Here is a 144179-nt window from a genome sequence, read left to right on the forward strand (position 1 = left end):
CATGTGGTACCCTGGGTGCTGTCTAAGGAGGCCCAGAGTGTGGGGGACCAAGGACTGGCTGACCAAGGATGTAGCAGATATTTGCAGAGGCGGTCAGAGCTGCAGCAGGTGCTGGCCGAGTGGACCAGGGTAGCTGTGGAGGCATTACAAGTCAGAGTGCTTGGACGTAGCTCCCTCCCATGCTACTAGGTATAGGGGGAATGTGAACAAAGGCATTTCACCAGTACCTCTGATTCCACAGAGTTCCCACAGTTCCCCATCTGTTCAGCAAGCACCTTCGGGTAAGTAAATGGATTTTTTTCATATTATAGTCTTGGTACTCTTTAAATCAGTTTTACCTCTCTCTCTCTCGCTCTCAGAGAGAGAGAATCAGGCAAGTTGCTCATGTGGACTCCTTAGTATTATCCCTCCCTGAAAGTCACCCTGTTGGGGTAGGGTTCCCGTATCTCTGTCTTTCCTACCTTCTCTATGTTGTCTTTCATTTGTTGTGGAGAAGCTGTTCAATTGGCCCTCAGATGTTCTTCAGGAGGAACTGCTCTATATGCAGGTGAGTTTGGGGTATTTCTAGGCCACCATCTTGTACCCCTCTTCATTCCTGACCTTCTGAATGGCAGGATTTTCCGATCATTTTGTTGTTTACACCTGTCTAAACACTAAGTGTATTGAATCATGAACCCAGACATATTCATTGAAAACTGTCATGTACCATAACTATATTATATAATTATAGCAATTTAAATTTTTGGAACGTTTCTTAAACAAGTAGTATTTTCCCCAGACTCAGATTATCTATACAACTTTTCAGACTGAGAGACTCATGTGATTAATTCAAAGCTTAAATGTTTTGAACACTATAAACCCTTCTGCAAGTGGATAATAATTAACCCTTTGCACTCGCTTGCTTTGTTCTCGATTCCTTTATTCTAATGCTAACCGTGTCGAGTCATACTCGACATCCGAGTGCAAAAAGTTAAATGTGGAGAGAGTATCAGGTATGTGTAGGAACAATAATCAACAACCTTGAAGGGTATATTTTAGTGGGAAAGGCCAAGTTTGGCCTTTTAAAAATAAATTTATTGTAGAGCCTATAAAAAAAACAGTAATGATGGCTAAGAGACACATTTTTCTAGAGCTGATAGACAGAAGGTAAGTTCTACAGTATTAAATAACTAATACATTAGACTACAAAACACACAGGAAGAAAGATGAGAGCAAAGTCCAGAGATTTGAGTGGAAGGCCTAGTTCTGCCACTGATTCTTTGTGACACCGAGTCCATTTCTTCAGAACAAATGTTGCTGGAGAGTGTATTCTTCTGCTAAGGTTTACCATTAAAAGCACCACCAAAAACAAATGAAAACCCTTAAGATGCTTGAATACAATTTATTGGCTGCTTAGAATAGCATTTTTAATAGCAAAAATGTGTTTACATTATAATAGCTTACAACCATCTTTTTTCAATACAAATTACACTTGAGGTCGTGTAAGTCTTAGCATTTTAGATTCCTCACCTCTGTGACACACAATAAAACATCCCAGATACTATCTGGCTGATTCTCACAGAGGTATGCACAAATGTACTAGTCAAGTACAACTTCTTTAACCACCTTGGGTGGGAATTATTTTTTCATGAAACATTAATATAATATAGACATGATTTTGAAAATTAAGGAAAGGAATCGATTCTCACTTCTCTAAATACACCTTTTCTCTTAAGCTACAGTATATTTATACAAATTATACAAACGACTAAGTTTTCATTTCCATACCTTAACAATCCCATCTCTAGAAGCAGTTACAATGAAGCCCTGTGTTGTCTGGAACGTGGCAACATCTGTGATGATATCATGATGTCCCACAGGCAGAGACTCTGGGCCCCTCCGAGGGGTGTCATCACTAGGTCCTACCTTCTGCTTATTCTGAATTTCCTGTTTCATGATTAAAAGTCAAGGAGAAAGCCAGAAGTTAAAAGCCTATACCACATTCTACCTTCTGTGATATGTGTTGAAGCTAATGTCTCTTGTGAAGTAGACATGCTTTCACAAATACACGGAGGGAAAGGAGTAAAAAGAGAGTCCAACATGACATTCTAGGTTTCCAATTAGACTCCATGAGGAGCCACTTACAAATATGGAAAAATTATAAAAAAGCTAACCTGTGAATATTCTCAAAATCAAAAGGGAAAGCATATAATTAAGAGATATAAATGACCAGAATAGGGAAGTAAAAACACATCAGATGTTCTGCATTTCTAAAGCTCACTATTCATGAAGGAAGCACACTTTCATTTATTGGGCACTTACTCGGGCCCTTTCAGGTATTTATCTCATCTGAAGTTTTTGTCTAACTCAAGAACACAAGCTTTAGAGTCCCAACATTTAGATTTGAATCTCACCTTTGCTGATTACTTACTAGCTGGATGATCTTAAGGAAAATAATAAGACAACTTGATAAGGAAGTACCTTTAAGGACTGAGCAAGTTATAAAGTGCTTACTTCAAGTTGTATACTTATATGTGCACTTATTGAAATGTTTATTTTCTCTTAGCTTTTCTGTATTTTTAAAATTAACATTTCTTAAACTTGGAGAAATACTGCCACACTCGACTAAAGTCATTTACTTTAATCAACGCAAGGCTTATGAAAGGCATTTTTATACCTACAAAAGTTGAAGGAAAAAAGACTGCTTTTACCTGGACGACTTCAGTGCCTTCAATTATTTTCCTGTAGTAGGACACTGATGGAGAACTAGTACTTCCTGCAACAACATAGGACCTCTCTGGGTAAGCCAAGTCCCAAAACCTAGGGAAGAGGAAACGAATGGTGATAATCTTTGAAGGAGAAGGGGAGGAACTAATATTGGCTTGCATTTATCAATGCATAACTTATTTTCTTTTGCATTAGAAAAAGATATTTTTCTAGAACTATATAAAATTAGTTACAAATGAAGGATTAATAGCTATCCTTGCAAGATGTGGATGACTTTAACCCTTTGCACTCGATTCCTTTATTCTAATGCTAACCGTGTCGAGTCACACTCGACATCATCCGAGTGCAAAAGGTTAAACAATACCATAGTGCTAAAATCCTATATAATTAAAGGCTAATATGCAAAGACCAAACGGCAGAACAACCAGTCACTATGACATGTGCTGACCACCAGGGGGCGTGTGAGGAACATGGTGGGCACTGGCCGTGGTGGGATGGTGAAGCAAGGGTGCCAGACCAAGGCAGGGTGCTGGTCGCTGTCATCAGGGCGAGCCTCTGGTGGTTACTGAAAATTCTCTGCTCCCGTGCACTGCAGTCCCGCTGGCGCTTGCACCCGCTGCCATCAATGGGTGCGAGCAGCAGCTGCTGGCCCTGATCGTCCCTGAGGGCTTCACCACCTCCCCATGCTCCTGAGAGGTGATCAGGGCAGCAGCCTCCACTTGCACCCGCTGATGGTGCCAGCCCCAATCACTCCGCACCATCAGCGGGGCCCGCCAGGTGTGGGCTGCCAGCAGACAGGGGAACAGGGGTCACGACAGGAGGATGGGCCAAGACCCGCCCCTAGGCCTACCGCAGCCTCACAGCCCACAGTTCCTTTCAAGGTGCACGAATTCGTGCACTGGGCCCCTAGTATATAATAAACCCCACCCCAGTGTTAACTGTAGTATCCATCTATATTTTATTATCATTCCCCTTTTAACTGTTGCATAAAGTGTTCTTTATCAGATACTATACCTTATTTTCATGTCTGAGCCAGCTGTCAGCAGGATAGGATTTCCATCTGCAGGACTACAGTAGATACCATGAACACTGTGAGGAGAAGGCTTAAAAGAAAGAAATATGAGTCAAATATAAGGTAACAGTGTATTCCACAAATGGTACCATTTCTAGAGATAAGTCAATTGTCAGGCTTTAAGAGACTGATTATGTATGTCTTGTATATTTCTTTCTTTGGAACTTTAAAATGCATTGGCTTTGTATCATCCTAAATAAAGAGGCAAAGACTGTTCAGCTTCCTAAAATTTTCTATTTTGGATCAGCAGGAGAAAAAAATCTTCCCTTTCTTGGCAACATAATTAAAAACAAAGTGTATATAAGAGGGTCATGTTCCATTTTTTTAATGATCTAAACATCAATCTGGGCTTTTCCTATTTAACCCAGATTTGTACTGGGGTTCTAAAGAGATATCACAAACTTTATGGAGCTAGTAACCAAAACGCCCAAAGAAACAAACAGCACCCAGGCTGCAATCGCCACCTAATACTTACTTAAACATAACCCAAAAGCCCAACAGATCATGTTTGGTAAAATGTCTGCAATTGTATTGGCCTTTATGGTAAAAACTGGAGTCAAACCTGTAACTCAGAAAGCGGTGGTGCACTACTGGCCCAGAGAGTGAATCTTCTGTCGCCCGTCTCCATGTCCCACATTGACACTTCATTGTTGCCCTGAACGGCTAAGGGAAACAAAGGCCAGCACCATTACTCAGGTAAGAACCCTGCACTCACATCTAGGTAGATAATCCAAGTCAGCCTGTACCCATTTCCATTTTTCCCATCCTGCAAGAAATGCTCACTAGCACTTTTAAATACCATTGTGACCCTTTCACACTAGACTAGAGTGCAAAGAGATGTTTTTAATAGCCTACCAGTACATATTTACTGAAGTCCAACAAAGTGGGGTGGAAAGTCAAATCATAAAGATTTGCCAGTCTAGAAGTAGAAAAAATATAAAGAGAGAACTACAAAGTTCCACCTGAACTCAAGAAAGGAAAAGATCACATCCTGGGGGTAAGAATCTAGGTTGCCTCATGGAGATGTCTACACCGAGACTGAAAGGACAAGTAAAGCTGGACAGATATAGGTGGCCTACAGGTAAATCATTTCAGGCAGAAAAAAATGGAATGAGCAAAAAACGCAAAAACAAATCGCTGTCTGTTTTGGGGAAGCATGAGCAGTTGGTCTGAGTGAAGCTCATTTGTGATAGTAGAAAGAGGAAAAGGTAAAGAAAGATTACAAAGGAAACTGCAGGCCTGAGAGACATTATCCTTACGGGTTTTTGAGCAGGGGGAAGAAGAATACCCAGCCTTCATTCATAGTAATTGAACCAACAGTATTTACTATGAGCTAGTCATTGTCCTAGGCACTGATGAAAAGGCAGCAAACAATTTCAAATCATTCCCTGCTTCACAGCATTTACATGCTAGTGGTGACAACAAACCACAAATATGCAAAGGCCCTGAGCAGGAATGTGCTTTTAATTCAAGGAAAGAACCAGGAAGCCAGTGTAGCTGGAGCAGACTGAGCATGGGCGATCAGCAGAAATGTGCAGTAGTGCTGGTCACTGTCCACTCTCAGGTTGACCCCCACGAACCACTCACAGGATCCTGTGACTGCTGGCTTCTAGATGGTTTGGGCCTGTGGTTTAAGATAAATGGCACCTCAAAATAACCAGGTCCTAGTCCCAAGCCTATGGATGTTACTTTATATGGAAAAGTGACTCTACCAATGTGATTAAGGATCTTGAGACAGGGATGGGTGGTTATCCTGAATTGTCCAGGTGAGCACTAAATGCAAATACAAGTGTCCTTATAAGAGGGAGGCAGATGGCGCTAGCTTTAAAGATGGAAGGAGGAGTCACAAGGCAAGGCATACAGCTTTAAAAGCAGAAAAAGGCAAGGAAATGGATCTTTCCCTAGAGACTCTACGGGGAATGTGGCCCTACCACCACCTTGATTTTGGCTCAGCAAAACTCATTTCAAATTTCTGGGCTCCAGGACTGTTAAAGAATAAACGTTGTTTTAAGCTACCAAGTTAGTGGTAATTTATTACAGTAGTCATAGGACACTAATGCACACCTACACGACCCCAGTAAGATCAAGAGATGGATGAAAAGTCAGTCACCTCAGGCTGGTTGTATCCCTCACCTCAAATCACTACCCCTCTCAAAGAGGCCTTTTCTATTCAACTTCCTTCCAAATTCCAGTAACCATCCCCTTCTGCCTTCCTCTGCTAATCTGCTGGTACCAGCCCTGTTTTATTGCATGTTCTTTTATACTGCCTCTACTCCTACACCTTTATAAATAGTTCCTTTGAAAATAAATCCTCCTCCTTTGGGTATGCCATCTATTTCCTGTTAGAACCCTGACTGATAAAGGTCAGAGAGGCAGCAGGGGCAGATCTCATAAAACCTTTGAGCCGCAGGGGAGAAGTTTGGCTGTTACTTAGGATGAGAAGCCACTGGAAGGTACTGAGCAGAAGAAAGGACAGTCTTAAGAGGTAAGGATAAAAGCAAGGAGTTACAAGGATATTGATGCATAGAGACAAGAGATTATGGTGGTTTGGACTAGGGAGTGATGGAGACAATAAGAAGGGGTCAGATTCTGAATATCTTTTAAGATAGAATATATATGATTGGCTGATGGACTGAAGGAAGAAGAATCAAGCACAACACAAGGCTTCTTTCTGAGCAGTTAGCATAAAAGAGCTGCTGTTTACTGAGGAACACTGTAGGATGGGCAGATTTGTCTCAGAGGAAGTGGTGAGGAACCTGGTAGAGAGGAAACAAGTGTTCAGTTTGGACATGTCAAGTTTAAGATGGCTATTCAACCTCTTAGGGGAGATTTTAAATAGACAACTATAAAAATCTGAATAGGTTTAGTATTTAAATATGGCATAAGATCACAGAAGGAAACCAGTGTAGAAAGAGACGCGGTTGAGACCAAAGACTGAGCCCTGCGGCAGGCCACAATTTAAAAGTCAGTAGATGAGGAGGAACCAGCAAATCAATGAATAGGTGAACCGAGAGAGAGAGGTCCTTGGAATCAGGTGGGTGAGTATTTTAGAAAGAGGAAACAATCCACTGACCAAATGTAAGTCCAATAAGAGGCGGGAGGAGTGATGACCACTGAATTTGGCAGCATGGTGACAGGCAGCAGCAGCGTATGAGATGGACTATGTGTATGAGAAGGGACCAGAAAAAGCCTAGATTCAAGAAGACCAATGAGGAAACAGAATAACAAGACCTATATTTATCAAGCACTATTTCTGCCCCAGGCTATGTGCTTTATATGTGTTATCTCAAATTCTTACAATTCTGCTAGGTAAATGTTTTAAACCACATTTTACAGATGAGGAAAGTGAGTTTCAGAGACCTGCCCAAGTATTCATACAAGAAAATGTGAATGCTCAATGAGGGGAGGGAAGAAAAGGAAGGCTGTAAGCAGCACAGTAGAAACAGATCAATAACAAATGATAACAAGGATGAGTCAAGATTTCTAGGAAGATGGTGGCAGCTTTAACAAAAATACGAGATATAAGAGAAAGAAAACGAAAGGGAAACAGCGACAGCAATGGAAGGTGATGTGGCAACTGATGAGATTATTTTTAAACAGTAAGTGAGTGGTAGTGAGATATCAGTGGTGGGAACTTCAAAACAGAACAAAATCACGTATTCTGTTCATATGTAAAATAAAAACTCAAGAACATGAGTCTTGGCAGCACTAAGAAAACCCTCCAATGTACCTGCTATCACCCAGGACTGATGACGGGGGTGCATTGAGAGGCGTCTGATCCGAGCCCTGGAAGGATGGCAGTGACTGGAAATTGGCAACTGGAACCTCATGTCCCAACAAGCCATGGTACCACTGCTTGTACCTTAAAGAGAAAAAACAAAACAAAAAAACGCCCAAAAGATTACCATCTAATGATTAAAGCGTATCAGGCTACATTTATACAAATGGTAAACAGCATTAACTTTGTATGAATATATTTTAAAACTGACTTAGTCACTGAGAAAAAAACTTTGTTGTCATGAAGCTGTCTCTCAGTTTCAAACCACCTTTAGTTATTAAATAACAAAGATAAAAGTGCTTATCACAATACTACAGAAGTGTCTAACAAATGTAAATTGAAATGAGTAATTCATTAATTACTGGCACTGTCATTAATTGCCAAAGGCACACAAAAAACACCCAGAAAATCTAGAGGATACAAATTGAATTTGATACTCAAAATGTTCAGAAGCCTTAAATAACCAGAGATGTTTTACTGGCATTCAATGAACATCTTACCAATCCCACAGTGGCAAGCAGCTTTGTAGCTATCCCAGATTTCAATCATTTCCATGTGCCCTTTTCCACAAAACATTCTGGAGACAGGTATGGGTGTCTAATCATAGCAGAAACTGGCATATGTTCTTGCACATCTGCCCACAACAACTCAAATCCCACATACAATGCCGCCCACCCCAAAAGAATGTCTACCCTAATATTTAGCAGCTGACTGTGACAGAGGCACCGAACATATTCTTGGATAGATCTCCAATTCCACAGGAGAGACTGGGGGGTGGGAAAAGACAAAAGAACAGCAGGGTCCTTCTGTCTGTCACCCTGGCCCATACCAGGACAATGGCTCAAATGACCACAGCTAGTAATGGCTGCCCCCTCAAAGCTGGCCTGGCTGCCTGAGAGAGAGCCACTGCCATCTGCTAATACACTATGTGTTGAATATCTGCTCTTCTAGGCCTGGCATTACATCTTCCTGTACCTGTACAGTTTATTCACACAAAAGGCAAAAAATAATGCATTCCATATAAACTCTATAAAAAGTAATAAAAGGGCAGATGTTTCACAATCATAAATGCAAGTTAGGGAATCTAAAAACCAAAATTCAAACAGCAGATTACAATTCTTCTGAAAAAGTACCAAATTGGGGGGAAAAAACGATGTGGTACCTTCTCAAGGAGCAGGTTCAAAGCTCTATGGAGGGAAAAAATGTGAAACTACAATATGGCAAAGAAGCAAGATCACATGGTACATCTCCAACCTTTGAGGAATAGGAGGCAGGAAGGAATAATAAGGCAAGAAATCATTCAGCACCAGGCCCAGTAATAGTTACTTTCACCTCATTAAATAAATCCTTAAAGCAGCCCCTGAAAGGATTAGCCCCTTCAAGGATACTGAGACTTAGAGGAGTTAAGTAGTTTGCCTGAGGTTATTGGAGTCTGCCTAAACTGAAATGTTCTCATTCATAAACCAAGCCTGCTGCTTCCCTGGCAGAATAAGAGAATGCCAGCCAATCTGATCGCTGTAATAATTATAAAGAGGCTCATTTAAGAACAAAGAGAAAAAGGAAATTGTCTTATGCATTCAGATACATAATTTCACTCTTTCTAATCTGTTTTTTAATGAATAAAAATTAAATTGCAAGTGCTTATAACATAATAATTATGAAAAGATGGGAACAAAAGAGAAAAAGCTTTTACAAGGAGGCAATCCAGACATCAGTGGCATTCAAACCTCAGTCAAGGATTTGAGAGTGAGCTTACCAATGCAGAGCCAGCACTGGTGGATGTCCACAGCAAAGGAAGTTATGAGGCCGGACTTCAAATCGTGCTTTAATGTCCAGGCGTTGCTTGAAGACCTGAGGTCCCAGCCAACCAGAGAGCCATTCACAGTGGCATAGGCCAGAACGGACTGTGCCCCCGAGTTGAAGTGATGCATATCCACAACACAGCCATCCTCCTTCGGGTCTAGAATCCTAAAGAAATACATAAAAGGCCAAACCTTTTCCGGTCTGAAAACATAGTACCAGTCTCCATTAAGATAAATTTATATTCTAATCATGGTCAAGACATAAAAACTCTGTGACCCATTAGGACAATGATAGCTGAGGCATTTTTTAAAAATTATTTTAGACTTACAGAAGAAATGCAAAAACAGTACATAGAATTCCTGTATATCCTTTACCCAGCTTTCCCTATGTCAACACCTTACACAAAATCATAGAACTTTTATCAAAACTAAGAATTTAACATTGGTACAAAACTAGTAAAGTGCCAAATATATTAGGGTGTCATCAGTTTTTCTACTAGTGTCAACTGTTCCAGGAGCCAAACCAAAATACCACATGGAATTTAATTGTCATGTCTCCTCAGTCTTTCATTTTCTTTCCTGACCTTTTGGAAGGCTACTAGTGGGTTAATTTATAGAATATCCTTCAATTTGGGTTTGCCTCATGTGTTCTCACAAATAAGACTACGTTTATGCCTTATTGGGAAGGAGACCACAGAAGTGACATGCCCTTCTCGGTGCACATATAAGGGAGTACCTACTATTAGTATGTATTATTGGTGATGTTAACCTTGATCATTTAGCTAATGTGGTATCTGCCAGGTTTCTCCACTGTACCTTGCTATTTTTCCATTTATAACTATAACTAGAGGACCGGTGCACAAATTCATGCACTGGTGGGGTCCCTTGGGCTGGCAGGCGATCAGAGCCAATGGGGGCTGGCCAGCCAGGGAGGGACCACCGGAGTGCTCCAGGGAGTGTCTGGCCCTCTTGCCCAGTCCCGATCGGCCGGACCCCAGCAGCAAACTAACCTACCAGTCAGAGTGTCTGCCCCCTGGTGGTCAGTGCGTGTCATAGCAACTGGTTGAGCGGTCGACCCATCAGTTGGACACTTAACATATTATGCTTTTATTATATAGGACTAGTCAGTATTTAGGAGAAATGCCTGTGGTGTTCTAATAGTGACTTTCTATTTCCTTCATTCTTTCTGCATTTATAGATTAGAATTATTCTATATGAAAGAGTTGTCCCTTCTATATTAATTTATTTGTTCACTTATTTATATCAGTATGGACTCAAGATATTTGTGTTATTCTTTGAGTTATTACCCAATACTATTGTGATTTTCTTTTTAAATTTAGATATAGTAAAGTTCACTGTCTGTGGTATACAGTTCTATGTGTAGCTATCCTATGCAAATATCTATGCAAAAAAATGTTTAAATAGTAAATGAATAGCCACTTATCTTCTACCACAGAACCATAGAGAATAATTTCACACCCCAAAAATTGTATTGTGCATCCCCTTTGTACTCAACCCAATCTCTTTTCCTCCTTATAATTTTGTTTTCCTGAATGCCATATAATTGGAAACATACAATATACAGCCTTTACGTCTGACTCCTTTCATTACAAAAAAGGATTTTAAGATTCATCGATGTTGTTGCATGAGTCAATAGTTTACTTCTTTTTATTACTGATAATAAAATAAAAGTAATAAAATATTACTGATACCTTTTTATTCCTTTTTACGTACTAGTCCATTGTATGGATATAACTGGGGTTTTTTTTAAGCTTAGGCATTTTTAAACTATAAAGAATATCAAATCTTTGTCAGTACATATGCTTTTGCACACACTAATTTAGTTTTCACTCTTAGATCGTGAGTCAGTCAGCAAACATTTTCTGTAAGGAGCCAGATAGTAAATATTTTAGGCTCTGCAAGTCACATACATCTGTACTGCATGTTCTTTATTTTGTTTTTTTACAACCCTTTAAAAATACAGAAATCATTCTTAGTTTATGGGCCATACTGCAGGCTGTAGTTTGCTGACCACTCTGTCTTAGATAATTATATTCACAAACATTCTATATTCCCTCTAAAGCGATGATGGAAGTCCAAATGCCAAATAAAATGTGTCAAGGTGTCACAAATTCATAACAGTTGATCTGATTGAATGAAGCAAACAAACAAAACAAAAAAGAAAAATGAGTCACGGAAAGGTTTCTCTGAAACACACACCTGTCAGGTACAGTGAAATCTAAATATCCTGGCACAATCTCCCAATCTAGGTAGTCTGTGTTTGTTTAGGGAAAAGACAGTAACATGCATACTGAAAAGCACTAGGAGCTGAGAGGGATCCATGCACAGATTGAGCATGTCAGTGTGTGTGCCCTGCCAGCACAGTCACCACACAACACATTTTCTCAATAGCTCTTTGTTACTTTACATGGAACTCAATAGGTATATTGCTGTAGTCATCCTCTGCTGAAACAATTTTAAAGAAAACTGGCCGATAATAGTTTTTTAGTTAAATGTCATATATAGTATGTCCTAGACAAAAGTTGGCCAAAACTGTTTCATGAATGTATAAAAAATAACACACTTTTAATACAAACAAATGATAAGAACCTAGGTGATCCAACAAACATCCTTTTCTGCCTTACCTACCTCAATGGGCATGACTTATAATCCACTTAACTGTAAGCATCTCCTCATTCTGCTTTCTTCCCCTAGGGCCCACCACCTCTGCTGGCCCTGCCTGTTTTGGCTGGCTAGCTTACACTTGGTCTCATCTCTTCCAGGCCTTCTTTCTTATTCCCGGTAATATGGCACATTATCACACTGCATTGAAATCATCCTCCCATACACTGTAGTTCCTTAGAGAGCAATAACTTATTTTGTCTTTGGAACCCTCAGTGTGTAGCATACTGGTCAGTTGAAAAATTGTCCTGCTTTATCTTTAAATATCTTACTTGGCAAGTGTTTACTCTGTAGGCAATCATGATTTATAAGTAGTGAAGGAACTTCTTAAATAAAACCAGCCAGTATTTTGTTTTAAAATGATAAAGCTAATCATCTGAAAAGCTACACTCCATGTTCCCAACAACTTCAGAGGTTTTAATGCCTAGTGACAGATGACATTTGAGTTTTCTTTAATGAAGAACATCCATATTCTCAAAATCAGCTAGCCAGAGTTCTGCTTTTAGTAACTGAGAGATAAGATGTAACTGATAATTAGATTATTCAGATATATTCCAGACCGGAATGAGCCCCAAGTTCAAAATTGCCCTTCTGATCTTTTGACAAACTGGCAGAAAATAAAACATGCGACATAGTTTTCTAAAACTAACTACATGTGATAAAGATTTGAGTTGGAAACACAACTGTATTTCACGTGCTTAAAAATAGAAGTGCAATGTAATAAATCCTCAGTTGATCCAAACTACATTGAAGAGGGAGGGCTAAATTACTCTAGGGCTCTAAATGCAGTTAAAAAAAAAACCCACAAAAGATAGATACCTGCTTTGTAGAGGATGAATTTTAGGAGACTTGGGCAACTTAGAAGCCTCGATTCCAAGAAGCTGGACAGCACCATTATCAGACGCTATGGCCAAGTAGTGGGAACCCTGGCAGAATGTGAGAGTCTTGACATGTCCTCCAATTCGGCTATATGTAAGAATAGATCTGCACAAAAGAAAACTAGGATTGCATTTCTGAAAGGCCACAAGAGCATTATTATTGCTAATATTAAATATCTATGACATTAACAAACAAGTACTACTGTGAGTTCCATTACATCTCCTTGATCTCGTAACAAAAACAAAAGTCCCACTCAAAGGCACAAAATCGCCTTTTCTTCTGATAATTTCAAATGGCTACCCTGGTTTGGCTCAGTGGATAGAGCGTCAGCCTGTGGACCAAAGGGTCCTAGGTTCAATTCCGGTCAAGGGCACATACCTGGGTTGCAGGCTCCTCCCCGGCCCAGGCCCTGGTCAGGGCTTGTGCAGGAGGCAACCAATCGATGTATTTCTCTCACATTGATGTTTCTCTCTGTCTTTCCCTCTCTCTTCCACTCTCCCTAAAAATCAATGGAAAAATATCCTCGAGTGAGGATTAAAAAGATAAAAAGGCTATCCTCACATACTTCTTTCCTATCACAGAAAGACTATTCATCCTTCTTTTCAATTGGAACTCCCATACTTGTGGTCCTGATGCAATTCTCCTTCCACTCCTGCAAAACCTTAAGCTCTACTCATACACCTTCAGTTACTCTATAATCCCTAAGCGCAGCCTGGCACAGCAGGGAAACACTGGCATGGAAGCAAAGAGCTGAGTTCCACTATTGACTACCTATATGATCGTGGTCGAGCCACTTAACCTATTCTGTCTCCGTTTACTCATCTACAAAACAAGGACTGCCCAATTAACTAACTGGGACATAGTAAAGCTCAAATAAACTATAAAACATTAATAAAGGCAAAATATTATGATAATATTCAGTCTCTCCCACACACATGCTGACCTCTCAAGCTGTCTGTCCTCCTTCCTTATATTCATTGCCAAAGTTCTTGAATATCTGATCTACATAGGATGCCTGTCCTCCATTATTACCAACTCCCTCCTTCATTACCCTACACATAGGTTGCATACTCACCTCCTAAGGAGCCATACTCTAAAAGGTCTCAAGCCCTAATCAGAAAATTTATTAATCTCTATATTTTGTTATATATCCTTCCAAATGATTTTCTATGCGTATTATAATATATTCATATTTGCTTTTTAAATAAATATGGATCGTATTTTATATTTTTTATTAATCACATCTCTAGTTTACTCTTTAACAACAGCTTTGTTGAGATACAGTTCTCATACCTTAAAGTGTGCAATTCAGTAATTTTTAGTATATTAACAAAATTCTACATAGATTATCAGAATCTAATTCCAAAATATTTTCATCATTAATAAGAAACCCCAAAAGAAAGCCACCTCACACCATCAACATTCACTCCCTTCTTTCCCCTCCCCCTTAAATTTTCTATGAATTTGCCTATTTTGAATGTTTCATATAAATGCAATCATGCATTATGTAGCCTTCTGTACCTGGCTTTTTTCACTTAGCTTAATGTTTTCAAAGGTTCATCCAAGGTTCACCCATTCCTTTTTATGGCCAAATATTATTCCCTTGTATGGATATACCACCTTCTATTTATCCATTCATCAGCTTATGAACATTTGTGTTGTTTAGCTACTATGAAAAATACTATAAACATCTATAAGAGTAAAAGCATAATATGCTAATTAGACCACACAAAGCCGTAGCGGGCAGGGGCCACGGCAGAGGCGGCAGAGGCCCCGGGCCGTGGCAGTGGTGGGCCGGGGCCAAGGCCCTTGCACGAATTTCGTGCATCGGGCCTCCAGTTTGTGTATATGTCTTTGTGTAGATATATGTCCAAAGTAGTGCCTATAAGGGCCCACCAGAATGGTAGATGAGTAAAGAGGGACAAGGTAATGGGAGAGATGGAAATGCCAGTATGCTCAGTCTCTCACATTTGTGTTTCTCTCTCCTCTCCTCTCCTCTCCTCCCTTCCCTCCCTCCCTCTCTCTCTTAATACTAAGATATAACTTAGAAACCATAAAATTCATTCTTTTTAAAGGGGTTTATAATATAATCACTAAGTGTGGAACCATTACCATTATTTAATTCCAGAACATTTTCCTCATCCAGAAAGAAACCCTGTACCCATTAGCAGTCACTCCCCAGTGTTCCCTCCCAGCTCCTGGCAACTACTTACCTATTTTCTGTTTCTATGGATTTGTTTATTCTGGACATTTCATATAAATGGAATCATATATGCTAGATGGCCTTTGGATCATGCTTCTTTCACTTAGCATAATGTTTTCAAGATTTATCTGTGTTGCAGCAAGTATCAATATTTCATTCCTTTCTACTAGTATTGCTCAGTAACATTCCACTATATGGATATACCATATTTGGTTTATCCGTTTGACAGCTGACAGACATTGTGGTTTCCACTTTTTAGCTATTATGAAAAATGCTGCTCTGAACACTAGTGTATAGATTTTTGTGTGAACATGTTTTCAACTATTTGGGGTTTTTCTACCTATGAATGAAATTGCGGGATCATAAGGTGACTCTATGATTAGCATTTTGAGAAACTGCCAAACTGTTTTTGCAAAGTTGCCATACCATTTTATATTCCCACCAACAATGTATGAAAGCTCCAATTTCTCCCCATGCTCTCTAACACTTGTTATTGTCTTTTTTATTACAGCCATTCTAGTGGGTGTGAATTGGTATCTCATTTTGGTTTTGGTTTGCCTTGCCCTAGTGACAAATGATGTGAAGTACCTTTTCAAATACTTTTGGGTCCTATTTGGAGAAAAATCTATTTAAATCCTTTTTTTTTTTTTTATTGTTGCTTTTTTATTGAGTTGAATGTGTTTATTGAGGTGCATGTGTTTGTAATTGTTATGTTTTCCTGAGGCACTGACCCTTTTATTATTACAAAATGTTCTTGTCTCTAGTAGCAATTTCTATCTTAAAGTTTATCTTGTCTGATATTAATATAGCCTCACCAGCTCTCTTAGGTACTGTTTGCATGGTATATCTTTTTCAGCCATTTCACTTTCAACCTATTTGTGACTTTGAATTAGACAGCACAGGAATATCATGTTTGTTCATCCTTTCTGCCTTTTGTTTATGTTTAATGTGAGTATCAATAAGGCAGGATTTATGTATGACATTTCGCTATTTGTTTTCTCTCTCTTACATGGTTTTTGTTGTTGCTGTTCTTCTGTTCTTCCGTTACTGCCTTCTTTTTGTGAAAAAGATATTTTTAGTATCCATTTTAATTCCCTTGTTGTTTCTTTCACTATGTTTCTGAATTTTACTAAGTATTTTTAACAGTTTATTTTTTAGTGATTGCCCTAGGAAATACAATAACATCTAAAAGTGATCAAATTAATACTAATTTAATTTTATTAATAGACAAAAGCTTTGCTCCAATATATATCTCTGTTCCCTGCTCCCTTCTCTGTACTATTATTGTCATAAATTATTTATTTACATAAGCCCCAAAATACAGTTTTACAATTTTTCTTTATAGGACATTTTTAAGTTAGTAAGTAAAAATAGTTACAAAAAATAATTTATATTCTCATATTTACTTATGTATATATTTTTTCAGTGCTCTTTATTTCTTCAGGTAGGTTCAAATTACTGCCTTGTGTCTCTTCCTTTCAGCACAAAAGATTCCTTTTAGGGAAAATCTGCTAGCAATAAATTCCCTGTTTTTATTTCCCTTGGAATTTCATCCTTTTTTCATATATATATATATATATATATATATATATATATATATATATATATATTCTAGAGGCCTGGTGCACGAAATTCGTGCACGGGAGGGGGGGTAACCTCAGCCCAGCATGCACCCTCTCCAATCTGGGACCCCTCGAGGGATGTCCGACTGCCCGTTTAGGCCCGATCCTATTGGGATCGGGCCTAAACGGGCAGTCGGACATCCCTCTCACAATCCAGGACTGCTGGCTCCCAACTGCTTGCCTACCTGCCTTCCTGATTGCCCCTGACCACTTCTGCCTGCCAGCCTGATCAGCCCCTAACCACTTCCCTGCAAGCCTGACTGATGCCTAACTGCTTCCCTGCCAGCCTGATTGCCCCTAACTGCCCTCCCCTGAACGCCTGGTCCCCCCCAACTGCCCTTCCCTGCAGGCCCGGTCACCCCCAATTTCCCTCCCCTGCAAGCTTGATCGCCCCAACTACTCTCCCCTGCAGGCTTGATCGCCCCCATCTGTCCTCCCTTGCTGGCCTGGTCCTCCGCAACTGCTCTGCCCTCCTGGCCTGATCGCACACAACTTCCTTCCCTTACAGGCCTGGTCCCTCCCAAATGCCCTCCCCTGCTGGCCATCTTGTGTCCACATGGGGGAGGCCATCTTTGACCACATGGGGGCAGCCATCTTGTGGGTTGGAGTGATGGTCAATCTGCATATTACTCTTTTATTAGATAGGATAGAGGCCTGGTGCACGGGTGGGGGCCAGCTGGTTTGCCCTGAAGGGTGTCCCGGATCAGGGTGGGGTTCCCTTGGGGCATGGGGCGGCCTGGGCGAGGGGCCTGTGGTGGTTTGCAGGCCGGCCATGCCCCACAGCGACCCAAGCAGATGCCCTGGTATCTGGGATTTATTTATCTTCTATAATTGAAACGTTGTATCCTTGATCGGAGCCAAGCCTCCTGCTTGCTCCATGGCCTCAGCCATTTTTGTTGGGATTTATTTATCTTCTATAAATGAAACTTTGTAGCCTTGAGCAAAGGTCAAGGCAGGCCAGGGCTGCAGAAGCTTGGCTTCCTCCATCGCCAGGGGCAACTCAAGCCTCCTGCTCTCTCCACCTCCGTGCCTGCTGCCATTTTTGTTGGGATTTACTTATCTTCTATAATTGAAACTTTGTAGCCTTGAGTGGAGGCCTGGACCCACGAGGGTTTGCGGAAAGCTTGGCTTCCTCCATTGCCAGGGAAATCCAAGCCTCCTGCTTGCTGCAGCTCCATGGCCACAGCCATCTTGGTTGGGTTAATTTGCATACTCACTCCTGATTGGCTGGTGGGTGTAGCGGAGTGGTGGCTAATTTGCATATTACTCTTTTGATAGGATTAGAGGCCCGCTGCATGAAATTCAGGCACTCGGGGTGGGGGGGCCCTCAGCCCAGCCTGCACCCTCTCGCAGTCCGAGAGCCCTTGGGGGATGTCTGGCAGTTGGACATCCTTAGCACTGCCACGGAGGTAGGAAAGGCTTCCACCACCGCCGCTGCACTTGCCAGCCTGTGAGCCTGGCTTCTGGCTGAGCAGCGCTCCCTCTGTGGGAGCACACTGACCATCAGGGGGCAGCTCCTGCATTGAGCGTCTGCCCTCTGGTGGTCAGTGCACATCATAGCAACCGGTCATTCTGCCATTTGGTCAATTTGCATATTAGGCTTTTATTATATAGGATATTTGTAGAAGAAGCATTTATGGAAAATATAATCTAGAATACTATAAAGGATTAAATTGAAAAATCTTTGTGAAAGTTTAAAAAAACAGCAATTTTTCAAGTAGTCCTCAAGGGACAAATTAAAAGTATAATTCAAATAAGAAAGAAAATGGCAGGGCCAAGATCCAGTGACCTAAATCACCAATCATAATTCAATCAAAAAGTTGGGACTGGGAACTGGGTAGTCAGTCCGCCAACATAACACATAGGGGAGAAGCATCAGTAGTCAGAATGTGCCAATAACATTTCCTGAGAAAACACATCACTTTTATTGCTCTAACCCAGCCACCAGCTGTTCCTCACTGGGTTCTGGCACTGATAATGATCTGCTTACCCCCTCATCGGTTCATGAAGGCATGTAATGAGAGCAACACATTCTGTTCCCTTCTCTTCTTCCCCACCCCAGACCTGGAATGAAGCACCTCCAAGCCAAGGCCTATTGCACTCAACAAGAGAGCAGGTGTTAATGGCAAAGCAAGAGAACAGATGCACTCAGGGGAAATCCAATCTCAAGTTAGAAGTTGGATTCATCTGTTAGCTTTGCAAAATCTCACTTGTTAATTCCCACAAGATTTTTACCACGGAGCCATGCCCTCTGTATCCCACCATCATACTTTAGGCAGTGGTATTCAAGTGTCACATTTCAGACAAAGCTAACAGATGAATCCAACTTCTAATTTGAAAAGTTTCCTAATGTCAATTAAACTTATCCTCCTAATAAAAGTGACAATGAATGCAAATGATGATGGTAATAACAAAGAACCATTTGGAAAGTAATTATCAGAAGAGATGTTTAAAATGTTTATAAAAATGCTATTAACAGTGGGGGAAGAATTAAAAAATGGTTGTAAGCAAGGAAGAGGCAGGGATTGTATGTGGAAGAATATGAGGGGAATAAGCTGGTATGATGCTAATGCTCTGTATCTCTAGAGAAGTTTAAGTTGCACAGATGTATTTGTTAAAACTCATGAAATGGTTAAGATCTGTGTACTTCATAACATAAATTTTATGCCAAAAAAAAAAACTATAAACAAATATTGAGCTCTAGTTAATGATATGCAAGCAGTTTTTAGAGGAGTTTACTGATGTCCACAACTTACTTTGAAATACGTATTTGAAAGATAGATTGATAGGAAGATGGATAATTATGAGAGCAAATATAATAAAATTATTAATTACAGAATGTGCATGGCAAGTACATGGATGTTCACGTGAGACTCAACTTTTCTTGTAGGTTTGAAAATTTCATTAAAAATTTGACAAAAAATTGCTACATGGACCCAGGAATCTCATATCAGTTTTTGTTTTATATTCTGACCAATGCAATGCCAAGAGAGAATGAATAGGGAAGCAATAATTAAGCATGGTGTAAAAATACAGAACCCTTTTAAAAAAAATGAATAGCACAAATTTGTATCAGAGTGGTAAGGAGTAAACTTTTAGTTATCAAAGATATTTTGCTGTTTGATTATTTTATGGTTAACTATGGTTAATGAACTGAGAAGAAAAGCACCAGAGATTCCCCACATCATTTTATGTACATAAGATTCAACTTTAATTTCTACCAGTTTTCTTTTCAGACCCATACCAAACTAGGCACAAAATATGAATATGGCTGAATTGATGGTAATGGGGAGCTGGGGAAAGGAATGGGGGTGGCAGAAAGATTGCATATCAAGGACATAACTACAGAGCAATACAAATCTAAAATACTTCTTATAATCACACTTATCAAAATCACATCATGCATATTTAAAGTTTTCAGTATTTCAAGCCATAAGCTATCTCTATTTTGACAATTAATAGCGGGGCAATGGTAGTATGTGTTTCCTTGCATAGCCAGCCATTCCATCATTTTTTGAGTTTTCTCTTACTCATACTCCATCTAATCCACTCAGCAAATCAGATTGGCACAACCATCAAAATATATCCAGAAGCTGGTAATTTCCCAATATCTACACCTCTTCCTTGAATTACTGTAAAGGCCTAACTGCTTCTGTCCTGTTCCTTTTCAATCTATTCTCAACAATCTAACTCAGATCACATCTCTCCTCTGCTCAGAACCCTTCAAAGGTTCCCCATTCCCTCAGAGTAAAAGTCAAAGTCCTTTACAACAGCCTATAAGGCCCTATATAATCTGGCCCCTCTTGTTCCCCTCTCTCATTCATTCTGCTCCAGCCACACGGACCTTTCAGTTGTTCCTCAAACATGTCAAACATCTTTCTACCTCAGGGCCTTCGAAATCCCCGTTTCCTCTACCTAAAATGCTTCTCCCCAAGACATCCACATGCCTCTCTCCCTCACCTTTTTCAGGTCTTTCCTCAAATTATGTTTCTCTTTGTGAAGTATTCTCTGGCCAATTTATTTAAGATCCTACCCTACTGCATTCCCTATCCCTCTTTCCTGCTATCATTTCATCCATAACATTTTTTACCAACTAACATACTGTATGTTTACTTATACTTTTTATCGTCTATCAGCTCCACAGAAAAGATATTTTTGTCCCTTTATCATTGCTGTATCCCTGGCACTAAGACAATGCCTGTCACACATAGTGTAAGCAATCAATCAATATGTTAACTGAATGAATGAATGGACTCTCCCCCTAAGTATATTTTACCTGGTGGTAGTGGTTTTCCCCTCCATCTTTTGACTGTTCCAGATTTTCACTGTACCATCATTTGAACATGTTGCAAAAAGTGAGTGTTCATCAGAGACTCTAATTCGATTCACAGCAGATTTATGTTCATGAAGATGTGCAACTAGTAGCCCTTTAGGACGCCACCCTAGGAAAAGCAAATGAAACGTTTATAAATACAATCTTTCCCTCACCGCCCCCCCACCTATAATCACCAACAATCAGCATGAGAACAATGATAAGAACTAAACAAAGCGTGCCAATACAGAGTGGTCTAGTGGGCCATGACAGATACTATTATCTATTAAGACATCCAAGATAACAATTAAGTGTTTCTAAGGTAGCCTTACAAAGAAAGATTGGAGTTCTCTAGTATCTGAGAAGTAACAATAGTAGCTTGCTACCCAGAAAAACCCTGACTACTTGCTCGGTAGCAAGAGGTAATGACTATCCTGACCTAGAGAAATTGGATGCTAGGAAGGCAGCCTGAGCCTGAGTCTCAAAGACCCAGATTCACTATACCACAAATGTCTGATCTGAGGGTACATATTTAAACTCTCTGAACTTCAATTCCTCGAATGTAAAATGAGTGCAATATTACTTCAACCAAAAGCTCACTACATGGATAAATGAGATGTATAGAGTCTAACACTGACCCAAGTGCATGGTAAGCACCCAATGTTGATTACCTCTCTATCTGCAGTCATTTATTCTATGGCATCAACATGTTAGTATAAATGGTATTATAAATTACAGCCTCAGAATGCCCATGAATTTTCTAGTACTTTTTTATGACATCTACTAGTATACCTTTCTGTTTTATTATGTATTTTTTGTATATGAGTAATTCCCTCTAATAAATTATAAATTCTCTGAAGCTAAGACACCATGTTTTATCTATTCTGAATAATTCACAGTATCTAGCATGTCCTTACACATAACTGTCTTTAAGGTTTGATGAATAAAATTCTATAGTATGTAAAACATTTCATCATTTTTAATATTAATCCTACATAATAAAAAGGCAATATGCAAATTGCATCACTCCGCTACACCCACGATTGGGCTGGCTGGAGGCGCAGGGGGCGGGACTCAGGGTGGACGATTGGCTGGCGGTGGGGGGGGGGGGGGGGGCGGGGACTCAAGCCAACGCTGCGGAAGGACCCATGCGGCCAGCGGAAGACACTGGTGGTGGAACTCAGGGTGGCCAATTGCGTGGCTGCCGGCACCAGTTTTCCGCCAGCAGCAGTTTTCCACTGGCCACCCGCCATCAGGGCGGGGTGCGGCGGAGCGGGGCGGGGCGGAGCAAGGCGGGGCGGAGCAAGGCAGGCGGCAGTGGCGCGCGGTTGCAGGTGTGGTGGCCCCAAGGCTACGGCAGCGGCAGTGCACGCGGCTGAAGCGGCCGCTTGCAGGCTTGAATCCTGCAAATGGGCTACTAGTTTTAAAATAAAACAAAACAGAATGCTACTCTCAAGATCATACTATATTAAGAGTTAGCACTGTGCCTACTTAAGTAATAACAATGTCATTTTAGGATGAAATTCTTTTTTATCAAGAAACAAAAATGAAACCAAGACTACTTCCAAACTTGGCTTACACTAAGATAAAAAATACAATGTCTCCCCTTGGATCTCTAACCCACATGTGTGAGAAGAACAGCTGGATATGATTTTTAAGGAAGATATGCTGGATTTGAAAACTATCAAAACACTTTGCCAGGAAGTCTAGATAATCTCCCAGGCTAGGTTGAACATTTCCCTCTAGAGAAAATCAATTTCACACAACAACTCAAGTGTGGGGGAAAAAAGTAAGAGCCCAACAGTCACTGCACATTTCTTGAACCACAAAATTTGACACCTTTTCTGTGATTAATGTATGAAATGTATAACAGCTCCACTTAAAGTACAAAATGCCACTTAAAAAAGACAGGTTCTATCAAAAAATAAAATAGCTTGCGGTCAACTTTTTTTAAAAGCAGTGTTGGTAAATAATATTGAACTATATTACAGAAATAACTTAAATATTCCAGTATATTTATTTTGATAAGAAAATTTATGTGACTTCAAAATGCCACTAACCACTTAACAATATTTTCTAAATCTTTAAATCATTTATCTATACCAACATTTTCCCTGAGTTCACAATAGAAGCCTATGGAAATTCACATAATTTTAAATCTCTATACATAACCACACTATACATTTCTCCTCAATATTCAAGATAAATTTTTATTATTAAAAATCTATTCATAGCCAAGACCGGTTTGGCTCAGTGGATAGAGCGTCGGCCTTCGGACTGAAGGGTCTCAGGTTCGATTCCGGTCAAGGCCATGTACCTTGGTTGCGGGCACATCCCCAGTAGGGGGTGTGCAGGAGGCAGCTGATCGATGTTTCTCTCTCATCGATGTTTCTAGCTCTCTATCCCTCTCTCTTCCTCTCTGTAAAAGATCAATAAAATATATATATATATTAAAAAAAAATCTATTCATAGAAACTCATTAAAAATGTTTTTCAAAATCTGCAAATCTAATATGAAAGACTAGCTCTACCACATTAAACTGGGAAGTCATAACTGAGCCACGTTTTCATCTGAAATACCTAACTTTCTTTCAAATCTCAGCATGTAGGAGTATTTCCCCCAAAATCTTAATGTTGATAATAGTTGAATGGTTGGGTATAGGTAATTTTGTTTTCTTTTCAAAGCACCCATAATTTTCTATGTTTTTAATCATTTTTTAAAAGAAAATTAAGATGTTGCCCTAGCTGGTTTGGCTCAGTGGATAGAGTGTCGGCCTGCAGACCAAAGGGTCCTGGATTGGATTCTGGTCAAGGGCACTTGCCTTAGTTGCAGGCTCCTCCCCAGCCCAGGGCCTGGTTGGTGCTCGTGCAGGAGGCAACCAATAGATGTGTTTCTCTCATATCAATGTTTCTGTCTTTCCCTCTCTCTTCCAAAAAAAAAGTCAATTGGAAAAATATATCCTCCAATAAGGATTAATTAAAAGAAAATTAAGATGTTAAACCCTTCAGAAATTAAAAGGTGAAAAAGAAGCCTGACATTCAATGAGAAAGCAGTATAGCATTAAAGCTAGCAGGTGAAACCTAACTTGGTAAATGGGGAAAATGGGCCACAGACAGGCTAAAACAGTGACTTAAACAAGACACAGCAAGTTGCCCCTACAGCTAAGATGATCCAAACTCCACAATTAATGACTTTAGACTTCTCACTTACTGCTTCCTCCTCTAGGCTTCCAAAGTGGCAGTCTGTTCTGACTCCCTCTGCCTGGTAGTTAATTATCAGTACCCTGCATTAGATTCTAGGCTTCAGCATCCAGGCTGGAATACAACTGCCTAGCAATGGCACCTTACCAGGCGGTGGTGGTTTACTCTCCCACTCTGCATTTTCCATCATCTGCTTAGCTATTCTCTCAGCATTGCACTGCTCCCGCTTTTGTTGTATGAGTTGCTGAAGCTCAGTTTTACAAGTCGTGATCCGAATCTGGTAGGTGGACGGTAAAATTGTACTACTTAAAACCTGTATTGTTGGTTTTCTACTTTGGGCATGTGTCACTTCTGGAAGCTACAAAACAAATAGAATTATAGGTATTTATATCATAAGCAAAGTATATCTGTTGATAAAAATGTACCTAAGTTCTCTTTATTCATTAAATCAGCTTTTTGTCCTTATTAATATACTGATTTTTAAATATATTCAAATACAATGACGCTTTCAATGAAAACCTAGTTAAAATTAAGTTTAACTACAATATTACATATGCAAACTTCTACATTAAAAAAATCAGTGTAGCAATAACATTAAACAAAATCCTCATTAAGTTAAGTGAAAAGAATAGAATGTTATCCGTTTGTTCAGTAAATATTTTCATTTAAGATATGACTGGCTAGGGAAGAGTTACCTTAAATTACAAATTTACTTCAAATATATCTAAATCATCATGTTATTCTCACACAGGGCAAACCTGGGACTTTTCTTCCCAGAAGCGTTTTTGTTATTTACAGATATAACGATGTTATACTAGAGGAAGAATAAAAAGAGAATTAAAAGGTTCACTGCACACTAATTTATAATCACAGTTCATAATGATGTCTCCAGTCACAATTTCAAATCACTTTATTAGTGAGTACTCTAAAACAAGACCCTTTTTGATGCTTTCAATAACTTATTTCCCCTTGGCTATAAAATTAAACATAAACCTGTCTTAAAAAGAAACATGTCCTCCTACAGTACAGTACACAGCCTTTAAACATCCAAAAGGAAGACTATTAACTAGGTGACAGTACCTGCGGAGAAGTTGACAAGGGGACACAAATGCCAGCAGAGGACTCGGAACGAGAAGGCTTCCCAGTCTGAATCACCTCCTGGTCACTCCCTTTAGGCAGGGCCTGTGGGATGGTCGGTGGTTCCAGTGACCCAAACATGCTTTTCCATTCTTCATTGACATTTGAGTCTTGTTTCACATGTTTTCTAGCTACAAAAACAGATTCAGAATAGACTGAAGGAAACCTCTAAAACCAGTATGTATTTTATTGCTTTTGTTTTTTGTTTTGTTTTGTTTTTTTGGTGGGGGAGAGACAGCAATGGACTTTCACCCTATTTGTTCTTTATGATCTCCAATATATTTATGTTTATATTTATATTAAAACTCATTAACTCTCGCTTCATCCCTAGGACAGATGGAACAGATGCACTTTCAATGGTGTTAATAATTAGACCTGATTGCTTCCTAGTTTCCCAAGGCTAGCTCACTTTCAAGTAACACTTCATCTGACAAACTAATAACAAAAATAACTTTTTCAAATGTCAATGACCACACTGCTAAATATGACCTATTTCCAGGATTGGTTGCTGAAGAAAACAAAGTAAAATTAGAATAAAAAATCAATTGTTATACAGCTACCTCCTGACCATAAACAGATAAGAAATCATCTTTGTCCAATTACAAAATGTATATTAAGTAACACAAAGTTCCAGAATTACCAAAATATAATATGAAGTACTCCCATAAGTTTGTATACCTCATAAACTATATAGTTTAGTGATACACTGCCATATTATTTTACAAACATAATATATGCTATTTCACAACTTGCTTTTTCTTCTAGTTAACTAAATATGTTGAACATTTATTTCACCAATCCCTATCAATGTACACTTCATTTCTTTTTTTTCTTTTTTTCCACTGAAAACATCTGTATACATATTTCTTCACATGTATGTTAGTTTTTCTTAGAAGAAATTTCCAGAACTGAAAACAGTGAGTCCAAGGGTAAGGACATTGCCTTCTAACAAGAGTATGTTCAATTTATAATCTCATCTACAGTGTATGAAATACCTATTTCCATACACCCTTTGTTAACGCTAGGCATCAGTCTTTGCTAATCATATAAGCAGAAAATGGCATCTCACTGTCTTAATTCGCATTTATTTACCTTTTCAAACATATGCATTTCTATTATTCTATTAGTTGTATGTTCAAATCCTTCACTATTTTTCTTGTGGCAGTGCTTCCATTTTCTTATTAAATGCAATGCTTTACTTATTGCGAATGCAAACCATTGATAATTAAGTAGCAAATACTTTATCCCAAATTTGGCAATTAGAGGTTTATTTTAAATATAATTCATCAGCTGCCCTCATAAGCTGATACTTGAATAGAGGAATTTTTAAAAACATGTACTTGGAAGTGAGTACATCTCCAAAAAGGGTTAAGGGAAAAAGGCTTGAGATCTTAAAAACCTCATATAATCAAGGTCAGTGTCACCATTACAAGACCTGACAATTCTAAATCTAGAGACTTCAAATGATTAAGGCTTCTCTGGTCTTCACTTTCTTGTATTTCATCGTTAATAACAAGACTATTCTTTTCAAATCACTGGACATTACTCACTAATAACAAACTAGAAACATTTCATTTTACATAAACTACTCACTTTGGGTTAGTGCTTAAAGGATTAAAAAATAGAATTTCACCTTCAGTCATATACCTCCAGAGAGGCAACATGATTTTATTACAAGAGTAGAGCTTTAGAGTCAAGCTTTGATTTGAATCTGATTCTGACACATACAGAGCCATGACTTTGACAGGTTACTTTACCTTTAACCTGTAGTTCACTTCTCCACTTTTCCTCCCCCAAATCTTCCTACTACATAATGGAGTCACTCGCTGTATATGAAAGTTCTATATCTAGGATATGTGACTTTTATTTTATTACTAATTAGCTAACAGTAGCTTTATGAAATAACTAATAATTACAAGCTACACACACAAATGTACTAACCTCGCTTGTCATCTGGTTCCTGTTTGGTTTTAACAAGATCTACTTGTCTCCCAGTTATGCCCAAGGCAGCCAAGTCAATTACGCCTTTCTGACTACTATCATGAAGATGGCTCTGGTCCACTATATTGGCCTTTGCTTTGTTAGATTTCATCATGAAGTCTTTTAGTGCCAAAAGTTTGTCTTCCTCTTCCTCTGTCATTCCCTAAAACCAAATAAAACCATATGTTCTAGGTTATTTTTGCAAATAGTAACAACAAGCCTCGGAATGACTGAGAACTGAAGGGTGAAATTACCCAATTTAAAATTCTCAGAGTCAGCATGGTAAAATGAAGCAAGCAACAGGCAAGAAAAAAAGAAAGTAGCAATACAGAAATACATCTCACTACTCTGGTCTTCCAGAACACACTCTCTCCAGTAGGACACTTTCTATTTTGTATTATAATTTATATCCTAACATTTTTTCTAAATGAGAGCATTCAAGTATAATCCATTTTAGAAATCTCCAAAGAACTTAATGCAGTGCCTGGTATCAAGTAGATCTTTAATATATAACTTTGAATACACAAATGTTAAGTATCTAAACAATAAATCTGGAAATACACTTTTAAACAAAAAAAAAACAAGTATACCTAAGTCCACCTTGCTCCGAGAAGTGTTGAGAATATTTAATGAGATACTGTGTGAGAGCACTGCATATAAAGAAAACATATTACACACCTCAGGAATTGATAGGCATGGTGGCTGAAATGCAGATGTGAGCAACTAGCATTTTAGGATAACACTACTATAATTGGAGTCAGACTGCCTAGGTTCAAATCCCAACTCTGTTACTTGTATACCTGTGTGACCTTGGGCAACATATCCAATTTCTATGTACCCCTACTTATTTATCTGTAAAATGAAGATAACTGCTAGCACCTATCTGACAAAGTCATTATGAATTTTTTATACGTTAATCCACCTAAGACACTTAGAAAACTTGAAACAGCTAATAAATACTAAATAATTAATTTAAATAATTTATTCAATGTGCAACTTAAGTATTCTCGTAAATGGAACAATTCTGCATTTTCTTAACTTTCCAACCATGCACAGAATCCTCTAGAATGTTATTATGCAAATAAAAAATTACTACAATGTAAATGGCAATTCCCGAAGCCTCAATCTAGAGTTTAAAGCAATAGTCACAATCCACAGTCACAGTAAGACCAAAAAAAAAAAAAAAAAACAAAACCACACAAAACACTAGAAAGTTAGAAAGCTGAGAAATAATAAAAAATTGCATTGAAGTACAATAATCACAGAGAGAACCTTGAGTGATTGTTTTCTAACATTAACCTGAAAGTCATTTATTTTCACTTCTCCACATGCAATCTGCTTAATACAGTTTTTTAGCTATAGTAAGACTTTCATTCTTTTTTTAGTCTCTATTTTAGTTCACAAGAGAGAGACCACAAAAGGGAGAGCCATTGTGAAGACCATTAAAAGGAATGAAGCACTGATATATGCCACAACATGCAGAAACCTTAAAAGTATTTTGCTAAGTGCCCTGGCCAGTGTGGCTCAGTTGGTTGGAGCATAGTGCAGCAAAAGGTGGAGGATTCAATTCCTGGTCAGGGCACATGCCCAGGTTGTGGGCTCATCCCCAGTGGGAGTGTGCAGGAGGCAGCCAATCAATTATTCTCATCACCGATGTTTCTATATCTCTCTCTCCCTCTCCCTTCATTTCTGATATCAATATAAATAAATAAACAAATAAATAAAACTGGACAAAAAATATGAAACAACACTTTTCAGTCCTGGGCTCGATCCCCAGTGGGGGTGTGCAGGAGGCAGCCAATCAATAATTCTCATCACCGATGTTTCTATCTCTCTCTCCCCCTCCCTTCATTTCTGATATCAAAATAAATGAATGAATGAATGAATGAATGAATAAATAAATCTGGACAAAAAATATGAAACAACACTTTTCAGTCCTGGAAAACAGGCAGAACAGGGCTGTGATCTCAAAAATAAAGATGAGTTCCATAACTGTCCCAGCATACTTTTCAGAGAGTTACCAGGCCATGGAAAAAGAAGGGAAAACTCAAGAGTATAGTAGAGCTGAGTTCAAGAGAGTCAGAGTTCAAGGAAGCCAAAAGGTTAAATGTGAGGATCCAAAAACTGGATAGAGGATGGATCTGGCAGAGAGCAAGAGCTATAGAGGTGTCTCCTCAAGTCTTTGCCTTATTAATACAGACATACCTCCTTTAATTGCACTTTGCAGATATTGCATTTTTTACAAATTAAAGGATTTTGGCAACCCTGCAACAAATCTATCGGTGCCATTTTTCCAGTAACATTTGCTCACTTCATGACTCTGCAATTGGTAATTCTCACAATTTTTTCATTACTATATTTGTTATGGTGATCTGTTATCAATGATTTTTTATTACTGTAACTGTTTTGGGGTGCCACAAACTGTGACCATATAAAATGACAAATTTAATGGGTAACTGTGTGTGTTCTGACTGTTCCACAGACCTACTGTTCCCTATCTCTCTCACTCTCTTTGGGCCTCCCTATTCCTGAGGCACAAAAATATTGAAATTAGGTCAATTAATAACCTTAATTAATAACCTAAATGGCCCCTAAGTGTTCAAGTGAAAGGAAGAGTCTCACATCTCTCACTTTAAATCAAAAGCTAGAAATCATTAAGCTTAGGGAGGAAGGCATGTCCAAGCTGAGATAGATCAAAAGCTTGTCCTCTTGTGCCAAACAGCCAAATTATAAATGCACAGAAAAAGTTCTTGAAGGAAATTAAAAGTGCTACTCCGGGGAACACACAAACTTTCCTCCATTCTGTGAAGGCTGAGAGAGGGGAGGAAGCTGCAGAAGAAAAGTTTGAAGCTTGCAGAGGTTGGTTCGTGAGTTTGAAGGAAAGAAGCAGTTCCATAACATAAAAGTGCAAGGTGACATGGCAAGTGCTGATGTAGAAGCTACAGCAAGTCATCCAGAAAAGCTAGCTAAGGTAATTCATGAAGATGGCTACACTAAACAAGATTTTCAATGTAGACAAAACTGCCTTCTAATAGAAGATGCCATCTAGGACTTTCACAGCTAGAAAAGGAAGTCAATACTTGGCTTCAAAGCTTCAAAGGACAGGCAGATTCTTTTGTCAGGGGCTAATGCAGCTGGTGACTTTAAGTTGAAGCCAACGCTCATTTACTATTGTGAAAATCCTTGGACCCTAAAGAATTATGCTAAATCTACTCTGCCTATGCTCTATAAATGGAATAACAAAACAGATATGACATCATTTCTGTTTAAAACATGGTTGACTATTTTAAGCCCACTGTTGAAACCTACTGCTAAAAAAAAAACTTCCTTTCAAAATATTACTGCTCACTGACAACGTACTAGTTACCCAAGAGCTCTAATGGAAATGTACAAGAAGATTAATGTTGTTTTCATGACTCCTAACACAACATCCATTCTTCAGCCCATCGATCAAAGAGTAATCTCAACTTTGAAGTCTTACAATTTAAGAAATACATTATTTCGGAAGGCTACAGCTGCCAGAGGTAGTGTTTCCTTTGATGGATTTAGGCAAAATGAATTAAAAACCTTCTGGAAAGGATTCACCATTCTGGATGCCATTATGAACATTCATGGGCCCTTGCCAGTGTGGCTCAGTTGGGCATCGTCCCGTGCACCAAAAGGTTGCTGGTTCAATTCCCAGTCAGGGCACCTTCCCAGATTTCGGGCACAATCACCAGTAGGGAGCATGCAGGAAGTGGCCAATTGATCTTGCACTCTCACATCAATGTTTCTTTCTCTCTCTCTCTCTCTCTCTCTCTCTCTCTCTCTCTCTCTCTCTCTCTCTCTCTCTCTCCCCCCCCCCCCATCTCTCTTTCCCTCTTTCTAAAAATCAATAAAAAATTTTTTGTTTGTTTTGTTTTAAAAAGAGCCTTTGTGGTTCACAGGAAGAGGTCACAATATCAACATTAATAGGAGTTTGGAAAAAGTTCATTCCAACCCATGAATGACTGAGGGATTCAACACTTCAGGGAGGAAGTAAGTGCAGATGTGGTGGAAATAACAAGAGAACTAGAATTAGAAGCGGGGCCTGAGGATGTGACTGAATTACTGAAATCTCATGATTAACCTCTAATGGATGCAAAGTTGCTTCTTACGTATGAGCAAAGAAAGTAGTATCTTAAGATGGATTCCACTCCTGGTGAAGACTGTTGAAATGATGACAAAGGACTTAGAATCTATAATCATAAAAGCATAATATGCAAATAGACCAAACAGCAGAACAACTGTCCAGATGACCTTCCGATGACCACGCTATGACACGCCAAGGCGGGTGCAATGCGATTGGTCAGAGGCCCTGCCATCGCCCCAAGATAGCCCCGCAGAGGGAGGCCCAGGCCACCAGTCAGTGGCACTGTGCCTGGTGTGAAGGGGCCGGCCAGCGATCACCTCACAGGGGGAGGCCCAGGCCAGCCAAGCAATTGCACCCCATGCCTGTCGCCCGCAGAGGGGGGCGACTGGTGGCGGGGGAGGGGGAGTAGCACAAGAAGGCACAGGCCAGGCTGAGGGACACACACACACACAGACCGTGCACAAATTTCATGAACTGGGCCTCTAGTATTAAATAAATTGATAAAGCAGTGGCAGGGTCTGAGAGGATTGACTCCAATTTTGAAAGAAGTTCTACTGTGGGTAAAACACTATTAAACAGCATCACATGCCACAGGGAAATCATTTGTAAAAGGAAGAGTCAATCAATGTGGCAAACTTCTTGCCTTATTTTAAGAAACTGCCACAACCAACCCCAACCTTCAGGAACCACCACCTTGATCAATCAACAGCCATCAACATAGAGATAAGACCCTCTAACAGCAAAAAAAATTACAACTCACTTAAGGCTCTGATAATGCTTAGCATTTTTCAGCAACAAAGTATTATTATTTTTTTTAATATATTTTTATTGATTTCAGAGAGGAAGGAAGAGGGAGAGAGAGACAGAAACATCCATGATGAGAGAGAATCATGGATCGGCTGCCTCCTGCAAGTCCCCCACAAGGGATCAAGCCCACAACCCAGGCATGTGCCCTTGACCAGAATCGAACCTGGGACCTTTCAGTTCGCAGGCCGACGCTCTATCCACTGAGCCAAACTGGCTAGGGCAACAAAGTATTATTTAATTAAGGTGTGTACAGTATATATTTTTAGACATAATGCTATTGCACACTTAATAGATTACAGTGTAGTGTGAACATAAATTTTATATACACTGGGGGGAAAACAACTTGTGTGACTAGCTTTATTGCAGTTATTTGCTTTACTGAAATGGTCTGGACTTAACCCACAGTGTCTCCAAGGTATGTCTGTACTGAACAATGTACACATGAGAGAAAATTACCTGAGGCCGGGAAAGAGCAACAAGAAAGGAGTAAGCCAAACAATTCCCAAACCTCACTTAGGGGTGGGAATCATTCATGTTCCCACCAGCCAGAGAAAGACCTCTTACTACACAGAGCATCATGTCCTCAGAAGTCCTTAGTAGTTGGACTAAACTGGACATTAACCAAAGGTTGCTCTGAATCTGTCCTAACAAAGCTTAAAGGCAAGGCTCAAACTGGTTACTATAACTTAACTGTACAACAGGAGAAATCTAACACTATATAAAGAAATTCAGCACCCAACAACACAGAATTCACAATTAATAGACAAAGAAACTGGGTAGCTAAAGGTCAGAGATTGGAAGAGAACTTACAAATTACATATCTTCAATTTTATATCTTTTCAATTTTATATCTTGTATATATAATATACAATCAAAAGTTATTAAAATAAGTTTAAAATGTAAAGTATTTGTTACTTTCAAAATTAGGAGTGAAATCATTTGTATTCTGTATTAGAGTCCAACCAAATAGATACGAACAGAACAAGGAGCTCTTGTAGCTGAGATCTATCTAAACAGCCCTGCCATGTGTCATCTCCAGATGCTAAGTACTACTGAAAATCTGGAGTACAAATTCCAACTTCCATATGGGTAATGTTCCAAAAGTGTACTTTAAGTCTATTATCTGGAACGCTGAACACATTTTCCCATAGAAACAATGGCAGGCTGGTCTACAAAGGCCTATTTTACCCATGATGTATATCAAGTGTAGTTCTCTACAAACAATCACTGTAAAACCCCAAGTTAAAAAAAGAAAAAAAAATCTGTAGGAATATTCAGAATTCCCACTTGTGGAGGCTATACACATGTCTTTTCCCTCTGTAGCCCTGATATTAGGAACAAGGACTCAATTCCGCTAGTAGTCCCAAGAAACTCAGGTATTGCAAGAACCAAAAAGAAGTGAAGGCAAAGAGATGAGTTGCACATGAACTTCTTCCTAAGTCCACACAAAACCTATGAAAGCTTCTCAGTCTTAGTTCCCTGTCCTTTGTTTACTTTGAGAAGCAAGACAACACGGTATAGGAACATGGGCTTTGGAGTTAGACAGGTTTAGGTTTAAATCTCAGCTTTGAAATTTAATGAACTGTGTGAGCATAGTCAAGTTAACTACCTTCACTGATTCTTAGTTTCCTTATCTATAAAATGGGGATCACACCTGCTGTTCAAGTTCATTTTAAGAACAGTCACATACTTTAGACAGTACCAACTACAGTGGTAGACTCATAGGTTCATGAAAAACGAAAGCTGATGTTTTTCTGTTACTTCTGAGGACCTCTGAGATTCTGGCCTGCTCTTCCTTCTACTAGCAGCACCTGTCCCTTGAAACAAACCACTCAACCCTTAGGTGTCTCCTAAAACTTCTGTTTATGTTATTAACAGAAATAACATAAAACAAGGGATTACATGTTCCTCTTTCCCCACTCATACAAATGAGGGGATAAACCACAAACAAATTAATATATCAAGCAAACATTTAGAGGAACAGAAGTCAGTGAGTTTTAGTGATATCATCATGGAGGCTGGCACCAAGGGAGCAGCAATGGTAGGTTTGGGAGAACAGTAGGAAGTTGCAAGGTTATGAAAACTGCTCCTTTCTTCTCCCTCCTTTCACCCACATCAGTAGCAAAACCTACACCCACAGCAAGGTGAAAAGCAAAAATTAGAGGCCAGAGAGGATCCATGAAGTAACCAATGATTTACAATGAAAAGGAAATTTCAGTACAGAAGCTTTTAAATTAATATACAAGATTTGAAGGAGGGAGAGGAATATAAAAAATCACACCATCTAAGCCCAAAGAAACATCTAAATTGGGGTAGTTTTTACTGCATGCTGAAATATTTTTAAGAATTACTTACTCAGGAGAAACAACAGAAAAATGGGATTCACTATCCAATTTTCCATTATTTGCTTTCTAAAATATAAAATACATCTACTGTAAGAGCCAAGGTTAAAAGAAAACCAAAGAAAAAGCTCTTTGGCGATTCAAGTCACATCAAATTAAGTCTCCTAATATATAGGAAACAGAACCACTGGCCTGGAAGGGATATTCAGAGACAGCTCAAGCTTCCAGCAAAATTTAAACCTAAAAAGAACCAAAACAGTTAATGACTGGCCTCTCGTAGGAGCCTGTTCATATACTCAATCACTGTTGGGCATCAAGCAGTACTGGATATTCAGTGACAGGTACAATACAAGAAAGGATTTACACCCCAAAACTGATCATATTCTCTCTCTGCAATTGAAGCATTTTCTCATCAACTTTTCTCCCTAGACAAGACATGACTGACAAGCATTCTATTAACCAAAACGTCTTGCAGACTTAAAGACAGTCATTAAAGTTGTCTCTCAGAATTTGCTTTATGGCTCATGAAGCATTTATTCAGAAATTGTATTCTTTATTGCTAATCTTTTTTTTTTCCTATCTTGAATTCTGTAGGTTCCACACATCCCTCTTAAAACAGGATGCTAAAACTAGACTTAATATTTCTAGACAGACCCTACTAATGACAAATATAATAAAAAGATTACTTAATAGTTCTAACAAGATTTGTTAATTGATCCAAATTCAGAGGAATTTAAGATACAGCAGTAAACTGGTTTATTCAATTTAGGATGCATTACAAATTCCAGTTATTGCAGCTGTTTGCATGCCATGAAAACTCTCTGAATTTGGACTGAAACAAAACAGGAATTTTCTGCATTGCATCTGTGCTCTGCAATGTTTCTAATTAATTTTCATTATATTTTTAGTGAAATATGGAACTGAATCAAGACCACCATTAAATCTAAGCTTATATCTACCTTTTCCCTCATTTTTATAGCCAATAATCAGAAAATAAAACTTATTAGATCTCCCATGATTCCTTATTTAGTTCAACCCAATGACTTCTCATCATCCTAGTATCTCCTAGATACCAAAGCAAATGCATAAAACAGTTGCCAGATTTATTTACTTATTTAGTCTGATGCAACCAAATTAACCAAAAATATTTTTAATAGCTAAATGGATGATTTAATGTTTTTATGAAATTTGCATTTAGCCTGGCTGGATTGGCTCAGTTGACTGCCATCCTGTGCATTGAAAGGATGCCGGTTCAATTCCTGGTCAGGGCAATATCTGGGTTGCGGGTTTGAGCCCCAGTCAGGAAGCAAATGGAAGGCAACCGATTGATTGCAATCTGCCTGCCTGCCTGCTTGCCTGCCTATCTATCTATCTATCTATCTATCTATCTATCTATCTAAGCAAGTCCTTGGGTGAGGATTTAAATAAAAGAAATTTGCATTTAAATGTAAGATTTCAGAAAGATGATACAACCTGTGAGAGCAGTTTCTTCAGAAGCTGTGCTATGGCAGGATCCTCAGGTGGAGGGCAATCAGGAAGACACCCATTCCGTTTTTTCTGACGCATGTGAAGATGTCTGAACAAGCTAGTAATATCTTTAGACCTCAAAGCATAATCAAAGATAGAACGACTTACTGGCTCTTTTAAAACACTGAGTAAAACAAGTTTTCTTTCAATCTGTATCAGAAACATAAAAAGAATCAGTCAAAACTACAATATTTTGTTCAGTTATTTTAAAATTCAATACAATTTATGTAAAGTTAACACAGGTATTTGTTTTCTAAAAAAATGCAAGACATGAACATCTGCAATTTTTGTTGAGAAGAAAAAGGAATACTCGTGACCTTTAAAGAGCTCAGGTTTTTCTTCTTTTTATTGTTAGCATCTCAGTACACATCTGTGTCTGTGATACTGGAAGACTAATAATTAATACCTATGCTAGAAAGTTTAGAAAATGAAAGAGATTTTTCTATATCCCAAAATGTCAAGTGACTTCCTAGATCTAAAAAGCACCTGCAGCTCATAGGCCTAACAGCCAAGAGGTACTGATCCAGAAAAGATGCGCAATAGTCACAGGGCTTCCCTGCAGCCATCAGGTTTCCCAGTAGCTTCAATCACTTCTAAATATCACTACTCTCTCATAGAGTTCATAAAATCCTGCTTTTTTCTTATCCCCAAGAATATTCTCCTTGTCAATGCATTTATAATAAAAGGGAAAATCACTACTAAGAGTAATCAAGAGGACTTTCTTTAGATATATTTAACAATCTGGTGAGTTGGCCAGTGGAAATCAGCATAAAAGGCTACCTTTTATCTAATCCAAAAATGTAGAAAAATATAATTTATGAAACATATAGATAATTAGCTTTTCAACTCCTGATCCTGGCCTTTCAAAATATCAAACACTGATAAAAACAAACAAAAAAAAATTATAAAAGAATTTCTGAGAAAACAGAATGGTACAGATTTCTAACAAACCACTTATATGTCATATTTATTATAGTAAACCACAACTAAAAGTTATTACCAAAATATATGTAATTTTTAAATCCAAAAGACAGTTCACATTGTGCTATAAAAACTTTATAAACAAACTTCTAAATAGAATAAGTGGTTAAAAAGTGGTAGAAATCTCTAGACCTGATTTTCAAGGAAACTAATAAGCTTCAAAAAAGGGGGAACATATTTTCTAGTAATATTATTCATCTTTCATGTATAAATAAATTGTTCTTAGGGTAAAAGTAAAAAATTTTACAAACTACAAAATGAAGAATGGTGATTCCCAAAAATAGATGAATCTACAAGGAACAGTAAGGGCTGAAGGCACAGCCAAATCCTCCTCATGTCCAGAGGATATCCAAGGCCACTTTCTCCAACAAAAGGGAAGGGACATTGGGATATAAAAGTAGGAGAAAGCCAGAAGCATGTGAATTCACAAAAGAGAAACAGTGCTTCAGTAAAAATAGGCCATTTCAGAATGTCTTAACAGCCAGAATAATCCCTCAACAGTCCACTCAATTTAAATTATCTATTTTGATAGTTAGCTGTCCAGCAAGATAAAGGGTACAAACACTGACAAGTTGGGTAAACAACTGCCTTGTACAAACCAAAGACCCAAAGTTTATCATCGAGTGCTGTACTGCTGGGCAGGGCTCTAATTGTTAGGTTCTTTTCTAATTCTTTATAAATGCTGACTTGGACTGAACTCTGTTATACTTTTACAAATAAAAGCAGAGGTCTATTAATATAATTTCTTCTATATTTCACTCAAACTGCAAATGCTTTACAACATTACACATAAGAAAGAAAATAAAGTATGAATTACTGGCTGCTATATTATGCATTACATGATACATAACATAATAGTCTCTTGAACGTTTCTCACCTTCAAAATATTTGATCCATTAACATTAATTAGCTTGAAATGAATTTGAAAATGCCATAGCCCAATTTAAATCTTTAAAATTTTAAATAAAAACAAAACTCTCTAATTTTTTTTTTAATGGTGCAGTGTGGAGGGAGATTAATTCCAAGTTGAAACATGCTTACCTGTATTATTGGTTGAGTAATATATGGGTCAAGGTAAGGCATCAGTTTACAATACACATCAGCTGTGTTTATTTGATGAGCTACCACTGTGATAAATCCCACAGCACCATAGCGTATCCATAGATTGGGATGACACAGAAATGGAGCTAAAGAAGAAAAACAATATAAGGCTTAAACAATGTTCATAAATAGTTTCAAACTATCAGGATAAATAAATTTTCACCTTATAACACAACTGATGATAAAGATTATACCACATGTTACTATCAGGTGCCCTCACATACAATTATCCTGAGGCGTAAACTCAACCAAGTGAACATACTGATATAATATTCCCTATCATAAAACTCAGCAATATCATAAAAGAATAAAAACAGCTACCTCCTACCCTAGCCAGTTTTGCTCAGTGATTAGAGCGTCAGACCACAGACTGAAGGGTCCCAGGTTCGATTTCGGTCAAGAGCATATAGCTCAGTTGCAGGCTCGATACCTGGCCCCAGTCGGGGTGCATGCGGGAGGCAACCAATCAATGTCTCTCTCTCATATCGATATTTTTATCTCTCTGTCTCTCCCTCTCTCTTCTACTCTCTCAAAAAATCAATAGAAAAAAAATCCTTGAGTGAGGATTAACAACAACAACAAACACAGCTACCTCCTTTCTGAGAATTAAATTTATAGTTTTTAGTCAGGCCTGAAGATGGGTGGGCATCTACTCATTTAAAAGACTGGATTAGAAACTATTAGACATAAAAAGTCTCAACACTATATAGCAAACTATTACTCCCCCCTCCCATTTCCCCGAGGAAGTCCAAGGACACATCATCTACCACAAGAGCAAGGAAACGAATAAGCCATCTCTTCTCCAAGCCATAAGCATTACGATTAGGAAACAATTTCACCTGACATTCTTTTTAATGTAACAATTTGATCAAATCTAATATATTGCAAGGCATTATAAATGAAAACTACAAGGCAGAAAGCATAATGCTCCTTCTTAAAGAGTTTAAAATATAAGATTAAACCAGAAAATTAAACGAATGCCTTTTCATCCCTTTTAACTATTTTGTGTACTACACCAAAAATCAGTGATTTCAACTAAATGAAGATTTAGAATAAAATTCAAACTTCTAAATGCAAAAAAAAAAAATTGTATTAGGTCTGAGCATGCAAAAATATCAGCATTTAGAGCAGGGGTGGGTAATGTCAGGCCCTGCCAAGGCATTAGGGGTGAGTTAATTAAATGTTTAAAATATAGCAGGCTAATTGTTAAGTTGATAATTTTGTATGGTCTGCAAATGACGTTATAAATATCCAAATGGTCCCTGGCAGAAAAAAAGGTTCCCTACCCCTGATTTAGAGGATATTAGTTTTGGCCCTGGCTGGGTAGCTCAGTTGGTTAGAGCATCATCCCCATATGCCAAGGTTACGGGTTCAATTCCCAGGGCACCTACAAGAAAGAATCAACCAATGAATGCATAAATAAGTAGAACAACAAATCAGTGTTTCTCACTTTCTCTAATTAATAAATTTAATTGAAAATTAAAGTATCTAGAAAATATTAACTTCATAAGAAATTCATGCCAATAGAAAAATAAGAACAATGTCATGTGCTAATAATACTTATAGCATAAAAAAGGGAAGGAGAAATAATTGTTCAAAATATGTCTCCAACATTTTCCCATTCCAATTCTTTTAACTGCACATGGAGAAGGTTTTAATTATTTTGTAAGCATCCTGCAGCCTCTGATACATCCAATAGGGAGGACTGGTAATTTCCCTTTGACAACAGGGAAAATCAGGACTGGAAAAACACCGAAAAACCTCCAAAACGTAACTAAGACCAAAATGACTTGGCAGGAGTTGGGCACTGTGTGAGGTGGAATTATTGGTCCCAATTCTTTCCATTATCTGTATTATACAACCATACTCTTGCCTTGTATTCATGCTTCTGGCTCAGTCATATTACCTGCTCTGGCCAATGGAATGTTAACACAGAGGCTTGAAAAGCTAGGCTTGCTTTCTTGTACCTCTGCCATCACCCAAAACATAACCCCAGAATGAGACAGATGGATCACAGTCACCACGGTTTGGAGATGCAAAGCCAAAAGCATACAGCTTACAGATGCATAATGAGAAATTTACTGAAGCATTTACTGAGATTTTGTGGCTAATTGCTATATAGCATTATTATATCAATTAGTAGCTAATAGATACAAAGAACCTTAAACACTCAAAAACACACACCAAGAAACCAGAATTAAGAGGATTTCCTAAAAAACAGTGTACTCAATCTTTTCTCTACCCAACGCATTCCAATTCTCAGGGGACAAGCATCGGGGAAAGTGAGTATTCAGAATATCTATGTGGGAAGAGTACAGTTTTTGAAAGAGTTACCAAAAATATCATGATAATCACCATCACCACCACCACCATCACCACCACCACTATTCCCTTTAAGAATCAATACCAAAGACTGACTATGCTAACAGAGAGATGTGTGCACTTTATCATTTGTTTTAAATAGGTGTTTCTAAATTACAAAAAAACTGCTTTTCTTTTAAATAGTTTAAAATGACAACAAATGATTGTTTACTTAAATATTCTCAGCAAGTTTTCTTTTTCCCCTTAGCTGGTCCTAAATTTAGTTCATTCTAAGGGAGTTCCCCATCCAAGAAGCTGTACCACTACACTGGATTTATTCTATACCTAAAGATAATAATTTGTTTTTATGCTAAATTAAAGATACATATGTGATCAATGACTAGAAATAACAGGGCCCAGAAAAAACTCTCTAAAATTAAAGAGGAGGGTAAAAAACTGTCTTTATGATGTTTTTACTTAAAAATTGATAGACATCCATTTTTCAGATAAATAAAATGCCAATTATAAGCTACATTATATAAAAAATAATTTCCAAATTAATCAATCAACAGAAGAAATGTATTTATGTGAAATCAGAATATACTAGAGTACATATTTATATACAGAAGATATTAACTAAAGAGAATGAATCAAAGGCAAAAGCAAGAAAAACTTGACCCTTGGGAAGTAATGCCCCTCTTACAGGAGAAAAAAAGAAAGCACTGATATGAGAATTTAAAAATGAGATCGAGCAGGAAAATATTCCAGGCAGCAAGATGTGCATGTATGTTCACACAATACATCTTCTCATTAATATAGGTTGCCCAAAAAACATGTATACACACTTTAAAAGCTGATAGCTCAATTGATGTTTCTTTCTTTTCAGCCAGACTAAGCTTTGAACAAAGGAAATTCATCCTAAAATGCTACTGGAAATTTGAAAACACAGTTGAAATACAAACAATGCCTTTATAATTATTCAAAGCATATATACATTTCTGGGGACAGGTGACAAAAAAATTATTCAATGCTGTAGATTCTTTTAAATTTTGAAAATGAACAGTATCTTAATAAAGACTGACTTTATAATCATTCAAAGTGTGTAGACATTTTTGGGGGGACACCCTATATTATCATGAAAATGCATGCTTTCTATATCTGCCTTACAATACACAGGACCAGAAATTCAAAATCATTTGTTTTATTATAATATTAATAATTTTTTATTCTGCTATTAATTCTTTTATAACATATTTTTTTTATTTCAGAGAGGAAGGGAGAGGGAGAGAGAGACAGAAACATCAATGATAAGAGAGAACCATCAATCAGCTGCCTCCTGCACGCCCTACACAGGGAATCAAGCCGTGACGGGGAATCAAACCGTGATCTCCCGGTTCATAGGTCAACAATCAACCACGGAGCCAAGCCAGCCAGGCTAGTTTTTTGTTTTGTTTTTTAAATAGTGATAATGAACCCCTTAAGGTTCAACACTCTGCAGCTCATACGAAAAATCAAAAATATTTCAATATAATGGAGATTTTATTATATTGCCAATACTCAACCATTTTCTATTAAATTTGGAATTATTTTTAACATAATCATCAAAAAATTCAAACCAAATTATAGTTACAAACTAAAAGAATGATTGAAGACCATTGCTAACGATGCTAACATCAAGGACACATCCTTGCTCGCTCTCTTTCTCTCTCTCCTCTACCTCCCTCTCAATCATTTTCTCCTTCCCAACCCCTTTCTCTCTTCCATTTGAAAATTAGAGATACCACAACAGTTTGCTCCTAAATATTACAGCCTGTATCTCCTAAGAATAAGAATATTCTTCTAAAAAGATGGCGACCGGCAGGAAGGTAGGGAGAGAGAGAGTGTGAGTGAGGAACCCATAGAGGAGAGTGTAGATGTGTGTGGTGTGTGTGTGTGTATGAGATAGGGTCAGTTAGAATCTGCAGGTCTTCCAAGGGGCTCCCGAACAGGGCAGCCCTAGACGGCGGAGCCCCGCGCACAAAGCGGACACTTCTCGGCGGCTGGTGCGGACGCAGAGACCACGCCATCTTGAGAAACAGAGCTGCCTGAGACTCAGATCCTGGCTTCTGACACAAACCAGGACCCTGCAGCCACCGGGGACAGAGAACTGCTATCACAGCTTCAGACAAACAAACAACAAGAATCCAGACTTCCCGGCAGATTTCCGTGAGTCAAAGAGCCTATCCCCCTCCTCGCAGGCGCTGATAGCGCCATAGTAACTGATAGACCTGCCCCTCCCCCAAGCTGCTGAGCGCCCACAGCGCGCGGAAAGCGCCATAGTAACTGATAGACGCGCCCTTCGCCCTAGCTGCTCACAGGAGCGCGCACAGCGCGCACAGACAGCGCCATAGTAACTGATAGACCCGCCCCCGGCCCAAGCTGCCGAGCTTTGCGCAGGGACGCGCTCCCTCTTAGGGAATTTGGCGCGCGCTCGCGCACGGGACAGAAGCAGCTCCCCGTCGGGGAAATCTGTCAGTGCGCACAGAGGGCTCCCCTTCGGGGAATTTGGGGGAATTTGGCTCGCGGGTCACAGCTCCCCCTTCGGAGATTCTTAAGAGCCTGCACAGAGGGGCTTCCCTTTGGGGAATTTGGCGCGCAGGACGGACTCCGCCCCCCTTCTGGGACTTTGGGAGAGTGCACTGAGCCGGCTCACCTTCAGGTTTTTAAGAAAGTGCGCTCTAGCCGGTTTGGCTCAGCAGAGAGAGCACACACAGGACGCAGCTCCACTTCAGGGAATTTGGCACGCCGGACACAGCTGCCTGGGATCCCTGACTCACAGCGCATTCACACTAAGAGCCAGCGACCCCAATTGTTGGTGCGTGCACACACAGGGACCCTGATTCTCAACGAGAAACCGCACAAGGCAACAGAGACTTTGACACTCGAGTCTTGGTGCAGACACAGGGAAACTCTGACTCCTGGCACATGCTAAGGATCTCATTCTCGGCACATACCAACAGAGTGGTGCAGACAGGGCCCCTGATTCTAAATGTGCACACGAGACCACACAGAACACTGGGGACACTGATCCTGGGCAAGTCTGGTTCCCACCAACCAAAGACAGCCACACATCCTAGTGTCAGAGCACTTCAGTGAAACTAGGGTGGAGCGAAGTCCCCACAGCACACGGCCCAGGTCCACGCAAACAGAAGCTTGAGCTTTCTGGTAATAGCCAGAATGGGGAAACGAAATAACTCACAGAGGAAAGAAAATGTGGAGTCGCCAAGAAAGGAAATTAGTGAAAATGAAGCTTGCAACATGACCGAAAAGGAATTCAGAGTAATGGTCATGGAATTTATACATCGGATGGATGAGAAAATCAACAACTTATGCAAGAATCAGGAAGAAATGAAAAGTGATATAGCTACAATCAAAAACACCATGGAAAGTTTCAACAGTAGACTACAAGAAGCAGAGGACCGAATTAGTGAGTTAGAAGATCAGGTACAGAAACAAGCTCAAGCTGAACAGCAATTGGAGAAAAAAATTAAAAAGCAGGAGGAAAGCCTAAGGGAACTTCGGGACAACATGAAACGAAGTAACATGCGTATAATAGGGCTGCCAGAAGGACAAGAAGAGCAGCAGGGATTAGAAAATCTATTTGAAGAAATAATGACAGAAAACTTCCCGGATATGGGAAAGATAAAAGTTACGCAAGTAAAGAGAGTCCCAAGCAGGATCAACCCCAAAAGACCCACGCCAAGACATGTCATAATTTCAATGGCAAATATAAATGATAAAGAGAGAATCCTAAAGGCGGCAAGAGAGAGACAGAGAGTTACCTACAAAGGAACACCCATCAGATTGTCAAATGATTACTCATCAGAAACACAACAAGCTAGAAGTGAATGGAAGGAGGTATACAAAGTGTTGCAAAGCAAAGGACTGAATCCAAGAATACTATATCCAGCAAGACTATCAATCAAAATTGAAGGGGAAATCAGGAGCTTTGCAGACAAAAAAAGCCTCAGGGAGTTTATCACCACCAAACCAGCAATGCAAGAATTGCTAAAGGGAATACTGTAAAAAGAAGAAATAAACAGGTAAGAAGGAATACAGACACAAAAATAGATATGACTGCAAACAAATACCTTTCAGTAATAACTTTAAATGTAAACGGACTAAATGCTCCAATCAAAAGACATCGAGTAGCTGAATGGATAAAAAAACACGACCCATATATATGCTGTCTACAAGAGACCCACCTCAGAACAAGAGACTCACACAGATTGAAAGTGAAGGGATGGAAAAATATCTTTCAGGCAAATGGAAATGAAAAAAAAGCTGGGGTAGCAATACTTATATCTGACAAAATAGACCTCAAAGTAAATGCCATAACAAGAGATAAGGAAGGCCACTTCATAATACTAAAGGGAGAAATCCAACAAGAAGAAATAATTCTGGTAAACATATACGCTCCCAATATAGGAGCACCCAAATACATAAAAAAACTCCTGGAGGATATCAAGGGAGAGATTAATAGCAACACAATCATAGTAGGAGACTTTAATACCCCACTATCACCACTGGACAAATCCTCTAAACAAAAAATCAGCAAAGAAACAGCAATCCTAAATGACTCACTAGACCAGATGGAATTAATTGACATCTTCAGAACATTTCACCCCAAAGCCACAGAATATACATTCTTCTCAAGTGCACATGGGTCATTTTCAAAGATAGACCATATGCTGGGTCACAGGCAAAGTCTCTTCAAATTCAAGAAGATAGAAATTATATCAAGCATCTTCTCAGATCACAGTGGCATAAAACTGGAAATCAACTACAATAAATACAATCCAAAGAAATCAAACACATGGAGACTAAACAGCATGCTATTAAACAAGGACTGGGTCACCAGAGAGATCAAGGAAGAAATAAAAAACATCATGGCAACAAATGACAATGAAAACACAACAATCCAAAATCTATGGGACACAGCGAAAGCAGTCTTGAGAGGGAAGTTCATAGCTCTACAGGCCTATTGCAAAAAACAAGAAACAATGGTAATAAATTACTTAACCCTACAACTCAAAGAGCTAGAAAAAGAGCAGCAAGAAAAGCCCAGTGTAACCAGAAGGAAGGAAATAACAAAGATCAGAGCGGAGATAAATGACATAGAGACCAAGGAAACAATACATAAGATCAACAAAACCAAGAGCTGGTTCTTTGAAAGGATAAACAAGATTGATGGACCTCTAGCCAGGCTCACCAAGAAGCAAAGAGAGAGGACCCAAATAAACAAAATCAGAAATGAAAGAGGTGAAATAACAACAGACCCCGCTGAGATACAAAGGATTGTTACAAAATACTACGAACAACTCTATTCCAACAAACTGGACAACCTGGAGGAAATGGACATATTCCTAGAAAAATATAACCTTCCAAAAATCAATCAAGAAGAATCTAAACAGCTCAATAGGCCAATAACTATGGACGAAATTGAAGCAGTCATCAAAAAGCTTCCGACAAACAAAAGCCCGGGGCCTGATGGCTTCACAGGAGAGTTTTACCAAACATTCAAGGAAGAACTAAAACCTATCCTCCTCAGACTATTCCAAAAAATTCAAGTGGAAGGAACACTTCCAAGCTCCTTCTATGAAGCCAGCATCACCCTAATACCAAAACCAGATAAAGACAACACAATGAAAGAGAATTACAGACCAATATCCCTCATGAACATAGATGCCAAAATCCTCAACAAAATTCTAGCAAATCGGCTCCAGCAGTACATCAGAAAGATCATACACCATGACCAAGTAGGATTTATCCCAGGAATGCAAGGATGGTACAATATCCGCAAATCAATAAACGTGATACATCACATAAACAAATTGAAAGATAAAAATCACATAGTCATATCAATTGATGCAGAAAAAGCATTTGACAAAATCCAACACCCTTTCTTGATAAAAACTCTCAACAAGGTGGGAATAGATGGCTCATACCTCAACATAATAAAAGCTATATATGATAAACCCACAGCAAACATCATACTCAATGGACAAAAACTAAAAACATTTCCCCTAAGAACAGGAACAAGACAGGGATGCCCACTCTCACCACTCCTGTTTGACATAGTACTGGAAGTATTAGCCATTGCAATTAGACAAGAAGAAGAAATAAAAGGCATCCAAATTGGAAAAGAACAAGTAAAGCTGTCTTTATTTGCAGACGACATGATATTGTACATAAAAAATCCGAAAGACTCCGTCAAAAAACTAATAGACTTAATAAATGAATTCGGCAATGTAGCAGGATACAAAATTAACGCCAAGAAATCTATGGCCTTTCTATACACCAATAGTGAACTTACAGACAGAGAGACTAAAAAGGCAATCCCATTTACCATCGCACCAAAAAAATTAAGATACCTAGGAATAAACTTAACTAAGGAGGTAAAAGACCTATACACGGAAAACTACAGGACACTGAAAAAAGAGATAGAGGAAGACGTAAACAGATGGAAGAACATACCATGTTCATGGATTGGTAGAATCAACATCATTAAAATGTCCATACTACCCAAAGCAATCTATAGATTCAATGCACTCCCCATTAAAATACCAACGGCATATTTCACAGACCTTGAAAGAACTCTCCAAAAATTCATCTGGAATAAAAAAAGACCCCGAATAGCCACAGCAATCCTGAGAAAGAAGAATAAAGTAGGAGGGATCTCAATACCAGATTTCAAGCTGTATTACAAAGCCACTGTTCTCAAAACAGCCTGGTACTGGCACAAGAACAGACATATAGATCAATGGAACAGAATAGAGAATCCAGATATTGACCCAAACCACTATGCTCAATTAATATTTGACAAAGGAGGCATGAACATACAATGGAATAAAGACAGTCTCTTCAATAAATGGTGTTGGGAAAATTGGACAGATACATGCAAAAAAATGAAGCTTGATCACCAACTTACGCCATACACAAAAATAAACTCAAAATGGATACAGGACTTAAACATAAGACGGGAAACCATAAAAATACTAGAGCAATCCACAGGCAGCAAAATGTCAGACATATGCCAAAAGAAATTCTTCACTGACACTGCCCCTAGGGCAATGGAAGCTAAAGAGAAAATTAACAAATGGGACTACATCAAAATAAAAAGCTTTTTCACAGCAAAAGAAACCATCAACAAAACAACAAGAAGGCCCACTGCATGGGAGAACATATTTGCAAATGGCATCACTGATAAAGGTTTAATCTCCAACATCTACAGGCAGCTTATACAACTTAATAAAAGGAAGATAAATGATCCAATAAAAAAATGGGCAACAGACCTAAATAGAATCTTTTCAAAAGAAGACAGAAGGAAGGCCAAGAGACACATGAAAACATGCTCAACGTCACTAATTATCCGAGAGATGCAAATCAAAACAACAATGCGGTACCATCTCACACCTGTCAGAATGGCTATCATCAACAAATCAACAAACGACAAGTGTTGGCGAGGATGCGGAGAAAAAGGAACCCTCGTGCACTGCTGGTGGGATTGCAGACTGGTGCAGCCACTGTGGAGAACAGTATGGAGTTTCCTCAAAAAACTGAAAATGGAACTCCCATTTGACCCAGTAATCCCACTCCTGGGAATATATCCGAAGAAACTAGAAACACCAATTAGAAAGGATATATGCACCCCTATGTTCATAGCAGCACAATTCACCATAGCTAAGATTTGGAAACAGCCTAGGTGCCCGTCAGCAGATGACTGGATCAGAAAACTGTGGTACATCTACACAATGGAATACTATGCTGCCATAAAAAAGAAGGAATTCTCATCATTTGCAGCAACCTGGGAGGAATTGGAGAACATTATGTTAAGTGAAATAAGTCAGTCAATGAAAGAAAAATACCACATGATCTCACTCATTTATGGATAATAAAGAACATTATAATCTTGAACAAAAAGATAGATACAGAGACAGTAAAGCATCAAACAGACTGTCAAATTACAAGGGGAAGGTTAGGGAGAGGTGGGGGAGATAAGAGATCAATCAAAGGACTTGTATGCATGCATATAAGCATAACCAATGGATGCAAAACTCTGGGGGGTGGGGGCATATATGGGAGGGGGGTGTGGGGAGGGCAATGGTAAGATATGTACACATATAATACCTTAATAAAAAAATTGAAAAAAAAAAAAAAAAGAATGATTGAAGCTATTAGAGAATGAAATAAGCAACCTATATATACTTAAATTTTTCACACAAAATTATTTTAAAGCCACATTCATGCCTTAAAATTCTCCAGAAATCTTATATATCTTTACTAGCTACTATCTAGTTTCCTAACAATAAAAATAAATAATAACTCCTTTGTCTTTTTCCTCTGAGGAGTTCCTCAAAAACAAACAAACAAACAATTAACCAAGTCTAACCAATTTTGGTTTTCTATTAATTTTCCTTGGCAAGGCATTTACAGCAATTAAATATTTTATCTAGAGGCAATATTCTAAGATTTCATGCCCTCTCTGGATAGAGCCAATTTGCAATTTTATTTTGATTATTTTCTTCAAGTGAAGTGATAAGAAGACTAAAAGCTCCGGATAGTCTTAATTTTAGAGTGCGTAATTTGACTTCTTTGCACTTATTCTGAATCTTAAGTTGAGGTAAATAGGTAATTGCTGTAAAGGTCAAGGGATTAATCCCTTTCACTGGTTAATAAAATTACCAACAGTAGAAACTTCAATACTAAGAATTCTTAACTGGCAATGAGTACAATGACACATGTCATAGACAATCATCCGCATCCAATTTCAACATGACTAGTAGTCCAATGTCCAAAAAAAACAAATTGACTCTTCAGAGCAGTTATAGACTATCCATTTTGTGTTAAAAAACAAGCCCTGTTCAGTGTTGTTCAGAGTGTTGGCGTGCACACCAAAGGGTCACAGGTTCAATTCTGGTCAAGGGCATGGAGCTAGGTTGCAGGTTCAATCCCCAGCCCTGGTAGGGGCATGTGCAGGAGGCAACCAATCGATGTGTCTCTCTGACATCAATGTCTCTGTCTCTGTCTCTCTCTCTCTTTTCTTTCCTCCCCTCCTCTCTCTCTAAAAAAATCAATGGGAAAAATATCTTCAGTGAGGATTAATAAAAAAAGCAAAATCTTCTTTTTTCAAGTATCACAAAAACTTAATTACAAATGAAAACAAAGAGATTATTTCCCAACCCAGGCTGGAGAACCAAATGATCCCGTTTGCCTGCCTGCCTGTCTCTCACAAACATACAAGCATCCATGTTTAAGCATGTACATGTGTGTGTACATTCAGACACATACATACACAATATGGGAACAATAAAGTTGAAAATCTGACTCTATATTGCCTAAAAGTTTTACAATGCTTTATCAATTTTTATTTCTCTTCCCATTTCCTAATTTTCCCAACCTAATCTTGAGAAACAGAAACTTACCAATATCACTGGCAAATTCGTAGACATGGGGTTTTTGTAGCAGCCCTAACTGGCACATACAGGTAAGGGCATTAAGAGCTTTCACAATAACAAATTCCTCAGCATCACTAAGACCTTGTTGCAGCAGGGGTTTGAGAATTGAGGAGCTCTGCCAGCCAACATAGGCAGCAACACCTGAAAAAGAGAAGTAACATTACATGATTACATACTCTATACCTGGAAGTGCAAATGCCACTAAGTAAAACAATAAAATTAATTGAAAACCAAATATATTGAGCCACAGTCAGGGAGACGACACTGCACTTCCTACCCAGCACAATAAATGAAAAGACCCACAACAAGATAAATGACCAAGAAATTCTGGAACACCTAGGGGGAAAGGGAGGAGATCCTAGGAACTTATGAAAAGGAAAATATAGGTCCCCTAAAAACGAAGGAGAATGATTGGCTTTAGGTTATCTTCAGCAACAATAGAGAGGCTAGAATACAACAAAGCAAGCAATTTCACAGCTTCTCAAAGGTAGGAAGTACCCTTTTCTCCAAAACATTCTACAGCAGCATTTGCAGAAACATTAATACTATTGCCATATAAGTTACTTTCCTTTTTTTATTTTTTAGGAAAATACACCCAAAAGCAAATATTTTAGCAGTTACTTTCCCAGATTATAAGGTAACAAAATCTAAATCCTACAGCTTTCTGCTACTACATGAGAAAGTTTGAATACCAGCAAAGCTTTCCAAAGTGTAGAAGAGTCTTTAAACCTTTTGAGTTAAACAGCAAGCTGTTACAATCATGTCCAAAATGATATAAAGAGGGTTAGTGGGTAATTATAATGACATGGCTTTAGCATATAACATTTCATAACTGACCACATCTAAATTTTCTTTCTAATTAGATTGATTTTCAATCATAATTACATTTTAACTATTATTTTCTGATTGTAAAAGTTATATACTATGTTTACTATAAAAAATTTTGACAAATACGAAAAATATAAAGAAAACAATCACTTACAATCCCAGTTCTACATGTAACCACTATTCATACCTTAGTATATATATTCCAGTCTTTTGTATAAATACATATGATTTACTGTTGTTATCTTTATACAACTGGAATCATACTTTAAATAGACCTACACTACAATTCAGTCACTTTAATAATATTTCATGATACTTTCCCAGGGCATTAAATATCATTTTAAAACAGTTTGCAATGACTATATGGTATTCCTTGATATGGATGTATCACAGTTGAATTAACCAATCCCTTGATCAACTAAGATATTCTTATCATCCAAAAGCAGCAGGAAGACAGACAGAAATACCAGGAACTCAATTCATTATTAATAAAATTTAGTAGTAATGTCACCTTTTAAATTGCATGTTTTTGAGAATTCAAAACCTTAAAGAGAAATTTAAAAAACAACATACCAACTATACTATCAAAAAAAGCTCCACGCAGATGCCAATCATTCTTATCATTCAGGAAAGTAATCATGTGAGACAATAAAACATCATTGGCTTTTTGACGTCCAAAAAATACACACAGCCGAGTTATTCCATTTTCCATTAAGGTTTGTTTCACGATATTTTCAGGGTCACTTAGCAAAGTGACAACTTTCTGCTGGACCATTTCATGCAAGGCTTGGAGCTCTAAAAACAAAAAAAAGTAAAACTAGAATCTATTCTTTTTCCTTATACAAATACACAGTCTTCCTTCTTACTCCTCAGAGAAATGGATTAAGAAGCCACCATAGAAAGTCTATAATCACTACGTTTTTCCACTATTTAGAACTCTGAAGGGTAGATAGAAAGCTGAAACATAAAACTGAAGAACGTCCCAATAAGCTGACTTCACAAGCTTGGCTACTATCTCACTAATTAAAAAGCTCTATTTATGAGGCTTAAGTAGAAAAGCATGGGAAGCACCAGAAAAGAGACCATACTGCTCCAATAAGATCAACTTAATCAAGGACTTGAAAACACTAGACTGGTTCAGGATATAATCTGATGGTGCAGGGTAGGCTTTCTTTTTTTATTTTCTTTTAAATATATTTTACTGATTTTTTACAGAGAGGAAGGGAGAGGGATAGAGTTAAAAACAATGAGAGAGAAACATCCATCAGCTGCCTCCTGCACACCCCCCACTGGGGATGTGCCCGCAACCAAGGTACATGCCCTTGACCGAATCAAACCTGGGACCCTTCAGTCCACAGGCTGACGCTCTATCCACTGAGCCAAACCGGCTAGGGCAAGAGCAAACCTTCTTAAAGGCTGGATTAAATTTCAGAAGCACACTGCCAAGTCCTGTCAAGGCTTTGCATGATCTGGCTACCACTCTGGCCTTATCTCCTATCCACCCTCCCCTTATTTACTTACTTATCTGTCTTCCCCTTACTAAAACGTAAACACAAGAGCAAGGATCTTGTCTGTCTTAGGCACTATTGTATTCCTAGTGCTTAAAGCAGGCACAAAATTGCCTGATGCAGAGCTATCTTTGACAATTATCTGTTGGCTACCTGAATAAGGGCAGAGGCCACTCCTGGTGCATCCACTGTCAAGGGAAATGGATTATGTTCACATTAAGAAAAACTTCAGGTTAACTCCCCAAAAGTGTTAACACCTAAATTCATTACATAAAAAGATCCAATTACATGGTTCTAGAACATTGAACAGTATTATTTTCTAGTTCCATAGAAAAAGTGAAGATTTCCTTTCTGATATATTCTTCTGTAGTTCAAAATTATTTGTCTTGAACTCCATATAATTATGCTGTCTTAAAAATTATGCTACTTTCTACAAGTAATAGAGCCATTGCAGTTATCTGTAACATAAAAATCTGAAAACTACACTTCTCTAGTTTTTCTCAACTAGAAACATCTTAGAACAGACCTAAGCATATTATTTCACTTCTAAATATCTAACTCAATAAACATTAACTACAAGTCTATCCCCACTTTACTAAACATATCTTTATTAGAAATTGTACGAATGTAAAGAAACTAAGACAGGCCCAGCCGGTGTGGCTCAGTGGTTGAGTGTTGACCTATGAACCAGGTATGAACCAGGAGGTTCAATTCCCTGCTAGGGCATATGCCCAGGTGGGGGCTCGATCCCCAGTAAGGGGCATGCAGGAGGCAGCCAATCAATGATTCTCTCTCATCATTGGTGTTTCTATCTCTCTCTCTCCCTCTCCCTTCCTCTTTGAAATCAATTATATATATATATATATATACATATACACACACATATATATACACACACACACACACACACATATATACACACATATACACACACACACACACACATATATATTTTAAAGTGGCTCTTTAAAAATAAAAAGAACTCTGACCTCAAAGAGTTTATCATATCTGTCCCTTTACAGTAAAATGTGTGGGTTTTAATATGTAAATCATAGATAGTATAAAATAAACACAAACTTATGATTGAGGATACACAGGATATCGTCACATAAGGAGAAAAGATTTAGATTCTTTAGCTATGATGTCAATGGTTTTTCTTTTATCATAAGTATGAAATAATTCAGCTAGCTTTATTATTGACACAAATCAATTCTGGCTGAAAAACAATTGAGCTTAGAATCTGTAGCAACAAGCTGATCATTTTCTGGCTAGATAAGTACTTGAGAATAGAGAGAACAACCAGAAACCAGGAACCCTTCCTACCTATAGATCTGGTATTTTTCACCTTACATGAAAATTAGAAATGATGATTTGCTCCAAGTTCACATTAGCAATTCATTCTAAGTAACAGGAAATCTGGAACAGAGAATCATACTACCTGTGTCATAATTTCCATTGGGATGTGTAACTTCATCTATTTCTTCACTATTTGGGTCATTTTCCATATTGAGATTTTTTAACTGTACTAATTCCAGGAATCTCAAAGCTGTTTCTGCCAGCAGAGCTATGTTTTCTATAAAAGGAAGAAAAATTATAATTATCTTCTTAAATCTCTGTAATGTTTATAACTTTTCCTCCCTAACTCTTTATATATAAAATAATAATCATAAAACTAAGGAGGAAAAGTAAAACTTTTACATTTAGCACTTAACCAAATCATATTTTAGTAACTAATTTCATAATCTACAACTATTTCTAAACTATCCTATATAATAAAAGGCTAATATGCAAATCAACCGAACTACGGAACAACCAGTCACTATGACATGCACTGACCACCAGGGGGCAGATGCTCAACACAGGAGCTGCCCCCTGGTGGTCAGTGCACTCCCACAGGGGGAGTGCTGCTCAGCCAGAAGTCAGGCTCACAGCTGATGAGCGCAGCGGCAGTGGCGGGAGCCTCTCCTGCCTCTGCAACAGCGCTAAGGATGTCCGACTGATGGCTTAGGCCAGCTCCTGGGCCTAAGCTGTCATTTGGAAATCCCCCGAGGGCTCCTGGACTGCAAGAGGGCGCAGGCCAGGCTGAGGAATCCCACCCCAAGTGCACGAATCTCGTGCACCAGGCCCCTAGTGTTTTAATATTGAACATAGACATCTTTTTAAAAGGCAAAAATAACCTAAAACACAGCACTCAAATCTAATGAGAAAAAAAAAATCCTTTTAGAGTCCTACCCTTTAAACAGTATTTTGACATTAGACTAACAAACATTCACATGGAAATAACAGATCAAGCTGGGCTTTGGGATCACACAGACCTTGGCTCAAATCTCTACCCTGCCACTTACTAGCTGGCTGCTTAACCAATCTGAGCTTCAGTTTCTTCACACATAAACGAGTCACATCTATTTCAAAGAGCCATTACCAAATTGAATCAATCACTGTTGGATTGCTTCACAAGTGATACTCTGAAGTTCTTAAGGAACCAAAGTGTGAGACTGTTTGCCACACTTCTGCAGTTGTCTGTATTTTCTTCTTTCTCTTTCTGGTAATCTAGTAAAACTATCTGCTACTCCTCACCACTGTGAAAGTATCTACTTCTAAGTTCTGCTGTCATATTTGCTATTAATTATATCTACTCTATTGCTTATATCTTCTTCCATTTTTATTACTGTTTCTACCCTTCTTTCTCTACTACTTCTGTGCTTCTTAGCTTAACTCTGTACTCTTCCATCTTTGCAGTAAATAGCACTGAACATAAAGTTTAACTACTTTATTTTGAATCTGACACTTTCTCTTAACTTTTTACATTTCCGAAACTGAGATGCATCTCACATTATTTGAGATTTTTCAGTCTACCAAATGCATGGATTCCCTCCACCTTTCCCAGGTTCAACACTGTTCTGAATAGAACAGAAATTTACCTCTAAGTAAGCAAGATATTAATACCCTGCAATGCCTGCTCACCCTAAAGATGGAGAAATTTGGGGCCATCCTCTGGTAATAAGTCAAAATTCTAGATGAATATCCCCACTTTAATTAACACATCTTTATTAGGAAAAGTCTCTTATTTTTCTGAACCTCTAAAGTCTAAGTTATGCTTATTTCCCCATTGAAGTTTATAAACCACAATTTGAAAGTTGACATAAGATATAAATCTATACCAACTTCTCTGAGCTAAAAAAGAATAATGTAAAAGAAATTTACAAATTGATTTTAAATTTTTAATTACTAACATGTGTGGTTTAATTATACTTAACCATACAAGTTCAAACATACCTCTGGTTCTATTAAAAAAGGTAGCTTTGTCATGCACCAAGCCATCGTGAAGGGACACGGCAAGGTACTGGCACTGTCCCTGGGTTATCATGGACTCCCATCATAAAAACCCAGAAGACCATAGAAAAGCAGGATTGCTTCAAAATCAAGGTCTAGACCAGTAACTCTGAGAACTGAGAAAGAATTAGACCAGATACATCGGGGTCATGTTTTTTAGACTCTCTCGTTCACAATTTCCTCACTGGTAAAATGAAGGAAAATAACAGTCACTGCTCAAGGCTTTTGCAAGGGGTAGTTGTGAAAGACATACAGATCTTAGAATCTTAAAATCTAGACTTTATCTTAGAATCTAAAATCTATCTTAGAATCTATGTATCTCTTGCAACTAACCCTTGCAACAAGCCTGAACAGTAGATACCCTGACACACAGCAGGTTTTTCAACAAATAGCATTATTTTTATGCTATGACTATTAGTAATTGACTATCAATATGTTAATATGGCACCTACACATCAAAATCTTATCTATTTAACACAATTAAAGAACAGACTAAGATCCCCTGGGTAAAAAGTAGGACATGAAACCCTAAAGATACAGCTTGTTTTTAAAACCTAAAAACTGTTATTTAATTTTATCTGGCTCAATTGTTAATATTTACCAAGTGAATTATAAATATGCTTTGTTACAAATGATAAACTCAGATATATCTTAAAGAAATCCTTCATTTTCTAGCCCTGAAACTTATAACTAAACTGTTACGGAAACCAGAAACCATACATAAGTAAATAGGCTGATCTATAAAAATATACATATAAAAAAAAGAAACCCAACAACCGCCAATCACTTTTTGGATGTGCCTAGTATATAAGGCCAGCGTCCAAAGACCATTTTTCACATGTTCCATTAAAATACTAATAGGCGTCCTGGCCGGGTGGCTCAATTGGTTGGAGCATTGTTCCATACACCAAAAGGTGGGGGGTTCAATCCCCAGTCAGGGGTAAGGGAAGCAACCTATTGATGTTTTCTCTCTCCCCCCCCCCCCCATTTATCTCTCTAAAAATAAACAAACATACTCTCAGGTTAGGATTAAAAACATCTGTAAGATGTTTCCTAAGCAAGCATCTTACAGCAAAGTGACAATATCATCACCACATTATGTACTTCAAAAAAGAATCCCTGATTTCCATAAGATTACATTTTAGAAATAAATTATGGAATTATGTAAATGTTTCAATGGCATTTCCATGCCGTAATAAACATTCAGAATTTAGGGAGCTAAAAACATGAATCTGTATCACTTGATTTTATGAGAATTACAAGTAAAACATGCAGGTGTAACACACTTCACCACAAAGAAGCCATACATCCTAAGCACTATAGTAACTGAAAGGATCTTTAATTCAGTAAGTAAGGCTAGATTCTTTCAACACCAAATTACCCATCAAAATAAATCTTTCAACAATAAATTGTTGCATATCCTAAAATTGATATTCAAACAGCTTATTTGTTCAGAGAAGCTTTATAAAGGCCTAAAGACATACCCCAGAAGCACATATTTGTAAACATTAGTCTCCCTTCAAATTAAATATAATACTCCCAGTAAAAGCACAAGATTCTGTATTATATACTTTTTACTAGCTAATTCTGATCATTTCAAAAATGAGAGTACACACAAAAGTTGAGTCCCAGGTACAGATTAGCTATAAATATTACTAAAATGTACACAAATAGTTCAGGGACCAAAGGTCATTCTCAGAATTCCCAAAGAAATCAGAAAAACAAGAGGTATTAGTCACTAACTTCATAAATATGAGTAGCTATTACTTAGACAATAATCTCTTACCAGCATAGGCTAGTCTGACAATAGTAGCATCATCTTGGGCCAAGTGGGCTATGCCCGGCAGAATATATTCCGGATAGATATTGATATCATTGCGAGGAACCTCTTTGACAAGAGCTAGAACTTTGGTCAATGTCCTCAAGGCTTCAGCCCTCACTCTAGGAACAGAGTCATTGCTGAAATGCAAAAGATATGGAGTAATACGATCCAAAAGAATTTCTACACTTAATCGTGGAGCCAAATGAAGAATAAGTTCCAAAGCAGCAAGTTTGGAATCACAGTATTTAAGGGTCTGTAGACAGGAGGTTATAACAGACACCAAGATAACCAGCCCATTTTCCTTAGGCTCTCCTTCAGCTTTTTCCGGCAGATCGTGTCCACAGAGATTGTGAATAATGTTGCCCAAATCCTTCCGTATAACCAGAATACGCTCATCTGCAGAAAGAAATGTTTCCTTGGCAAACTGGGCCATGTAGGGCTGAAGGAAAGTGTAAAATATTTCAGGAAAGGCATTGCCACGCTGCTGCTTTAAGTAATCTTCTGCCTCTAACCGTTTATCTGGCTCACGGTGAATCATCTGAGTTACCTATACCAAGGGGAGAAAGAGAGTAAAAATGGATTTGAGAACAGCAACTTAAGTCAGAGAAAAGCTTCAAGGGCATTTTAACCATGACTTAAAGGATTTGTGAAGTAATTCTGACTCTCCTCAATCTTTACCATTCAAACTACTTTCAGAACCTAACAAGTAATATGTGACTCTACTACTGTCCTAAAAAACAACAAGAAATTACATACTAACATATTACAGATGACCCAGACACATAAAGAGGAGGTGAATTCTGTTCAACATTCCCCATTTATTAAGACAGAAGAGTAATATACTGCTGCCCACAACTCAAGGATTCTTAAACATTTTCTGAGCAGGAGATGTCACTGAGAATCTGAGGAAAGCAATGGAATTTTTTTTCTTCAGAGAAAAGGGTATACACACAAGTTTTGCATACAAAATTACACACAATTCTGAAAAGAATTACAGATCCCCTAAAACCTATTTACATACCACAGTTCTGGTTTAGAGACTTATTTTCACAAGCTTAAGGAAATACCTGGTTTAAGTGTAGCACTAGCATCTGTTCACAAAGGGCATCAGTGGTTTAAACTTTTCAAGTAGTGTAAAAGAAGTGTTAAATCCTGCAAATACTAGAAATGACATACCTTATTTGAATTTATCTTATGTTTTCTAGCATCATAAGAAAATTTTTTCAATATACAGAGCATAGTTTAATCTTTCCTAGACCATCACACTGTATTAGCCATTATTCAAATACTCAAAATATCATATACATATATCTAGTTATTTGAGCTTTCTGTTTAAGAGCCTCATATTGAACTTGGGGGAATCAAATATACTATAAATAAGGAAAAGTGACCTAATAGAATTACTTTGACATTTAGGTTAAGCTTTCAAGATTAGTCAATTCACTCCTTTCATAGTTAAGAAAATGTAGGCCCAAATTCATGCCAGTGTAACGTGATGAATGAATGCCACATCCAAAGACATACCAGCCAAATATACCAACTCCTAATCCAGCTGAGCTAAACATGAGCAAAATTCGTTTCCTTTATCTAGTGTATTTTTTAGTATTTGCTATTTGTAAGAGAAATTAAAATGTATATTTCCCTACCTTACTAAAGGATATTTTAAATACACCATATCCTTTCCATGACTCAGAGTCATCGTAAGGATCAGTTCCTATACTGACTGACTGACTTTAAAAAGATCCCCTCAAACAGTAATATGGACATATGGCTTATATGACCTCCCACAGAATTCCTCATATCTGTTCTGCTATACTAATTTATGATTCTACATCTTCCCTTCCAGAACTGCCCTCAGTGTCAAGGGTAGTATATAAAGTTAGTAGCTTCCATATGAAATGGCCTTATACTGCTGCATTATATTCAAGTTGATGTTTCCTGTCTTCTTCATATCTTACTAGCAAGCTCTGGCCTGGACAAATTCTCTAACCCCCAGGCATCTCCTTACCTCCACCTAAATCCATCCAAAGCAGACCAAAGATTATAATGGGAAGAGGTGTCTGTGTGAGTTTCAGTGAGAGTGAGAGAGAGAAAGACAGAGAGAGAGAGAGAGAGAGAGAGAGAGAGAGAGAGAGAGAGAGAGAGAGAGAAAGAGAGAGAGTGTGTGTGTGTGTGTCTGTGTGCGTGCGCACACGCGCAAATAAAAAGTTAAGTCAAAGGAGCTCTGTGTCTGGGAAAGAGGGTGAGGGAATTGTACATTTCTCCCTAATAAAGTAAAAACCATGAGGTATTTGGATTAGTCTATAGGGCTTTATTGCTTTGTTTCCAATTTATAACATTTTAGAGAATGGACTAATGCAAAAGAACACAATTCTATTAAATTCTTTATGGCAAATATTTGTAGCATAGTTACCAAATCTCTGATACTGCGATCTTCAATTTTATTTAGCACTTGTTCAGGGAAAAACTGTCCATTTCTATAAGCCAAAAGTTGAGAGAGATCAAATAATGGTACACCTTCTGTAAAAAGCTCAGCTATCACGCAACCTGGAAAATAGCAGATATAATTTTATTAAAAATGAAATGCAAGAAATCATTAATATAGATCAAGAATTCAGAGAATTCATAAAACTGAAAATGTGAAACCAAGTAAACTGAATTATAAATTTTAATGCAATATACAACAATCAATCAAGATAGAGAAAATGTGTATTGCCTAATGGTCAGTTTCAAAAAGTGTAACATCAAAAAGGCCCATTCTATTTTTGCCCCTCCTTAAAAAACAACTTAAATCAAATAAAGTTACTTCCTAGTTCTATAATTTTAAATGAATGTGCACATATAATGTACACACCATACATTTAAAAATAGATGGATAGAGTAAAAGCCACAAGAAATACACTGGGGTTTTTTAAGTATGGATTTATAGAAATTAAATTCAAAAGGAATTACTGAGAAATCATAGCTGACAATTCATTTATTCATTAAACTAAAATTGTGTCTACTATACATTAGGCTCCCATAGTACATGAAACAGATAAAATCCCTGCCCTCATAAAGCTTTCATTATAGGAAGGGAGGCATAAAATAAACCAGTGAACAAAAACAATTATAAAATGAGAAGTGTGGCTGTTAGAGAGAAGAGATAACCCAATCATTTTGCACTTATGTAATCTTCTATAGGGAATTAAAAAAAAAAACACCTATCCACATTTCAAAAAGGACAAGCAGTTTCACTGAATCACTGTATAACATACATTTAACAACTCTTTTTTTAATTATTGATTTCAGAGAGGAAGGGAGAGAGATAGAAACATCAATGATGAGAATTATTGATCGACTGCCTCCTGCAGGCCCTTTACTGGGAATAGAGCCTGCACATTTAACAATTCTTAAAGAGATCCTTACATAGCATTAGCTCACAGCCTTTGCATTTGCTGGTCCTTCTGCCTAAAATGCTATTCCCCAAGTATACACATGGCTTATACCTCCACCTCCTTCAGATCAAATATCACTTTAGCAGTGAGGCCTTTCTTGACTGCCCAGTTTAGGCCCACAACTACACCTACCTCATACTCCACACCTGGCACATTCCCTTTCCCTACTGTTTACCCCACAGTATCAACTGCCAAATTATATATTTAATGTATTTATTTCTTTATTGTCTACATGCCCACTAGAAAGCAAACTCCATGAGGAAGGGATTTTTGTCTATTTTGTTCACTGAAAAATCCCGACACCAACTAAGACAATTCCTGAGACATAATAAACACTCAAAACATTTATTTCATTAATTTCTACCTATATAATGTCAAGTTTTAGAATAAAAGACTTAAAAATAGCTATTACAAACATCATAACCAAGAAGGAAATAGAATTGAACAACATTATGAACCAACTGGATCTAACAGAAATCAAAGGAACACTCCACTCAACAATAGAATACAAAATTCTTCTCAAGTACAAATGGGACACTCTCCAGGTTGGACTGTATTCTAGGTCATAAAACAAGGCTCCATAAGTTTAAAAGAACTGAAATCACACAAATTATGTTCTTCAAATCACAACAGAACAAAATAAGAAATTAGGAACAGAAAAAAATTTGAAAAATTCAAATATTAAGAAGTAATCACACTCCTAAATAACCAATGGATCAAAGGGAAATTATGAAATACTTTGAGATGAATGAAAACAAAAACACAACATACAAAAACATATATGATGCAATGTTTAGAGGAAATGTGTATCTATAAACACCTTAAAAAACAAGAAAAGAGTAAACTCAAAGCAAAGTAAATAGAAGGAAAGGAATAACAAAGATTGGGGTGGAAAAGGGACATTACTACCAACTGTACAGAATGAAAAGAATTATGAGAGTACTTTGAATAACTATATGCCAACAAATGTGATCATCTAGATGAAATGGACAGATTCATAGAAATAGATTACCAAAGCTGCCCTAAAAAGAAATAGAAAATCTGAACGAGCATTGTAAGAGATTGAATTGGTTATAAAAATTTCCCACAAAGAAAAGCCTACACCAAGATGGCTTAACAGGTGAATTCCATCAAACTTTGAAGGAATTAGCATTTGCCCTTCACAAATTCTCTCAAGAAATGGAAGAGGAGGAACACCTCCCAACTCATTCTATGATATCAATACTGCCCTTATACCTAACCAGATAAAGACATCACAATAAAAGTACAGACCAATATCTCTGATGAATATAGGTTTTAAAATTCCTCCAAAACTGAGTGTAGGAGTCCCTACCTATATAAAATAAATGAGGGGAAAGAGGACACCTAAGTATAATAGAATGCTGAGGGCCTATTGGTCAATGTGGAAAAGTGCTGGAACTGGAAAATCATCATTTTAAAACCATCACAGTAAAGATTGGATCAAGCAAGAATCATCAGTGGATGCCAAATCAAGGAGAAAATTGTGACAACTGGTCTTGAAGTTTCTTCCCACAGGTTATTAGTTGCAAGGGATTTAAAAAATTAACTATGAAGGGGAGAAATTGGGCAATATCTTGACCATCAAACACCATTTGACTGCAGAGGTGATACCATAAAGACACATCATCACCTATGTACTATTCTTACCGAAAATGCATAAACTGATTGAATCTCAAGAAGACAGCAGACAAACCCAAAATGAAGAATATCCTATTAAAAAACATGTACACACAAATGTATATGTAAAGCTGGTAAAAACCGAATAAGGTCTATGTATAATCTAGTTAACAGTAATGCAACAATGTCAAGTTCTGATTTTGACATTGTACTAGTCATTGAAGATGTCACCACTGGAGGAAGCCAGGGAAAAGGGTCTTCACAATTTTTGTAACTTCCTTTGAGTCTATCATTTAAAAATAAAAAGTATAAAAATAATTGTTAAAAATTTAAGGGAAAAAGTATTCTTCATAAAATGTCAATGCCATAATGACAATGTGGAAATGTTACAGATTAAAGGAGGCTAAAGAGACATGACAACTAAATGCAATACCTGACCCTAGACTGGGTTCTGTCCTGGAGCATTTTCTCTATCCGTGCATCAACTGATGGACACGTAGGGTGTTTCCATCAACCTAGGTGTCCATCAATTGATGGACTTGGCTATTGTTAAGTAATAATGCAATAAACATGGGGGTGCAGACATCTTTTCAAGATAGTGATTTTGGCCCTAGCCAGTTTGGTTCAGTGGATAGAGCGTTAACCTGTGGACTGAAGGGTCCCAGGTTCGATTCTGGTCAAGGGAACATGCCCAGGTTGCAGGACTCAATCCCCAGTGAGGGGGCATGCAAGAGGCAATCGATCAATGAATCTCTCTCATCGTTGATGTTTCTATCTCTCTCTCCCTCTACTTCCTCTCTGAAATCAATAATCATGTATTAAAAATTAAAAACACACGCACACACACATCGAGTCTCCTGTGTAGCTCCCCTGTAATCCACTCTCCATGCTATCTATAGTCGGTATCCTGTCTAAAACACGTATCTGATAAACCAAAGGACTTATACACTTATATGCATAGCCATAGACACAGACTATAGGGTGGTGAAGGCCTGGAGGGAGAGGGGATAGGGGCTGGGCAAACCAGGGTATGGGAGGGGGGGAGGGGGGACATCTGTAATATTGTCAACAACAAAAATATGTTTATTAAAAAAAATAAAACACTTATCTGACAATGTCTCTGAAGACTAACATGGGCATACAAGATCCTTTCTGATCTGGGCCTTGCTTACCTCACACTCTATGTTCCAGATATCCTATATCACTTAAAGTGCCCTAATAAATGAGTGCATCATATCACGCTTCAAGTCTTTGTATAAGCAACACTCTGCCTGAGAGAGACTCCCCTTACCATATACTTACCATAAGTATAATCATCTTTCAGGTCTGTTTACATGTCATCCTCCCAATAAAGAGCCCCTTCTTGATCCTGCCTCTCTACCCATCACCACCATGGAAACTAATTTAAGTATTTACATGTTCCTATAACGGCACCCTATGCTTATTACCACCTCAGCAAGCCACATTACACTGAAATGTCCTTTTTCAATCATATCTCCCCATTTAAGTATAAGCACCGTGAAAAAAAGGGACATAATTACTCATCTATGTCTCTAATGCTTAAGACACTGCCTGACACATATGCAAGAATTCAAATATTTCTTAAATGTTTGAATGAATTGCTCTTGCATTTTCTAGGCACTTAAACATGTCCAATGAAAGAACACTAATATAGTGTATAAGGACAAATAAACTTTCAACATATAAAAAAAATTTTTAAGCTACATTTCTATATTCGAGTTAAATTATATGCACATTCCCCCCTTAGCAAATTTAGCCAACTCAAATACCTGCCGAAAAGATGTCCATTGCTCGCTTCAACTCTCCTCTTGTTCTCTGATTGCTATTTAAGTCTACAAGTGGAGTTGAAGGATCTCTCATATATTCTAACTCAGTGGCAAACAACCCACCATCAACAAAACGTTCAGGAGCAATATAACAAGTTCTCCTCCGTGAGGTGTCAAAGAAATAATTGAAATCTGCTGGGTTGTCTTCTGGAAGGTAAGTGGGTTTAAAACTGGCGAAATCAGTTAAGAGGACCCAGTTCCAACTGGTGACCATTACATTCTCAGTCTTGATGTCCCCATGGCGGACTCCAGATTTGTGTGCTTGGTCCACAGCTGTCAGGATCTGGAAAGCAATCCAACGTTTTTCAATGTTATTTAAGAATGGACGGGTACTTATGCGATCATAGAGATTGTCCCGCACATATTGCCTGAAGAGCATGGCTGCTTTCTCAGATGCTTTTTCGGCTGCTTTCTGGAAAGGTAGGCAGTTTTGTGCAGAATGAAGCCTGATTTTCAGTTCCTCCAGCTCTTGTTTATAGCTGGTTAAAGGCAATGTGGGATCCTGAATTGCAAAGACCTTCACAACCACCAGGCCTTCTCGGTGCTTCGCTCTAGCAACTTTAAAGAAACGAGTACTCCCCAGGCTCTTATCATATTCAAAGTCGTGGATATCTGAGAAATAGCTCTCCACAGAAAGGATCTGGGAAGGAGCAATGCCAGCAAGCTGATTTCCCATAATGGCAGCAAGTGCCTCCGGGTCAGTAAGTTAGGAAACACCACCTGTTAAAAAAAAAAAAAAAAAAGAAGAGGGAGAACGAAACACGCAATGAAACACCATTCTTTATTTGGTCTCCTCCTAAAAGATAGATGTACCATATTTCTCTTCCATTGAGATCACTGTACCTATCCTCCCAGGCAGCCTCTAAATTTCATACACATTTATCTAAAAAAAAATCTTGTTATTTTATGTTGTCCTTTCCAGGAGCTGGGCTGTATTTAAATAGGCCCCTTCAGTATTAAGTTGAAGATGTTAAAATTTGTATTTTCTAATTTTTACAATGACTAAGCCTTTACTATATGTTCAGTATTGTACTTAGGGCTGTGAGAGTGACAAGTCATTGTTCAAGAAGCACTTGTAGAATTAAACATAAGACAAAAACACATTAAAAACTGGTTGAGTGTGGTCCTATGAACCAGGAGGTCAAGGTTGGATTCCCGCTCAGGGCACAGGCCCCGGCTGTGGGCTCAATCCCCAGTAGGGGGCGTGCAGGAGGCAGCTGATCAATGATTCTCATCATTTATGTTTCTCTCCCTCTCCCCTCTGAAATCAATTAAAAATATATATTTTTTTAAAAAGCTTAAAACTAAGAACCACCTAATACAAGTCACTGAACTTTTCAAAGGCTAGGCTAACATCCAAAACAACAGTATCTCCTGGGCCTTTCCAGCCTGATTCCAGGGTGCCTTCCCACCCAGCTACTAGAAGGCACAAAGTTGTCTGATTTGCAACAGCCACAGGGAAGAAACCCTGGCAAAGATATGTTTAAAAAGTAAACCCAAATACACAATTGCCAAACACAGCCCAGGGTTTTCTCCTAGCTCAGATTTTGCAGGAAATAAAAGACACACACACACACACACACACACACGAGGCCATGCGCACATATAAACATTTACCCTAGACTCCGGAAAAGTGTCCCAGGTCGGTCATTAGCTCACACTAAGGTCATGGTGGGTCACTTCAGGGGCTGGGCGAGGAAGGGAGTCGGCAGCCTAGTCAGTCGCCACTATGAAGGGGGTCTTCCTTCCAAGGCAAGAAGTGGGGTGTTGGGGAGGGACGCAGAAAAAAGTCCCAATCTCCAGGAACCCCAGTTGTCCGCCCGGGAGAACTGGGGAAGCTTTCGGGGGCGAAGCCGACCGAAGAAGCCAGGCGGACGCAATTGCACAGCTACCTAGGGAGCTGCCCCCGCCAGCCCCCGACTCTGCCCTCAGGGCCACGCGTTTTCGGGCCTCGCCTTCCTCACGCGCGGACTTCTGGACTCTCGGGGTCCTCTACACTCCTCCAGGTCCTCAGCACCGGAGGGAAGGTGGAACTCGGGAGTGGGAGGGAGACCGCCAGTTCCAGGGAAACACTGGTTCAGCGGCTGCACTCACAACAAACGCCGAACTCCCGGGAAAGCCGCCGGCTGTGACCTCACTTCCTGCCGCGGAGCGGAAGTTACGGGGTGAGGCACGAGGCAGAGCGCCTTAAGGGCGTTGGTTGCTAGGAGACGGGGGAAGGGGCGTGGTCTCGCTCCGTGAGTCTAGAGAGGAAGAAAATAAAACGCTTGGACAACATCTAGCCCTTCTCATCTTTCTTTGAACTTTGGGGCTTCTGAAATCCCCCAGAACTTGTTCAGACACCCCTTCACCTCAAGTACACAAGTTATTTAAGAGAATTCACAGGCTTATTTAGGGAAGTTAATATAATTTATATACAATTAAACAGTTCACCTGTTTAAAATACAAAAATCAATTTATACGTATGTAAATATGTATACTTACAAATACATTTACAGAGTTGGCCAATCATCCCTACAATCTAATTTTGGAACATTTCTTGACCCTTCAAAATGAAGCCCTATAACTATTAGCAGTCACTCCCCATTCTCTCCATTCCTCCCCCTATCCCCCTGCCAGCCCTAGGCAATCATTAATCTACTTAGTTTCCATAGACTCGCCTATTACAGACATTTCATATATATGGTATACACATCTGCGCGCGCTCTCTTTTTTTTTTTACAATATGTGGTCTTTGTGACTGATTTCTTTCACTTCGCTTTTTTTAGGATTACCTCTGTTGTAGATTGTATCAGTACTTTGTTTCTTTTCATTGCCAAATATTCTATTGTATGAATATGCCACATTTATTATCCATTCATTAGTTGATGGATGTTTGGGTTGTTTCCACTTTTTGGCTATTATGATTAATGCTGCTATAAACATTTATGTATAAGGCTGTTTGAGGCCATATGCTTTCCTTTCTCTTGGGTAAACACCTGGGAGTAGAATTGTGAAGTCCTCTGGTATTTCTATGTTTAACATATTGAAAAACTGCACAATTGTTTTTTTCAAAGTGCTGCACCATGTTACATTCCTACCAGCAATGTATGAGGGTCCCAGTTTCTCCACATCTTGGCTGACACTTCTTTATCCTTTTGATTACAGCCAACCTAGTAGGCATGAAATAATATCTCATTCTAGTTTTTATTTGCAATTCCCTAATGACTAATGATGTTGAGTATCTTTTTATGTGCTTATTGGCCATTAATATATCTTCTTTGGAGAAAGTCTATTCAAATCTTTTGCCCATTTTTAAATCGGTTATTTGTCTTTTTATTATTGAGTTTTAAAAATTCTTTATTCTAGATACAAGTCCCTTATCAGATTTACAAATAGTTTTCCTCTGTGTTGTATTTTCACTTTCTTGTTGGTGTCCTTCAAATCACAAAATGTTTTAATTCAAAGCTGAACTTTTAAAATCATCCCTGCAACAATTCCTCCTCCCTTCCCCCACATCTCTGTGTAGGCAGTACTACTACCCACTTGATTCCCCAAATTACAAATGTGGAAGTCATTAAGTCATCCTCGATATCTTTCTACTTTCTCCCTCTTTCACCTGTCCCCATTCAATAAACACCTACTCCTGTGCTGATTCCATCTTTAAAACATGCCTTAAAGCCACCCACGGCTCTCTCTTCAGAGCCTGGGTAAGTCACCACCATTGTTAAGATGTCTAGATTTTGAAACCTACTCAGAAAAAACAGTATCCTCCCATATACCAAGGGTCTCAGGTTTGATTCCAAGCTGGGGCACATACCTGGGTTTAGAGTTCATTCCCCAGCTCCCATAGGATAAGGTGACCAGATTTTAACATTGGTAAAGTGGGACACCATTGACCCGGGAGGGGGGGGAGGTGTCTTTTTTTATTTTTTATTGATGTTTTACTGAGAGGAAGAGAGAGGGATAGAGAGTTAGAAACATCGATGAGAGAGAAACATCGATCAGCTGCCTCTTGCACACCCTCAACTGGGGATGTGCCCGCAACCAAGGAAGAGAGAGGGATAGAGAGTTAGAAACATCGATGAGAGAGAAACATCTATCAGCTGCCTCTTGCACACCCTCAACTGGGGATGTGCCCGCAACCAAGGTACATGCCCTTGACCGGAATCAAACCTGGGACCCTTGAGTCCGCAGGCCGACGCTCTATCCACTGAGCCAAACCGGTTTATAAATTAAATTAATTTGATTGTTATAAAGTAACTATATTTAAAAAATTATTTTAATCCTATATTTCTTTCTAAATAATAACAATACTAACTTGTATTATTTTTCCTCTGAATTTGCCGTAACGTAAGTCGTAAGTGTCACTTTCAAGGCCGGCGCTAGACTTTTTGCCGCCACTATAAAATATAAATAATATGAGTACTGTCTGCTAAATTCAAGAAAATTTATGTATTTATGAAATAAATAAATAAATAAATTACTTACCTAAATTATCTGAATAGCTGATTTGTAATGACATCACTTGTTTAACTAGCTTACTAGCACGCAGTACGATGTGTATCGTCTGAGAGACAGTTACAAAATGTTTTCGTCGTTGCCAATCCCAAAAAATGCCATTGTTCGTTAAGTCCAAACAATGGTGGTCGAATTCTAACAACTGATCAACAATGCGAACTTTGATAAGCAGTTCTCGATAATCAGTTCTCAACAATTATTTGTTATTATTAAAGTTTAACATTATAAAATTAACAAAAATAATATAAAACTCATATCCTGGCTAAATAGCCACATGGCCGCCGAAAACCATGTATTCCCTTCCCGTTCTCCCGCCATTCCTTAGCTTGTCGTGCATTCTTTCCAAAAATCGGGACTTTTTTAAAACGCCGTGGGACACGGGACAAATTGTTAAAAATCGGGACTGTCCCGCCAAAAGCGGGACGTCTGGTCACCTTACCATAGGAGCTCATGCAGGAAACAACAGATCGATGTTTTCTCACACATCGATGTTTCTTTCTCTCTCATTCTCTCTCTCCCTAACCCTCTCTAAAAATCAATGAGCATGTCCTCAGGTGAGAATTTAAAAAAAGAAATTATTTTTTATTTTTTAAAATGTGACTACCAGATCAGTGTAAATTACATATGTGGCTCATGCTATATTTTTATTAAAGAGCCATGCTCTAGACCTAACTTCTAGCTTATCCTATCTAATAAAAGGGTAATATACAAATTAACCCTCACTCTGTCACAAAGATGGCGGCGCCCATACCCACAAGATGGCAGTGCCCAGTCCCCTCAGCCTTGCTGGAGTTCCCCAGTCCTGGGGAGGGCTGCTGCTGAGAGCGGGAAGCGTGAGCGGCCTGGCGGAATGCTTGCTTCTTCGCTGTGGTGATGCCCTGGCTGCAGAGGGCCTCTGGGGAACAGGGGGGCGGCCTGCAGCCTCTGCAGCCTAGTGCAGGCCGGGAGAGGAGACGGCGGGCCCACCTCCCACAGAAGCAGCGCGGATCCCTCCCAAGGAATCCTCATGGGTCCATCTGGCTCCTGTGGAAGCCGCACAGCTCCCATGGAATCAGCATGGATATTGTGCGATGGGCTACTAGTAAAAAGTAAAAGAGATAGAGGAAGAATTGAAACAATACCATCAGGAAACAATGTGACAAATCCAGAAAATGGAACCTTAGCCTGGATTCCTCAAACCAATACCATGAAAAACATGGAGAGACTTTTTTTAGAATAAACGACTGCAAAGAGACATAAAATTCAAAAATAATGTGCAAAAACTTCAACCTGATCTGGGATTAGATGCAGCTATAAAAGGCATTTCGTGCATAATTGGGGAAATTTGTATAAAGACTGAATATTTCAGAGAGAAAGAAATGGCAAACAGAAGTGTTTTTTTTGTTGTTGTTTTTTATAAATCTTTATTGTTCAGATTATTATAGGTGTTCCTCTTCCCCCTCCCCATAGCTCCCCTCCACCTGATTCCCCACCCCACCCCATACCCTTACCCCGCCCCCCCCGCCACTGTCTTCATCCATAGGTGTAAGATTTTTGTCCAATCTCTTCCTGCACCCCTCAGACCCCCTTCCCCCTGAGAATTGTCTGTCGCCTCCCTTTCTATGTCCCTGATTCTATTATATTCACCAGTCCATTCTGTTCTTCAGATTTTTTTATTCACTTGATTTTTAGATTCACTTGTTGGTAGGTATGTATTTGATGTCTTTTTGTTGTTCATAATTTTTACCTTTACCTTTTTTTTCTTCTTCCTCTTCTTAAAGAATACCCTTCAGCATTTCATGTAATCCTGGTTTGGTGGTGATGAACTCCTTTAGCTTTTTCTTGTCTGTGAAGCTCTTCGTCTGACCTTCAATTCTGAATGATAGCTTTGCTGGGTAGAGTAATCTTGGTTGTAGGTTCTTGCTGTTCATCACTTTGAATGTTTCTTGCCACTCCCATCTGGCCTGCATAGTTTCTGTTGAGAAATCAGCTGACAGTCGTATGGGTACTCCCTTGTAGGTAACTGTTTTTCTCTTGCTGCTTTCAAGATTTTCTCTTTGTCTTTTGCCCTTGGCATTTTAATTATGATGTGTCTTGGTGTGGTCCTCTTTGGATTCCTCTTGTTTGGGGTTCTGTGCGCTTCCTGGACTTGTAAGTCTATTTCTTTCACCAGGTGGGGGAAGTTTTCGTTCATTATTTCTTCAAATAGGTTTTCAGTATCTTGCTCTCTCTCTTCTTCTGGCACCCCAAAAATTCGGATGTTGGTACGCTTAAAGCCGTCCCAGAGGCTCCTTATGCTATCCTCACACTTTTGGATTCTTCTTACTTTCCGCCTCTCTGGTTGGGTGTTTTTTGCTTCCTCATGTTCCAGATCTTTGGTTTGACTCTTGGGGTACGGTGATCTACAGTTGAGTTTCTGTATATTCTTTATTTCAGACAGTGTATGCATAATTTCTGACTGGTCCTTTTCCATTTTTTGGTATTCTCATTAAGGTCCTTGAAGGTCTCTTCAAGTTTCTCAGCAGTTTTTAGAAGATTCTTGAGTAACCTTATAAATGTGGTTCTGAACACTGTGTCGTCCATTAGTTTACTTTCCTCCATCTCTTCTATTCGTGACCTGCTTTGGTGTCTCCACATTTTGGCTGCCTCCCTGTGTTGATGGAGTGGCTTTGTGTGGTCAGTGACCTATAGGGGCCGGTAGCTCAGCTTCCCCAATCTTCCTAGGTGGTCGCTCTTGGTACCCCCCTTTGTGGGCTGAGTGCAAAGTCTTGGTGTTGTTAAGCCTTGATTGCTGTTGGTACACTGGGAGGATTTGACCTCCAGGCCAATTGGCTGTGAGGATCAGCTGTGTCTTCGCCAGGAGGCAGCCTTATTCAACTAGACTTGCAAAATTGTAAAAGCCTCTGTGCTCAGCTTGGATGGGCGGAGTTTCTGGGTGGAGCCTACAGCCTTGGCTTCCCGTCAGCCCCGCCCTATGAGGTTCCTGAGTTTCAATGTCCCTCAGTGTCCCTGTGTACTCCCTGCAAGCACCTCTGAGAGAAAGGCGCCCTGGAGTTTCACCTGCTGCCAAACAGTCTAGTCTCTCCCCCAATGAATCTGGATTCCCAGATTTTCGCCCGGAACTGGGTTTCAGTGCAGTCAGAACTGGGGCTCAGCGCAGTCCGGAGCTTTTGTCTCCTTCCCACTAGGGCAATTCAGCGGCACAGTCAACAGTCCGTCCTCTGCGCGCATTCATGTGCACGTCTCCGGAGCTCTGCCTTTCGCCACTCCCCTGAGTTTCCGCCTTACAGCCCAGATTCCCCCAGTATGAGCCTGGCTTCCCAGGGTCTCGCCCGGAACTGGGGTTCAGTGCAGTCGGAGCTGGGGTTCAGTGCAATCTGGAGCTTTTATCTCCTTCCCACTAGACAACGCCGGCCAGGCACTCAGCCGCCCCGTCCTCTCCGGCTCCGTCCTCCCCGCACGCGCATGCGCCCATGTCTCCGCCCGTGTCTCCATACCTTAGGCTTTTACGGCTCCTCTGATTTTCCTTGTGGTTTTCTCTTTCCTTCTAGTTGTGGGCATTTCAGTCAGCCAGCTTTCCTGTGGTTCTGGATGATGTCCGTTTTGACTTTTAGTTGTATTTTTGAAATTGTTGTGCGAGGCTGCAGGTTAGGTGTTTACCTATGCCGCCATCTTGGTTTTTCTCCTCAAAAGTTTTTTAAATTGGTATTTATTTCATTCTGCTATCACTTCTCAGTGTCTTATGTAAAAACACCTACGACCCTAACCAGTTTGGCTCAGTGGATAGAGCGTTGGCCTGTGGATTGAAGGGTCCCAGGTTCGATTCTGGTCAAGGGCATATACCTTGGTTGTGGGCACATCCCCAGTGGGGGATGTGCGGGAGGCAGCTGATCAATGTTTCTCTCTCTTTGATGTTTCTAGCTCTCTGTCCATCTCCCTTCCTCTCTGTAAAAAATCAATAAAATGTATAAAAATAAATAAAATAAATAAATAAAAACACCTACGTTGTCTGACCTATAGTTATTTCACCATTATACACTAAGAGACTAGTAGATGAAGAGGAGAGAGCTAGTCTCCAGTTGTCTTTGAATGTGTAATACTGGGTGAGACTTTGTTCTGAAATAAATAGAAATGCAACCGCTAAATAAAGTTTTTAAAAAAAGATTGTGGTTGTCCAAAAAATCAGATAAGTTTAATGATAATAAGTACCATGGGGAAAATGCAGTATCTGTAAAAATTGAAAGAGGGGAGGATCAAGATCCTCCAAAAGTGCTGGCATTTAATCTGGGACTTAAAGATGAGCAGGTTTTGGCTACATAATAAGTAGGACAAGGAGTGTTCTACATAGAGGAATGTGAGGCCTAATGGTGGGCAGAAGTTTGACAGGTTAGGAACAAAGAGAAGTCCAGTGTGTGGGACTGAGGGGACAATGAGTGATGCCAACTCCCACAGGGAAGCTGGGTAAACAGATGCCATTTATCAAAGCCATTCCTCTAAGAGTAGGAATTTCCACCAATTCTCTTCCACAAGGATTTGAAGTGACTTTACAAAATTAAATCAGACAATGAAAATAGAAACAATAAATATTCATTAAAAGGAGCAGAGAAGTGGTACTTGGAATTGGTGAATTGGACTTCAGATGAATTTTCAATTTGAAATGGTAACAATTTATCCCAAAAGCTAAATTTGTGGTTCACATAGTTCCCACTGTCTAGAAAAGGAAAATAAGCTAATAAGTATGCAAACAAAACGTTTTCCCTAGACCAACTTCAAAGTGGAATTTTTCCTTTGACTCATTACAGAAAAGACATTCATTAACATGTTAAGTAAGCATCATGAAGGAAGTTTTTCTATAGAATTAGGTCAGTGATTCAGCCAATAAGGTGCCTAAAACTGGAGAGCAATTCAATAATGTGCTGATAGCACCTTCTGTTCTTCTAGGTACTCAATCAAAACTCCTTTTCTAGGGTGACTTTTTCCAGTTCTGTGGCTTTAAATATCATCAATATGCTTCTAATACTATTTTTTTTCTCTCAAACTCTTACAAAGCCCCTGAGTTCATATATGCAATATCTATTCAACCTTTATACTTGAGCATGTAATAACAATTTTTAAAGCAACAACTTTTTTTTCACTTTTTTTTAATTTAGGTATTATATGTGTACATATCTTACCATTGTCCCCCCCGCCCCACACCCATACATGCCCTCACCCCCCAGAGTTTTGTGTCCATTGGTTATGCTTATATGCATGCATACAAGTCCTTCAGTTGATCTCTTATCTTCCCCACCTCTCCCTAACCTTCCCCCTGTAATTTGACAGTCTGTTTGATGCTTTACTGTCTCTGTATCTATATTTTTGTTCGTTTATAATGTTCTTTATTATCCATAAACGAGTGAGATCATGTGGTATTTTTCTTTCATTGACTGGCTTATTTCACTTAGCATAATGTTCTCCAATTCCATCCAGGTTGCTGCAAATGATGAGAATTCCTTCTTTTTATGGCAGCATAGTATTCCATTGTGTAGATGTACCACAGTTTTCTGATCCAGTCATCTGCTGACGGGCACCTAGGTTGTTTCCAAATCTTAGCTATGGTAAATTGTGCTGCTATGAACATAGGGGTGCATATATCCTTTCTGATTGGTGTTTCTAGTTTCTTCGGATATATTCCCAGGAGTGGGATTACTGGGTCAAATGGGAGTTCCATTTTCAGTTTTTTGAGGAAACTCCATACTGTTCTCCACAGTGGCTGCACCAGTCTGCATTCCCACCAGCAGTGAACGAGGGTTCCTTTTTCTCCACATCCTCGCCAACACTTGTCGTTTGTTGATTTGTTGATGATAGCCATCTGACAGGTGTGAGATTGTACGCATTGTACTTTTGATTTGCATCTCTCAGATAATTAGTGACTTTGAGCATGTTTTCATGTGTCTCTTGGCCTTCCTTCTGTCTTCTTTTGACAAGATTCTATTTAGGTCCGTTACCCGTTTTTTTATTGGATCATTTATCTTCCTTTTATTAAGTTGCATAAGCTGCCTGTAGATGTTGGAGATTAAACCGTTATCAGTGATAGCATTTGCAAATATGTTCTCCCATAGAGTGGGCTTTCTTGTTGTTTTGTTGATGGTTTCTTTTGCTGTAAAAAAGTAAAGCAACTATATATATATATATATATATATATATATATATATATATATATATATATATATAATGTGCCAGATATTTATTCACTTAAACTGGCCATTAATTCCATAAAGTAGATACCTTTACATTCCCATTTTCAGAGTAATATAAATAGAGGCACAAAGAGCATATTCTTAGTTAGCAACAAATAATAAATGAGAAACACAAAGATATTGATGTATTAAACAAGAATACATGTTGTTTTTGAGTAGAAAACAATATTTGACCAGTTTAAATTCATTGGTGATGTGTGTGTGTGTGTGTGTGTGTGTGTGTGTGTGTGTGTGTGTGTGTGATTGTTGTATTCATGTTCAATATTATAAGTTTGGGCATTATATAATAAATACATGGGAAATGAAGGTTTTCTGTAGCAACTTTATCATATAATTATTTGGATCAAATGAAATAATACTAACATATATTTGGTTTTTGAAACATATTAAATGTTCAAATGTGTATATCAATTTGAAATACCATACCAATGATAATAGGGATTATATCTCATTAACTTACATCTTTAAAAATTAAAAATTCTGAATGCTAATTCTGAATATGTATTACTCTTTTTTCTTATTCATGGTTAATACATTTTATTGTAGAAAAGTGAAAATATATAAAAGGGGGAAGATGCATAATTCCATCAATATTTTAGTATGTATCTATTTTACATTGTTTTGAATGCCTATTTGTTCATATTTATTTTTCACAAAAATGGGATTATAATGTACATACACAATGAAAACCTACAGTTTTAGAAATCTGAGATGTATATGTATATAGATTATAATAACATGGATGAGTTTATGTGTATAGTAGGCTCTATATATCTATACATTCTATTGGTCAATGATTTTATGAATATTTTACTATGATAAATTGTCATTTTTATAGTAACTTCAGACACTGCAAGTTCATTCAACAACCGTTCCAACCAACTTCTCCCTGTCCTCCTCTACTATAGAGACTATGAAAACTAAATACTTTTTAGATTCCATATATAAGTGACATCATACAGTATTTGTCTTTCTCTGTTTGACTTAGTACAGTGCCCTCAGACCCATCCATGTTGCCACAAATGGCAGGACTTCCTTCTTTTTAATGTTGAAAAATATTCCAATGTGTATATATACCACATCTTCTTTATCCATTCATCTGTTGATGGACACATGCCTTATACTTGGGATGTTTCCCCCAATGAGATATAGGAGAAATCTGCTAGCACCACCTTTTCCCCTTTGACCTTCCTCCAGTCTTGATCACAGATGCAATGTCCTGAGCTACTGTAGCCATAATGTGACCACAATTCAAGAGGCATAGGAAAAGGTAAGGAGAATCACAGAAATGCTGGCCTGATAATGGTCAAGCCTCTGAAGCAATGTCAACAGCCTCAATTTCCAAATTTCTTATTAGATGAGAAAAATAAGTATTTATTTAAGCCACTCTGGGTTGGATTTTCTGTTACTTGGAACCAAACATCTTTCTTAACTGATAAAATACTATAAAAAATACTATAAAAAGTTAACTAATTTATGTTGCTCTGGAACTTTAAATTCACTTAATTCCAGGGGGCATCACTGTTTAGTCTGCAATTATACTGGAGATGACTTTTATATCACAGTCTGATCTTTACGGGTCTCTTGTTTGTAGCAGGTGGGTATGCCCATGTGGCTTGAAAAATAAAACTAAATCCATGGCCTTTAGTTCATGTTTCTAGCAGCTGAATGTGGTTTGCTTGTAAGAATGAAAATTCCCCTGAAATGTTAATTGATTCAGTTTGACAGTGCTTGCCATATCATAAATCAATATCATGCTTTTCTGAACTGGTAATAAAGATGGTAGAATAAAGAAGAATCGGTAGTTATGGGATAGGTAGGGTTGGGGTTTTTTGTTTTGGTTTTGCTTTGTTTTTAACGGAACTTAGCAAGATTGAGATTCCTTTCTTTTGGGGATACCTGTGCTTTGTAGGAAAGGACAGAATTACATCAGTATTATAGGCTAATCTTAATCCTAATCAAGCTCTCTTTATTATTTACTAGAGGCCTGATGCACGAAATTCGTGCAAGGGCCTTGGCCCCAGGCCCCACCCGCTGCCGTGGTCAGGGGCCTCTGCCGCCTCTGCCTTGGCCCCCACCCGCTGTGGCTTTGTCTGGAAGGAAGTCCGGAAGGACATCTGGTCTAATTAGCATATTATGCTTTCATTATTATAGATTTATATGTTATATATATATTGGGGGAGGAATCTGATTTTATCTACATGTTTTAGTTATCTATTGCTGTGTAAGAAATTACCTCAAAACATAGTGGCTTAATAATTTTTTAATTTACTATCTCTCATGGTTTTTGCAGGTCTAGAATTCAGCCAGGGGCATCTCATCTCTGCTCTACAATGTCTGGAGCCTCAGCTGATGACTTGAAGGCTGTGGGTTGAAATCAGCTAAATGCCCCTTTATTCACATGTCTGGAGGTTGGTGCTGGCTGTGGCGGAGGCCTAGCTGCAGCTGTCTGTCAGTTGCAATAACCACATATAGCCTCTGCATGTGGCCTGGGCTTCCTCACAGTGTGGTGGGTAGGCTCCAAAAGCAAACATGCAGAGAAAGAGACAGCCAAGGGGGAGCTACATTGCCTTTTATAATGTAGCCTCAGTGACACAGTGTCATATCTGCCACCTTACATTGGGTGAGGCACTTATAAAGGTCTATTCAGGTTCAAGGAAAAGGAACATAGCCCTCCCTCCCTTTCCCAAGCTCCTCCCTTGAGATGTGAGGCATGTCAAAGTCACATTATAAGGAGAGCAAGTGGGGTGGGAAATATATATATATATATGGGCAAGCATCTTTGGAAAACATAATCCACCATATTGTGCTATTACCCCATCTCTCTAATGAACAGCCATGCCATATGTATGAGTGTTTTGATGATATTGACAGTGTTCACAATTTGGGGGAAGGTCAGAGGTTGCTACTGGTATCTAGTAGTTAGAGGCCAGGGATGCTGCTAAACATTCTACAGTGCACAGAGCAGCCCCCCACCCCACCCCGCCACACACACACACACACACACACACACACACACACACACACAGAAAGAATTTGCCTTAATAGAAGTTGAGAAAATCTGTCTTAGAGTATTCATACTCTACAAGTATCCTATATAATAAAAGCCTAATATGCAAATTATCCCCTCTGGTGGTCGTTTGACCATGAGTTTGACCACTTGCTATGATGTGCGCTGACCACTAGGGGGTGACGCGGAACATGGTGGGTGTCGGCGACACAGTGCTGGCAGAGGGCAGCAGTGAAGGCGCTGCCGGCTCTGATGGGCCCCAGTAACAGCGAGACTACGGTGGGATGGTGGAGCAGGTGAGTGGGCAGCACCAAGCCAAGGTGGGTGCGAGTGGGGGTCTGATAGCCCCGCCGATCACCTTGCAGACAGCCACCCGGCGCCCAGGTGCTGAGGGAGCCAGGTGGGGGGCCCAGCCCTGATTGATCGCCCCATAGGTGGGATGGTGGAACCAGGCCATGGCAGGGTGCCAGGTGGGGCTGTGAGGCTGGGGGCATGAGCTGGGGCTGCGATCCTGAGGGTGCGAACTGGGGCCCCATCCCCCCAGGCCAACCTGAGGGACCCCACCATGCACGAATTTGTGCACCGGGCATCTAGTTTAGAATAATTAGACAGAAGATAGAGGGATCTATAGAAAACATTAAAATTCTGGAAGTCTTCCTACTGAATCATTCTATTTAATATTTAGTATTATGTACTATTGATGGTCTACAAATAGCAAAGGTCATTCATTACTTAGGCAAATTTTGATTCCAAATATGGTACACTGAACATCAACCTTCACTGAACACAAATAAATGAAAATGTATCCCCTGTTCATGGATCAGAAGAATTAATATTATTAAAATCTCCATACTACTTAAAGCCATCTGTAAATTCAATGCAATCCCTATCAAAATTCGAATGGCATTTCCCACAGAAATAGGAAAAAGCTCAAGCAACAAAAGCAGAAATTAATAAGTGGAATTATGTCAAACTAAAAAACCTCTGCACAGCAAAAGAAATAATAAATGAAATGGCAATCTACAAAATGGGAGAAAATATTTGCAAATCAGATACTTGGTAAGATGTTAATATCCAAAATATGTAAAGAATCCATATAGTCCAATAACAAACAAAACAAACAATCTAATTACAAAATGGGCAGAGAAACTAAATAGACATTTTTCCAGAGAAGACATACAAGTGGCCAACAGGTACATGAACAGATGCTCAACATCACTAATTATCAGGAAATACAAGTCAAAATCACAAGGAGTTACCACTTCATACATGTCAGAATTGCTATCATTGAAATGATAAGAGATGACAAGTGTTGGCGAGGTTGTGGAGAAAAGCCCACCCTGTGCACTGTTGGTGGTAATGTAAAGTGGGTCTTCAATTAAAAAAAAAGAAGAAAGAGCGAGCTACCATATGATCCAGCAACCTCACTTCTGGGGTATATATTCATATATTCAAAGGATGTGAAGTCAGGATCTCAAAAAGATATCTACACTGCAATATTCATTATAGCATTATTCTTAACAGCCAAGATATGGAAAGAATCTAAGTGTCAATCAACAGATGAATGGCTAAAGAAGATGTGGTACATATACACAATGGAATACTATTCAGCCTTGAGAAAAAAGGAAATCCTGCCATTTATGACAATACTAGAAGCCCAGTGCATGATTTAATCATGCACGTGTAAGATGTCTGTCCGCTGGTCGGCAGCTCCGAAGTCCCTGGGCCCCTAGGGCGAGGCAGGGCGGGGGCGTGGTCCTCCTGCAGCCAGAGCCCAGGCCAGGGTCTTGCCTTTGCCTCCCACCCAGGAAGGCTGGGGCCGCCGCCACGTGCTCCTGCGGCCCAACTGCCACCAGACTCCTCCCCGGGGAGCCGCGCAGCCCGCCCACCGCCCGCCGCCTCCAAACCTCCAAAACGCTGCTCGGCTCGCTGCCCCAGAGGCCTGTCTGTGCCGCAGCACAGCCATGGCGCAGATGCTGGCCCAATCACCACCCCAGCCACCCCGAGTCCCACCCCCTGTGTCACCCGCTGGCCCAATCATGGGCATAGCGGAGTGATGGTAATTTAAATATTACCTTTTTATTATGTAAGATGGATGGACCTACCAGGCATTGAGCTAAGTGAACTAAGACAGAGAAAGACATATACTGTGTGATATCACATATATGTGAAATCTAAAAAAAAGCTGAACTTATAAAAAAGTAGAGTAGAATGGTGGCTACCAGGGGCTTGGAGGTGGAGAAAACAGGGAGATTTGGGTCAAAGGGTAAAAACTTTTTATTATAAAATTAGAGGCCAAATACACAAAATTCGTGCAAGGGGCTCAGCCCTCGCAGCCCCAGGTTCGTTCCGGAAGGATGTCCGGGAGGTCGTCCGGAAGGTTATTTGGCTGTCCAGTCTAATTAGCATATTACACTTTTATTATTGGGGATCTAATATACAGTACAACATGGTGATTATAGTTAACAATACTGTATTATGTACTTGAAAGTTGCTAAGAGAGTATCTTAAATATTCTCACCACAAAAGAAATGATAATTATGTGAGGTGATGAAGTGTTGAGTGTCACTGTGGAGGTAATCATTTCACAGTATAGGTTATCAACACATGTTGTACACTTTAAACTACATAATGTTACATGTCAAATATATCTTAAAGAAAGCTGAAAATATAAAATAAAAACTTCTCAGTGAACAAAATGAGTTTATTAAATGTATATTCCATGATTTTTACATATCTTATAGCTCTACACTTAGAGCAGTGATGGCGAACCTATGACACACGTGTCAGCACTGACACGTGTAGCCATTTCTGATGACACGCGGCCACATGCCGAGGATGAAACATTTGCTGCTCCTGAGGATGAAACATTTGCGACTAGAGTCTTGGAGTTAGTTTTTTCCTCAAAGTGACACACTACCCGAGTTATGCTCAGTTTTTTGGCGAAGTTTGACACACCAAGCTCAAAAGGTTGCCCATCACTGACTTAGAGGGCATTTTTGTCATGGACTTTTATACCCTTTGTGTGGGAAATTTCTTTCTGTATTACTTGGAAGAATATTTGTCTTAAAATATGTTTTTTGTTAGGTTTTAATCACCTTCTCCCCTATCCTGAAATCTAAGCTTAGAGGAAATCAACAATTGTAATGTAGGCCGTGAAGAAATGTAATTCCCTTAAGAACCCATGCATACCATGTTAGCCTGTTTTTGCTGCTCCTCCTTTTACATATTGGTCATTCACTAAGCATAAAAAGCCATCTAATGTTTAAGTGCCAGCTCTCTAATAAAGATGAAACTGGCAGGTTTCCCCCTCCTCTCCACAGTATGCCTCATTGGCTACACACAAAGCAATTACAACTCACCAGTCAGCTCTTTTTCATGTGATAGCATCAGCAATTTTGCTCAAGGCTTCTTTTTTGATGAACAATAGCAGAAATAATGGCCTAATTCACTTTAAAGAACTATTTGCTTTCTCCAAAACAATTCAATATTAACCAAAGTTCTTCCTAATTAAACCAAGGTCATCCAATTATGCATTTTAATACTACAATGCTTTTTAACAATATCAAAGTGAAAGAGATTAGAAAAATCTTTAAAACAGAAATTAATGTGAGCTCAGAGGAAGACAAATCCTGATCTGTTTGAATTTGCCATGTTTTAAATATACTTCCAAGTCCTTTATGGATCCCAGGAGAGTCTATTTTGTCTGTCAGTGCTGGTCCTAACACAATTTGACATATCCTCAAGCCTTTAAATGTGATTTGAAGGAAGATGCTTGAAATATCCTGTTACTTCAGAGAACAAAGCAGCCATGTTGATTTCAACACCAAGAACAATGAATTCTTACCTCATTCCTTATAGTGCATTTCTGAACTGATCTGGGGTTCACTTTATTTTTTCACCACCCCCTGTAAGATTGCAAATAACTATCTCTATCTACATTCGAGGAAAGAGGGGAAAATACCTCTTAACACTTTATCATATTTAAGATAAAATAGTAACAATAGTTATGCAATAGAAAACTGCTTTTCATCCTGGGGCTGGGAGAAGGTGATAAACTCTTTTTTTTTTAATTTTTTTTTCCTTTTTAAAATTTTTATTATTTTTTTAAATATTTTTTATTGTTTAGAGTATTACATATATTAGTACATATATCTCCTTTTTTCCCCCCATTGACCTTTCCCTAGCCTCCCCTACCCCTAAAAAAAAAAAAAAAAAAAAAAAAAGATAAACTCTTTACAAACATTTTTCCACTAGAGGGCAGTGCATCCCAGTGGAGGGTCATGGTACAATGTCCCGGAATGTTAAATGAAGTCCGCATAGCAAAGGTGGAAAATGTATGTGATATAATGTTAAGTGAAAAAAAAAAAAAAATAGAATTGAAATCTCTGTAAAAATTATGTGTGCTTGTGGACAAGAATCATATAGTAGTTAAGAACTTAGTCTTAATCAGATTTTAAATTCATCCTTGTCTTCACCACCTATTGACTATGTGTCCTTGGATGAGTTGCTTAAAAATCTCTGAGTCTCAGTTTTTCCATCTGTAAAATGGAGACAATTACAAATAACATATAGGATTGCTGTGAGCATTAAAAGAGATCTCATGTGGAAAATGTCCAGTGTGGTGCCAATCATATAATACTGGTCAATAAAAAATAGCAAGGTGATAATGATAATGAAAAACAAATACTGAAAAGAAATATAGAAAAACTAAAATAATTTTAGTTATTGAACTGAGTTGTTTATAGGTTATTGGTTCATTTTATCTTATTGAAAGTTACATTGGAGTGTTTGAGATGGAACATAGTTTTAATTGAATTTAAATGAAATTATTCCCTGATAAATATTCTTTTTTTTTCTAATATCCCATCTTCAGCACTTAAATTTCAGAGAGAAAATTTTTCATGTTGCTACAAAATGTTATTTTTCTTATTTTAATGTTTAGAATATCACATATTTTGCTATTTATTTTCATTTCCTAACTGAATATTCTGTCAACACCCCAAAGAAAAATGAAATATATAGATAATTTGTCTTTTAATGCTTTTAAATATTATTCTGCATGAGCTATGCCCTCAGGGAGGGCACAGTATATTTCTCTTAGAACTCTCAGTATAAAAAGAATTTATCTGATGAAAAATATAAATATTTACTAGATTGTCATATATGCCAATTACTCATTACAAATGATTTTTTTTTTTTTACATCTGAGTTCCAGTAATCATTTAGAAGTTCCATTACAGAGGCAAATATGGCAGAGTAACAAGGCTAAAATAGTCTATCACTGGAAATGAAAGTTCATATAGAAATAAAAATTTAATGCTTCTGAAATTATAGTGTGAGTCAAACTGGAAATATTTAATTTATGAAACTTTGATTTATTTATTGTTCACTCTGTTTTTGGTCTTTTAAAAGTAGCTGACTCACCACCATCCATTATATGAAAAAATATCAAATAAAAGCCAGTCCCAGGCAATAGGTGCCATCGCAGGCATTTGCCTAGACCAGTGGTCGGCAAACTGAGGCTCTGTTGACTAATGAGTTTGCCGACCACTGGGATAGGGGCTTAATCACAAGGAACAACAACAGCCTGTAATTATTGGAATCGAGAGTCTAGGACTATTATCATCATTCCTACATCATAGCCATCACCGATGTTAATAAGATGACCACCATTACCAACATCATCACCACCATCACCAATATCTTCACCATCACCATTACTCCTTATACCTTAACTCATTGTACACTGTTTTTATCTCCTATTTATTTGATCCTAGCTGGCCAGTTTAATAGAGAAGAAGGAAATTGATTAAGGATTTCCTGTACCTTGTTGTATTCTAACCTCAGATATAAATGATATTATATTCTTATGAAACTAAGAACGGCAGGTAATCACTTCCATATCTAAACCAGGATAAACTCTTGAAATAGGCTCATGATGGCCACTAGGAAATATCATCAGACCAGGAAGCCAAGGAGCTATCCTTCTGCCTACTTGCCCATCACAAATGTGCTCCGGTGAATCCAGAGGGAATTTCTCATCACTAGGGTGTATTCCAGAAAACAAAGGCCTCTGTAAGTATAAAGAAGAATAAGAAACTTGATGTACTATATAAAATAGGACAATAGCATCAGTTTGGCTCAATAGATAGAGTGTTGGCCCGTGGACCAAAGGGTCCTGGGTTCGATTCTGGTCAAGGGCACATACCTCAGTTGCAGGATTCATACCCAGCTCTGGTTGGGGGGTGCGTGTGGGAGGCAACCAATTGATGTGACTCTCACATCAATGTTTCTCTCTCTGTCCCTAACCCTCTCTTCCACTCTCTTTCTAAACATCAACGGAAAAATATCCTTGGGTGAGGATTAACAAAAAGAGAAAATGTGACAGCAGCTTCAACTTAATTATCCTCTGATCCTTGCCCTTCTGGTGACCCTGACCTTCATCCAAGAATCTTGACCAGTTTAGCAAGGATAACAATTTTCTTAATTAAAGGATTTTGCTCAATATTTCTGGATCCAAAAGTTATTGCATACAGTGGTTCCTAAACCTGGCTGACAATAAGAACCACCTGAGGAAGGCTAATTTTTGTTTCTTTGAAACAAGTTCTAGAGGCTTGGAATGCCAAAATTAAAAAACGTCTCCAGGTGAGTCTGATGGTTTTCTACACCTGAGCATCACAGGGCATAGATGACAATCTTATCTCTTCACCAATTCTGGCATCACAAAATTCCCTGATCTGAATGTTCTTTAACGACAACAGAACCACTCTGAATGTTCTTTAATGACAACAGAACCACTATGTTCTTTAATGACAACAGAACCACTAAATGTTCTTTAATGACAACAGACCAGGAAATAAATATTTGAAAGCTTAAGATGGAATCCCTGTTTTCTCCTTGCCCAGCTGTGACCCCACCAGGCAGAAAGCTCAATCTAAAATGGATGATAATGGGAAGCCACCCGGTCCTGGAAAATTGTTGGTGCAAGAAATCTTTGGCCATACAACCCCAATTTTCAGCTGACCAAGATGATGCAGTATCTCCTATTAGAGCTATGCAAATGAGACCCAGGGGTCAAGGACTTCAAAGGCCTCTAATCTAGTAGGATGATCTGCTCTGTTTCATAACTTGAAAGACTCTCACCCAGGAACTACCCTAGATGACTCCATTTAGAACCTTAACATGATCACCAAAGGCTTTGGGAGTTAGGGATAGGCTAAGGAGATATAATGATCTGATATATCACTTCCCTGTTCTAAATATAAATGGGGACATTCTGACCATGAACTTCATTTCAGATTGCCTCCCTCCTATACTTGTGCCTATTCTTCAAAAACATGGATATACCCTCTCTCCACCACTGTCCTCCTCCATCATTTGTATTGGCTACTGCCTCTTTGATCATCAAAGAAATTATCCCTTTCCATGGAAGAGTCAACCACACAATTTCTGACTCTAGTAACCTCTATTTTTATTTCGTTGGGCATTAAAAGATCTCAAAAATTCCATCTATACCTTCCCACTTCCCACCCTTTATAAACCATTACCTAATAGTGCACAAAATTTGGGTTCAGATTTCTCCATTTCTAGAACTGCTGAGATAACACTCCTAGAGTTAAAGGTTGATCTAGTTACCATGACATTTTGATATAATTTACAGCAACCTTTACCTTCCACAACAAAATAGGAGCCAGTTTGTACCAAATTAAGCCACCTACAGTTCAAGAAGACCTGAATGCTAAAGAACCTGTCAGCAGGCATAGAGAAACTCAAAGTGGCAGCTGCCCTGTGACTCCCCTCCCATTGCTAATACCCCCACCTATGCCAAAGATCAGAGGGTCTAAGATAGGAACACTTCTGGGTAACAGAAAAGGTTTGCCCCATCACCTGTATCCCAGCACCCCTCTTCCATGTGCCTCCACCAAAATCTCACTATTCTCTACTGGCCAATGAAGGTCCTATTCTCTGCTTCATACTCCAGTGGCAAGCCCCAGTGAACCAAAATTGAGAAGATGTAGTGGGCTCGAAGTGACCTCAAAACTTGAACCAGTGCTTGGTTCACTAGGAAGGGAGTGGCTGAGAGAACAATCATGGAATTATGCCCTTCATCTTGGAAACAGATAAAACGAAATGATCAGTGGGAATCAAAGGATCAGTGGGAATCAAATCAATCCCAGGCAGTCCCTTTAAATGGGTCTGACTTACCAGTACATTGCCCCACAGAGGACAAAGGAAAACATAGAGCTTGCAACAGCATATCTCAAGATTTTCCTATTATGTCCTCTTACACATCTGCTCATAACATTTACTTACATCCTCCTCCTTTGTTTTGTGTTTTCATTCAATTGCACTGAGTCCCACACCACGTCCTTCCATTGTCCCCCACTCCCACATACACCACTCGCCTTTATCTGTTAGGTCAGAGGGGTTTAAACAAAGTTGGGCTGGCCTCCACTCTTCCCTCCTAAGCTTTCCCACTGCGGGGAGGAAATGAAACTAGAGAACTTTAAGACTATGCTTAGTATGTGAGCAAGGTTCTTCCTGTGCAGTTTAATACCTTAGATTCGGGGTAGCTTTTTTACTAGGTCTGATTATGGATTTCAGGAAAGACCTAACCACAAAGAAGCTACTTTTCTCATATCCAGGAAGGCTAAGTTCACTTATGGCAGCAATTAACATCCATCTGTGTTCTTCTATTACTGTGTATCCAGTGTGTGGGTAAGAACTTGGCAGAGTGACAGAGGATATCTTTGTCTTGGGGCAAAAATAATTTAGTAAGATGATGTGAAGGGAGACAGACAGGTGTTCTTTGAATTAATGATAAGAAAGCTGTCTGGGAGGTTATTAGTAGTATTTTAAATGTGCTGATTCAGATAATGTCTGATTTTTCAGAGGATGACCTTTGAATTCAGCCTTAATTCCTGAAGCAGACGGTAACCTTACATGAAGCTTTCAAAGACTTCTGAGCTTCATGCCTGGGCTTAATTATCTCTCCCCAGTTGTGAACTTTGGCAAAATTACAGAAGTGCTACTGTCCTGCCAGTAAGCTGGCCACTCCTGTAGAGACTGATAAATCATTCTTGATCTCGCCAGAATTCTCATCACACTTCAGTCATTGATCCATGGGAAGTAAATTAATAGCACAAGGAGGAAGGCAAGGCATATGATATGAGTTATTTGCCAAGTGGGCCACTGACCTGGCATGCATTTGGTGATAGATATTAATACTGGACATGCTTTCAGCATTTAAATTTGGCACATTAATCCAGTAGCAGGGACATCAAGCAACTCTCTTTTTTGGGTCACCCTCCTGCCCCCCGCCCCACATTGAATCATTACAGTTGAGTCACCTTCTCCAGGAACCTTTCATTAAGCCCTTACATAGAATGATGTGATTTTATATCTAGTCCACTAAACACAATTTCCATAGGACACATTTAACATAATACAGATAAGTTATGTATTTTACTGCCTGAATACGGCTCAATGGAAATGAGACACTTTTTAAGCATAATTTTTTTTTAATTTAGGACATATTAGCAAAAATTGTGCTAAGGATGCGAGTACCCACATGAACTAGAATAAAAAGGAAAAATAACCAGAAAACCAGATTTAGGAGACGACAAATTAGGTGGCATCTGTTCGACTTGGCAGGATTCCTTGAAATAACTTCACACTATCCCACAGCCAAAGAGGCTTGTTGATGAAATGAGCCTGAATCTCCAGCTAGATCTGAAAACAAACCTCCTCTTGTTTCTCTAGGCTGGGCCTCCAACTCCACTGATTATTTCCAGTTAGCCCTGGGCCCTGCCTTGAACTTGACCATGCTTTTGCATTCCTGCCCATGACTTTGGATCCTACCAATGATGACCCAGCTTCTCTGGCCTGGCGATGAATCCCCAGACTACCTACAAGCACCCTTCTAGTTTGACTATGTTCCTAAGCCTCTCCTCCCAATACATCCTTCACCATAGAGTTCTCCATCAGCTCTACCCAGCAGCAACTACCTGTTGGGATTTAAAAGGCACTGGAGAGGCCTCCTTCCTCATCACTTGCTTCTCTAGGGTAGCTTTCCCAACAAGTTCATGTAGAATTGGCAACTCCCCACTTTGTGTTCCCATTGTACCCTTGTAAAATGTGTTGAATTAATTTGTTTACATGGCTATTTCCCCTACTCAAGTTATTAATAGTGGATATTAAATATCTTCTAACTTTTTATTTTCCCATTGTCTTGTACAGGCCATTCATAGCACTTCATAAGTCTTCAATCAATGCTTGATAAATGAATGAATGCTTTCATAATATAGTCATCTTTTCTCCAACACAAGTTTGAAGTTCTATTAGCAGTTGAATTATTTCCACTTAAATCACCCTAGAATGACTCGCATGTCTATCACTCATGGAAAATATCACATCTACTTCTAGAAATGTCATATGAACTTTCAGCATCCTCTACTCAAGATAAGAATGTTGAATTTATGTAGTACATTTTCATTTATGTGGCATTTTTGAGATAATTAATTGTAATTGACATTAAGAATTTAACTGTGTCTTAGGCACTATTCTTAGTACTTACATACATTGCCTCTATAAATCATTACTACAACCCTATGAGGTAGGAACTATTGTTATCTTGAAGAAACTAAATCTAGGATAGTTAAGAAACTTTTCCAAGTTGACAAAGTTAGTAAGTGACAAAACCAGGAATCGACCTAGTACCTGATTCCAGAGCCTTGCTTAACCACAACATAGCCCACCTCAGAATAATCTGTTCATCTACCCTCAACACCAGACAATGAAGATATACCTTCAAAGCCTCTAAAGAGGGAAGTGGAAACCCCGAAAAGCAAAGTTATGAAGTATAAAGGCGAAGCCTAAAATCTATTCTTGATTCCCTTGTTGGTTCTTTAGTTGAACATTGTACCTGTGGTCTTCTCAATGCAATGGACACAATAGGGGATGAGAGAACCTTATAATGCTTACACCCAAATAGATTCCAGTATCTCTATTATCTTTCTTTTTATTGTTAACCTTGAGCTTATTTTCTTAGTTTTCCCTTTATTCTAGTTCACCTGCCTTATATTATTCTCTCAGATACCTCACACACACACACACACATTTACAGAAGAATGGGGAAATACATAGATTTAAGGTAATGGTGTAAATTGGGGAGGAGGATGGTGAATACTGCCAGTGTGTAAGTACCTCTTATCCCTGCCTATCACTATTCCAGCCATTACCCCCTGTAATTTGAAGAGCACTGCCCTACAACTCACAGAAGAAGAAAAAAGAATGGCCAACAAACATATGAAAAAATATTGAACTTAGTAATCAGGAAAGTTAAAACATCAATGAGATACCATTTCATATCAGACTGGCAAAAAAGTTTAAAGCCTAATAACACTGAACATGGGGAAATGGGAACTGTCAACCGCTGCTGGTGGGCATGTAAATTAATACAACTACACCAGAGAGAAATTTCACAATATTTAATGAAGGTGAAGACTGATGATACTTCTTGCCAGAGAAATGTTGCTTCCAAATGTATCCCTAGAGAAACATGCATCCCACATGCATCTTCAAGGATGTCATTTGAAGCATTACTTTTCATAAAAAAATATTAGAAGCATAAATGTATATTAAAAGGAAATTGGGAAAATACATTTACATATGTTTAAATGATGGAATCCTATGTAGCAGTGAGAAAAGCAAGTTAGTGCATGACATGCCATACAGTATGATGACATTTATGTCAACTTTGAAAACACACAATTCTAAATGTTTTTAGAGATATGTACATATAGAACATAAGCATAAATGTATGCACAGGAAGGATACACATCAATGTTGGCATTGTGATTGCCTCTACAATAACAGAGATAAATACGACTCCTGTTGTGAACAAAAGGACCACATGTTCAATATTTTCTTTTTTTTTTAAACTAGTTTGAAGCAAATATGAGAAAATAAAATTTGTGACTTCTAGATAGTCACTATTCAGAGGTTTCTAATGTTACTCTTTTGTATTTCTATATGTTTAAAATATTTCAGTAGAAAAACAAACACTCTAGTTTCAAAAGAGTTAATCAGAGTCTAGTAAGAGAGGCTGCAATTAAGGACAAAGAGGTTTGAGGACATAAATGGACTCAGACAGCTCCGATGCTCCAGAGACTGTGAATTACTGTCAAAGCCCAGCTATGCATCACCTAAATGGAGGGCGGTTCCTCTTCAAGGCCAGCCATGGTTATTTCCCAGCAAGAAAGATAGTTTGGACCTGTCAGACTACCTTTTATTTCTCTGCAGTCAGGTAGAGTTTCTGTGATTCACATTCTAATATCGCTTTTCTTTGGTAAACCTTGCCACCCACACAGGCATGAGAGGAACAATATTAAAGCAAAATTCAATTTCCACCAAAATATGGTATGCACTGACTACAAAACAAAATTCCTTAAGTGAGCCAAGCCAAATCCTTCAGGTGCAGAATTCTTATTTCCTTTGTGGTCTTTTCTTACATCTTGCTGCTAAAAAGACTTTAAAGTTTTATTTTTTGAGGACTTGGGAGCCAAGTTGAAGAGCTGTTCCAAAGATGGGAAAATTTTAGTATGAATAAGGATAATATATATCTATAGGAGGTCTAAACACATCAAATAATGTTTAAATCCTTGAGTTCAGTTTCTCTCTCTCTCTCTCTCTCTCTCTCTCTCTCTCTCTCTCTCTCTCACACACACACACACACACACACACACACACACACACACACACACACACAGCTATTTGGTCACCTTGAAGATGCTATTCATTTTTTTAAATTGATAAATAAAAGGAAAGAACTATTTATTCAGCCTTCCCTATATGAACCATATCACTATATAATCAAATAATAGATGAGTTTCTCTTTATAAGTGATTTCCAACAAATAAATGAAAAAGGAAAGTGAGAATACAACCATCGCCATTTTACAGCCCCTAAAGAATTAAATCATCCGAACATTAAGCATCCATAGCTGCTCAGGGCACAAAAGGAGGGACAAGCAGACATTACTCGCCTCCTGGTGAAATACCACCACCTATGAAATAATCTTGCTAAAAAAAAAATCAAATCTAATTCTGATGAAGCCCAAATTCCACATACCAATTTACAAGAATACAAAGGAAATGTTAAAAGGGAAATATAATCAGCAAAAATCCAGGCCGTGGGCCACTACCAGAGAAATCATGTTTCTATAACAAGTAATCACAAAGAAAAAAAAAGAGAGGGATGAAGAAGAACTGTCAATTCAGAGACTCTGAGGCAAACCTTTAAAAAAAAACAGGCAAAATTAAATTATGGATTTTAGTTTAGATTTAGCACATTGTATGGAAAAAATAAGGAAGCAAATATTAGAAAGTCAAGATAATGTTTACTCTTGAGGGAAGGATGAGTGCAGATTGGGACAGGACACACATAGGAAAATCTGTCTTCTGACAGGAATGGTGGTTTCAAGGATATTACCCTTACACAGTCATTCATTGAGCGTTATAGAACACTGGTTGCTAACAAATTGATGAGAGAAATAATAATATATTAATTTACCTCAAGTGGAATGTCAATAGATCTGTAATTGCATGATTACTATCGAAAGCTTTGAGAGCATATCAAGTAATCATGAAAACAGTGTTAAAAGAAGGGAATAGAGTGGCAATTATATTCCATTTGGCTGGAATGTAATTTAATTTGCTACATGTAAATACCATGCATACCTGTCATATGCTATTTATCAAGAGAAGTCTGAAACCTTGTCTCTTACCATGTCACTAAGAGGCAAAACATAAAATGATAAACACAAGCCCCTTAACATCTTAATCTGCAAAAATGCAAGAATTCAGGTCAGAAAAAGAATTTGAACTCTTTTTTTATGCCATAGAACAAAATTAAAATTCATTTCCACATTTTAGCATATACCTTGTGGCAAAGTCAGACACAATATAATATGTCATATCCTAATTTCTTACAGAGTTAATAAATCACACTTATTACAGAGTGAAAAGCAAACAGCATGAATTCATTGTTAATTAGGGAACAGTCATATATTGTCCTCATATGTTACTGACATTAAGGAGTGTATTTAAAGAAACTTTATAATACAGGAGTTATATATTTTTGCTTCAATACATTCAATTATAATACATCATAAGATTATTAAAAAGTAAATCCAAAAAAGGATTTGTAAGATTATATATTTTTGTGAAAAGGATTCTAGAATTTCTCTTTTAAAAGCAGAAAGAGGAGGAGCCTGGCAAATGCAGGTCTAGAGGAGAATAACTCCCCTTCTTAGTTTATGTGTAGGATCTTTCATAATCTGACCCCACCTACCCTCTAGCTTCTTCCTGCTCCAGCTTATTTATCCCCACAATCTTTTGGGGCACTAAAACCTCTATGGCCCTAAGTGTCATATTTTCCAAACCCACCCAATCTTCCCACAACTCTATCCTGTGCCTATTCCCTCCTGCCATTTTTCTCTAATTACAATGACAAACACCTATTCATATAATGGGTCCCAGTGCAAATGTCCAACAGAGTTAATCAATCTGTGGTCTCTCAACCTGAATCTTTTAAAAAATATATATATATTTTGTTGATTTTTTTATAGAGAGGAAGGGAGAGGGAGAGAGAGAGTCAGAAACATCGATGAGAGAGAAACATCAATCAGCTGCCTCCTGCATGCCCCCTACTGGGGATATGCCCACAACCAAGGTACATGCCCTTGACGGGAATCGAATCTGGGACCCTTGAGTCCGCAGGCCGATGCTCTATCCACTGAGCCAAACTGGTTAGGGCTCTCACCCTGAATCTTGATGTCTGTAACTGTAAGTATTGTACCATATTATAACATCATTTTGAACATCTGTCTCCATCCAGGGTTGTCAGATAAAATACAGGGTGGCCAGTTGAATTTGAATTTCAGGTTAAAAAAACAACAACAAATAATTTTTTAGTAGAAGTATATCTCATTCAATATTTGGGATATACTTATACTAAAAATTTTTATTTGTTGCTCATCTGAATTTCAATTTCAACTAGGCTCCTATATTTTTATGTGTTAAATCTGGCAACCCTGGTCTCTCTCAACCATAAGATCATAAGCAAATTAAGCATAGGATTAACTATTCTTTATATCCTCATAATGCTGGGTATATTTCTATAGTTTTCATTAAATGTGCACTGAATGAATACATGAATGAAGTGAGACTCTTGGGCGAACACTTTGAGAAATCAACACTGCTATTTATTCAGCAAATACCTATTGAGCACTTACACTGTTTCATGCACTATCCTAATAGCAGCAATAAAACACTTTTAAATATGCACCAACAATCTAGCACTGCAGCTTTTAAATAACGTTTCCAAGGCTTTCAAGTACTGGATGTTCAGGAGGTTGAATGGTTGTATCTGGTCCTTGATCTATACTGTTTAATTGTCCTGATTGACCACAAACCAAACAAAGACCCTGTTCTTGTGGAGTTTAGTGGAGATAGATGACAAGATAGTAAACAAATACATAATTTCAGACAGTTATAAAAGTGCTATGAAAACAACCATATAGGGTAAGGTGATGGAGAGTAAGTAAAGGCTTCTCTGAGGAGGCAACATTTGAGGTGAGTGCTCACTGATGAGAAGGAGCCAGTCTGTGACAATTATGGGAAAGAACATCAGAGCAAAGGCACAGCAGGTCAACAATAGGAAGAGGAACAACTAGGGTGAGAAACAGAAAAAGAGCCTCAAACTGCAAATCAAGAGTGCTCGAGCTTCACAGAGAGAGAGGGAGAGAGAGAAGAAGACGGGGCGGGCCGGGGTGGGGGGGGAGGGCATCTAAAAGCATGCTCACTATCATTAGCATTCAGGCAAATACAAATTAGGACCACAATAACATATCACCATACTTGCACTAGAGAAACAAAAATCGAAAAGTCTGACAATAGCAAGTGCTGATGAGGATGTGGAAGCACTGAAAATCTCATGCACAGCTGGTGGGAATGTAAAACAGTACAACCACTTTGAAAACGGTTCCACAGTTTTTTTTAAAGTTAAAAATATATTTATCATACAATTGTGTGAGTGCATGTATGGCAAAGAGAAATGAAAATGTTTGTCCAAAGACTGCACACCAATGTTCATATTAGCTTTGTTTATTTATTTGTAAAGATATTCCTTTTTTATATATTTTTATTGATTTCAGAGAGGAAGGGAAAGGGAGAGAGAGATAGAAACATCAATGATGGGAGAGAATCACTGATTGGCTGCCTCCTGCACGCTTCCCTACTGGCAATTGAGTTCACAACCAGGCCTGTGCTTTTGACCAGAATCGAACCCAGGACCCTTCATTCCACAGACTGACTCTCTATCCACTGAGCCAAAATAGCTAGGGCCATATTAGTTTTATTGATAGCAGCAAATCACTGCAAACAGCTCAACTCTCCAAGAACAGGTGAATGGATCAACTCCTTGTGGTATCTTTATACAATGGAACACATCTCAACAATCAAAGAAACAATACTAATACACACAATGACATTGATAAATCTCAAGAACATTATGCTGAGTCAAATAAGTTGGACACTATAGTAGATACTATATGATTCCATTTATATGAAACTCTAGACAGGCCAAACTAATGCATAGTGACAGAAAGCAGATTGGCATTTGCCTGGGGCAGAAGTGGTGGTGCAGTAAGGGAATTAACTGTAAAGCACAAGAAGAAACATTTTGAAGTGATGGGAATATTTCCTATTATGATTGTAGTGGTGGCTTTAGCGGTGTATAAATTATTTGTCAAAACCCATCCAACTTATATTTAACTAGAGGTCCAGTGTGGGAAATCGCGCGAGACCCAGACCCCTCGTGCTGTAGGACCCCAGACTCCCTCCTGCCGCCACTGCGGGAACCAGAAGTCCCTCCTGCTGCGGGCACCGCAGGACCCATTAATGCACCTCCTAGTGAGTCCGGTTGTTTGGTCATTCTGCCATTATGGCGTGATGACCACGGGCCTTTTATGATATAGACTAGAAGCCCGGTGCATGAAATTCGTGCACGGGGGGGGGGGGGGGAGGACTGTGTCCCTCAGCCCAGCCTGCACCCTCTCCAATCTGGGACCCCTTGAAGGATGTCCGACTGCCCGTTTAGGCCCGGTGGGATCGGGCCTAAACGGGCAGTCGGACATCCCTCTCACAATCCAGGACTGCTGGCTCCCAACTGCTCACCTGCCTGCCTGCCTGATTGCCCCTAACTGCTTCTGCCTGCCAGCCTGATCACCCCCTAACCACTCCCCTGCCAGCCTGATTGACGCCTAACTGCTCCCCTGCCTGCCTGATTGCCCCTAACTGGCCTCCCCTGCTGGCCCGGTAACCCCAAACTGCCCTCCCTTGCCAGCCTGGTTGCCCCTAACTGCCCTCCCCTGCCGGCCTGGTCGCCCCCAACTGCCCTCCTCTGCCAGCCTGTTCACCCCTAACTGTTCTCCCCTGCAGGCCTGATTGCCCCCAACTGCCCTCCCTTGCAGGCCTGGTCCTTCCCAACTGCCCTCCCCTGCTGGCCTGATTGCCCCCAACTGCCCTCCCCTGCCGACCATCTTGTGGCGGCCATCTTGTGTCCACATGGGTGTGGCCATCTTTGACCACATGGGGGGCAGCCATCTTGTGTGGTGAAGTGATGGTCAATTTGCATATTACTCTTTTACTAGATAGGATATGGGTACATTTTATTACATGTTAATTACAGTTCAGTAAAGTTGATTTTAAACTGCTAGAAGAAACTATGTATTAAATTGCTAAAATGATTCAGAATTTAGGATGGAGAAAAAAATTTATCATGTTAAGTTACCCAGAGAGGATTATGATTTCTGGAACAACGATTTTAAAGAGCAGAGGAGCCAGCCCAGGGAGAGGAAATCACAGGAGCAAAGCACAAGAGTAAGAAATTCACACAGTGGGGGGAAAACCAAAACAAAGATTTCTATGGTTTGGAGTTGATTTTTATGACAAAGTAATGTTGCTGAGAATTTGGGCTTTATTATTTTCTCATCATTGTTCAGCTGCAATAAAGCACTAATGCACAAACAATTAACTACTGAAGCTTTTAAGTAATGTTTCTCAAGCTTTCTGCTAATGGATTTTCAGGGGGTTGAATGGTTGTGTCTAGTCTTTGACCTACACTGTTTCATTATCCTATCGACTGACTCGTGAAATTCTATCATGCGCAGTGGTGTGCTATAAATGAAGCTTTGTTCCTTTTGTGAAATCCAGAGCTCGCTGCCTTTCCTCCTGGCTCACGATCAAGAATCTGGCTGCACCTTCTCCCACTGCCTGAGATAGAAACCTGACAAATGACCATGAAAATGACAGTATGGTATTCTATCAGAAATCCACATGAGCTCCTCTGATATAAGATTTTTTTTTTTTTAATCCTCGCTGGAGGATATTTTTTCCATTGATTTCTAGAGAGAGTAGAAGGGAGGGAGGAGGGGGAGAGAGAGAGAGAGAAACATTGACGTGAGACACATCAGTTAGTTGCCTCTTGCATGCACCCCTACCAAGGCTGGGGAACCTGCAACCGAGGTTTTTGTCCTTGACCTGGAATTGAACCTGCAACCTTTCACTCCGCAAGCTGATGCTCCTCCAACCACTGAGCAAAACCGGCTAGAGTGGGATTGTGTGTTTTTAATTGAAGTAAGACAGATATTAAAGTGCATAATGTGTACTAATCTTAGGTATAGAGCTCAAGGATCATATACTATATGTATCTCCATGTAGTCACCCCCAGGTAGAGAATATTTCCAAAACCCTGTAAAGCTTCTTTGTGCCCATTCCCAAGTAACACCACAACTATCACCTGCTCTTCTCCTTCAGAGGTAACCTCTATTCTGGCTTCTATGTCTATAGATTAGTCTTGCCTGTTCCTGAACTTTTTATATGTTCTTGAGTGTATCACGCAGCATGTTCTCATCTGCATCTGTCTTCTTTCACTCATCATTATGTCTGTAAAAATTTATTCATGCTACTGTGTGTAGTTTATTGACTTTTTATTGCTGAGTAGTATTCGTTTTATAAGCATACCATAATTTATCCATTCTTTTGTTGAAGGTGCGAACCCAAGCCATCTACTTTCATACAGCTCACTTCCTACATTAACATAGCTTTACTATTCCACTGGCATCATCAGTATAATTTTACTATTTTAGGAAACTCTTATCCAGGAAGATGAATGCTGCAAACCACTTTTCTATTCACTCTAGGAACTTCCTGAAAGAAACTCAACAGAAAGCATCAAACAATCATTTACACTCCTATTCTCCTTAAACCTTTTCCTTGCCTTGCTGTGTCCATCAATCCTAAATTATTATATCACTACCCTTACCCAGTCCTAACCAAAACTCATTCCCTTACAATGAGGGAATACTTTAAAGTCAACTTTAGAATTGGAATTGTGTGCCTGTATTCTAATTTACCTAAATGGCATCATGTTATATAGCTCACTGTAAAAATTTGGAGATTTCACATAAAATCAAGCTTTTCAGCTTTTCTTGGAAAAAACTGAAAGACTTGGCAATACCAGGTCAGCATTCATTCACTTTCAGTTGTCTAGACTTGAACAGAAGCTACCTGTCTACCCACTTTCCTCTCAGTAAGTCACCTGTCTGCCCCGTGGAAATTTTAGTGGATAACCTCTATTCTACCCACAGACTTGGAAGGAACGTTAATTCTTATTCATTCTATGACATATAACCACGAGCAGGTTCTGCTGGAGAACTAGTACCATCGGAGTCTAAGGAAGCAGGCGCCTCTGCCACTGAAGCTGGGAGGCAGCAAGGACAGAGAGCAAGGATGGCTTAGGACCGTGGTCAGCAAACTGCGGCTCGCGAGCCACATGCGGCTCTTTGGCCCCTTGAGTGCGGCTCTTCCACAAAATACCACGGCCTGGGCGAGTCTATTTTGAAGAAGTGGCGTTAGAAGAAGTTTAAGTTTAAAAAATTTGGCTCTCAAAAGAAATTTCAATCGTTGTACTGTTGATATTTGGCTCTGTTGACTAAAGAGTTTGCCGAACACTGGCTTAGGACATCTTGATCTATTTTGCAATTCAATCCAGAACTAATGCTTGCCAGATAGAGACTAGTAAAGCAGTAGCAAAATGAGAGGCAAGATTACTCAAAAAGACCTAGGTCAGTTTCCCTACTCGTTGTTGTCATAAAAACACTTAGGAAACATTTTTTTTTTTTTTTTTGCATTTAGGGGGTTGCAGATGCAAAGAAGAATTAACATCTAATCAAGAGTACTTTACATTATAAGAAGAAATTAGTCATTAAAGATTAATATAGCTTCTCTATTTTTCTAATAGGTAGAGGAACAGAGAAGAACAAAAATCAAACACACAATCAATGGGGCCCACTAGCACCAAGGGCTGGACAACTCTGCTAATTGGAAAAAATCTTCCTTCCTCAGAATGGTGTGTGTGTTTTTTCCAGCCTGGAAAGAAAATGTCTTTGTTTAGGGATGTCTGTCTGCACTTAGAATAATAGGCCTATTAACAAAAGGAAGTTGTCTGTCTGTACCTCACACAGAGAATTGCAAAAAGGAAGCCACTCCCTACCATCACACAATCATCCAGGGGAGGGAGAAGTTGACTCTTTACCTTCCTTCCTCATAAACTTGTGCTGAAATGGCTTAACCCTCCATAAATAAAATTTGCCCCTATCTGCTCATTCTAATAAGATAATCTTAGGACAACTGAATAATCCATGGGGCAAGAAAGGGAGGCTTAAATCATCTCATCCTCATGCTGGCTCAGCCCATCATATGTACCAAACTTCCGAAACACCAGCACTGCGCGCAGGAGTAGGCTGGCTAACAGAACAGAAGGAAAAAGCCAGGATCTGGGGGCAGCCGTGGGAGCATGGAATCTTCTCTTTGTCCCTGTAGCTGAAACGATACTGCCTTCTGAAATAGGAAGGGAGGGAGACCATACATCTGGGTTGCGCTTGAATTGTTTAAGAGCCAAATAAATCATCCCAACCATCATTTGTCAAAGAGCTTGATGTAACTCAAACGACTCCATCAGAAGTCAATTGTGAAGACAGATAAATGAGAAAGCTCTTTACATAAGGCTAATTGTTAGCTGCCCAGAATAACTATGGGGTTTGCAGGCAGCCCGTGACTTTCAGGTTTTGAAAGTGTGTAATCCTCGATGATTCAGGCCAGAGCCTGATGCTTTTAACCTTCTCCCCAGAGCAAGACAGCTGCCCAGGCTAAAAGACAGCTGGAATTGAGAGTCCTGAATCTCCACCTCCAGTCTCTACTACCTGTAATGCTTTCCCAGGTTCCCACTGTGCCTTTTCCATCTCCAGCTTCAGTCCACCTGGGATCTCATATTCCAAACCACAGATTTGTGTTCTACTTCATCACCAGTTTCCTTTGTTCTGGGTTCAGGTTCTAAGAATGTCTACCATTCAGCCTGACCTCCATGGATCTCCTTTCAAGACTTGTCTCAATAATCACCCAAGTCGAGTTTCCTGCTTCCCAGGTAGATGTTGGGAAAAAAGAAAAGAAAAGCATCTCAAGATATTCCTCCAACCTAAATTGGAAGTATGCAATTCTTTACATAATTTTTGTTATTGCTTAAAAAATTGTTTGGGCTGCTTCTTTATGCCAACCACAGAGCTGTTAGTTTGGGCATTATCTCATGGAATTGGCATATCCATGTTTTTAGGGATATATCTTCAACAAGCTAATGCTTGGAATAGTTCAGAAGGTTAGAGTTATAAGATCACTTACATTTAAAAATTGTGAAATATAAGCCAATTTCCCGAGCTACCTCGGTTATCATCTCTAGTGGACAAAAATCAAGCAAGACCTTTAGAGATGAGTTTGTGGGAAATGTTAAGGATATAAAACACATTTACTAGTAGGAGATATTAGAAAGGCATCATAGAGAGAATTAGGTTTAATGTCCTCCATTTTCTGTGCAATGACCTGTAGCTTCTACCCCTTAAAACTCATCAGTTTCAGCCGAAGATATTTCTTGAGGTTATAAACACCCTTAAACATTTACATTGTGCACTGCAATTTAGTAAATTCATTCAACTTGATTTCTCTGTGGAATCAACCTAGTAATCCACATGTAGAAGCACCGGATGATGCTGGTCTCCAGACTGAGCAACCCCATGGGAATCAGGTGATGTAAATGTACCATAGTTTCTCCCATGACTAATTCTGTGATGTTATGAGAGTCACAACTTCTTGGAGCCTCCCTTTGCAATCTTTAATGCTAACCAAGAGGCCCAACACTCTAAATCTTTTCAGATCTGACATTCCAGGACCCCATTAATCTTCTATCACACTAGTTATACATTACCAAACTGAAATGCCTTTGGGGCCAGGCCAAATGAATGAAGCGGCTAAATATGGTGGTGGGCAATGGGGAGGGTCTCAGGAAGGCAGGGCTTTAACACCAACTTCCATAATCTCCATTACATTTCCCCATTCTCAGATATGGACAACTGGTTTTTTTCATCGCATATAAAGTGCTAAGTAAGCACAGACTCTAAACAGGGCCCCTGGCCCTAGCAAACCCCTTCTAACCATAGTGTCATGCCCAAGCCCCTGAATTATAGAAACTGGAGCTTCAGCTAGCCAAAGGCAAGTATGGGGAATGGTCAGACTGTGGCAAACTGGAGAGCATGTACTCCATTTGCAGTAGACCCTGTTCGTACCCCAACTGGAGCCCTCAGATCACTGTTACCAGCTCTGTGTACCCATTTTCCAGCTCCTCATGCTTTGCTGCTAGTGGTTCACCCCTCTGTCCATGTGAGGCTTGTTCTTGGGCTCTAGAGTTAGTGTCTGAGAAGGACAGAAGTGCCTAGAGATTATGCCCTCACCTCTTCCTGGCATCCATAGCCAAAGGAGTAGGGGTATAAAAGCCCACTTCCTTTACCTCTAGGCAAGATAAACTCTGAGGTATCAGTTATGCCCTAGTGCTCCCTGTGGGATCTGGGACATGACCTGAAATCACACCCTTACTTGCCTTTTCCCCTGCTTTATTCTGCTTTGGGACCCCTTTATCAGTTTCTGTTGGAAGCACTTTCTTAATAAATCCCTCCGAAGCAAATCCTTGGTTCAAGGTTGCTTCTCAGAGAACCAACCTATAATATTATCTAAATGTATTCATATGCAATTTAAAAAAAAAAAAAGAATCATTTTCTGTCAAACAAAGTATATCAGAGAACCAAATTTAGCCAGTAGGTCACCCAGTTTGCAATCTCTGGCTTAGTCTAAGAAAGTTTTATTCCAAGTCTAATGAAGAAAGTAGAGATTTGAAGAGGGTGCTGAAGAATTTGATATGTTGAGAGATTCCAGAGTCCTGTATATCTAATGCCTGCAACTATCATAAGCTCTTAGGTTACCTAATGCATTTGGTTCTTTCTGCTCCATTTATCAACACCTGCTATAAAGATTAGAGGACAGGAACATAGGACTATTTCTTGGGCTGGTTTACGATGCAGAGTAGAAATCACTTACTCTTTCCATATTTTAAAGACTCTACAGTGTTCTTTGGACTAATAATGCCTAACATTTGTTTAGTATAATATAGTGTTCAAAGTGCTTTTCAATACATGATCTTATGTGATACAATACCTCTGTAATGGATAGGAAGGAAGTAATGTAATGTAATGTAATGTAATGTAATGTAATGTAATGTAATGTAATGTAGTAGTGAAGGAAGTCCAGAGAGCTGAACTGCCAACCTTGAGAAAGGCAAATAACTAAAAAACTGGGCAAAGCCTGGGCCGAGACAGGCACAGAGAGGACTGGTGATGAACAATAGGCAGAAGCAAGCAACAGAGTCCACAAACTGATAAAGAGGCAGAGAGTACTTACTTAGCAAGCTAGGATCAGGCAGCTCCAACATCTGGCCCTGGGATTCCATCCCAGTCATTAGTTCCAAAGAATTAACTATACTGGACATGGACTATGCCTTGGGAGAGCAAGAGGTGATGTTAAGATACCGACGTAGTCATGGAAACAAGTCCAAGGCAAATCAGATCAAGTCTGATCTGCAGGTCTGACATGTTGCTAATCTAACTTATACTCTTTTGATCTCAGAACCTGAGGTCAAATGAATGAAGTGCTAAATATGGTGATGAAGACAATGGATGATGGGGAGAGTCCCAGGAAGGCAGGGCTTTAACACCAGCTTTCATAGACCCATTACATCCCCCATTCTCAGCTGTGAGACTGTGGAGCACAGTGGTTAAAAGTATATACTCCTAGATCTAGTCTTCCTGGGTTCAAATCCTGGTTCTGCCACTTGCTAGGCATATTATTTTGGAAAAATACTTTTCTGTGCATTCGTTTCTCCATCTAGAAGATGGGGCCAATGATAGTATCTACTTCATAGGGTTATTAGGAGAATTGAAGTAAAATATGCAAAATGACTAGAGGAATAGTTCATATACAGTAAACATTGTGTAAATGTCAACTGTTAATTTAGGGTGGAGGCTGCAACTGGTATTGGGGGAGGGGCTGTGTGGCTAGAAAACCAGTCATGTTATTACAAATGGGGAGATAGAGAGAAAGCTCAAGATAATAATTAATTTGGCATCTTACTGAAGACTGTTGGATGGCTTCAGAAAGGAGCTATGAACACTGTGATTAAAATTTGTCATAATTGGATAGTTTCATTTTCTTTTCCTGTGGCCTTGAATCCTCACTATGCTGAGAACACATTCTCATTTTTGCAAGTCTTTAAAAGGTCAGGAACTTGGAAATAAGCCTGCCCTTTGTCAGCCCTTGCTCTTTATTTGTTATATGCAAACACAAAGAACTTCAATTCTGTTAATACCAAGAGTCTACAAACCAAGACATTTTCTGTAACTTGTCCTGAGTCCTATAATCGCCTACCTAGAATTAGATATACCTCTCAGTCAGGGGAAAGGATAGACTGTGATTTAAATTATGTTTATCGCCCTAGCCGGTTTGGCTTAGTGGATAGAGTATCGACCTGTGGACTGAAGGGTCCTGGGTTCGATTCTGGTCAAGGGCACATGCCCGGGTTGTGGGCTCATTGTGGGCTTGATCCCCAATGTTGGGTGTGCAGGAGGCAGCAAATCAATGGTTCTCTCTCATCATTGATGTTTCTATCTCTCCCTTCCTCTCTGAAATCAATGAAAATATATTTTTTAAAATAAATTGCGTTTATCTTTTTCAATGGGACATTGATGGAGATAGCTTTCAGTATGCCAAAGTGGGTTCAGAGAAATGAAAAGAGTTAAATTATTATTATATGTGTACATAAATGAATTACAAAAGCTTTTGGTCACGAGCTTTCATTTAGGAGGAGAAAAAGAAAGCATTCCCATGGCTTTAGCTATTTGAGAAGACTGGTTGGAAGAAACATAACAATGACAGGGATGCTCAGACATTTGGGAACAGCAGGACGTTGTAGGATCACACACAGGAAGAGGATTTGACATTCACCCAACACTGATTTTTGAAGCCCATAGCATGTGATGAACTATGCTAATTACATTTATCTCACACATAATTTTTCCTACCATAGACATATTTCAAATGCTAACACTATGAGTTACTTGAAGGAGAATTAGTTAACAGTTCAGTTTTTCTATTATAAGTAATACTGCAAGAGCAAGCCATGCATAGAGTTGAATTAAAATATTAATTTTCCAATAGTTCTGGGAGTTGTTTTTTCCCCCCTGTAGATATTTAGTACATCCTCAAAATGAGTGATGACTGCTGTGATGGTTTTTAAATTCCCTTAAAACCTCCCCCCGTGTCCCCCAATGAGACAAGAAAGGCAAAGAGGAAATGGATATTGTATAGTTCTGGCTAGCACCTGATGGCAGAGAGCTAAATGAAAGGTAGCAAACTCATTTGCTGAAACTATCACCAGTCTGAAAGATAATGACAGTGATAGCCCAGCATGGGAAAAGGGGTTGAAGACAACTTACAAACCAATCTGCGCACCTGCTGAGATTCATACAATATGATTTGAAGATGGGCTAGTCAGCCATGACCCTCAGTAAACAAACATTTCTAGAAGGCCTACTGCACAAAAGGCATGATTTTAGGTGTGGTAGGAGATCTAAAATAAACAAAAGTCATAACTGCTATTCCTGATAATGTTTATAGACCATTTGGGGGAGAAGAAACACGAAGATACTTGAATCTAATCTAATAATAGACAAATATGCAAATTGACCGCACCTTCGCTATGACCAAGCCACGCCCACCAGCCAAGCCACGCCCACCAACCAATCAGGACGAATATGCAAATTATCCCAACAAATATGGCGGCTAATTTTCATATCGTGACAGCATAGAAAGAAGCCAAGAGCTGCAGAAGGGAGCAAAGCTGCAGAGAAGCAAGCAAGCCGGGGGGTTGAGAAGGGAGGAGCGGAGGCGGGTCCGGGGGAGAAGGAAGTTGAGCAGGCGGGGCCGGGGAGAAGGGGCGGGGCCGGGGAGAAGGGAGGAGCAGAGGCGGGGCCAGGGGAGAAGGGAGGAGCAGAGGCGGGGCCAGGGGAGAAGGGAGGAGCGGAGGCGGGGCTGGGGGAGAAGGGAGGAGCGGAGGCGGGGCCGGGGGAGAAGGGAAAAGCAGGTGGGCTGGCAGAGAAGGCGGCTGGGGGAGAAGGGAGGAGAGCCGGCTGGCGGAGAAGTTAGAAAAGCAGGGGGGCTGGCGGAGAACTCGGGGCCGGGGACAAGGGAGGAGAGCAGGCAGGGTGGGGTAGAGTGCAGCAGGAAACCCTATTGCAGGATTTTTCCTGCAACGGGAACGCTAGTATGAGATAAAACTTCAGAATGGATGGTGGCATATGTCTATTACTATCTGTTGCAATACAGAAAAACACTTGAACAATAGAAGGGATTTGGGCTCATGTACTGGAAAGTCCAAAGGTCAGGTGGGCTACAGTTGATTTGATTTGACTGGTCAGCTCTGCAATGTCATCAATGTCCTACTTTCTTCCAGTCTCTTCCCAGTCTTCTTCCCTTAGTTGGCTTCTCTCATAATTCTGAAATGGTTGTCACAGTTCCAGGCTTCACATTTGAATATTGCACTGACCTTTATGAAGAAAGAGAACTTATTTTGCAGCCTGTCAAGTAAGAGTCCTGAAATTAACTCTGAATGGACATCTTAACTCCCATGACCACTTGGGTGATGGATGCCTTCATTAACATAAGGCAAATCTGAATCCACCCCTAGACCTAGGGGAAGAGGGAGCTTCCCAACCCCAAACTCTTGGGCTGTGAGGGAGGGATGGATAAGCAAAGGAGGCTCTGGGTACTGTTAAGAAAGGTAAAGAAGGCCCTGGCTGGTTGCTCAGTGGTTAGAGTATCAGCCTGTGGACTGAAGGGTCTCTGGTTTGATTCCCAGTCAAAAGCATGTACCTTGGTTGCAGGTTCCCCAGCCCTGATCGGGGCATGTCCGGGAGGCAACCAATCGATGTGTCTCTCTCACATCAATGTTTCTCTCTCTCTCTCTCTCTCTCTCTCTCTCTCTCTCTCTCTCTCTCTCTCTCTCTCTCTCTTTCCACTCTCTCTGGAAATCAATGGAAAATATATCCTCAGGTGAGGATTAGAAGAAAAAAGAAAAGAAAAAGAAAGGCAAAGAGGAAATGGATATTGTATAGGCAATCACTTGTGATCACGCAGGGAAATCTGAAATCTCTCCTAGAATTTGTTCTAATGTTTCATAGTTTAAATGGTAGTCAATTTGCTGAGCCTAAGTCATGTGTTAAAATTTAAGCTTAATTTCTTTTCCCTTTTTTTTTTTAGAAGGGAGCTGGAAAGACATGAATTCCCTCCCCCGCCCCCCCCCCCCCCCAATAACACCTCTCCATGTTTTAAAGAAGGCTACTAGATAATGCCTGCAATGGTCATAAATTCATTTAAAGTAATTTGAATTCCTTATTCCTTTTTCTTAAAACTTGCTTGAGAATTGCCTATTTTTCTACACCGAGAATTTTCTTTCTCTTCTCTGCATGCTCCTCGGTGCTTTAGACGTCTTGTTAAAGTAGAGTAACAATCTCAGTGGGGCCCAATGCTTGCTATAGCTATCATTAATTGAGAGCCAATTATGTGCCAGTAGAGTCTATGTGGTTTTCATGCTTTAACTAATTTAATGCTCACAATGATGCAATGAGATATGTGATATTACCCATATTTTAAAGACGAGGAAACTGAAGTTCAAAGAGGTTAAGCAACTTACCCTAAAGCATGATATGGCAGAGACTGAATTAGAGCCCAGGATTTCTGATTCCAAGGCCTACTTTCTGTCCATTTAGCCAAACTGCTTCTAAAACACTCATAGTCTAGCTTGAGTAATGCTGAGGATAACTGGTAAATAAAGATTATTCCTGCACATTATCTTATATAATAAAGAGATAATATGCAAATTGACCATCATGCCCTCACAAGATGGCTGTCTATGACCAGGCCAGCAGGGGGGGTTAGGGAGGGACGACCAAACGACTGAACAGCAGGCTGTGTGGGGCAACCAGGCCGGCAGGGGGGGCAGTTGGGGGAGATTAGGATGGCAGGGGGGACAGTGAGGGGCGACTAGGCCAGCAGCGGGGGGCAGTTGGGGGCGATTAGGCCAGCAGGGGAGGCAGTAAGGGGTGACCAGGCTGGTGGGGGGGGGGGGGGACAGTTAGGAGCAACCAGGCCAGGAGGGAGGGGGCAGTTAGGGGCAACCAGGCAGGCAGGCAGATGAGTGGTTAGAAGCCAGGGATCCAGGATTGTGAGAGGGATGTCCGACTGCCAGTTTAGGCCCGATCCTGCCTAAACCGGCAGTCGGACATCCCCTGAGGGGTCCCGGATTGGAGAGGGTGCAGGCTGGGCTGAGAGGAGCCCCCCTGCATGAATTTTGTGCACCAGCCCTCTAGTTTAATATAAGAAAGAAAAAATGTCAGCACCTATAAGCCTGTCACTTGAAAATTATTTCAAGGTTAATATATTAAAACACACTACCCTTCCTCAGTATTCAAATTGTGTTTCCCTAATCACTTCATTCTCCTCCAAAGCCAGGGTATTGAAGTGCTATGGGTCAAGTGCATTATAATGTAGAAATGATTAATGATGTGTGTATGCTAATAACACTTTTATAACCCTACTTCAAGTCCTGCTGATGAACTGGTTTTAGACAAGGTTACTTAGATTTGAAAATATAAGAAAATGAATATCTTTTGCTTTCAAAGTCAGCAGAAATTCACTGACTAAAGCAGTTATTGCAAGGGTTAAAAAGAAAAAAAATGCAAACAATTATGTAACGTTGAGTTTAAGGGCCTCAATTAAAGCCATGCCAAAAAAAGTAATTAGGCTGCACATCATCATCAGAATGAACTGGAACAAGAGAAATGAAAAATCTGGTCAGGAAGAGAGAGAGAAGCGTCATGGTACTGTCACCCTACATTAGCACAGAATTATCCTCTGGGTGACATTCTTTTTTCTCTCTCTTGGGCAGAATTCTGTTCTTCACACATTTGCAAATGTTTCTGACAATCTCAACCCCCTCTATCTCTAACAATCAAAGCGCTGCATTTCCAAATGTCCTTTTGATCTCCTTTGTCCTAAAACCATCAACAGGATAATATACAGTAAGTAGGAGTCTGCCTGGGAAATGTGACCTGGAGAAGAGCATTTGGCTTTTAAATGTTTCCATTCACTCTAACACAGTTTTCTGATCCACTATATATTTATTTAGCATATAAACACATGTTATAATGTTTATAACAATTATGTTTATTATATAATATACAAAACAACATCCCCCTTTTGTTAAGCAATCACACACACACACTTCCACTAGCCTAACAAATAAATTATTTTTCTTTTTTCACGTCCCTTTCCAATTCACGTCTATATGTAGTTATAATTTGAAATTTGCTCTTAGTTCAATACAAATGCCGTTTTTTACTGCTTTATTAATTTCACAGTGGGTGATGAACATTTTACATATTGCTATGTCAGCATGGTAAGTGTTTTGAATAATTTCATGGTATTCAATTCAGCATGTTCTATGATTTACTCAACTATTTTTCTATTGTACAAATTATTTTCAATTTTTTGGATTATAAATAAACCTATCATGAATTTTGTATTGCATTAAACTTTCTCTGTATTTTGATACAGATATTAAGCCTGGCTGGAGTGGCTCAGTGGTTGAGCATTGACCTATGAATCAGGAGGTCATGGTTCTGTTCCCACTCAGGGCACATGCCCGGATTGCAGGCTCCATCCCGTGTGGGGCATGCAGGAGGTAGCCAATCAATGATTCTCTTTCATCATTGATGTTTCTCTCTCTCTCCCTCTCCCTTCCTCTCTGAAATCAACAAAAAAATATATTTAAAAAAAGAAATTAAGAAAATAAGAAATGCCTTAGCTGGGTAGCTCAGTTGGTTAGAGCGTTGTCTTCGTACACCCAGGTTATGTGTTACATCCCCGCACTCCCGCCCCCTTCCTGTCTTTTTCAAAATCAATTTGAAAATAAGAAATAAAGACAAATGTGCTTGATTCAGATAGTCACTATGTTAGGGGCAGAAATAGAATGTTTGGGACCAAACAGAATTGTAAGAAATGTTAATCATGCTCTGTTAACTGTGATTGTTTTGTTCTGATAAAGAAGGCACATTGTAACCTAGCTGGGAGTTACAAAGGGGACCTGGGAGCTCACCTGGAAATGCCGCCCATCCTCCCCATTTGGAGCTGCCTGTTATCATGGAAAGATTAACAACTTTGTTGCAGAAACCAGAATCTCCAGTCCTTTGAAGAATCCCAGTCTGTTTGCATCCCTTTGAAAGCCCTAGTTCTTTTGCATATCTGTAAACTGCCCATTTGCCCCCTTGGCTACTACCTCTTATAATCTTTGTCCTTCTACCCAATATAAGCAGCTGGCTTATGGTGCGGTGCAAAGCAGATTTCTGTGCATGACCTGCTGCTCTCCCAATGCTGCCAGCAGTATTGGAATAAATGCTCATATATGATTCAACCTTGTCTCTGCTTAATTGGCTCGAGTAGTGACAGGCAGCATGGACCCATTGATTGTCTGGTTACAACTACTAAAAAGGGCTTCAAGATTAGAATAATTTTAATTTAAAGTCCACTATCTTGAAACAAAATTACAGTCAACCTATTTTCGTGTACCCTGTAGTAGTTTTGATAGAGGTCAATGAAGCTTTGAATGTATATATGAGAACATAATGCAAGCCATATTTGTAAGTTAAATATTTTCAATAGCCACCTTAATAAAACTACAAATAAAATATATTTTATTTAACCCCATATATCCAAAATATTATTTCAACATATAATGAATATGGAATATTATTGAGATATTGTACAGTTTTCTAATAACTAGTCTTCAAAATGTGTTGTGTATTTTACACTTACAGCACATCTCAATTCAGATGCCAATATTTCATCAAGAGTACTGGATCTGTATGTATATAACATAATTTACAGTTTAAAAAGCTAGATTTCCATACTCAAATTGCTCAAAACTTATTTAAATGTTTTCTAATAATTTAATTATCAGTCTTTAACTTTAAATTAATGCATGATAAATAAAATTAAAGTCTTAGTTCCTCAGTTGCACGAGCCATCTTTTAGGTAGATGTTTTATAACTGTAATTATTTTGAGTAAGGTCTATAACACACAGAATCATTAATTACCTTAAGATTTATTTATTTATTTATTTAGAAAAAAAATTTCCCCTCCCCCAACAAGAAAAATCATCCGCTATTTATTGTGGTCAAAATGGCATCTGGGGACCAGTAGATGAAGTACCAACTCTTCTTAAAGACTTGACTAGATGGATACTACAATGAGATTTTTTGTGAATAAAATGTTCCCATTTGAAAAGAGAATGAGCTTTTTTAGAAGTTTTTTCTGAGGGAGGTGGAAAAATCCAATTAACTGTTTTCATAGCACCAGCTGGTTCTTTGGAGCTGAAAGAAATAACACCTCCCAGGAGTGAACATTTACTTCACTTCTAGTCAGAAATGCAGTCACCCCGACTCCCTAAGAGATCAGGCTACCTGTTAAGCAATATTGATGGTAATTTGGATGAAAAATAACAACAAGTAATAAGGACATGAATTCTCCCTCCTGTGGCTCTTCTTTAATCTTTATTTAATTTGTCTATATGTTTTTGGTACTATGAAATTTTTAAAAATGCATTTCAACTGCAGGCTCACTTCCTGCCTTATGAGTGTGACATTTCATGATAATTACATGATTCTAAAAATAATAATGATGCCTCCTATTTTATGTTGAGAATTTCCATTTTTTAGTACTTAGTATATATCAAACACTAGTATAAGCATTTCATAAACAGCCAAAATATTTAATGCTCAACAACTACAGGTGAAATAGAAGTAACTTGTCCAAAGTCATAGTTATGATCTTAATAGACATTATTTTAGATGAATTTGTTATTGAATACTGTATATTTCTAAATTTCTTCATTTTGCACACATCCTACTGACCCTTCCTTCCTTCCTTCCCTTCTCCTTCCTTCCTTCCTCCCTCCCTCCCTCTTTCCCTTCCTTCCTTCCTTCCTTCCTTCCTTCCTTCCTTCCTTCCTTCCTTCCTTCCTTCCTTCCTTATATCTTTGCTTTCACTATTTAACCCATCACAATCTTTTCTCCACTATCCAAACAGCTCTTGTTGAGGTTACTAATGGCCTCCTAAGTGGCCCAAAGGACCCACTTGCAATTCTCTTAAACAATTGGTCTCTTTTAAACATTTTCTTCTCTGGATTCCTAGGGCACGCCTCTCCTGGTTTTCTCATTTTCTCCACGATCCTATTTAATCATCTTTGCTGTGTTTCTTCTCTTCCATCTGCCCCTTAAAGGTAGTGTCTCACACAGTCTCAGATAAGTCTGAGGCCTGACTGATCAAATCAGGCCTCAGACTTATCAGAAGGGAAGACTTCTCTACCAACACTAATTTCCTAAGTGAGCTCACCTAGTCTCATGCCTTTAAATAAGATGCAGACACTGCCAATTCAATTTCCAGTTTGGATTGAATTCAAAACTCATATATCCATCTGCCTATTCAACATCTTCACTTGAATGTCCAGCCAATTTAATATGTTCAAACACCTATACCTGACAGCACTCCCACCACTAACATACAAACAAATCCAAATTTGCTTCTCTTCTCCCACATCTGATTCAAGTTATCAAACTGAATTAACTTTATGTCATGAATTTGGTCCCTATGTGTATTGTCACTCCCCTAATTCAAGGCATTGTCACTTCCTGCTAGGACCAGAATAACAACCTCCTAACTGGTCCCTAGGCTCCAGTCATGCTACCTCTTCCTACCAATTCCATCTTACCTCTCCAGCTTTATCTCTGGTCTTTTTCCCCACTCACCGTATATACTTACTTATAGGGATATATAAATAATGTATATAATATTTCAAGTCCTTTCTTGCCCCTAGATCTTCAAATATGCCATTTTATTTACCTGAGAGACTCTTCCTTGATCTGTTCTCTACTCTTCTTCACCTGGGCACAATAATAGCATCTACACATAAAAAGACCTTAGAATAGTGTCTATACATAGTAAGTGCTACATGTTTATTAGTTTTTATCATTATTATTACCATTTTCAGAATTCTTTCCATGTCAGTCGATATTTCTCTTCACAGACTACATAGTTTATTTCACCATGCTGTGGACATTTACATTGTTTTAATCTTCCCTTATATAAATCCTTGTGCTTATGTTATTTCAAATATGTCTAGGATTAATTCCCTGGAAACAGGCTCTGAAATAAAGAGTTGTGTGTAAAAGGTATATTAGAGGTGCTCTTCAGAGCCATACAATTAACGCAGGAAAGAAGTAGGATAGGGCAAGGAAAGAAGCTGACTTGCAATTTGGTCACATCAGCTCCATGTAACCTCTGGAGCTGGGAAAACTCTTTAGAGTTGTCCTAATTTGAGATAGGAGATTGTATCCCTACATCCACCAGTAATTGGCCATGGACTGCGTGCAGGTAGAGAGTAGAACCCTGAGCAAGGCAGGTCCCTGAAGCTGAAAGGAGTTCCCAATGAGGAACACAGCTATGCCAGCAGCCAAGATTCCCTGCAGCCTGAGAAAGGCTACATTGGCCTTAAAGAAGAAAGTTGGACCCAGCACCAGAGTATTCAACAGAGCAGGGGTTCTCACACTTAGGGTTACATCAGAATCACCTGTGCACTTGATTAAAATACACATTTTAGGCCCCTGCCCCCAGGGTTCCTGATTCAGTAGGTCTAGGGTAGCTTACTGTAGCCACATGACTCTCTTCTGGCAATCACATATGAGCTATTAAAGTGCAAATGTGATATTCTCAAGATAGCTTCAACCATACAGAGGAGGAAGCAATTCCTGCCACCTATATACTGTACGTATGCCCCTTTGCAATGTGACCTTGCTGCTCCTCACATCTAAGAAGTCTCTTTCTCCACCCCTTACCCAGCTAATAGAATGAGATAAAAGTGACATTAACAGAATTCCAAGCTGAGGTCTCAGGATGCCATGCAGCCTCTACTTTTCCTTTCTTGGAACCCTGTGACTGCCACTGAAAGATGCCTGGTTTCGTCTCCTTGACAATGAGAGACCACATGCAGAGAGATGCCCACTTGACAGCCATCAAGTGAGTAGACTATCTCAGATCATCCAGCCTCAATCAAGCCACCAGATGACAACAACTGCCGGAGAGATCCTAGATGAGAGCAGTAGAAGAACCATCCACCTGAGCACAAACCAAATTGCCATGAGCAAGAAAATAAAAAATTGTTGTTTTAAGCCATTAAGTTTTCAGGAAGCTTGCTATGCAGCAGTAGCTAATTAATACATACAACGTGGAGGAAGAACAAGATGGAAGGAAGATGATGCCTGGGCCACCTCCTGGAGCAGAAAGATCTGATTTTCCTAGACTATTATGTGGGAGAGAAATAAACTTTTAGCTAGTTTGAATCACACATCATTTCATTATTCATTTCACTTTCATATCCCCTACAAAGTAAATACTAAGATAGTTTATTTTATAAATGATTATACAAAAATTCCTAAACTTGTAAGGAAAAAACCCTCAAGCAGCTTTGGAGCCTGTTTGGCAAGGGTCTGTGGAACTGACTGGTGGGATGATTACAGCACTATATTGTGAATTGTGCTTTCCATGCAGGAAAAACAACATCTTATATAGCAGTTATTATTTGAAAAACACTTTTAAATAGTTCTAAGCACTTTACTAATATATTCATTCAACAAAAATTTATTGAACCACTGATATGTGCCAGGCACTGTTCTAAACACTAGTGATATATCACTGCACAAAACAGAAAAGGATTTTGAATAGACACTTCTCCAAAGAAGAAATACAAATGGCCAATAAGCCCATAAAAATATCTTCAACCGCATTGGTCATTAGGGAAATGCAATTCAAAACCACGGTGAGATACTACTTCACACCCACTAGCATGGCTAGAATCAGAAAGTCAGAAAATAATGAAGATGATTGGAGAAATTGGAATTCTTATACATTGCTGATGGGAATGTAAAATGATGCAGCCACTCTGAGAAACAACTGGGCAGTTCCTCAAAAAGTTAAACTGACCCTGCAATCTCTTCTATAGGAATATACCCAAGACAATTAAAATGTATGGCCACATATAAACCTCGAGTTCACAATAGCATTAGTCAACATGTCTATGAACTGATTAATGAAAAAAAAGTGGTATATCCATACAAAGGAATATTATTCAGCAATAAAAAGGAATGAAGTACTGATACATGCTACAATGTGAATGAACTCTGAAAACATTTTAAGTGAAAGAAACAAATCACAAAGGCCATACCTTGTATAATTCTATTGACATGATATGTCCAAAATAGGCAAATATATAGACACAGAAAGTAGATTAAATATTGTGTAGGGCTAGAATGAATGAAAAAAAAATGGAAGAACGAAAGCTGAAGTGAGTAGGATTCCTTTTTGAGGTGTTCTAAAATGGATTTGGGTGATGGTTGCACAACTCTGTAAAAATACTAAAAACCAATGAAGTGTGTATTTAGAACAGGTGAATTTTATGGTATATAAATTATATACCAATATGGCTAGTCAAAACAGGTAGAGGAGGATAGATGAGCCATGCAGATACTGAAGAAAGAACATTCTGGCAGAAGGAACAGCCATAGCAGACACATAAGGCAGAAGAACACCTGGTGTGTTGAAGGAACAGCAATGAAACCAGTGTGTCTGGAACAGAGTGAAGGAAGGGAAGGCTCACAGGACATGAGGTCAGAGAGGTAACAAGAGGCCCATTGACATATGGACTTTTAGGGCATTGTGAAGACTGTCTTTCCAGCAAATGAGACAGGGAGCCTTTGCAGGGTGGAAGCAGAAGAGTGATATTACATTTTATTTACATAATGAAATGATAAGTCAATATGATGTGCTGAGAAATAGTCCATGGCATGGCAGGGTAGAGGCAGAGAGACAAGTTAGGTGACTGTAATCCATAAAGAGATGATGGTAGCTCAGACACCATTGGTAGGTAGTAATAGAGATGGTAAATAATTAGATTCTGGAGTCATTAACTCATTAAATATTCACAAAAATGCTCTGAAGTAGCTAATAACATCATTCTCATTTCACAGATGGGGAAACCAAGGCCTTCTAATTCCATCGCTTCCAAAGTCACACCAGGTATAAGTAGCCAGGCTGGGAGTTAAAACCAGGCTGTCCGGGTCCAGAGCCTGTGCTCTTAGTCATCGTGCTATGCCATCCCTTTGAAAGCTCATCTCTTGTCCCCTTTGCCTGTCAGTTCTGTTATGTAAACATGTCGGGATTTTTAAAAGCATACAGGCCACAGCTGCAGGCTAGAATTCTCTTTCTGATAACTGTTCCTGGGGCTTCATCTAGTGACTCTGTATTCATATTGAAATAATTTGTTTCTAGGATAAGTGAGCCAGCATCAATACTTAATAGACAGAAAGAAGAAAAAAAAAGTTGAGGCCTAAAATGAGAAGGAAAAGAACAAGGCTGAAAAGCATGGCATTGCTCTCACAAGGAAGAAGAAAATAAATGTCATGGGAAGAGACACTCTGACAAGTACCACAGAGTGGATTAAATTGTGAGCCTTTGTGAACTGAAATTTTTGGTTCTACTAAAAGCCTAAATAATGGGAGTTAAATCCATTTTACTTCTGTAAAGTGTTTGAATTGAGCCATTTATGTAGCTTTTACTAGTTGCTTTGATGACACGCCTAACTGCAATCCTGTCCGCTCATTCCGGCCCCAGGCTGGCCTAGAGCCCAGTTTTTTATAAAACCAAATTTTGAATTGGAAAAAAATTGCATGTGATTGGCTTTTCTTTTGCTTCCTCCAAACAATGGTCTATCAAGGAAATATCAGAGCATTTCACCAGGATGTATACATCACTCTTTCTCTCTCTGCCCCGCCCCTCATCCTCTTTAAATCTCACCCATACTCTCTCCACTTGAAAAAGAATATTTCATTTTCAGTTCTACTTTGCATTTCAGCTCCTCATGATCATGTGAAACTCACCCCTTTCACTCTTTCTCTGCATCCCTTCCCCCTGTTACCAGAAAGGGCACCTGGCTGTGAGTGGGTCTGCTTAGGGCCAGCCAGCAGTGTGTGGGTTCTTGATTTTGTGCAGGAAAAAATTCAGTAGAGGACATTTATTAAAGCTGGGGACAATGAAACAAGAAAGGGCTGGGAAATGATCCTAAGCTGGTTGGCTTTGGCTCACTATAAAATCAGAGGAAAGGGGGCCTTGGGAACAGATTCAGAGGGTTTGTCCGGGATGAACCCCCCCAATTGCTGCCCTGGTTGCAAGCCTTGTGGGGTCCCTTAGAGCTTAGGAGGGAGATGCATGCCTGTGAGGAAAGAAGGGTGGTGAGGGGCATGCTCCTGGGAGAGAGAGCATGCACTGGACCTTTGTTTTGAGGGGTTTTAAAGGCTGGGTGTTTAGGGGAGGTCTAGGGGGAGGATTTTATTAGATATTCATCAGCTTTATCCTGATGTACCAAAATGAGGTTTATTCTCTTAACTTCATCTGTCTTTGGGTAAGGTTGGCAAATGGCACTAATTGGATTTCTGCTATCTGTCTCCCTGAGTAGGGTAATTTGAGCTATTTACCCTCTGGTTGAGGAGAAGTGCAAACTATTTACTCTTAAGTATCCCTGGTTTAGGGAAGATAGGATTTACTAGATGGTTGCAAACCGCTGTTTAACTGTCTGCCTCAGTTTCCATATTCTGCTTGCTCTGGCTTACTGGCCTGTGTCACCCCTATCTCCATCTTGTACCCCATTAGGATATGATGGCTGGAGCAGCAGCTGCCATCTTGCAGCTGGAGGGGAATCTCAAGAGAATTCCAGAGTGCAGCTCATGCTGAGATGCTGACCATGCTCTGGAATCTCCCTCCTCCAGACTTATATATTTATATGAGTTCACTGCTTCAATTTAGTTTTCTATTATATCAGAAGGTATCCTAAGGGATGGAGTAATTACCAACCTCACCTTTTCTCTTCAACTTATTGATCTCGGGGGTGGGGGGAGTGGAGGGAGTGAGGATAGAGGGTGGTTTTACCTCCACCTGTCCCTCACCCAGTACCCAGCCAAACTGGATCTAAATTTCTCTACACCTGGATCCTTCCCTCCAATCCCCAGAGTAATCAAGTCCTCTTCTGACCCCAGTGAGCCCGGAAAACAAAGAACCTTGTAAGAGTCAGAAACCACTTTCCAAAAGAACACCTGCATGTTCCCACTGTGGTCTGTGTCGCATGTAAAGGAATGCACAAGGACAGGGTAACAGCCACTTCCCACTGACTAGCCTCTAACCCCCCTTCTTTCTAGAAACTCTTTTGAGTTCTGGTTTTGTAAAATACTGTATATATATATATATTTTTTTTCTTGGTTTAACCTGCTTAAATATTTTCCCCAATACAAAAGCAATTCAAAAAGTAATACGTTTTTGTCAATGATATGTATTTTTAAAAGTTTGGGTAGTAAAACAATTTCTTGCCTTCTCTTACAGACACAGTGCATTTTAAGATTTGAGTTTGCACGCACTGCTAATATCTGCTTCTACAGCACTTTAATAAATTCAGTTCAGCCAAATTCCTTGCTTTCCCCATGCTCTTCCGCTGCTGTGACATTCTGCTGTGATTGATGGAAGCACTGAACAATGTGCTGGCATATTAAAAAATTGTATTTGGGCTGCCTAACTTACTTGTGATAAAAAAAAACCCACTTTAGTATACCTACTAAAGCAATCTCGATTGTCTATCAAGACCCTCTTGTGTTGCTTTGCCTCCTTGAGCTTTCTCGTTTTTTATGAGTTTGAATGAACACAGAATCTATCTCGGACTCAGGAGTAGCATACACCGTTCCTGCAGAGTTGTTTTTCATCACAAACTAATAAACAGCAGAAAAAGCTCTCTGTGGAGTTTGTTCACCACATCAGATCTCCACTGTATCACCATTTGGAAAATTAAAGAAAGGCCAAGAAATCAGGCACATCCACAGATATATGGCAACCTCCCTGATAAGGTTGTCATGTGGGATTGGTGACAGGGTCTGTCTCTGCAGAAATAAAAGGATGTCGTGACACTGTGACAGGAAATTGCTTAATGCGTTGACAATTTTCTTCCTGGAGGCTACAGCTCTGATCTATCTCCTTCACATTTCATTGAGAAAGGTGCTTAAAGTCTAGCCAGATATAAATATTTCTGAATTGATTTAAAACTGAGAAATGGCATTAGGTCTTTTTCTTCTTCTTTGTTTGCATGATATAGAAACAGTTCTCAGGAGAAATAGAATTCAGCCCCATGCAACATCCTGTTGAGTTTACATAGTGCATCTGCTCAGGTTTGCTCCAGGGGAGGGCTTGCTGTTTTACTGCCGTAAGCCACCTGGAATCTCCCAACAAGGCTGAGTACTGTGTAAATGACATTTCAAAACAAGCAGGCCTGTTTTAAATCCTCTTCAAGAGGGTTTGTATTGAAAAACTGAAAGGACTTGATCATAAAAAAACTGTGAGCATGACCTTGAGGACAGTGTCAATGGTGTCTCCAATCTTTATGTCTTCAGACTCCTGAGACAGGACAATTCCATGTGGCAACAGTGGCAGAGGAGACACCTGGGGCTGCAGGGAGGCAGTGTGGCATGGCTGTGATCCCTGATCTGCCACTTAGCTATGTGACTGTGGCAGACACACCCTAAGGAGATTGCCAATGAGTCACACCCTTCTCTAATCCTCTTCCCTTGAGTGCAAGTGGAATCTATGGTAAACATGATGGGATATCACTCCCAGGACTACTTTCCTTTACATATGACTCTATCTGAGTAGACTGGAGTGAGATATTCTCCTTCTGGCTGTGAAAATATAGCCATATGAACTGCCTATGTAAAAGGCCATGTGGTAGGTAACTGCAGGCAACCTTGAGGAACTAAAGGGCCTTCAGCTGATAGCCAGTAAGAAGTCGGGCCTTCAAAGAAATAAATTTTCTTAACAACCTAAGAGAGTTGTTGGCAAATGGGTTCCCCAGTTGAGCATCCAGATAAGAATATATCCCTTGATTTGAAGCCTTGTGAGAACCTGACTACATGACCTAACCAGTTGTGCCCAGATTCCTCCCATAGGAACTTTTAGGCAATAAATGTGTGTTGTTTTAAGGCACTAAATTTGTAGAAATATGTGATGCAGCAAAATAAAAGTTAACATAATGATCTAGAACAAGTTTCTTTTCTCCCTGAGTCTGTTTCCTCACCCATAAAATGTGGATAATAATACCTACTTATAGATAGGTTTAATCATCAAATGAAATAATGGCTCTTGCTAAAATAGCTGTTCTATTGTATCATTAATAATCTTATTATTTGGGGATACCTGGCCCTACTAGTTGCATCATATGGCTGGGCAGGTGATAGAAGAAATGGTCCTACTCCTGGGGCCAACCATAGAAGTGGGGCAAAGGGCAAGATATGGTAACCAACACACCCCAACAGCCAATGGTCAGCAATCAATATCTAAGAGGAAAGGGCTGAGTCCTAATCAATGGGTGAGTCACTGAATCTAAATTCCAAATCGGTGACACTGGAAAACCCGGTAGGCAGGCAATTATGTGAGCTATACCAAAACTAGGGCAAGACAATGGGACCCAGAGCACCAGTCTGGGTTTCAGGAACTGAAGGCCAATCTGGGCCCTAGCCCACAGGAGCCCGTGGAAAGCCAGGCATGAGTAAAGGGAAGCACAACCAGCTGTCCTGAGTCAGTGGCTGAAACAGTGGTCTACTAAATCTTTTTTCTGATCACCTACTATGTGCCCAGCAATGTGCTAAGCACAGACAGTACCGAGAGGAGTGGGAGGTTTTCCCTGCCCAAATGAGTGGCTATAAGTTAAACTCTAAGACTAACACTGGAATTTCATTTTCAAAACTGGGATTCTAAAATCGGAGGGCAACCAGGGCCATGTGCCAGTATATCTGGGTGATAGTGGGGACTTTAAGGCTGCTTTTGTTCTTGGCTGACACTTGGGAGAATCAGAAATACATAAAGAAGATGGGCATTGGGCGGCTCCACCTGAGAGGAGAGGGCGGGATACTAGAGCAGGTGTCCCGGTGCTGTAAGGCCCCTCACGGCCAGGCGCCAGGCTTCTCTGAGCTGGTTCTCGCTTTGACACTGCTACCTGCAGGCTCTGAATGGGAGCCCTCGGAGTAGCCACGATGGCCAGCACCAGGAGCACTGAGGTGGAGCACTTGGAGGAACAGGACAAAAGGCCGCGGCCTGGGTCCCAGAGAGGGACGCCCAGCTCCTCTGGGGGCAGCAGCAGCTCAGGCCCCAAGGGGATCAGGCTCATCCCCAGCCATGCACAGAGTGCCCACTGCAGCTTCTACCGCACGCAGACCCTGCAGGCCCTGAGCTCTGAGAAGAAGGCCAAGAAGGCGCCCTTCTACGGCTACTTCAAGAGCTGGTGTTTGCCATCTCCAGCGACTGCTTCTGGTCCTTGGATGCGCTGCTCATGGAGCTCACCCGCCCCCTGTTGGACAATCTGCACCTGCCCCAGGGCGTCCTCACCATACACCAAGAAGCCAGCAAGTGAAGTGAAGATTTCATCAAACCCAAGTTAGTGGCTGTGATTCGAAGCGGAGTGAAGCCTAGAAAAGCCATGTGGATCCTTCTGAATAAAAAGACCACTCATTCCTTTGAACAAATCTTAACTGGTATCACTGAAGCCATTCAACTAGACCCGTGGTCGGCAAACTCATTAGTCAACAGAGCCAAATATCAACAGTACAATGACTGAAATTTCTTTTGAGAGCCAAATTTTTAAAACTTAAACTACATAGGTAGGTACATTGTTATTAACTTAACTAGGGTCCTCCTAAGCTGGCCTTTGCTAAAAACTCAAGGGGCCAAAGAGCCACATGTGGCTCACGAGCTGCAGTTTGCCGACCACTGAACTAGACTCAGCAGTGACCAAGAGGCTCTGCACACTGGACGGAAAGTAGGTTACTTGCCTGCAAGACTTTTTTGGTGATGACAATGTTTTTATCGCATGTGGGCCTCAAAAATTCCGTTACGCCCAAGATGACTTTGTCCTGGATCACAGCGAATGCCTGGTCTTGAAGTCATTGTGTTCTCGCTCCTCAGCTAAGTATTCTGGATCCAAGAGCCCTGGACCCCCTCGTGGCAGCCGGTCACCAGCCTCAGTTAATGAAACCCCCAGCAGCCAGCTCTCCACTCCTAAATCAAGGAAATGTTCCAGTTCCTCTCCAACTAGCCCAGGAAGTTTCAGAGGATTAAAGCAGATTTCCACACATGGCAGATCTTCTTCCAACATAAATGGTGGACCTGAACTTGACCGTTGCCTGAGTCCCAAAGGCGTGAATGGAAACAGGTGCATTGAATCCTCGACTCTTCTCGAGAAGTACAAAATTAGAAAGGTTATTGGCGATGGCAATTTTGCAGTAGTCAAAGAGTGGGTGGCCTGGTCCACCAGAAAGGAGTTTGCCCTAAAGGTGATGCACAAAGCCAAATGTTGTGGAAAGGAACACCTGGTCGAGAATGAAGTGTCCACCCTGCGCCAAGTGAAACACTCGAACATCATCATGCCGGTGGAGGAGATGGAAACGGACAGCGAGCTCTTCCTGGTAATGGACTTGGTCGAAGGTGGAGATCTCTTTGATGCAATTACCTCTTCAGCCAAGGACACCAAGCGAGATGGCAGTGCTCTGGTGTACAACCTGGCCAGCGCTCCCAGGGACCTCCAGGGCCTCTACATGGTGCACAGGGACCTCAAGCCGGGGAACCTCTTGGTGTGTGAGTACCCCGATGGAACCAAGTCCTTGAAACTGGGAGACTCCGGGCTGGCCGCTGTGGTGGAAGGCCCCTTGTACACAGTCGGTGGCACACCAACTTACGTGGCTCCAGAAATCATTGCTGCAACCGGCTGTGGCCTGAAGGTGGTCATTTGGGCCGCAGGCGTGATCTCGTACATACATCTCTGTGGAGTTCCACCATTCTGAAGTGAGAACAATCTCCAGAAGACCTCTTTGATCAGACCTTGGCCTGGAAGCTCAAGTTCCCAGCACCCTACTGGGAAAATGGCACGGACTCCACAAAGGAATTAATCAGCCAGATGCTTCAGGTCAACTTCGGGACAAAGCCTGAGTCACCCCTGGGTGTCAGATGACGCCTCCCAGGAGAATAATATACAGGCTGAAGGAACAGGTAACCTAAAACAGCACTTGAATAACGCGCTTCCCCAACAGAACAGCACCACCACCCGGGTCTCCGTGATCCTGAACGCGGCTCTAGATAAGGAGGGGCAGATCTGCAGCAAACACTCAGGTCAGCAGCCGGCCGACCCGAGATGGAGCCCACCTGTCCATTTCCTCTCTCCGCCCAGAAATCCCTGTGTGTGGGGCGGCAGCCCTGGCCCCTGACACCCCGGAATCTCCTCTCCTCCCCGCACCACCCCGGGCTGGGAGCACGCAGGGTGTCAGTCTTCACCGTGACTGACCCCCAGGGCCTGCGCCTCCCTGTGCTGACCGCCGGCCGCTGGCTGTGGGCTCCCATGGGCTCTGTCCTCAGTGCCTGGGGTGGCATATGCAGCGTCCGCTTTGGGGACATATTCGGAGCGGCTTGTTTTCAATGGCCCGATTTTCCGTTCAATGGATGTTTTACAGCGTCACCAGGACAATGTGCAACCTTTTCCCAGCCTTTAATGCATTTTAATAGAAACACTTTGGATGAGCCAAGACCTTTCTTTCCCTTATTTAAGTAACTCAGAGTGTTCCTCTTCTTACCGAGAAGTTAGAACTGCATCTGTCCCTGGGTGGGTGTCCTGGAGGGGGAGGCGGGGCGCCTTCCCTGCTGCCGGGCTGGAGGACTGGCTTTCCCATGGAAGAACCCAGCACCTGAGAGGACAGTGTGCCATCGGACACCAACCCCACCCAGAGGCTGTCAGGTGCCACCACACAGAGGGGTCGCTGGGCTCACTTACAACACTGGCTATTTATTTGCACACAGACCACAGGGGACGGTGACTTTCCTGGACATTGTGTGTTTCCCCCAACTCTTCTCACATATGAATTAAAAATGCTAATGAAGTTGGCCTTTGGGCTTTTTAATGAACTGCCTCGCGCATCATGGGTTCAGCCACCAGCAGAGTGGGGTGAACTAGGTGGCCTGAGCGGCCCCAGCCTCCTTCCCTCACCTGCTTCTCCTCTGGAGCCGGGACAGCAGCATTGGCAGAGATGCCTCGCAGACCCCTTTGTTACTAACCTTCTGGAAGGCTGCTGGCAGCTTTTCCTTGTTTTCCACCACCTGCTCTTTTTAATAATTCTGCATAATCCGTGTATGTGTTTTACCTGCTCATCTTCTAACCTGGTGGGCCCTGTAGTTCCTTCACATGGTTAGATTTTTGCCTCCTACAAGTGTACCCAACCTGAAATATACTCTTTCTTCTTGAGAAGAAAAATAAATAAAAGGAAGATGGGCATTGGACTTCTGGAAGATGATAAGGAAAATTGCTTTGAGGCAACAGGGTAAGAGAAGAGGAGCTCCCTATCCTCTGGAAAAACGAGATATGAGAAGCAAATGAGAAGGGCTGTAAATCACTGGGTAATCAAAGCAAAAGCTATTCTGCAGGGCCCTGTGGAAAGCTATCAGAAGACAAAAAGTCAGGTCAACTCTCTGTGACCAAAAAAGCACAAAGCTATCAAGTCTTTAAACTGAAGGGACTCAGCTTGCTGTTTCCCATGGCATTCAGGAGTGGCTGCCGCTCTCCTCCGGGAATTGGGAGGAGGGAGCTCCTGTTGGATGTTCTTGTGCAAGGGGAAAGATAACTTGAACATATTTGTTCTCTGCACTGGGTCCTGAAACTGAATTGTGATGATAAAGATCAGGCAATTGTGCTGAAGCACTGAACTCTTTATGAAATAATAGCCCAAGTGCTGAACTCTAATCTTATTTCTCTCTTTGTTGGATAAGGGAAGGATCTGGCTATCACCTGACTCTGTACAGCTAGAAAGATGGAGCATTAGTCACCTTATGACTTGTGGTCAAAGTTCTCTCTGATGAAGGGAGCCAGCAGGACAATTAGCTAATATAGAAGGGCAATGGGGACCATGTGTATCCAGAAGAGGGAAATTCTTGAGGGTGAAGGAGGGTAAGAATAGAAGTGGCAAAGGGGTGGGAAAGTGGTTACTTGTACACTAGTACATGAAATGCAACAACAACAACAACAAAAAACCAGATGGACTCCAGCTCTCACCCAAAAAGGATATAAGAAGAGAAAAAAGTTTGGACTCAAGTTTGGGTGAGCAATCCTAAAAGCTGTTCATGTCCCATCCTCCTGCGGAATGTAAAGTACATGAATTTTGGCAGCAGAGACAATCTGGCTAATATAAGGAATTCTGGCTAAAACATATTTATTTATGGACATAGAGCTGAATGGTCATTGACATCAACTGTTAAGAAGATTCTGGACTAGATACAAGGGCTAAAGGGGCTTCCCACAGTGGTTCCAGTAGCTGACCCATACTGGGCTGACTATAAGTTGATTTTCCCACTGATAATACCCTGATTTTCTTTCCTAAATGTCATAGCTGAGATCTTGTCAGTCCTTTCTTGGAGCATAAAGCAGATACCCCATCTTAAGTCTTCTTCAATGCCAAGATGTTTCTGTAGTAAGGGATGTGGTCCAGTTGTCTAAGTTATATCAGCTCGTCTATGGTGGCAGGGAGTGAATTTTAAAAAAAATAACTACTTATTAGCAGCAATCTTGAAAGCATGATTGATTCCCTCTCTAGGCTGGTCGTTTCTCTATCTGAAATGGTAGGCACAATTTCTTTGAAAGAGGTTTCACATGATTTTGGACAATACCTGCACAGGTATATAAATGCAATGAAAATCCCACTAGGTCATTGATAACTGTAGGTACTGGTAGGTGACAGATGTGAAAGAAATGTGTTCCTGAGTATTAATAGTGTAATAGAGTCTGGCTGGTGTGGCGCAGTGGTTGAGCATCAACCCATTAACCAAGAGGTGCCTGGTTCAATTCCCTGTCAGGGCACATGCCTGGGTTTCAGGCTCAATCCAGTTGTAGGGGATGAACAGGAGACAGCCAATTGATGTCTCTCTCTAATCAATGTTTCCATCTCTCTATCCCTCTCCCTTCCTCTCTCTCTAAAAAAAATCAATAAAAACATATTTTAAAAAATATAGTGTAATAGATTTTTTATTTAATGTTTAAAAACTGAACTTTGAACTTTTTATGAGTAAAATTGAAGTAAAAATGTGTCTTCCATTTTAAACTTAATGTAGTGTGTATAAGAATGCTATAGTAATCTGACTGCAATTACTCAGCAATTCTAAAAGAATTATACATAGTTGTATAATTCTATACATTATTTACTTAACCAAATAATCGCAAGTTTAAAGAGATGTCAAACTGTTCAAAATGTCAAATGTTGATGTCAAAACTAACGAAACCTTAGAGAACAGATCAAATAGATCACAGACCAAAAGGAACTAGTGGATAAGGAAGACAGACAACCCTGAAGAAAACGATGACTGCAAAAAGAGATGAAAAGTATACACAAATCCCTCTGAGAATTTCCTGTATTAATCATATTGCCTCTGCTGCCCATATTTCTATACTTTGCTTTCTGCAAGATGATGGGACATTAATGAGTTTTAGCATTGCTCACCCAAACTTCATTCCAGGCAGTCTTACTTCCTAAATTCCTTTTGGGTAAGAGCTAGAGTTCGTCCTATACAATAAAAGGCTAATATGCAAATCAACCAGACGCTGGAACAACTGATCACTATGACATGCACTGACCACCAGGGGGCAGACGCTCAAGGCAGGAGTTATCCCCTGGTGGTCAGTGCGTTCCCACAGTGGGAGCGCTGCTCAGCCAAAAGCTGGGCTCATGGCTGACGAGCACAGCGGCAATGGCAGGAGCCTCTCCTGCCTCCACAGCAGCGCTAAGGATGTCTGTCCTGTGGGGAGCAGGCCTAAGCCATCAGTCGAACATCCCCTGAGGGCTCCCAGACTGCAAGAGAGCACAGGCTGGGCTGAGGGACCCCCCAGAGTGCACAAATTTCATACACCAGGCCTCTAGTCCATACATAATCAAATAGCAGAAATTATCTTGAATAGTCCATAAGCAGTGATCAACATAAGTTGTGCACATGTTAGGAAATGGCCACACCTGTAAACGTGTTCTCTTTTCCTATAGCACTCCCTTTTAGTTCAATGTGATACAAACACCTCTTTCATACTCAGAATAGAACAATGTCCCATTGCCTTAGCCTTTTTATGACCATTAACAAATTATAGGGGAAAAAACAACTTTGGCAGAATCTGCTTATACATTCTGAAACTCTATGATGCTTACTCAAAGCAGTCAACCATTAGATTCATTAAGTGTGGTTATCTAAGAATAGGATTATTAATTAAACTTACAATTAAGCTTTTGGATCAGTAGATAAAATATGTGAATGTGTTTGTTTTCTGTTGTTGCATAACAAATTGCTTAAACAACATGCATTGCTTATCTTCACAGTTTCTGTGGGTCAGGAGTCCAGGCAAGATGGAACTAAGTTCTTTGCTCAGCATCTCACAAGGCTGCACTCAAGCTGTGGTCTCCTCCAGAGGCTCAAAAGAGGAAGAATCCACCTTCAATCAGATGTTGGCAAAATTCCCTTACTTATGGTTGCTCAGGCAGAGGGCCCTGATTTCTCGAAGACTGTTGACTTGGAGGATGCCCTCCACTCCTAGAGGCTGCCTGCAGATCATTGCCACATGGGCTTTCCAACATGGCCATTGACTTCATCAAACCAGCCAGCAAGGAGAGTGTTTAGAGCAAAATGGAGGCTTATATAACACTAGTAGCTCTGTGCACAAATCCGTGCACCAGTAGCTCTCTGCTACCCTCCTGTAGCTCTCCGCCCACTGACCTGCCCTCCTGTAGCTCTCTGCCTCCCGCTTGCTTACTGCCCTGCTCCCTGTAGCTCTCCGAAGCCTACTTGTAGTTCCCTGCCCCACCCTCTTGCAGATTCGTGATCAGGTCGTTATGGGGTTGGTCGTTACGCCTCAGGATAATTAGCATATTCCTCTCTTATTATATAGGATAATGTAATTATGAGAGTGATATCTCATTACCTTTACTATATTCAGTTGGTGAGAAGGAAATCATAGGTCTCATTTTCACTCAAGGGGAGAGTATTATCCAAGGCTGTGAACGCCAGGAAACTTAAATCATGGAGGTCTTTCTGCAGAGTAGATACTCAATATTAAGATCTTTTGAAAGGATATTTCTCTCAGGAGTTACGTAGGGAGAGCTGATGGCCACGGACCCTAAGTAGCAATGACTATTCTGCTCTAATGCTCTTTTACACCTTTGTGGTCTGTATTCCCACAGTTTAACATGGAAAGGATTCACCTTCTCAGGCACCAGGACATGCTTTGTATGCAGCAGCAACAGCATCCAAGCCAAATAGTCTCTGGAGGGCATCTCAGCAGACACTCAGTCACCTCAGGGAAGGACCACAGAGGCCTCCCTCCTCTCTGCGCTTGAAAGTGCACATGTAGCAGAAGCCTTTCTCTAAAAATTAAAGTCTGGTTTTGTCTGACTTAACAAAACAATCAACTAAGTATAATAAATTCACCCACTGCTTGTGCATACTCTACACTTACTATGGCATCGGCTTCATTTTATTTTACCTTGTTTTTCTCCAAAACTACATTTCTTTCTGATCTTTTCATGGAAACTTTCCATACAAGAGCTTCATGACACGCTTTATATAGATCCGGCTCCAACCTTATTTTATGTCCTTGAAAACATCCTCAAGTGCCAAGTAACCCAACAATGTGAAGTCGGGAAAGACTCTAGTCCCAACCACACTGAAATTGCTAATAAAAAAAGAAATGACTTGACTGGCTGAAAGTGCCTGAGACTTCTGGGTGTCACCATTATGTGGCTGTGCTTCAGCGCTCTGAAATAATGGCACTTTAATCTCAGGTCCACCCATCACTGTCTAAAGAAGGAAAAAAATGCTGAAGCCATAAAATACTGAGGAAAGGTGAGGGTACTGCCTCATTACCTATAAAATATGGTTTTATTTCAAAGCTGCAATAGAATTCTTTTTCTTTCTAGTACTGAGTTATTTAGTCTTATACGCTCAAACTTTCATTTCATGGCTTAATGTGAGAAAATCTCATTTTGCTTTGAAATTCCAGTTTTTGTAAAACTTTTCATTGTAAATAATGGGTTTTCTTACTCCTGTTGAAATGCACTTCATTGTCTATAATAGAGACTCAGCAGGGTCCTGGTGTTCTGCAGAGGGAAATGCGCATAAGGCAGCAGCATATAGCCCAGGACATATTGGTTCAAGTCTGAATAGGAAACACCCCGAGGCATATAATGGGTCTGAAATGAAATAATTAGATATTATTATACACATATGCTTTGTGTTTACTTGACTCCTTGGCATAATTGGCAATCTTCTTCCAAAACAACAACAACAAAAAACAACAGACAAACGAAAACCCCTCTCGTTTATTCTGGAACACTATATGTCACTTATACCATCCTATTGCACTTAACTCTTTTTAAAAACCTATCTCTAATCCCTAAAATTTTTTTCAGGTCTTTACCAGCATTTAAAGCCTGGCTTTGCTATAGTACACAAGCTATGCAAACCAGTCTATATGTTTCACCTCAGTGAGCCTCAGTTGCCCCATCTATAAAACGGGGCTAATGAGAGCATCTACTTATATTGTGATGATTACGGTGACAATACACATAAAGCACAATCCTAGATAGTGCTTGGATTATCATAGATATCATAGGCCTCTCATATTCCCTTCTTTCCATGTGTTATCAGCCTCAGAGACCTCTCTCCCTGCAGCTTTAACAATCACTGCATTGAGATGATGCCCAAATTGAAATAATCAATTTTGGTATCTCAGCCACCATTCTTGCATCTTCAACTTCATGGTGGGCATTTCTCTCTGATAGTTCACCTGCCCCTCAAAAACAGTGTGTCTGAAATCAATTTTAATTCTATTCTTCTTGAAAAAAAAAATAGACTCCGAGAAAACATTTGGCAGTTCCTCCGGGAATTAAACCTAAAGTTACCGTATGATCCAGCTATTCTACTCCCTAGTATATGGTCAAGAGAGTTGAAAACAGATATCCACACAGAAACTTGTTTGTGAATGTTCATAGCAGTGTTAGTCATAATAACCAAAAAGTAGAAACAACCCAATGTTCATCAACTGATGAATGGATAAACAAAATGTGGTAAGTCCATACAAGAGAACATTATTTGGCATTAAAAAGAAATAAAGTACAGACACATGCTGCAACATGGATGAACCTTGAAAACATGCTAAGTGAAAGAAGGCAGATACAATGTTCATATATTGTATGATTCCACTTATATGAAATGTCCAGAAGAGGCAAATCTACAGGGACAGAAAGTAGATTAGTGGTTGTTGGGGCCTAGAGGGGATGGAGGAATCAGGAGGTGACAGAAAATGGGTGCAAGGTTTCTTTTGGGGGGTGATGAAAATGTCCTGGAATTAGTGTTGATAGTTGCACAGCATTATGAACATGCTAAAAACCACTGAAATGTATACTTTAAGAATGATAAAATGATGATTTTTATTTTATGTGAATTTTGTGTCAATTTTAAAAGAAGAAAAAGCAACTTCTGTAGGCAGAGCAGTGACACTAGCTGGAAGCAAAGGGGACTGGGCCAGCAATGCAGAAAGGGGTCTTTGATCTCCAGCAAACCAAGGTACTCATTAAGGGCACCAGAACAAGGTCCTGAGGGGATGTCACTAAGCTCACTTCTAAGCCATTTTCGGAATCTGACTCCCTGAGGCTCAACCAAATGGGTCATTTATGCAGCTTTGCTGAAATATATTCAAATCCATACCTAATGACCAAAAAAGAAGTGAAGATTGAAGGGTGAAAGTAGCCTAAGAAAGGGCTTGAAATAGAAAAGAAGCTCCTCACGGACACATTTGTTATATTCATTATTGCCCGGTTCAACGGGAAGGGCAATGAATCATTTGCTCTGAATACATTTAATATGTCCCATGTACTGTCTGTTATGTCATTCTCTTTCTCTCTGCTTCTTTCCTCTTTAATCAAAAGTTTGACCATGAAGACAAATAGGAGGTCTGGAACTTTGCAAATTTTGTAAGTAAAGCAAAATCCAGTCCCTTCCAGGGACTCGGCTGGAAGTCAGATTCTTTGACGGTATCCTGTCACATGACCTGGTTTAAGATGATGAGAATATTTTGAGGAGTTTTTAAAGACATGCTATACCTGCCTTTTTCAAAACTGTACTAATATTCTGGTTTTGGAAAAGTTCCCATGAAAAGGACTTTGGAGAAAAACATTCCCATATCGTCCCCCCACCCCCACCCCCCCTCTGACTGTGGAACAGATCTTAATAGACTCTAAAGGAATCCATGTGTTCCCACAGATGGCTGTTGAAAAATGAATCATGCTTATCCATTTAAGAAAACAGAGAGAAAAGAACAAGGAATACAGAACTTTGTGATGTAGCCAAGTCGTGTCCAGGGTCTCATGAGTGGCCAGAGTCAAATAACCTGGGGTTAGTTTGCTCCTCCCAAATTCTTCTCTCCCCAGCCTCATTTTTTATAACAGACAGTGTTTCCAAAAGAGCAGCCACTACCCTCTAACCTCTGTTGTGCATCACATGACCTGGAAATGATTAGGCAAAGCTGACGCACCCTACCTGGTTGTATTAGTTCGATAGTACAGCCATAACAAAGCACCACAAACTGAGCAGCTTGAACAGAAATGTACTGCCTCACAGTTCTAAAGGTTAGAAGTCTAAGATCAAGGTTTTTGCAGAGTTGATTCCTCCTGAGGGCTGTGAGGAAAGAGTCTGTTTCAGGACCCTCTCTCTGACTTGTATATGGCCATCTTCTCCCTGTGTCTCTTTGAATCATCTTCCCTCTCTTTGTGTCTGTCTTTGTGTCCAAATTTCCCCTTTTTCATGATAGTATTGGATAAGAGCTGACCCTAATGATCACATTTTAACTTGATTACCTCTGTAAAGACCCTATCTCCAAATAAGGTCACACTCTGAGGTACTGGGAGTTAGGACTCCAACATATCTTTTTTTCTTCTATATCCTCCCATATCACTAAAATGGGAACATATAATTCTCAGCCTGCAGCAAATTCTAAAAGACCTTTGACATATCACATTGGTTTTGCATCAAATTTATTGCTGAATTTCATCCAACATATCTTTTGAGGGACACACAATTCAAGTCATAAAACTGGCTTATGCAACTTAATGAAGAGTTGAGGGGCCCTTTCTCTTACCAGCTAGGAAACCCTCTGTTGGAGTTGGATGTAGGGAAGTTTGGTTCTGGGCCACCAGGAAGGAGTGGGACCAGGAACTACAGGACAGTTTAAGAAGAACAGTGTGCAAGGAAGAGGGATAAAGAGATGTGTGGAATTCCCAAGAGTCCTGAGGATAAAGCTGCAATCTGGAGTCCAGCCAAACTAACTTACATAGGCAAAGGTCAGTGGCTACGTGCCTAGCATACATCATAGATGCTCAGCAAGAATCTATTTAAGTGAAAAGAAATGCAGGCCAAGCTGGGCGTGAATGCAACATAAATATAAGATGGGATTATATCAGCTAGGAAGTCTCAGTTGTAAACAACAGAAAATGACTCTGCCTGATTTAAACAGAAAAATTCATTAGGAGAATATTGGGATTGCAAGGAAACTTTTAGGTATGAAGGTTCCCTATCTTGCTTGTGGTAGTAATTTTACAGATGTATACATTTGCCAAAATTTATCAATGTGAATTTTAATATGTATTTTATTGTATGCCATTTATACCTCAATAAAACTGTGTTTTAAAAAAGGATATTGAAAATTTCTGTACACTGATACTGGGAATGTAAACTGGTATAGTCACTTTGGTAAATGATTTGGCATTCTCTATGAAAATGAGACAAATGCATATCGTAGGACCCACCCACCATTTTATTCCTAAGTACCCAATAGAAATGCACCCAAATCTTCACCAAAAAAATATACAAGAATGTTCATAGAAGAACTATCCTCTCTAATAAAATGGTAATATGCAAATTAACCATCACTCCGCTACATAAGCCACGCCCACCAGCCAAGCCACGCCCACCAGCCAATCAGGGTGAGTATGCAAATTAACCCCAATCCAAGATGGCTACAGCCACAGAGAGCAAGGTTTCCCAGGTAACAGAGCAAGCCAAGCTTTCCATAGCCGTTGCAGGCCTAAGCCTCCACTCAAGCTACAAAGTTTCAATTATAGAAGGTAAACAAATTCAAACAAATGGCGGCAGAATGGAGCTTGAGAGAGCAGGCCAGGGTTGCCGGCGGCAACAGGGGAAGCAAAGCTTTCCACGCACCCTGGCCGGGCTCACCCGCTTAAGGCTACAAAGTTTCAATTGTAGAAGGTGAATTAACTGCCACAGAAATGGCTGCCGCCCCAGAAATGGCTGCCGCCCCAGGCTACAAAGTTTCAATTGTAGAAGGAAAATAAATTCCAGATACCAGGGCCTCCCCTTGGGTTGCCAGGAGGCGTGGCCGGCCTGCAAACCACCACAGGCCCCTCGCTCAGGCCGCCCCACACCCCAAGGGAACCCCCACCCTTATCTGTGACACCCTTCAGGGCAAACCAGCTGGCCCCCACCCGTGCACCAGGCCTCTATCCTATCTAATAAAAGAGTAATATACAGATTGATCATCACTGCAACACACAATATAGCTGCCCCCATGTGGTCAAAGATCCTGCCCCCATGTGGACACAAGATGGCCACTACAAGATGGCCAGCAGGAGAGGGCAGTTGGGAGGCAACCGGCCTGCAAGGAAGGGCAGTTGAGAGGGACCAGGCTTGCAAGGGAGGGCAGTTGGAGGTGATCAACCCTGCAGGAGAGGGCAGTTAGGGGTGACCAGGCTGGCAGAGGAGGGAAGTTGGGGGCAAACAGGCTGGCAGGGGAGCAGTTAAGCATCAACCAGGCTGGCAGCGGAGTGGTTAGGGGGTGATCAGGGTGGCAGGCAGAAGTGGTTAGGGGCAATCAGGAAGGCAGGCAGGCAAGCAGTTGGGAGCCAGCAGTCCTGGATTGTGAGAGGGATGTCCGACTGCCCGTTTAGGCTCGATCCCACCAGGATCGGGCCTAAACGGGCAGTCGGACATCCCTCCAGGAGTCCCAGATTGGAGAGGGTACAGGCTGGGCTGAGGGACAACCCCCCGTCGTGCACGAATTTCATGCACCGGGCTTCTAGTTCATATTAATAAAAAGCAAACTGCCAAAATGCCCATCTGTGTGAAGAAAAACTTAACTCTGCAAGCCTGGACTACTTAAACCCTGCACATGCCCAAAGTCTTCAGGACTAGTCCTTGGCATAGATCCTGGAAGAAGATCTCTGAGCCCTTGGGATATCCTGCCTGAAAAGAGTGTTTTTGTACTCCTAAAGCCATGGACTATGCCAGTTAGCTTAAGCTAATAATGTCATTTATGTGATTACCTGTTTCTATATGCTTGAGCCTTTGAGCCATGATGTGTCAGTTTGACCTATGAGGGTGTAGAAATTGAGTAGCTGAGGTCATTCATGTGGGCACACACAGTACCCACATGACTGACCTGAAAGAAAGAAAGAAAGAAAGAAAGAAAGAAAGAAAGAAAGAAAGAAAGAAAGAAAGAAAGGAAGGAAGAAAAAAAGAAAGAAAGAAAGAAAGAAAGAAAGAAAGAAAGAAAGAAAGAAAGAAAGAAAGAAAAGAAAAAGAAAGTAAAACAACAAAAAAAAGCAAACAAACCCAGGACACCAAGGCTTGCATGGGCTGCCCTGATTGACAACACTTTGCACACACTGTCACACATACTTGCTGGAAAAATTGAGCACTGTCCATTCAACTCCACTGGGAGAAGACAACTAGAAGCTTGTGCCTAGTTTTCTCTGGACTCAGGCCTATGCAACTTTTCCCTTTATTGATTTCAATCTGTATCCTTTCATTATAATAAAGTTTAACCATATGACAGCTTTTCCGAGTTCTGTGAGTCTTTCCTGCAAATCACTGAACCTGAGTGTGGTCTTGGTGACCTCTGACACAAATGGCTAAATATAGTATAGATTTATAAAATGCAATGCTTTACTATTCCAATCAGAATAGATAAGCTACAACTACACAAAACCATAAGGATGCATCTCACAAACACAATGTTAGAAATATACAAAAGAATATATGGTATGATTAGATTTGTGTAAGTTTCACAAAAGCAGACACAACTAATCAATGATGTTAGGAGTCATAACCTATAATGAGGAGAATAATCAATTAACTGAAACTAACTCAGAATTGACATTGATTATTAAAATTAGAAGCTGAGAACAGGAAAATAGTTATTATAAACTGTATTCCATATTTTCAAAATGTTAAGTAGAGACATGGAAAATATCCTATATAATAAAAGCCTAATATGCTGTGTCCGGTCATCTGTTCAAACAATCAAAGCGTAATATGCTAATGATATGCTAAGGCCGCTTAACCGCTTGCTATGATGTGCACTGATCACCAGGGGGCAGACAGTCAACCAGTTGCTATGATGTGCACTGACCACAAGGGGACAGATGCTCTGACCGATAGGTTAGCTTGCTGCTGGGGTCTGATTGATCAGGACTGAACGAGATGGGCCAGACACACCCTGGAGCCCTCCTGTGGTCCCTCCCCAGCCCCAATTGTACACTGGTGGGGTCCCTCAGCCTGGCCTGCACCGTACCGCAATCCAGGACCCCTCAGGAGATGTCGGAGAGCCGGTTTTAGCCCGATCCCGCAGGCCGAGGGACCCCACAGGTGCACTAATTCGTGCACTGGGCCTCTAGTAAAAAATATAATAAAAGATCTAAGTAGAAGCCCTAGAGAGAAAAGCTATAATAACTGAGATGAAAAATACACTGGATGGGATTAATGACAAATTAGCCATGGAAAAAGAAAAGAGTAGTGAATTGAAGACATAGCAATAGAAGTAATACAAAGTAAAACACAGGAAGAGAAAAAAATAGAAAAGAAGTGAATCGATGGGCTGAGAGACAACTTCAAGTAGCCAAATGTACATGTTATTGAAGTCTCTGGGAGGCAGAATAAATGTGCAAACTATGGAAACTATAAACCCAAGATCCAAGAGAAGGAAATTGCACAGGAAACATGAAGTAAACACCACCAAGACACATCATCTAGTTGCTCATAACTAGTGATAAAAAGAAGAGCCTTAAATCACTTGGAGTGGTAGGGAGAATATTTCAGAGTCACCGGACAGATCTGGAACTGTGTTCTGGAAAGTGTAATGTTTTATTATATTTTTTTAAAGCTATACACATTCTAGCAAGAATTGATTAAAAGTGAAGGAGCCTGAAAGAAAAAAAAAACCAAAACAAGTTAGGAGGGTTTCACAGTAATCTAGTGAGTTCAGTGAATCTGAAATAGGGTTGTAAAGTAGAGATGAAAAATAGGAGACGTTTAGGAAATAAATTGACAGTACTTGGAGACTGTTTGTGAAGGTTAAAAAAATAGTTCTTGCAGGGAACTGGTAGATAGTGTCAAAATTCATTGAGCAAAGGGGAGATATGATTTAATTTTAGACATTCTGAGTTTGAGGTCCAAACAGGCTCTCCATTTAAACCTAGGAAAGATGTCTGGCATACAGATATAGGTTTGGAAGTAATCAACACATAATCTGAATTATGTCCCCCAGGCCCCCAGCCTTCTTATCTTTAATACAGGGGTCCTCAAACTTTTTAAACAGGGGGCCAGTTCACTGTCCCTCAGACCGTTGGAGGGCGGACTATAGTTTAAAAAAAAACTATGAACAAATTCCTATGCACACTGCACATATCTTATTTTGAAGTAAAAAAACAAAACGGCAAAAATACCCGCATGTGGCCTGCGGGCCGTAGTTTGAGGACGCCTGCTTTAATATATGAATACAATGACCTGAATTTTAATTCCATGCATACAAATGCAAGAAGTCTGGCCCCACCAAACATTCTGAGAGCAAAGTAGGGAAAGGACCTAGGACCCAGATCTTTGAGGAGTGGCACTAGCCAGCGAGTGCTTTTGTCTCTAGACTCAGAGGAGGGTCCTGGGGCTGGGACTCAGATCTTTGCTGCCTGGCTGTGCTGATACCTCTGAGAGGGGCAATGAGACTGGTGGAGAGCGTTGGGAAAAGTACAAGCTAGATTCAGATTCTCTTTTAGAAATAAACTGCTACTAAGAATCATTGCTAGTGTGACCTTCAAGAACAGGAAGCAAAACCGAAAGAGCAAATCCCTTTTTATTCCTTCAGACTTGCAGTCACTCTCCTTTGGCAAAGCCTCATGGGGAGCAGCTGGCTAAGAGGAAGAAGAGTGGTTTATAGAATCCCAGCATCACTAAGTGGAGCATAGAATAATGTGTTTGGAGTTGAGAGACAATTACTTAATAGCTGGCACACTTTGCCGCGGGGGGCGGGGGGAGGTAGGGAATGAGATAGGTACCTTATTCTTCTTCTTGTGGCTCTAATCAGGGATTGTGGTTCCAAGGTACGAATGCATTAAATCTTGCTTGGTGATCTCATGGAGCTGGTTGTGTTTTCAGAAGGGAAGACAGATCATAACTTCTGTCACCAGCAACCTCTCTTCTTCTGGAGACAAGGTGAACTCTGCATTTGAGAATAGAGAGGGAGAGAGAATCTAAGCTAGGACAATTCTGAAAAGCTGTTGTCTTGTAAAATTGTTTTTAAATGTGTTCTTTATCTCTTACATGTTTAAAACTAGTAAAGTGAAATTCTTCACTCAGATGTTATAGCCAGTTAGATACATATTAAATTTCAAATGGTAGTCTTATGCCTTACTACCTAAGGCATCCACCTCCACCAATAGCAAGAAACCCAGTCACAGAAGGGAATTGAGCAGCTCTGGCAATGTTAAGCTGCCAAGGAAAGGGACCTGTTATAAGGCTGCCTCTTTGGAAAACAAAAGAGGTAAGCTCCTAATAAGGACACAATTGTAAGAAACAATGTAGATGGAAGCTGCGAGTTGAGTACCTGCTGTTAAAGGGGAGGAAAAGTCAGTTTTAAGATAAACCTGGCAGAAAGCCATCAAAGAAACTTGGGAGGGAAATTCTTAGAAGAGAGAAAAACCTTGACATGGTCTTAGAAAACCACTTGTTTATGAATTTACAGCTACATGAAGTAAGAGGACTCAACCCATGCTGTCATTTTGAGCGACTTTTGCAATTCTACAGAACAGTAGCAATAACAGTACTTCTGTTGCCCTACCTGCCTCTTCGACCTTATATGCTTTTTGAGCTTGACAAGCCTAGAATTTAAAACATTGCTTCCATCATGGAGTATCTCAGAACCATAGGATGTCAGATCTAGACAGGCCCTTGAAGCAAGAAATATCATAAAGAGCTAAAGGGAAATCTGTAGCAATAAAAATTTCATAGCTACAAGCAAAGGCCTCTGGGGAGATAGAGTCATATCTGTCTGAACACTATTAAGGAATATTAAGGAAGGAAAGAGATCACTAAAGTTACGGAAGGAAGGTATAGTCCAAGGAAATAACTTAAAAATAAATAAAAAATTTAAATAAAGCAACTGTGGATTAGGATGAGAATTACATTTTATTCATTTTGATGAAGTTTTTACACCATTAAATAACAGAGATCTTTCATCTAGGAAACTCAAGCATTTATAAATAAATTCTGAGTAGGCAATGTTTTTCAAAATTTTATAGAGATGTGAATTCTCACATATAGGAAAGATAAAACAATTTAGGTAATAAGTGTTCCAGTTACACTTATTGAGCCTCAAAATGTGCTAAGATCTTCAAATGTCTACTCTCTATTTCCATCCTATGTCAACTTGACCAATGTTACAGGCTGAATTGAATGGTTGTGTTCCTCCTCCTCCCCCAAATTCATATGCTGAAGCCATAACCTCAAGAAGGGGCCTCTAAGAAAGTATTAAGGTTCAATGAGGTTTTAAGAGTAGGGCCCTAATCCAATAGGATTAGTGTCCTTTTAAGAAGAGACATCAGAGCACTCTCAATCTCTCTCTCCTCTGTCTTTGTGCGTATCCACCAGGGAAAGGCCATGTGAGGACATAGTGAGAAGTTGGCTGTCTACAAGCCAGGAAGGGAGTCCTTACCAGAAACCAATTTTTCTGGCTCCTTGATCTTGGATTTCCCAACCTCCAAAACTGTGAGAAAATAAATTTCTGTCGTTTAAGCCACCTAGTCTGTGGTACTTTGTTATAGCACCCAAGCTGACTAAGATAACCACCAAATCATATACGTTGTTATACAGTACACTGCTCATAGGTGAACCACTGCATAAATTCTCCAGTGATAACTGATAAGTAGCATTAGTTGACTATGTGCTACTCTCTTTCACAAAGTTGTTTTATTTAGGATCTTTAAATAAAAATTTTTATGGCATTAAGTTGACACACTGAGAAATGGTAGCATCAGGTAAATAGCTGTAATAGAATTGGTTTGAGCCCAAGGGTTATATTAAAGACTGGGAGTGCATAAGAAGGAAAGGGTGACTGTCATTATTGGGAAGCACAGGCTCCATGTACTATGGGGATGGGGAGGACCCTGATCACATATCTGTTACTTCAACCACAGTAATCCAGACCTAAAATAGCTCACTTGTCATAGGACTTTAAATAGAAAGGGTGACAACGTAAGTGTGGATTGGCATGCTCTTCAGCTTAGTTCATTTTATAAGCACATATACTAGGTACCGACTGTGTACCAGGCCTTCTGCTTGGAGATGGAGGGGGTTACAAAATAGCTATAGAAACTCTTAACTTTCTCATGGTTAAGAGTTTGGGATTTGGAGTTAAATAGAACTGGGTTGAAATTTTAAGTAGCCAATTTACATGCTATGTGTCCTCAGGCAGGTAACTTAATTTTTTTGAGCCTTATTCCTACTTTACAGGGTACTTAGAAGATACTGCAAGTGAAACTCACAGAACAGTGTTTGACACATCATAAGCCATTATCAGACTGCTGTTAATAATGTCAAATATGAATAATTAATATTTTAAAAACATTCATTATTTGAGCCCTATGGGCTTGTGATCTAATTTGAAGCTAGAAATGATCTTGATAAAGGGAATATTGTTATAATAGAGGTTCAAATAAAATACAATGGGAGATATCTGTTTCTAGAAAAAAGAAGAGATTGGAAAAAGTTTTATAAAGAATCTAACATCTGAACTACTGACGAATCTCAGAGGAAGGGGGTGGATGGGCAGGAAGAGATTAACCAAAGAACTTATATGCATAACCCATGGACACAGACAGTGAAGGTCTTGGTGGGGATGGGGGCAGGGTAAAGGGGATCAATGTAAGGAAGTGGGGACATCTGTAATACTTACAACAATAAAGATAAAATTTAAAAAAAGTTAATTTCTAAATAGTAGATTGTCTTCCAAGTACTCTATATGTTTGTAGCTTTGATGATAACACTGGAATGGAAAAATTCTTAAAACAGATCTTTTTATGACCTACATTGTGTTCCCTCTCCCCCTCCAATTCATATGTGGAAATCCTAACCCCACCCCTCAGAATATATTTAGAGATAAGGTCTTTAAATAGGTAGTTAAGCTACAACGAAATCATAGGATAGGCCCTAATCCAACATGACTGGTATCCTTATAAAAGATCACATGGGAAAGGCCACATCAAGATACAGGGAGAAGATGGCTATCTACCAGCCAAAGAGAGAGGCCTCAAAATAAATCAACCCTGTTGACACCTTGATCCTGGACTTCCAGCTTCCAGAACTGTGAGAAAATAAATTTCTGTTGTTAAAGACACCCAGTCTGTGATACTTTATTATTGTCAGCCCTAGCAAACTAACAAACAAGTATATACTAGAACAAGTATATACTAGATAAATGTAGAATTATAATTCCATGGAGGAAAAAATAAATAGGGTTATGAAAATCACCTTTCCATTTGTGAGAAAATAAAGTAGATCTCTACCACAGACCATACATAAAAATAACATTTAAATGGTATTAAATATCTAAATGTAACAAATAAAGCACATTAGAAAATATATAGAAATATTTTTATAACTTTAAGGCTAGGGAAGTCTTTTTAAGCAAGTCAGAAAATCCAGAAGCCAAAACTTTGATAGAGTTTAAGTGCATTACAGGGTGGTGGGAGGCCTGGGGTGGAGAGGATAACTTTAAGCCAGGCACTCAAGGCTTCCATGAATGAAGAACCTTCAGGGAAAGAGGAAGATCTAAACTGTCAAGCCCAGAGAGAACGAGACCATCTTACAGCAGCACCAGCCAGGTAAGAACTTTTTATCCTCCTTCCCTCTCCTCCTACCCCTGCCTTTGCCATACCAGATTTAGAAATCTCTGGTGGCAAGCTCGGGAGGAGGAGGAGGAGGAGTGCTAGACTGGGAAGGCGAGCAAGAGGACAGCTCCTCACTCTTCTCCTGCAAGTGGTCGGCTATCAAGTGTCAGCGGGAGGGAAGGGAGAAGACGGATGGGTATGGCAGGATGAACACTTTTATTTTCTGAAGCTAGGCAATATTTCATTGAGACTGTGTTTATGACTTAAACTTACTGTGGAATTTTCTAAGTCCTTTGAACAACTAAAAATGTCGCAGGAACTGCCTAAGAGTTTACCTCTGTAGAGGAAGGTACGCAGGACACACACACACACACACACACACACACACACATTTCACAGGTCACATTTAAAGAAATAGTAGGGGTAAAAAATAATGCTTCTTTTTATATTGCCCTATGAGTTCCCTGTGTTCAATAAATCAGTTACACCAGAGGGGATTCAGCTAGTGAGAAAAACGTCAGGGGCGGGGGGTGGGGGGGTGGGGTGTGTGTGCCTATTCTAGATAGAATAGTACAGAAACCTTTCCTAAGGAGGTATTTAAGCTGAAATGAAAAAGGAGGTATTTAAGCTGAAATGAAAAAGGAGGCAGCCACACACAGGGAGGAATGGTCTTCATCTTGTGTCCTCTCAAATAGCAACCAATTCACTTTAAAAATGGGGGAAAGCACACACCCAGAGAACCAAAGGAGCAGGAGCAAAGATAAACTCCAATCTCCTTGTGCGAGGAAATTTCAGTCCCTCCTTAATGGAATGGGAGGGATCTGGTCCAAATGCTTCTTCAAGATTTTCAAGCAACCTTTCCTGTTTCCATCCCCACCCCCCACTTCCAGAGTTACTTAGTCTGCCAATTCCTGAGCCTTTGGTGAAATCTGCTGGGTAAACTGGGTTTCTTCTCAGCTTTCCATGCTGCTGCTTTAGACTTCAGCTCACTGGTTCTGCTAAGTTGGGCACCACTTGTTCTTCTGTGCCCCAGCTTTCAAATACTATTTGTGCTATATGTTAGAAATAAAATGCTAACCAAGGTAGGTGTGCTTCCTGTCCTCACAGAGCTATGTCTTAGTGAAGAAGACCAATAAATAAATAAATAAATAAATAAAGACTAAACAAATGGATAGAAAACTAGTAAACTATGATGAATGTTGTAGGGAAAACTCATGTATCAGGACATTAAAAACTGAAGTTTCTCTTTGAGGCTTAGAGTAGTGTTGATTTTTGCATTCCAAAGAGGTGCTGGACTCTTGCTAATCCAAGTGGGGTGCATGGAACATCAACATCACCCTGAACTTGTCAGAAATGCCAAGTGATTGATATGCACATTAAAGATTGAGCAGCACTGTACCAGAATCATACAAAAAGTTTCAAAGGCTCTAACCCCAAACATGTTTTACAACCCTCTTGAACCTCTTACTCACATGTGACTTATTAAAGACAATGTAAAGAAGATCAAAGGTATTTAATTCCAAGACCCAGGTGTGGAACCTGAGGCAGGAATATTGTTCTGGGGCCATTGTCAAAGGGGCCTACCCAGAAGGGCAGGTGGCGAGGTAAGGAAGCCACAGTAAGGGCTCTGAGTTGTACTGAAGACGGAAGGGCAGGGGGCGACTGAAAGGGGGTCCTGGGAGTGGCAGGCAGTTCAAGAGCTTCTCAAGAATGTACAAAGAGTGCACCTGGGAGGGCAGCTCTTGACCAAAATGTGAAGGAACAGAGAGCAGTGAGTTAAATAAAGAACGATCCTGGAAGATGCTTTGGACCTCAAGAACTTCAAAGCATCACTTGTGGGAACACAGTGACATACCAGGTGACAACAGCAGTGACAGATGGACAGGGTCAGGGGCCCAGAACAGGTACAGGGAACAGTGGACACTACCAGGCAGCCGGCCAGGATTTACTTGAAACTATACAAGAGATACATCCAAAAGCTCTTAGAAATACTTGGGTGGCAGTTCATAGCAGCAGGAGGTCCTACATAAACAAATGAAGACATACATCAGTGCAATTTGGGCTGTTTACAGTTATTATATGTCCGGACTCAGAGGCCAACAAGATCTGGGAAAACTCAAAGTAGCGCATACTCAAATGCTACAGTACATGTATAATCAGTCATTCATTCATTAAAAATCTGTTGAGCACCTGTGAGGCATGATGTAGCAATGGACAAGACACAGCCACTGCCCTGAAGAGGGTAATGAAGAATTTCCCAGCCAAGGGGCTACGGACAAGACACAGCCACTCTTGTAGAGGTTAAGTGGTAAGATCAAGTTATGCGAGGGGTGCAGTGAGAGTGTGTCGACTCCTGAATTCATGCCAAGGCTGTGGCTCTCAAACTTGCATGTGCATACAAATCACCTGGAGATCTTGTCAAAATGCCAATGCTGATTCAGGAGATCTAGGGTGGGGCCTGAGGTTCTGCATTCCTAATGAGTGCCCAGGCTCAGGTGATGCTAATGATGCTGGTCTATGGACCACAAGGTTAGCAAGGCTCTAAAGAACACCTAACCAGTCTTGCAAAAACAAGCAAACAAACGAACAACCCCAAATACCTCCGACTTTGACACCTAAGATGTTACCAGTAAAAACAAACGTACCTTCTGGTAATGATTACACAGGTTATTGTACCTAAGTGTAGTCTGGGTTACACCAATATTGATGCTCTTTGGTGATCCAACTGAGGGAAGACATATGATTTCGATGTACAGAGTAATTACATTTGGCATTTTAAAAATTCAGGGATAGAACTGGTGGACATTGATATTGGGTCTCAAAAGAACTGTTGGACCAGAAAGAAACTCACTACAGACTGATTCATTTGCCTGTCAGCATAACTATTATTGCTCGTCGCACATTCAATTCTTATAAGTATATCTCTAGTGACACATGATTTCGCTCATCTAGGGGAAATGATGAACAACATAGACTGATGAACAAGAACAGAACCAGAAACAAGGAGGCATCGATCGGACTATCGGGCCTCAGAGGGAGGATAGGGGAGGGTGGGGGGAGGGGGGAGAGATCAACCAAAGGTCTTGTGTGCATGCATATGAGCCTAACCAATGCTTAAGTTCAACAGAGGGTTGGGGCATCCATGGGGAGGGGTGTGGGATGGGAATGGGGGGATGAGGACAAATATGTGACACCTTAATCAATAAAGAAATAAAAAAAAAATTCAGGGATAATAATATGGAGGAACATGACTTTATAAGTCTCACTGTGAGAAGCTCTTTGTCTACCCACATCGTGTGCACATTATCATTGTTTTAGATAACTTCAGCTGCTACCTCTAGCAGACTCTCCCACCCTCACCCCCAGTGGTGGTTTTCATGGGATGTAGGAGTGAGAGTTGTGTGAGTTACCCAGATAAACACCCCCTAACCTGCGCGTTTTCACCAGAACCCAAGACAAGTATTTGAGGATCATCTGCAGTACCAAGCTTCCTGGCCACTTAACTTTCCACCCAGGCAATGGAGTGAGAGAAATGGGAAAGAGGGTTGGGTCACTTCTTTATCCCAAGGGCTATCACCTGCAAAGACAGCCCTAGCCCAATCATACACCTGCTTTCAATTACATCCTTCATTTTCAAAGCACCAGCTATTAGAAGGAAACATACTAACTTGCTCCACCCATCCCACCCTCCATCTTCCTAGTTCGGCAAAGCTATTTTACTTAAGGAAAAAAAAATATTTTCCTTGTATCTAAAACCATCTCATTAATTTTCATACAGAATTATAGGCAGCACGACCACCAATTTGCACATCCTCTCAAGGTTGAACCACTGCTCACCCTCCTTAAAAGAAAATACCTTTCTTCTTCTGGGTTGGTGTTAGTCCTCTCAGACAGAGCAAAACATGATTGCTGAGGAGAAGGCGAAAGAAAATCCAGTCCTGAGGAGAAGGCAACACAGCACCATGGACCCGCCCCCAAAGCCATCAGAAATAGTAAGTTTGCTGGGGGCATTTTATGTT

General features: G+C 39.9%; 1 protein-coding gene and 1 pseudogene across 2 annotated transcripts; one reads left to right on the forward strand and one right to left on the reverse strand.

The window, feature by feature from the left end:
* Window positions 1-1357: 1357 nt before the first annotated feature.
* On the reverse strand, window positions 1358-66572 carry PIK3R4 (phosphoinositide-3-kinase regulatory subunit 4). The gene is made up of 20 exons (XM_079794938.1): window positions 66071-66572; window positions 64397-65173; window positions 59945-60078; window positions 57496-58078; window positions 53815-53949; window positions 51442-51663; window positions 50008-50181; window positions 38183-38328; window positions 36107-36310; window positions 27335-27536; window positions 25337-25524; window positions 24404-24614; window positions 21021-21186; window positions 12860-13024; window positions 9313-9524; window positions 7509-7640; window positions 4341-4441; window positions 3721-3809; window positions 2691-2799; window positions 1358-1926 (listed from the first exon to the last, which is right to left on the reverse strand). The coding sequence occupies exons 2-20, from the start codon at window positions 65127-65129 to the stop codon at window positions 1756-1758; spliced, it is 4077 nt and encodes a 1358-aa protein (XP_079651064.1). The 5' UTR covers window positions 65130-65173; window positions 66071-66572; the 3' UTR covers window positions 1358-1755.
* A 53392-nt stretch (window positions 66573-119964) lies between these two features.
* LOC307113428 (serine/threonine-protein kinase DCLK2-like) lies at window positions 119965-122263 on the forward strand (annotated as a pseudogene). The gene is made up of 3 exons: window positions 119965-120241; window positions 120349-120490; window positions 120687-122263. The product of its transcript is annotated as a serine/threonine-protein kinase DCLK2-like (transcript).
* The last annotated feature ends 21916 nt before the right edge of the window (window positions 122264-144179 follow it).

The sequence above is a fragment of the Cnephaeus nilssonii genome, assembly GCF_951640355.1.
Source record: "Cnephaeus nilssonii genome assembly, chromosome: 17".
Lineage (NCBI taxonomy): Eukaryota > Metazoa > Chordata > Mammalia > Chiroptera > Vespertilionidae > Cnephaeus > Cnephaeus nilssonii.

Coding starts and splice junctions, on each gene's coding strand:
- PIK3R4 (XM_079794938.1), bottom strand. CDS start 65,129: ATGGGAAATCAGCTTGCTGGCATTGCTCCTTCCCAGATCCTTTCTGTG. Junction 36,311..38,182: donor TTACTCAACCAATAATACAG/GTAAGCATGTTT, acceptor TTTCTGATACAG/ATTGAAAGAAAACTTGTTTT. Junction 21,187..24,403: donor GAGTAAACCACCACCGCCTG/GTAAGGTGCCAT, acceptor TGCTTTTCCTAG/GGTGGCGTCCTAAAGGGCTA.